The following is a 142,601-nucleotide window of genomic DNA, read 5'->3' as shown; positions in this document are numbered from 1 at the left end:
CACTTTCTGAATTTCGACTTGTACCAGAGCGTCTTTCTCAGCGCGTCGATGGCCACTTTGTCGCTTATCCCACTGACCCTTGACATTATCAGCTTGAACCGACTGATAAACTCGCGGAGGGGTTCGTCTTCCCTCTGGGAGAGACTCCAGAGGTCAACATCGGAAGTTTCTCTGTCTATGAATACAGAGTATTGCTTGAGAAATTCCGATGCGAGCTGTCGGAAACTCCCGATGGTGTTACGACGAAGGCGTGCGAACCATTCAAGTGCTGCTCCTTCCAGGTTTTCAACGAACAGGCGGCAGTAGCCGGCATCCTTTTCGCCGTCCTTCAGTCTAGCTCTTCCCATCGCGATGTGGAAAGCCTGAAGGTGCGCTTTTGGATCGGCCGTACCATCGTACTTCGGTATTTTTATTTTTCCCGGATCAGACACCCTCATGTCCGAAATGCGATTGGTAAAAGGGGTCTTCCGAGCTCCTTCCAACAGTCGATCGATTTCGGGGGCAGCACTAGTAGCATGATGGATTTGAGACTTTACGGCCCTCACTTCTGCCGCAGTCTTGGTGATGTAGTCGCGAAGATCGCGGATATCCGATGTCTCGTCAGTAGATTTCCGAGCCTGTCGGCGTTTACTGCGAGTGTGCTCGGTTTGTCTTTCAGCCAGCTCCTCCTGTTCGTTCCAGTAGGCGATTTCTTCCTCTTCCGTCATTGGTTTTTCGAACGGGGAGCCTCCCCCGAGCAGATCGGCCTCTGGTCCTTCTCGGGTGTCGTTGGAAACATCGCTAGGATCCAGGTCAATGTGTTCGGCTTCGTTATCCTCCGAGTCCTTTGCAGGGGGCGGAAGACTTTCAGGGTTCCCCTTTTCGATGAGAGATTTCTCGCTAGGGTTTTGACCGGAAGGTCGTTCCCGCGCGACTCCTAATCTGTCGAGTGGGGTAGCGAAGTCGAGCCTTTTCCCGCGGATTTTGGTGGTTCCGCGGGGGTGGATTGCTTGGGTCCTTGCCATTAAGGTTTCAACCTGTTGGGTCAAGGTATTCACGAGCTTATCCTGTTCTTCCGACCTTTTCTCGTAGGTGGCGAACATCTTTTTAAACTCCTCGAGCTTCGCGGCGTTGGCTTGTGCGTTGGCCGTGGATACGTCCGCTACTGGAGTGTGGAGATCGGTGCCGCTGCCTCCGTTAAGAGGAGTTTGCATGTTATCCGCGTCGTTAGTTGACATGTCTGATCGAGAGTGAGGTGGCTTTTGCGGGTTAGATTGATCCGTACCCCCCCCCCCTCCTTCTAGCGCCAAACTGTGGAAACCGAAATTCGCACTGTCGATTTCCGTTTAAATAAGGAAACTAGGAAAACCCTAATTTCCCAGAGGACCCAGATATCTGCTAATTACCACACGTCAAGCAATCAGAACACGAGAATAACAACGATAAGAATAAGAAATCGAAAAAGAGAGCAAAGTAGATCTTATTCCGAATCTGCGTATGAGCGTTTGAATAGCGGAAAACATGGACTGAGCTTGCTACGGTCTTCGGGAGATAGCATTCGAAGGTTTGACGAGAATGCATGGATTGATGTCGTATCGATGTTCGGAAGGGTTCAATCGCTACACAGCGACTGAACTTCGGCTCGAGCCCGGTTGCTACGTAGTGACCGAGCGGGAGGAACGCTCGGTCGCTACGTAGCGATCGAGCTTTGGCTTGAGCTCGGTCGCTACGTAGCGACCGAGCGGGACGAACGCTCGGTCGCTACGTGGCGACCGAGCGGGACGAGCGCTGGGTCGCTACGTAGCGACCGAACTTTGGCTCGAGCTCAGTCGCTACGTAGCGACCGAGCAGGACGATCGCTCGGTCGCTACGTAGCGACCGAGCGGGACGAGTGCTCGGTCGCTACGTAGCGACCGAGCTTTGGCTCGAGCTCAGTCGCTACGTAGCGACCGAGCGGGACGATCGCTCGGTCGCTACGTAGCGACCGAGCGTGACGAGTGCTCGGTCGCTACGTAGCGACCGAGCTTTGGCTCGAGCTCGGTCGCTACGTTGCGACCGAGCAGGACAATCGCTCGGTCGCAACGTAGCGACCGAGATTCAGCTCGAGCTCGGTTGCTACATAGCGACCGAGCGGAACGAGCCCTCGGTCGCTACGTAGCGACCGAGCTTTGGTTCGAGCTCGGTGGCTACGTAGCGACCGAGCGGGACGATCGCTCGGTCGCTACATTAGCAACCGAGCTTTGGCTCGAGCTCGGTCGCTACATTAGCAACCGAGCTTTGGGTCGAGCTCGGTCGCTACGTAACGACCGAGCGGGACGATCGCTCGGTCGCTACGTAGCGACCAAGCTTTGGCTCATAGCGACCGAGCGGGACGATCGCTCGGTTGCTACGTCGCGACCGAGCTTCGGCTCAAGCTCGGTCGCTACGTAACGACCAAGCGGGACGATCGCTCGGTCGCTACGTAGCGACCGAGCTTTGGCTTGAGCTCGGTCGCTACGTAGCGACCGAGCGGGACGATCGTTCGGTCGCTACGTAGCGACCGAGCTTTGGCTCGAGCTCGGTCGCTACGTAGCGACCGAGCTGGACGAGCACTCGGTCGCTACGTAGCGACCGAGCTTTGACTCGAGCTCGGTCGCTTCGTAGTGACCGAGCTTTGGCTCGGACTTGGTTGCTACGCAGCGACCGGACAGCGTGTATGCGTGGTAATTACGCAACGGTCGAGCTTGGTTAGTTTGGTTTGAATCTTCAAGGATACTTCTTCGTAAAAACTTCGTGTTTGGTTATATTTTACGAAAGTTACATCTTCCTTTTTACTATCTCTTTCGGAAATACGATCTCCGAGGATTTTCGGGTGGTAATTCCGTCGTAACCGTTTTTGACCCCAACATGCACTAGTGGCTTGTGGAGCGGCTGAGGTTGAGGCTGCGACTGGTGATATTGTGGTGGCATATAAATTTGTAATTGACCGTTGCTCGGGACAGCATTTGCTCTGGGTTGAACAACTGTGTAACCCGAGGTTCCTTGAATAGGATACATAATAAAACGGATGGGTAGCTTGCTCCGCAAGAAACCTTTATGCGAAGCTCAATGTTCCTTTTCTCCCTGAAGAAACTGTCACATCCCGGGTCATCAAACTCATACCGTGACCATCATCACCTTTAGATGGCAGAGGAGACGGTGGGTTTAATCCATAAAGCTCCTGAATCGTGACTACGACCTCACCAACTCCTTTATCCCCAAGTAACGCTCGCACGCCAATTATTTTCACAACGAGTGTCAAACGACCCTCTTGAACTAGCTTCTCGTCGAGACAAAACTCAACTTCGTGGTCCCATCTCGGGTTTCTATAGGTGCAATAGGTGATAGGGGTATTGACTGTATCTTTAGTTCTTGCTTTACCGCCACGGATCATAACCGAAGCGGACACGTTCATGTCGTTACCTATGCTGACACTTTTTATGTCTTTAGCGGATTTGATCACAAGCATAAGTTTAAGTTTCGGCATAGTGGTTTGAAATTGAGGGGAAAACATGACAGGCTGACCTAAACTGGCTGGATCCGGATTTAGGTAAACGGGCTGACCTGATCTTGCTGGATCCGTATTTAGGTAAACGGGCTGACCTAACCTCGCTGGATCTGTGTTTAGGTAAACATGATGACCTGAACTTGCTGGATCCGGAGTTGGGTGAACGGGTTGACCAAACCAAAGCGAGTAGTCCGGGGCCGATGGGGACATATCATCAAGTGGTGCTACCGGGTTAAACCGGTACGAGAAGCTTAACGTTCCTTTGGAACCATCCTTGACTTTTACAGGGTAAGTCACTAACTTGAGTTTTATCATTCTTACCGTTAGTTAACGGTTGAACCGGATTTGAGGCAAGAAGCTCCTGAACCGAGATAGTAACTTGTCCCAAATAATGGTCATTTTCATTTTCTAGCCAGTAGCTAAATAACTTGACCGTGAGGGTAAACTGAACTGCTTCCTCGTCGACGGAGAACTTGACGGTGTGGTTCCACGTCGGATTGGAACATCCGTAAAAGTCGACGGGTGTCTTGGCTGATTGTTTCCGTTGATTAGTGCCGCCGGTGATTGAAATGACGGCGTATACACGTCCATCTTGTATGTTGCATTGATATGGCTGACATCATCGGCTGATATGATTTTGAGCTCCAAGGTTGGATTATTGTCTCTGCCTCTTTGCAACTCCGGTGGAGACATTTTCGGGAAGAGAGTCGAGTCTTATCTTGGAAAACTTGGCAAATGTTGAATTCTGACAAAGATAATTACTTAGTAAAGTTTTGTACGTATATATATACACATACAGCCTTAACAACAAATAATGTTATTTGCATACATGATATTGATATCTTGCATATTTGCATTGTTTTAACCATCCATTTTGTACATATTGATCGTATAGATTAGGAATTAAGCATCTTTATGATCCATATTGCATTCATATGTTTTTATCAGGTATTGGAGTGTCCTATGGAGTGATTGGAGATGTTTAGAAGCATTGTGGTTCAAGAAGAGATGGAAAATGAAGACTGGTCGGGTTTTGGCGAATGCAACGTGGGTTAAACCACGCGGGTTCACTTACCCGCGTCGACTCATTGAGAAGAGGCAACGAAGGCCTCCGATGCGGCTTAGATCACGCGGGTTGGGCTCACCGCGCGCATGAAGATGGAGCTTCATCGACGGGGTCACGCGGGATGAGCGACGCGGGAAGCCGTACCCGCGCGCATGAAGATGGAGCTCAGCGCGACGACTCACGAAGGGTTGGACTCACGCGGGGAGTCGTTCCCGCGCGCATGATGAAGCTGCTCGACACTCCGACGCGGGGAGAAGGACTCGAGGTGATCTACCCGCGCGCATGAAGTGGAGCCGCTCGACGCTCCAACGCGGGTTAGGGTCGCGCGGGTTGTGGCCGATGACTTCTACCAGAGTCGAGACTTTTCCTTAGTAGATTTTAGACGTTTTTTAAAGGCTTTTTAGACTTTTTAATGGAAACCATTAGGTTTTCGAGGGCTTGTATAAATACTCTTGTTATCCTAAAGTTGAGACTTATCTTGTTTTCTATCTAATCAAAAAGTCACTTTTAGGTGAAAGATCTAATCTTGATCAATTTCTCTTGTGTTTACTTGATTGCTTTGATCATTAATAATGTTAAGACTTAGATCAACTAATGATTTAGTGTCTACCATGATAATGAGTGAGTAGTCATCTTTGGATTCATGGGCCAGGATGATTATGATGATTAAGTGATGATCTAGAATGTTTTAGAGTAGATTAATATGTTTCCTTGCTTGATTGAGTGATCTTAACGCTAATCTAGAGGTGGCCATTTTAGATTAGAACTCTAGACATTTCATTGCCCGGAAGGTGTTCGATGAAATGTCTAAGCCAACTCAACATGCTCTTAACTTACCCTACCAAAGGAATTTGATGTTAGGGGAGTTTAGAAAGTTGAATGATCTTTCTTAATGATTGCTTGATTGACACAAACCAAAGGAATTTGATGTTTGATCAATGAGAGTAAATGAGCTTTTGTCTTGGAAAAGAACTTGCTTAGAATTGCTATCTAGACTTAGGGGAATGTGTTGATTGAAACCTTGCCATTTTAGATTAAATCTTAGTCATCTGAAATCAAAATCATATGCCCATGATTCCTCTTTTATCCATTTGATTGAAAGTTGCTATTTAGGTGTGTCAGAATCTTGTTGGTTTAATCAAACCACTTCATTGAATTGAATGCACTTAGATTAAGTTTGAACTTGCATTCTCTTTGCATCAAAATACTTAGAAATGGATTGACATCTTAAATACTACATGATTTGAATTAGGACCCTTGAAAAGTCCATTTCAAATTTGGCGTCGTTGTCAATCCTAAGTTGATTTTGACATTGAGATTTGGTGTTTGCTTGAGACTAAGTCTTATTTTTCTCATATCTAGTTACTGATTCTCTTTACTAGTCTTTTGTATCTCAGGTGCATGAACTTGCGGAGCAGATGCCCAACAGACCTAGCTCCAAGAGTTGAAGACATTAAAGCACTTAAAAGGGAGATTGCAAGGAGGAGAAGAGAAGAAGAGCAACAGGCTCACTTAGACAGATTGGGGTTTGTGATGGATCAACATCAGAATCAACCTCAAGATGGAGAGGGTAATGGCCAAGGAGCTGACAACCTTAGACCACAACACCCACAGCGCCAAGCTAGAGATATTGGCACCCATGATGAGCCCAATATCCATGGGCATAGAGCTGGTATTAGAGCACCAGCTGTGGAAAACAATAACTTTGAGATCAAGTCAAGCTTGATAAACATGATCCAGAGCAACAAGTACCATGGTTTTGCCTTGGAAGATCCACTAGACCACTTGGATAACTTTGATAAGCTGTGTGGAACTACAAAGATCAATGGTGTCTCTGAAGATGCATTCAAGCTAAGGTTGTTTCCATTCTCTTTGGGGGACAAAGCTCACACATGGGAGAAGAGTCTTTTAAGAGATTCAATCACAACATGGGATGAATGCAAGAAAGCTTTCTTCACCAAGTTCTTCTCTACTTCAAGAACTGCTAAGCTAAGGAATGAAATCTCTGGATTTCATCAAAAGAATCTTGAAGGCTTTGGAGAAGCATGGGAAAGGTTCAACAGCTACATCTCTCAATGTCCTCATCATGGCTTCAATATGGAGAGTTTGCTTAGTACTTTTTACAAAGGTTCTTTGCCCAAGTTTAGAAGCCAGCTTGATACTGCTAGCAATGGTTTCTTCTTGGGGGAGAACTGAAGCAGATGCTTTGGAGCTTGTAGAGAATATGGCTAAGAGTGATTCAGTCTACAGTGATGGGCATGATAGAAGCAACAGAGGCAGTGGAGGTGATGATACAAACACCAAGAGAGAGTTAACAGCTCTACAAGAAAAGAGGGATATGCTTCTCTTGGATAGAGCTAAACAAGAGAATGTGAACTTTGTTGGTGAGCGGAAACAAGAAGGGATTGATGTGCTTAATGAAGTTGATGGTCTAGAAGGTCAAGAAGAGCTTTGTTTTGTGAATGCTAATGGGACATGGTACAAGAAGGAGCCTAACTTTCAGTACAACAACTACTAACAAAAGCCCTTCTACAACAACCAACAAGGTGGTTACCAAGCTAGACAAAACTACTCTCAAGGTTTTCCCTCCTAAGGAAATCAGTCTACACAAGGCCAAGCCGGATCTTCTACTTCTGCTCCACAAGAGAGTAACAGTGATGCAATGTTGAAACAGATCTTGGAGTCTCAAACTAGAAGTGAGAAGCACATTGGATATGAGCTGAAGAACCTTCACACCAAAGTTGATGAAAGCTACAATGATCTCAACAACAAGTTCTCAAACCTTGCTTCCAACTTCAAGGCTTTGGAGAACCAATTTGCCTCTATGAGTTGTAACTCCAAACGCCCTATGGGATCATTTCCCGGAACATCTGAGCAAAATCCAAAGGAGGCAATGAAATCCATCACCCTTAGGAGTGGTAAACAGCTGTCTCTTAGACCTCTCATTAGGGATAATGAGAAGTAAGATGGGGAGGTGATCATCAATGTGGATGATGATGTGGTTATTGTGGATGAGAAAACTAATGAAGAGAAGATAATTGAAGCTAAAGGGAAAGGAAATGTTGGAGAAGAGAAGAAGGTTGTGAACAAGAATGAAGCTGCTACTTCATCAAAAGGAGCTCCATTCATCCCTCCTCCTTATGAAGCAAAACTTCCCTTTCCTGGTAGATTCAAGAGACAGCTTTTGGAGCAATACAAGGCCTTGTTTGAGAAGCAAATGAGTGAAGTTCAGATTACTATGCCCATTATTGATGCCTTCATGCTAGTGCCTCAATACAGCAAGTTCCTAAAATATGATGTGACTAAGAAGAAGAAAGAGATGGAAGGGATGGTGATTCTCACCCATGAATGCAGTGCCATTATACAACGGTTAACCATCCCCAAGAAGCTTGAAGATCCAGGAAGCTTCACTCTACCTTGTGCCATTGGGCAATTGGCTTTTGAGAAATGTCTTTGTGATTTGGGAGCAAGTGTGAGCCTTATGCCTCTTTCCATTGCTAAAAGGCTTGGGTTTACACGATACAAGAAGTGTAGACTTTCTCTTGTGCTAGCTGATCGCTCAGTGAAGATTCCCATTGGTATCCTAGAAGATCTCCCTGTTATGGTTGGAAATTGTGAGATTCCTACAGATTTTGTGGTGTTGGAGATGGATGAAGAACCAACATACCCTTTGATATTAGGGAGACCTTTCTTGGCTACAGCAGGAGCTGTTGTGAATGTTAAGGAAGGGAAGATTGATCTTCATCTTGGCAAAGGGAACATCTTACATTTTGATATCAAGGAGGTGATGAAAAAATCAACTATCCAAAGCCAAGCATTCTACATTGAGGAGATGGAAGCTCTAGCTGAAGAGTATTTGGAGGAATTGGCTATTGAGAACTCTCTTCAACATACCCTAACAGTTGATAAAGAGGCTCAATTGATAGAAGACGAGGAGAATGCAAGGTATGTGAGGATGCTAGACTACCACAAGGAAAAAAGTGGAGAAGACAACTTCATAGAGCTTCCATAAGAAGTTCATCATGATGCCTCAGTTGATCAACAAGAGAACCTCCAAGAAGATGATTGGAGTGAACTCAAAGCACCAAAAGTGGAGCTTAAACCTCTTCCCCTTGGTGTAAAGTATGCCTTTCTTGGACCTAATGAGACATATTCTGTCATTGTGAGTAGTGAACTGAATGAAACTGAATTGTCTAAACTTTTGAATGAATAAATCTAGAGGATGAATCTATGACTTCTATAGAACATCAAAGAAGGTTGAACCCCAACTTGAAAGATGTTGTTAAGAAAGAGATTTTAAAACTCCTAGATGCAGGTGTAATCTACCCTATTTCAGATAGCAAATGGGTGTCTCCTATGCATGTTGTCCCAAAGAAGGGTGGAATAAATGTGGTTAGAAATGATAAGGATGAACTAATTCCAACAAGAACAATAACAGGACATAGGATGTGCATAGATTATAGAAAACTTAACTCAGCATCTAGAAATGATCATTTCCATTGCCATTCATTGATCAATGCTAGAGAGACTTGCAAATCATCCTTATTATTGTTTTCTTGATGGGTATTCAGGGTTCTTCCAAATCTCCATACATCCAAATGATCAAGAGAAAACAACATTCACATGCCCTTATGGTACCTTTGCTTATCGAAGGATGCCATTTGGGCTATGTAATGCTCCAGCCACTTTCCAAAGATGCATGATGTCTATTTTCTCTGATCTTATACAGGATGTTGTGGAGGTGTTCATGGATGACTTCTATGTCTAGGGATCTTCATTTTCTGCGTGTTTGTCCAATCTTTGCAGAGTCCTAAAGAGATGTGAAGACACCAACCTTGTGCTGAATTGGGAGAAGTGTCACTTCGTGGTTAAGGAAGGGATTATGCTTGGACACAAGATTTCAGAGAAGGGGATTAAGGTGGACAAGGCCAAGATTGATGTGATGGTTGGGTTAGCTCCGCCAAAGACAGTGAAAGACATTAGAAGTTTCCTTGGTAATGCCGGATTCTACAGAAGATTCATCAAAGACTTCTCCTTGGTAGCTAGACCACTGACTAAGCTTCTATGCAAGGAGGCTTCTTTCAACTTTGATGTGGAGTGTCTTGGAGCATTCAAGACATTGAAGGATAAGCTGGTTAGTGCCCCCATTGTGCAGCCACCAGATTGGGATCTGCCATTTGAGATCATGTGTGATGCTAGTGACTATACTGTGGGAGCTGTCCTTGGTCAGAAGAAAGACAAGAAGACTCATGTGATCTACTATGCAAGTAGAACTCTTGATGAAGCCCAAATAAAGTATGCTACAACTGAGAAGGAGCTGCTAGCCATTGTCTATGCCTTTGAGAAGTTCAGAAGCTATTTGGTTGGGTCAAAAGTCATAGTCTACACTAATCATGCTGCAATGAAACACCTTTTGGCCAAGAAGGATTCTAAGCCGAGACTGTTTAGGTGGATCCTGCTGCTACAAGAGTTTGACCTTGAGATCAAGGACAAGCCATGAGTTGAGAATGGTGTAGCTGATCACTTGTCTAGACTGAAGATTGAGTGTGAGATCCCCATTGATGAAGGACTTCCAGAAGAACAGATCATGGCTATTAGAGCAGTAGTAGCAGTTTGTGAAACTGGAAAGAAGCTTGAAGAGGTGAAGGCAACTGAAGAGAAAGGTCCTTGGTATGCTGATTTGGTAAACTATTTAGCTTGTGGAAGAGAGCCATTGGGTCTTGAGGGATATGCTAGGAAGAAGTTCTACAAAAATGTGAAGATATACTATTGGAGTGAGCCTTATCTCTACATACTTTGTAGAGGTCAACTCTATAGAAGAGTAGTAGCTAAAGAAGAAGATGATGAGATCCTTACATACTGTCATGGATCATCCTATGGAGGTCCTTTTGCTACTTTCAAGACTGTTTCAAAGGTGTTGCAAGCTGGGTTTTGGTGGCCTCATATGTTAAAGAACACTCAAGACTTTGTCTCTGAGTGTGATTCATGCCAAATGAGAGGGAACATCACCAAAAGGAATGAGATGCCTCAAAACCCAATTCTAGAAGTGGAGGTGTTTGATGTGTGGGGCATTGATTTCATGGGACCATTCCCATCATCTTTTGGCAACAAGTACATCCTTGTAGATGTTGACTATGTCTCCAAGTGGGTGGAAGCTGTAGCAAATCCCACCAATGATTCTAGAGTTGTGATCAAGATGTTCAAAAGCACCATCTTTCCAAGGTTTAGAGTCCCACAAATTGTGATCAGCGATGGAGGCTCTCCCTTCATCAACAAGCTGTTTGAAGGTCTTTTCAAGAAGAATGGTGTGAAGCATAAGGTGGCAACACCTTACCATCCTCAGACAAGTGGGCAAGTTGAAATCTCCAACAGGGAAATCAAATCTATCATAGAGAAGATTGTGGGGACTAAAAAGGAAAGATTGGTCTGGCAAGCTTGATGATGCGCTTTGGGCTTATAGGACGGCTTACAAAACTCCTTTGGGAACCACACCTTTCAACCTTGTGTATGGAAAAGCTTGTTATCTACCAGTTGAGCTTGAGTACAAGGCATTGTGGGCTGTTAAGTTGCTGAATTTTGACATCAAGAGTGCCAAGGAGAAGAGACTTCTCCAACTCAATGAGCTTGATGAGATTAGACTGGATGCTTTTGAGAACTCAATGATCTACAAGGAGAAAACCAAAGCTTTTCATGACAAGAAGATCTTTAAAAGAGAGTTTAGAGCTGGAGATCAAGTACTTCTCTACAACTCTAGATTGAAGTTGTTCCCCGGGAAGCTCAAGTCAAGATGGTCCGGTCCTTTCAAGATCAAGGAAGTTAGGCCATATGGCGCAATTGTGTTATGGAAAAAAGATGGTGGAGACTTTACAGTCAATGGACAGAGGGTTAAGCTCTACATGGGAACCACAACAGAGGAGGAAGGAATCTCAGTTCCACTCTCCGACTCCATTCCCGCCTAGCCAAAAAGAAAAGAAGTCAAGCTAGAGACTTAAAACAAGTTCACTTGGGAGGAAGTCCCATGTCTATCCCTGTACATACTTCACTAGGTGAAAAAAAAAAGAGTGATCGAGGTCCGACGCGGGTTTCTCCGACGCAGGATCGATTACCCGGGCAGACGTAGCTGGAGAGAGCGCGAGAACGGATGACGCGGGTTGAGTGACGCGGGGAGTAGTACCCGCGCGCACGGAGATGATCATTGACGACGAGTCCACACGAGGAAGACGACGCGGGTTCGCTCCGACTCCTCCTACTCGTGTTAACGGATCAAAACCCGCTCAGGTATGGTTTCTTACCAGAAACCCGACAACCCGACCCGGTTCGACCCTAAACCACCCTACCCGCGACTCTCTCTCTCTCTCATTTCCTCTCTCCCCCTTTTTCACAAACACCAAACTCTCTCAAACCTCCCACACGAAATCACTCCATATCTCACTCAATTCTCCACCAAATCACTCCATTCTTTTTCCTAAATCCAAGCTTTCGCCCCTGTAGTCTAGTTTCTTGATTCAACTCATCATTTCCATTCATCCGGAGTAAGGTATCGTATCACAAATATCAATTTCGTAGGCCTCATGAACCCTAGAAATTCGAACTTGAAATTTGATCCTTTTCTTGCTAGATTCTTGCGAAATAGACTAGGGAAAGCTTATATATCATGTTGGGTTGTTGATTCTATGGTGAACTTGAGTTGACTATAAACTTTGAAAATTAAGGTTCATGAGATGTGGGGATTTTTCAAAATTGCAATAATTGGGTATGATTTTGGTTTAGCTTGGTTAGTTAGGGTGTTTGAAAGCTTGATTAGAAAACTTTCTCATTGAAGAATTCATTTAGTGCTTAAATTTTTCTTAAGAGCTTTATTCTTTGCTTATATCTCTCTCTTGTAGCCTTGTATCAACAACTTGTGTGCATTGTGATAGTTTTTGCTTAAGCTAAATGATCATGAGTTGAATTCACATTTGCACTATCAAGTCTCTTTCCATGTGCTTATTCTTTTCCAAGGTTTGATATTCGCAGGTACCAATGGGGAGAAAAGATCAACACATGATGGAAACTGAGAAGAAAGAGGTTGCAAAGCAAGAGACTGCTAGAACTGGAAAGCCTTTAACCTCCACGACTGCAACAGGAGGGACTTCTAGGCAACAAGCCTTGGCAGCAAAGAAATCAAAAGCTTAAGAGAAGAGAGATGGAAAGCAAGTTGCCATTGTTGAGAGGGAGGTTGTTGGTAGTAGAAAGTCATCTCCTCCAAAGAGATCTAAGGAGCCAAAGGACAAGGGGATAGCTCTTCCTCAAGTGGAAGACAGTGAGGACATCACTAAAGAAGACCAAGCTCCCCTCAAGAAAGCCAAGATGTCAAAGGGAAAAGAGGTTGATGTCGAGAGGGATAGAACCAAGAAGCCAACATAATCTGAGCTGTTTGCACACTTGAAGAATGGTGTGTTGTGGCCTCCAACTAGATTTGCAGATATCAAGATTATGGCGGAGTTGGAGATAGATGAAGACATAAAATCAATGCTGGAGCACATGAGCATGCAAAGCTTCTTTTCCATGGCTCACCCTACGTATGAAGAGGTCTCATGTCAGTTCTTGGCATCATTGGAGGCCACCTTTCACACCTCTAAGCATGTGAGGCAAGGATGGGGGAAAGACAAGTTCAAGGTCCATGAGAAGGTTCACTGCATGACCTTCAAGGAGATTGGACAAGCACTTGGTCTTAAAGATTTGGAGGAATCATCCATCCCCATACTTAATGATGCCCCCAAGGAAGAGAGCATTGCTAGACTGGTTTGGAAGGTGTTGGCGGGCAAGGATCGCAAGCCCAGCCGTGACAAGAATGCCTCCATTCGCCATCCTTCAGTGCGCTATCTCCACCGGTTGATTGTCCACACCATCTTCCCAAGGAAAGAACCAGGAACTGTTAATGATGAGGAGCTACAACTTCTTCACCAAACCATCCAACATTATGCTCCACCCTCTCAGTTGTCTCTTGTCAGCACTGATTTCTACAAGAACTTTGGAATGGTGGGATTCTTTGTGAAGCGCCTCATCCACTACAAAGAGTAGGCTTGGACAACAAGTGACTCTGAACTTCAGATTGGAATTGGTGGCTTGATAACTCCATTGCTAGCGTACAAGGATATCCCCTTGGGAGATGATGCAACTAGTCCAACCTTCTTGGATGGAAGCTACTTGAAGAAAGCTCAGTACTTCAGTGGAAGGTTCGATGGAGTTTGTGTCTACTCTTACCTACAGTCTACAAAGGAGGTTTTAGTGCTTCTCCCAAATTGGAACCTAACAAGCTTGCACCAGCCAGGAACTATTAGCTTTGATATTGGAAAAGAACACTTCCTTGCACCCCATGGTCCTCTAGGCCCCATGAGCTCTCCGGAGAAGAAGAAGATTGCGGATAAATGTGGTATGTACCAGGAAGATACTTCTGGTTTAAACTCTGAGCTCCTCTATGGTCCTCCTCGTTACCGCTTTGAGCAGTGTCCTGGAGCTTTGGCTAGTGGTCTCCTTCGCCAAGCTCATGAGCATATTGGAAATCTCCAAAGCTAGAACAAAGCTCAGGACATAACTATCTTCAAGCTCAAGAACAAGTGCAAGGAGTTGAGTAAGACTGTAAAGAGGCAAGCTGAAGCTTCAGCTCAATTCATGAAGAAGGTGGCTGATATAATGACTAGAGGAGCGGTAGCAGGATGCTCAACATCATACTTTGACTTCCTTACCCCCCAGCCCCAGCCCTCAATTGGCCCTTTAGCACTCAGTTTTCATGCCATTAAGAAACAGCTGCTCCGCCGGAAGAGAAACCCACCAGCTCTACCCTCCGCTTCAGGAAACAAATCTCCATCCCTTGCCTCAACAGATGAGGAGGTTGACACCGAGGATGAGGCAACAGACTCTTCCCAAGCTCCATAGTGAGGTACTCCACCCCCTTTTCATTGTATATACAAGTTTTTCTTTGCATTTATGACTCTTTTTGGGTATTTCCTTCACCTTCCTAACACAGAGACTGTGTGAACTAGGTTTGCGGGAGGTACCAAGTATTTGATCATGTTTTCTTTGATGATTTGAGTCTCATGCATTGCATTGTACATACATATATGCATAGAAAAACCAAAAAAAAATTGAAAATTTTGAAAAACACAAAAAGAAGCATGTAGTTGCATTACTTGCACTTTCAGGATTGAGTCTAGAGCATATAGGTTGCATTCACTTGCATAGGGAGCAATGATTTAAAATGCCTTGTTAAGAACTCTTGTCTAGAACTCAAAGTGGCACCCTAGTTAAACATATCAAGTAGCTTAAACATCTCTTGAAAGTCTTGCATGCTTCGAGCCTTGAAAACTCTTCCTGAAACTTGTTTGCTTGCTTGATATTGGCATTGTTCTTAAAATCAGCTCCAAACTGAAATTGGCTTGAATGAACTTAATCTCTCTTGCATATGGACACTTGCATACTTGATCATGGATCTCATACACATTTGGGTTATCTTATTCCTTTATACCACTCTTTGTTAACCCAAATGGCACTCCATACCCTACAACCCTAGCCATTCTTTGAGACCAAACATTGATTTGCATGAGTGATGCCTCTTTTGATAGCTTGTCATGTGTAAAATCTTGAGAGTATTGGAGGCGACATAGATTTGTTCTCATCTCTTGCTAGTATAATGATCTAGCATTTGGGGATGGTGAGTGGGTTTGTGTGTTCTAAATGTTAATATCTTGGGTTTGAGGAGTGAGAAAGATGAGAAAGATGAACAAAAGAGTGTCATGAGAAAAGAAAAACTCTAGGAACAAAAGAAAAGTATGAAGCTCTAGATTGTGTACAAAAGGACCTTCCCCCTTATAAAATAAATAAAAAAAAAAAGAGAAAGAAAAGAAAAGAGGATCAAAGAGAAAGTGGGAAGGGAAATGAGAAAGAGTTAGAGCTAAGTGTTGTAAAAAGTGAATTAAAGTCCCTAATTGGTTGAATCAAAAGAAAAAGAGAGTTGTTCATTGAGTGAGTGATGTGAGTGGGTACTATTTTGGTCTTATGATGGGGATAAAAAGGGTAGAACTTGTAATCACTTGAAAAAGGGTAGAATGATGAGAATTGATCTATGTATGCATGAATTGCTTCTAGTGTTAGATAAATTTTGCATAATGATCAAGCTCCTTGTTTTTGAGTGATAACCACCTTGAAATGATGACATTTGAATCATTCTCTTCATTCATATTAGACCATTGCTTGCCTAGCCAAATGATTGAGATCATATGCCCATTTGTGAGAATTCACCTTGTGTGTGTGTGTGAATCAATGTGAGAGCTGGTTGAAGGAACTTGTTAGTTGATGAGTATTGCAACTTGTGTAGAGGCATAAGAGTATGGATAGGCCTAGAGAAGCTAGAGTATAATAAGAGAGTTGGTCATGCTATTTGCTATGTTTATTTAGGATGTTAAGTTGAGTGTTAGGAAGTGTTTCTTTTGGCTATGAGCCCCCACCTTCAAACCTCTCTCCCTTATGAGTTCTTGCAGGTTCACTTGAGGACAAGTAAAGAACAAGTTTGAGAGAATTGATATCTTGCATATTTGCATTGTTTTAATCATCTGTTTTGTACATATTGATCATATAGATTAGGAATTAAGCATCTTTAGGATCCATATTGCATTCATATGTCTTTATCAGGTATTGGAGTGTCCTATGGAGTGATTGGAGGTGTTTAGAAGCATTGTGGTTCAACAAGAGATGGAAAATGAAGATTGGTCGGGTTTTGGCGAATGCAACGCGGGTTAAACCACGTGGGTTCACTTACCCGCGTCGACTCATCGAGAAGAGGTAACGAAGGCCTCCAACACGGCTTGGATCACGCGGGTTGGGCTCACCGCGCGCATGAAGATGGAGCTTCGTCGACGGGGTCACGCGGGATGACCGACGCGGGAAGCCGTACCCGCGCGCATGAAGATAGAGCTCAGCGCGACGACTCACCCGGGTTGGGCTCACGCGGGGAGTCGTTCCCGCGCCCATAATGAAGCTGCTCGACACTCCGACACGGGAAGAAGGACTCGGGGTGATCTACCCGCGCGCATGAAGTGGAGCCGCTCGACGTTCCAACGCGAGTTAGGGTCGCACGGGTTGTGGCTGATGACTTCTACCCGAGTCGAGACTTTTCCTTAGTCGATTTTAGGCGTTTTTAAGGGCTTTTTAGAATTTTTAAGGAAACCATTAGGTTTTCTAGGGATTGTATAAATACCGTTGGGACTTATCTTGTTTTCTATCTAATCAAAAATCGACCTTTAGGTGAAAGATCTAATCTTGATCAATTTCTCTTGTGTTTACTTGATTGCTTTGATCATTAATCATGTTTAGACTTAGATCAACTAATGATTTCATGTCTACCATGATAATGAGTGAGTAGTCATCTTTGGATTCATGGGCCAGGATGATTAAGATGATTAAGTGATGATCTAGAATGTTTTAGATAGATTAATATGTTTCCTTGCTTGATTGAGTGATCTTAACGCTAATCTAGAGTTGGCCATTTTAGATTAGAACTCTAGACATTTCATTGCCCGAAAGGTGTTCGATGAAATGTCTGAGCCAACTCAACATGCTCTTAACTTACCCTACCAAAGAGATTTGATGTTAGGGGAGTTTAGAAAGTTGAATGATATGTTCTTAATGATTGTTTGATTGACACAAACCAAAGGAATTTGATGTTTGATCAATGAGAGTAAATGAGCTTTTGTCTTGAAAAAGAACTTGCGTAGAATTGTTATCTAGACTTAGGGGAATGTGTTGATTGAAACCTTGTCATTTTAGATTAAATCTTAGTCATCTGAAATCAAAATCCTATGCCCATGATTCCTCATTTATCCATTTGATTGAAAGTTGCTAGTTAGTTGTGTTAGAATCTTGTTAGTTTAATCAAACCACTTCATTGAACTGAATGCACTTAGATTAAGTTTGAACATGCATTCTCTTTGCATCAAAATACTTAGAAATGGATTGACTTCTTAAATTCTACATGATTTGAATTAGGACCCTTGAAAAGTCCATTTCAGATATGTCAACTATAAATTCTTATAAAATTAAAACCCCAGCTGGAAAGAAAGTGTACTTATATACTCGTTAGAGCATGTTTATTGCTAGCACCCTTAAGTGGTGCTTAGTGATTTTTTTAACTATTAAAATTAAGTTAATAAACTTTGTTAAGAAACACTTAATTATAGTGGTTTATTGGGAGTTGCTTAATTAAGGTTCTTAACAATAAAAAAATATTAAATTTATTTTTAAACATAAAATTTTTTAAAAAGATAAAATTTATTTATTACAAGCTCAGTTGTTGTCTTAATCACGTCCAAATTTACGCCATATATGTTCAACCAAATTACCTTTCAGTTGTTGATGCGCTTGTCTATCACGAATTCTTGTTCGAACACCCATCTGATTGGCGATATTTGTAGGGATATATGTAGAATAGGTGAGATCGACATGTGAACTTCCGCTTCCTTCGCCTTGTTGAAAATCTGAAACATCGTTGAGCAAATAAAACTGCTTTCAGCCCTTGTGGAATTGGAATAGATTGGATAAAAGTTGCCCATTTCGGATAAATACCATCCGTGAGATAGTAAGCCAAATGATACTCTCTTCCGTTGACCAAGAAATTCACTTGCGGAGCTTGACCATTTATTATGTCAACAAAAACAGGTGAGCAATCAAGAACATTGATATCATTTAAGGTACCTGGAGGTCCAAAAAACGCATGTCATATCCATAGATCATATGAAGCAACCGCCTCTAAAACGATTGTGGGTTTTCCAGAACCACGAGAATATTGTCATTTCCAAGCGGTGGGACAATTCTTCCACTCCCAATGCATACAATCGATGCTTCCTATCATCCCGGGAAATCCACGAAGCTCTCCAATATGAAGTAGACGTTGAAGATCATCTGGTGTTGGTCTTCTTAGGCACTGATCGCCGAACAAATCTATTATTGCTTCCACAAAAATTTTCACACAAAACCGAGTTGTGGTTGCACCGAGCCTGAGGTATTCGTCGACCGCATCAAGCGCATACCCATATGCCAACACACGAATAGCTGTTTTACAATTTTGAAGTGTAGAGAGACCAAGCCTTCCGAGACCGTCCTTCTTCTGACGAAAGAATTGAACTTCATTGGAGAGGCGATCAACAATATGCATGAACAATAACTTGTTCATTCTAAATTGTCGTTGGAATAGATTTTCAGGATACGTTGGAGCGTCACTGAAATAATCATTCCATAACCGGAGATGGCCTTCTTCACGGTTTCTTTCGATAAAAACTCATTTTTTCCTTGTCTTCCTTCCTTCTGTTTGATCACCAAAATTATTTCACAAATTCTCAAATGCTTGATTGAAATGATGATCAAAATATTGATCAAAAGTTTCATCCATTGACTCCTCGAAATTGTTATGAGAAGAAGATGCAATGAGATGAAATTTTTCAGATTTTTATAAGTGTGCTTGTGATGAGAATTGAGAGAATGGAGGGAATGGATTGTTATAAGTTTGGTTGTGATGAGAACTTAAAGAGAATTGAGAGAATGGAGGGAATGGATTTTATAAGTGTGGCTGTGATGAGAACTACACGTTTGTGATGAGTGTCTTTTGATGATAACTTGCAAGAATGGAGAGAATGAGAAAGTAAAAATACTACAAGTGTGGACAGATAGGACAACACAATTTATAAGTATGTTTGTGACATCTTGTGTCCGTGATGCAAGATAACAAGAGGCAAATAATACAAGTGACATCTTGTGTCCGTGATGCAAGATAACAAGAGGCAAATAATCACGTGACAATAAAATACAAGAGTACAAGACAATACAATGCTCTACTCTCTCGTGGTCTTGTCTGCCTCTCCACTCTCCTGTGGCCTTGTCTGCCTCTCCACTCCCCGTAATACAAGAGTACAAGTCAGCCATCACCTCAGCTGGTATCTACAAGAGTACAAAACACTAAAATCTGCGTTAACAAGTGACTATCAACATCATACAAAAACCATATGTTAAATACAACTAAGCAACAACAATATCTTCCATCCGCTTGATTAAACAGAACAAGAACATCAGTGGCATAGAACAAGAACAAGAACAGGACCAATTTAAACGAAACAAGAACATTTTAGCATTACAAGAACTAGATTAAACAGAACAAGAACAAGAACAAAAACAACTTTAAACGAAACAGAACAAGAAAGACAACAAGACAACAATAAACAGAACAAGAAACAACAAGACAACTAGAATCAGAACAAGTCATTGATTAGCTTTTTCTTAAGGGCTTCTTCATACTCAGCCAAAGGTTCTTTTTTCCAATAAGACTATCAAGCAGGCTCATCTTAGACAAGCGTTCTTTAGCTTCCAGATCCTTCTGCTTGATTGTCCAAACCTTCTCAAACTCATTCACAGTCTTCTCTTGATCAACCGTCTTCTTACCACTCGCCTTTGAGGCTTTAACACCCGGTGGACGCTTCTTAGAATCTGCTTGAGATGTTGAAGAATCTGCACCGTCCTCACACTTTCTTTTTTTTAGAGGTTCCTCTGTTCTTAGCAGATGAAAGCTCACACCACTTCTGGTCGTGCCTCAGCTCCTTCCAAGCATGTTCAAGGAGGAATTTCTTCTTATGGTTGTTGTAAAATATTTGATGAGCTAGTTTGAGCACATCGTTTTCGTTTTGACCAGAAGTTTTCTCTCTGCTTGCAGCTTCATAGGCGCCACACAACTTGCAAACGAGATCATTGATCATGTGCTAACGTTGCTTGCAATGAATAGCCTCTCTCTGTTCGCAGCCACCATCTTGACGACTTGCCGCAAAGTAAGCTGCTATTCTTGTCCAGAAAGCGCCTGACTTTTGCTCAGTGCTAACTACTGGATCTTTGCTCGTGTTTACCCACGAGCTGATCAGCACAACATCGTCCGCTGGTGTCCATTTTCTTCGTTCTCTAAGGCCAGCAGGAGTGTCTCCAACGAAGGCTGAATCAGCTGTACCTTGAGTGGCAAGAAAAGGAACTTGGGTTGAAGATAGCTCGACACTATGTTCATAGGATCCAAAGGTAATATCTTGTTGACTATTGAGTAAATCAACAAACTTTGGATTCTGCCTATATGGATAGGAATCTATATTCCAAGATGGCAAAGAAGAGATAAATTAAAGAAAAAAATGGGAGGAAGTGGGAAGAGAAGGACAACCCATGCTTGAGAGACTCAAGAAAGTGGACAAGGACAGAGTTTAAAAGCAGGAAGAGAAGCATTGATCACAACCCGTTCGAGAGGACATATATCTAACGCAATTATCACACAAGACCATCGATATGTGTCAAACCATAAGTACAATTTATTATCTTAACACAACCATAACCTTACGCATTCATCACACACGCATTTATTACGGTTATTACCTAACCTAACACTAACCATCAACATTTACATTTACACAACCGTACAATGATTTACCCAATTAACCAGAGCAAAGAGAGGGGTTTACCTGCATCAACAATCGTAGGCCTTTTGTCTCACGAACCTGGATCAAGCATCTTGATCAAACAACCTAAAGACAGAGAAGAAAGAAACAAATCACTTCCAAAACAAAGATTTATATATTAAGATATGAGCTCGACAGAGAATAAAAATCAACATCAACAAACCATAAACCACAAAATGTAATTAACAATGCTTCATCCAATTCACCAGACCAAATACAAAGGTTTTATCCAATTCAGCCGAGCAAAGACAAAGGTTTACCTTTATCATGTGGCCCTTGATCGTGTGGCTTTTGTTATGAATAATCGTCTGGCTTTTGTCTGAGAAACCTTGATCATGCCTCTTGATCATTCCATCTCACAACACAAAGACAAAAAAAAATCAAAACAATTTTTTTCATGTTCCTCATATTAATATTCTCGATCTGTTCGAGAAAACCAAAATCAAATACATGCATAATTGAAATATCCAAACAAATAATCATATTAACACATCTTTACCTTTCGATTTGCCTGAGAGAGAGAGAGAGCCGTTTTCCGCCGAGGAGAGGAAAGAAACACAGAGAGAGATCGCCGTTTCCCTTCCTCGACGACAGCCACCGACAGAGACGTGACCTTATCATCGAACAGAGCCACCGATCGAGAGAGATCTCGCCTTTCGCCGAGGAGAGGAAAGAAACAGGGAGAGATGTCGTCGTTTTCCTTGGTGGAGAAGAGAAACAGATAGAGAGGACGTCGTTGGCCATCGTCGACGCCAGCCACCCACAGAGACGCGGCCGTTTCGTCGAAAAGACCCACCGATCGCAAGAGATGTCGCCTTTCGCCACAGAGAGGAGAGAAAGAGAGAGAGAGAAAGAAAAGAAGAAATGCGACGGAAGCCAACGACACCTCTCCTCCAGCCATTTGCTTTGCGACACATGGCAAATAAGAAACGACGCTTCCCAAGCAACGCCTGTTATCTTTTTTTCTTTTTTTCTTTTGTTTTAATTGCTATTTTCCTTAAACACGTTACTTAAGCCACTGCATTAAACATGCTCTTGGAGCATATGTCCATTGATGAGTTTTGACCAAGTATCTCATTAATTAAAAAATAAAAGAAAAAATCAGAAAATTGGAGAAAGATGAAGAGAAAAGTACTCTGCAAGAACCTCTTGAGTTAATTAATAGGGCAAGTGTCATGTTTTTGTTGAGTTAAGTATTTGTAAGAAAATCAATTTTAATCAAAAACATAAATTGTATAATAATATTAATAATTATCTGGTAAGAACTTACTTTTAAGAAACTACCAAATAAGACCATGATTAACGCTGAAACTCAAATGGGTTTTTAAATTTTTTTTGTCTGAATAAAAAAAAACAATCAACCGCGGGCCGCTACGTGTCAGTGGGGCTCGCGAACAGTGCAAAAAACCAGCCAACAGCGATCTTTATTCTAGCTTTTCTGCAACCCGTTTTTTCCTTTTTGTGGATCCCCCTTAAAAACCCACTAAAACTCCTCCCCTTCCCCCGATATTCCTGCCCTAAGGGTGCTCTTAGATTATAACTTTAACTTGCTCTTAGATTATAACTTTAACTTATATAAAAACTTCTTAGATTAACTAGTGGTTTCGTGCGTTGGATTATGGTGGCTAAAGGAAAACATTTTGACAAAAGAAAAATATTAAGTACCCAATTAACAAGATGAATATTTAGTTGACCATTCGCTTAGAGTTATTGAAACTATTGTTCTAAATATACCACCCCACAATGTTTTTTTTTCTAAAAGTATCACCACTATTTATGTAGAATTGAGCATCTATTTGTATGATTTACTTAAGATACAGTCAAAACTCAATAAATTAATAACATTGGAATTTTTATGTTTTAATAATTTATATAGGAATAATTTACAAAAAAATTATAATTATATATTTTGAAGTATCTATTTATGTAAAAAGAAGAAAAATACTTGATTTGACGTTATATATATGTATGGTTTAAATTTTATCTATACAATTTTTTATTGTTTTATTTGATTATTTGGTGTGTAGAAAATATGTATTGTGAATGTAAATACATTTTAGCTGTAAATAACAAAATAACATCAACATTTTTCAATTAAATTTAAAAGAATTAAAGATAAACTTCAATGTGAACAAAACAAACTATATAATATATTGTTTATATTTAAAAAAAAAACTTTATGTATATTAATAATGTTTATATTGGAATCATATATTTACCTAAAAATTCAAAAGTTATTATCTTATCAAATTGTGTTATATTTTACATTCGGAACAGATGAAATGTATTAATTTATCTTGTTCATTAATCATCGAGTATATGATAAGCATTTAAGCATATGGTGATATGCCGCGCACGTAATAATATCTCTTTTAATTTTGCCATTAGGAAACTAACAGAATTTATTTTAAAAGGAACAAAAAAATACAGTATTTTGAACATTTCAAACTGATGAATAGCATACGGTAATAGACTCAACAAGGCGTGATATCAACTAGGCAACTATGGATTTATTTTTTTGACAAAGATTTGACTATTATGGATATTCCCTTTTTGTTCTCTGATCCTTTTTTCTTATCGCCCATACTTCCATTTTCTCCATCCCGAGACAAAACCCTTGCCCTACTTAAAAATATTCAATTAACACCCAAAAAACAAAAGTTGACTTAGTAAAATCATTAATAATACGAAAAGTGCTAAATTACATTAAGTTTTGAAGTCTTTGAATCCGTAACGAATGCCTCTACAATTGAAAGAACAAAGAAGCTTTTTCGGAAGAAATCAAATCAACAATTATAAAGAGGTCTATATACATAGAATAGCCATAAATTACATATAAAAAGGAAAAGAAAGCTCATTCAAGATAAGTCGTAAAACCCTAAAAGGAAATAGAAAATTTACATAAGCGTAAAAACGTTGCACAATTACGACAATTTTTTTTCTTTTCTAGCAATGGAAGCCTCTTGATGACGACTGTTCATGAGCATTTTATTCTTAAGTTTTATGAATTTTATGAAGTTATGACTTATGAGTCAAAAATGTAAATCGAACATATATACATGCCCTCACTAGTTTCATTTCAGGTATCATACTGGGCTTTGTTAATGTAACTAATGTTGAACACAAATGTAATGCTCTGTAAAAGCAAATTTCATTTTACAACTTTCCCATGTAGAACCATACAGGCAAGGCAAGTTGACTGCGAGCTTGTGGTCAAGTGGTAAGGAAAAGGGTTTGGGATGTCACCACATTTAAAGTTTGATCCACCTACCATGCGAAACTAAATCACATTTTCCTGGTCACCTTACACGGATATCGACTACTGCATTTCGGCCCATTTGAATACCCGAGAGATGGTCTATCCGTGGGCTGCACCTCCCACCTAGGGGTTAGGTCTGTGTATTTAATAGATCCAGATTTAATCCTTTTATTTAGCAAAAAAAAAAACCATACAAGCGAGGCAAGTTCAAAAAAACAAAAACCATACAAGCAAGGACACACAAAGATGAAAGAACCCACAAGACAAACCGAAAACAAACAAAAAACTAGCAGAATAGAAAGAACAAATAACCGAATTTCACTTCATATTAAGGATTCATCACATGCAGTAAATTAACCAACACCTTCAAGCCGCACCCTCGTATATGTTTGCTTCACCGGACATCATGTCACTTATTAAGGCTCCAGCTACTACTCGTCCCAAAACCGATGCCCCTAATCCTATCGCTGCCATGGTACCCCCTTGAGGCTTCACTTGTGGTCTCGCGCCTTCAGTTTGCGCCTGTGCTTCTGTCGGCTGTTGAGGTGGCATGTGGAGCTGATGTTGTGAATGTAGTTCTAGTGGTGAATATTGTTGGTTTCCATATGACTGATATGAATGTGATTGTGTATCATAGACTGGTCGACATTGCGACTTCTCTGGTGGTAGCTGGGATTGTTGTTGTTGATGTGTATGCGGTTGCGGCTGATGTGGTGAATAGTATCCATGTGGCTGATAAGGAGGTGCCATACAAATTGGTACTAAACCATTGCTTGACCCGTCATGGGCTCCTGGGTGAACAGTGACATAACCCGAGGCTCCTTGATGCGAGACCGGTAGATACATAATAAATGGTTGAGGGTTTGTGGATGGTGAAGGCTTGGGAACTGTAACTTGTTCCGTGATGAACCTATACGTGAAACTCAATGTCCCTTTTTTGCCAGAAGAAGTTGACAAATCCTCGGTCACCAACATCATGTCGCTACCAACGCCTTTTGTCAATGAAGGATTCAATCTCAAAAGATCCTGAATTGATACGTTGACTTCTCCAATATGCTTATCTCCTAAAATCGGTCGGTGGCTCATTAATTCAACGAATAGAAACAAACGGCCGTCTCGAGCTAATGCCTCGTCGAGTGAAAACTTGACGGCGTGATCCCACTTAGGGTTTTGATAGGCGGAGAAAGCTATAGGTGTATTGCTCCTATGCTTAATTGTTTTCTTGCCCTCGAGGATTGTAACCGAAGCGTATACATGCATTTCGTCGAAGACGTTGACTTTCTTTATGTCCTTGGCGCATTTGATCACGAGCTCTATGGCTAGTTTTGTCACCGTGGCGGTTTGTAACTGAGGGGAGTATATGACTGGCTGACATGATCCTGTTGGATTTGGGTTTGGGTATATAGGTTGGCTAAACGGTGATAAATAATCGGGTGTCGGAGGATAGAGATCATTAACCGGTTTAAACCGGTATGAGAGAGACAGCTTTGCATTAGGTTTTGTTTTTCCTATGAAACTGAGAGGGTAAGTTATCAACTTCATTTTATTGACGTTACCGTTAGCAAACGGCGGATGTGGATTTGAGGCAAGAAGCTCTTGAACAGAGACGTTGACTTCTCCCAAGTAAAGGTCGTTCTCTCCTTCGAGCCAATAGCTAAATAACTTGACGTAGATTGTTAATAGACCCTCACACGCTGCTTTCTCGTTGACGGAGAACTTAATAGTGTGATTCCACGTCGGGTTGGAACCACCATCGTAGTCAATAGGTGTTTTGGCTGCTTGTTTCGTTTGAGTATGGTCGCCTTTCATTGAAACGACAGCGTACACGTCCACCTTGTCCGTAGCATCGATATGGCTGACATCACTGGCTGATATGATTTTAAGCTCAAGAGTTGGGTTCTCCATCGTTGTTTGCAACCGTGGGGAAGACATTTTTGTGGAAAACTAGTCTCCTTCTGTTTTGTCTCGATAAGAGAATGGTATTTAAAACACACAACTGCGTGGACATTTTTCTGGTATTACCATATTATATGAAAGATAAGATAACTGTCATTTCTAGAGAACGTAGACTATATTAACAAAAAAACGTAGACTGATTAATATACATCATATTGGCCACCAATAGACAAGCAAACACCATGTTATAGAGGAGATATTTTATTTTAATAAGCTGAAAATTCTTCATTTGCTTATGTATTGCTTAGGTAACACAGGGCGGACTAATTCATGTATCATAAGAGCATCATTAACGGTAAAACCGTTTCTCCGGTTCTTAAAAAAAAAAAATTTTTGTCTAAAAAAGAAAAAATTAAAAAGTGAATCAATCGCAGGTTGCCAAGTGTCAGTGGGGCCCGCGAACAGTGTATCGGTCCTTATTTCATGACTTTTGGAACCAGTTTTTATGGTTTGGTGGGGTCCACGCATTGCTTTTTTGAAGAAATCCTCTTAAAATCCGTGCGATAATTGTGGCCTAAAACTATCAGAGTTTGTGAAATATTATTTTAAACATTTTCATGTCACGCACAGAGGCATAAATTGGGTCAAGTTGAAAACTAAAAGTGAATTTATACTATAATATATTCATTACAATTTAAAATTTATTTAAAATAAACTAAACGAGACAAACATTTGTCTTATCCCAAAAACTGAGCGGCCAAGAGATATGACTAATTTTCGGCCCATTAGCCTTTGTAATGTGTGCTACAAAATTATATCTAAAGTCTTATGCCAGAGACTGCGATGGTATTTACCAAAGATTGTCTCGGAAACCCAATCGGCCTTTGTGGCAGGACGCGTTATCACGGATAATATCCTCCTAGCACAAGAAGCCTTCCATGCTCTAAGAACCAATAATAAATGTAAGAATGAGTTCCTGGCAATTAAAACTGACATGAGCAAAAGCTTACGATAGAGTGGAATGGGATTTTTTAGAGGCTATGATGAGGAAAATGGGTTTCAGATAAAAGTGGATTCAATGGATCATGAGATGTGTACGGTCAGTGTCCTACAGTGTACTGATTAATGGAAATCCTACTGGCCATATAACTCCTTTTAGAGGGCTACGCCTGGGTGATCCTTTGTCACCATATCTATTTATCCTCTGCACAGATGTCCTTATTGCGAACATAAGGAAGGCTGAAAATTTAGGACAAATTACTGGCCTCAAAGTGGCACAGGCAAGTCCTCCGTTATCTCATCTTCTATTTGCAGATGACAGTCTTTTCTTCTGAAAAGCAGTTCCAGAGCAACGTACTAGCTTGCTCAACGTTCTAGACTCATATGGGAATGCCTCTGGACAAAGAATTAATTTCGATAAATCAACCATTACTTTCGGGAAAAAAGTGCCTCCAGAAAATATGGAAAACTTGAAGAACATATTAGGAATCACTACTGAAAGCGGCAATGGGATGTACTTAGGCATACCAGAACAACTCAAAGGCTCCAAAACTAAGGTTTTTGCTTATGTTCAAGACAGCCTCCATAAGAAGGTCAGCATTTGGAAAGCAAAATATCTCTCTAGAGCCGGGAAAGAAGTCATGATTAAATCTGTAGCATCAGCTGCTCCGACATTCCCAATGTCGTGTTACCTTCTCCCTAAGGGACTGTGTAAAAAAATATCTAGTGCAACGTCAAATTTTTGGTGGAGCTCTGGCTCTAACTCAAAAGGTATGCATTGGATAGCCTGGGATAAACTATGTCTCTCTAAGAAGGAAGGAGGGATTGGTTTCCAAGAGCTCGAAGAATTTAATCTAGCCTTATTGGCTAAACAACTTTGGCGATTGGAACAAAATCCAAACTCCTTACTTACAAGAGTTCTTAAAGGAAGATATTTCAGGAACTCCCACCCCTTCAAAGCACCAAAAGCCTCGAGACCATCCTATGGCTGGAGAAGTATTATGGCAGCAAAGGACCTAGTCAACCAAGGCATCAGACGCACAATTGGAACAGGGGAGCATACTCTTGTTTGGGAAGACCCGTGGTTACCAGACGAGACCGCTAGGCCTCCAATGATTGGCCACAATTCCAACCCAACCCTTAGAGTGTCTGACCTAATCGATCTTGTCAAAAAGGAATGGGATAGTAACAAACTCAGGAACCTGCTACATCCTAATGATATCCCATAGGTACGTAGTTTACATCTCAGCAGAAATCCCAAACCGGACGGATATTGCTGGAACGTATCTATATCTGGTAAATACTCGGTCAAATCAGGCTATATGCTTGCAAGATCTAAACCAGATAATAAGACGATATTTCGGAACCAGCTGCCTTCTCTTAACCCACTGAAGGAAAAAATTGGCAAATCAAAACTGGGAAAGAATTTAGCCATTTCCTATGGAAAACTAGGTGATTTTCCCGTGCTCATGCACAGATATAAATATTTATAAAGTAAATATATTATAATAATTGATTACTATTTATTTTTAATTTATTTTTAATTTATAATTTGTGTGCATAACTTATATTAATAATATTATATTACTTTAGTTAGACATATTATTTTAGATATGTTATATCTAGTCGGATTTTTTTTACAGTCGGTTTTTTTTTACAGTTGATTTAGTTATCATTTGGATATATTCGATTACATCAATTTTTCTGAATTCAACTATTAAATGTTTTATTCTAAATATATTAAAATTTTCATTAATTTTCTTATTTTCATTTAGGCTGGTTGTTATCTTAAATATGTAAATATATTTTACGAAAATTATGTATACCTTAAGATATATTGTGCTTAGAATAATAATAAAAAAAAACTAAAGTGTCTGATTCTAAATTACATAAATTAATATAACGAGAATACTCTAAAGTCTCATGCATATATATAAGTACATATATAAGTAACCCATACATTTTTGAAAGTTCAAGAACACATATTAATATTTACCATAATTAAAATATTTTATAAATTCTAAATAATTTTATGCCTTAGATGTATTGAATGGTAAATTGAAATTTATTTTAAATAATTTTAAAATGAGAATTCAAATTTGCTTTGGTATCTTGATTATATATTAAGGTAAATTATGTAAATATGTAAATATATTTTAGGAAAATTATGTATACCTTAAGATATATTGTGCTTAGAATAAAATAAAATAAAACTAAAGTGTCTGATTCAAAATTACATAAATTAATATAACGATAATACTCTAAAGTCTCATGCATATATATAAGTACATACATAAGTAACTCATACATTTTTGAAAGTTCAAGAACACATATTAATATTTACCATAATTAAAATATTTTATAAATTCTAAATAATTTTATGCCTTAGATTTTTTGAATGGTAAATTGAATTTTTTTTAAATAATATTAAAATGAGAATTCAGATTTTCTTTGGTACCTTGATTATATATTAAGTTCTACAAAGATAAAAATTTAAAAGCAAATTATATATTAAGAAAACATATAATTTTAATAATGATAAAATATATCTCCCTCATTAAAGTATATAGTGTTATGCTATTTTAAAATATTATGTAGTTACTTGATTTGCTTTGGTATTCACATTATATACAAATATATATTTTTAATATAAGAAAATATAGATATAAAGAAACTATTTTATTACTTCACATGTATATTTTATGTTATTTATAAATATTTTTTAAATAAAATATTACTATTTTATGAACCTTCTTTTTTAATGAAATCATATTATATATACATATACTTTCGTTTTTAAATTTTCTTTTTAAACTTTATAAATATTTCCTTTTTATTATATATATATTATTTGGAAAAAATTAAAAAGGAAACTAAATAAAAAATCAATAATAGTATTTAAATGTAATATTTTTAATTCATTAAGGGTATCAGTGTAATCAACCATCGTGAGAGTTAACGTGAATTCAACACATAGGAAACTGACTTCTCAAATAATATTATAGAGATTTTATTGGAGGCAGTAGCAGTAAACAAAAGACTTTTTAAGAGACATATTGGGAACTATCCTAGCTGCCCAAGATGTGGTCATACGGAGGAAAAAATTAATCATATGATTTTTACATGCCCTCCAGCTATGCAATGTTGGGCCCTGTCAACGGTTCCATCGGCACCAGAGGTATTTCCGTCATAGAATCTCTACACCAATATAAACTACCTGCTTGCAAGGACAATATCGGTGGAGATATGGAGGAATTAACCAGAGTCTTTCCTTAGCTTATCTGGTTATATGGAAATCACGAAATCAAAAAACTCTATAATGACGAGATTTCTCACCAGTGGATACAACAGATTTAGCATTAAAGGAGTGTAATGCATGGTTCATGGCCAATGAGGAAACCGAATCAGGCGACAATGCCACAGTACTCATACCAAAGAACCCCCCAGACCTACCTACATTTACTTGCCATGTAGATGGATCATGGAAGAATGATGGATTCACGAGTGGGGTAGGATGGATTTTACAACTTTAAGATGGAGTAATAGATCTCCTAGGCTTTCAAAGTTGCCATAAGCTAATTTCACCACTACATACCGAGTTAAATAGCTTAGTATGGGCATTGAAATGTTTATCTCGCCATCTGCGGTTCTGCGATTACTTTGTTACTGATTCCCAAGAATTAGTCAAAATGATCACAACACCAGAAGACTGGCCAGCTTTTGCAGCTGAACTTACCGAGTTTAAAGCTCTTTGGGCGTCCTATCAAGGCGGAAAAGTGGTTTATCAACCCAGATCCTGTAACACTCAAGCGGACTTCCTTGCAAGACACGCTCGAACAAGAAACCGTGTTTTCTCGTTTGTGAACACGTCGGTGCCTTATTGGCTAGACACTAAAAACTCATCCTTCGCGGATTCGTACTAAGATTTTCTTTGTACTCTTATTGTGATAAAAAAATAAAACTAAAATTATTATATCTTATTATCATTATCATTATTCCAATTTGGAATTTCTTTTTAAAGCTTAATGATCTTTTGTATCAAATTATATATATATATATATATATATAATACAAAATTATTTGAAGAGAAAAAATATTATTTGAACAGAAAAAAAATTATTTGAACAAGAAAAAAAAATTATTTGAACAGAATTATAAAATACTTTTATTGAATTTAAATTGTTGTCTAATTTTCATTTTTTCTTAATAGTCTTTTCAATTTATAATTAACAAAACAAAATTGTATAATACAAAAGTATATGTATTTAATTAGCCAAAATTATCCCACTTTTAATATATATATGTATATATTTGAGATTATATAAAATATTTCTGTATATATGCTTTTAACGTATTTTCAGGTAAATATATATATATATATATATATATATATATATATATATACATATATATATATATATACATATATATATATATATACATATATATCCACTAGAATTTTGAATATATATTTTTCAAAAATAAAATTGTAACTAGCTAATTTAAATCAATATATATTTTATAATTTATATTCTAAATTTTTTAATCCAATAATAATGTCTTACTCTATATACAAGCAGTTAGGTGTTGGAAATCATGTTTAGGTCTATTAATCAGTATAAAAAGAATAATAAGATTTATTGTCCAAATGGTTGAGTGTATTGGTGAATAATCGCCGGGTGTGGTGTTTAGATGATTTATTGATAAGGTACTTTAGAGTCCCCGACGGCTGAACCAGATGAAATTAAAATAGGCAAATCTGTCAAAGGGTTTTTTTTAAAAAAAATATTTGTCGCAAAAATAGTCTACAAGGAAAAAAATGACCAAAATAAGCATTTTTATTTTGAAAATTTTAATTTTAATTTTTAATTTTTAAAATTTGAAATCCAATCTTCAAAACTTCATCCCTTAACTCCAAACTCTAATTCTAAATTAGTTAACCCTAGGGTATAACTGTATTTTTACTTTAAAAAATTTGTGGTCATTTTCCTCTTTAAGAACTATTTTTTTGACAACTATTTTTGTGACAAAAACTTAAAAAGATTATTTCAGAGAATTTTTCAATTGAAAAGTTGTATAGTTTTGATATAAATACATATTTAGAATAAATTATAATCATAATGAAATTCTATAGTAAAACTTAAAATTCTAAAGGCATATTTCGTAATATACCACGTAAAATTAATGTTTGAAACAGTGGTTCTGTTTTAATAGAATAGTTTTTTTAATTAAAATTTTTATATAGAATTTGGAAATTCATAATAGCTGGATCAAATTTGTGTACATTAATTAGACTATTTCCAAAAGTGATAAGATGCTGGTTTTCGACTATTTCTCATAAGACCAGTTCCATTTCCACAAACAAAAAGACAGAGAATAAGAAAGTGACTAGTAACATGAATAAGAAACGAAAGTGGAAATGGAAAAATGAAACAGGGAGTGTTATATATATGTAAAAGTGTGATTTAAACTTTTTTGGGGAAAATGGAGTTATGGAAGAACTGTATTTTATTGAACTTCAAGCTAATGAAATGAGGAACACCACAAATGAACTGAAAATATAAGGAGACTATTTCTTACAAATTCAGAAGGAAAAAAGTAGTCCAATGCAGTTAAAAATAAATATCAAGTTGAGAACATTTTATTCCATACGTTAATGTAGCACGAATGCTACAAATCTATGCTTCTTGTGTATCCGGTAGTGACTGAGAGAACTGCTGCTGAGGCTGTGGTTTAAGCTGCGAACGTTGTGGTGGTGGCTGCGGTTGCGCTTGAGGCCGCTGCTTCCGTGGTGAATATTGTTGATATTCATGTGATGGATATTGAGGCGGCATATATATTGGTACTAGACCGTTGCTTGGCCCACTATTTACACCTTGTTGAACAGCCACATAACTGGTGGTCACCTGAACCGGATCCGAGGACGAAAGTGAATGAGGCTTGGCCGCTAGATACATAATATATGGTTGGGATGTTGTAGATGGTGTTGGAACCGTTGCAACTCTAATTTGTTCTGCAAAAAACCTATACGTGAAGCTCACGACACCTTTCTTCCCGTAAGGACCGGTCAAAGCGTGCGTCTCCAACTTCATACCGTTAGCATCACCACTGGCTGATGATGAAGACGGATTTGAGCTTAATAGTTGTTGAATCGGAAGCCTGACAGATCCGATTTCCTTATCACCAAGTAAAGGCCTGTGGCTCATCAACTCAACGAGGAGCATCAAACGCCCTTCTTGACCTAATTTTTCATCGATTAAAAACTTAATCTTCTGGTTCCACTTAGGGTTTGTATTGGCGGAGAAAGCTACAGGTGTATTGATCCTATCCTTAACTTTCCTATCCTTACAGATTGCAACCGAAGCATATACATCCATGGCCAAGAAGGCGTTGACATCTTCGATGTTTTTGGCTAATTTGATCACAATCTCTAGGATCAGTTTAGTCGTGGTGGTTTGATCCGAGTGTGGATAAACGGGTTGACCAATCGATGGAGAATGATCCTGAGGCGCCAGAGGATACGAATCCTTAATCGGTACTGGTTTAAACCGGTACAAGAGGCTTAACTTTGCGTTGGTACCTCCTCCTTCTGTGACTTTGATAGGGAAAGTCAACGACTTCATTTTGTTGACGTTACCGTTTGCAAACGGTGGAAGCGGGGTTGAGTCGAAAAGCTCATGAACCGAGATGTCGACGTCTCCTAAATAAAGGTCATCCTTCCCTTTGAGCCAATAACTAAACAACTCGACCTTGAGAGTTAAAAGGCCTTCACGGGCTGCTTCTTCGTTGACGGTTAACTTAATGGTGTGGTTCCACGTCGGATTTGGACCACCATCATAGTCGATGGGTGTTTTGGCCGCTTGTTTCTTGTCGTCGTTAATTGAAACGACGGCGTATACGTCCATCTCGTCTGTGGCATCAACATGGCTGAGGCCACTGGCTGATACAACTTTGAGCTCAAGAGTTGGGTTCTCTATGGCTCTTTGCAAATGTGAGGAAGCCATTTTTTTAGAAAGTCTCGTATTGTACTATTGTAGCAAACGTAAAGTAAGACAAAGATATACACAAGTTTGCGTGTGGACAACTTCTAATGTTACAAAATTATAGAAATATAACGCACCTTGTCCATGTTGTAGGGTTCATACGTATAATCACGCTGAAAGGTTTTCTTAATCACGAACTTACAACGTTTATATTGTGTATTTTTTTAAAACAAGAAGATTTTATGACCTCCTGAAATATGAATTCAAAATAAAATAATTATCGATCAACATAAGAAAATTTATGTTATAATCATATCTGTTATGAAATAACTTATAATTTATAGTATCGGGAAATTTAAATAAGAGTAGAATTCAATACCCGTAGGAAGCAAATAACACTTAATATGAGAGAAAGAGTTTATTATAAGGAAGAAGAAGAAGATGTAATTGTGTACAAAAGAGTGAGATGAGTGATGGTATTTATAGTGAGCAACAATACATAAAATATCAAAGATGGTGCTTGATTTGGTAAATGAGTGGGTGATCATAGTGCTTGATGAGTAGATGATCATAGTGCTTGATGAGTAGATGATTATAGTGCTTGAGTTGGTAAAGGAGTGGAGGATCATTTCAAAGTTTATCTTATAACACTCCCCCTTGATCATCCATCTTGTATTAAGTTTCGTAACACTCTCCTTGGGGACCGGTGTCACTCTCCGCTCTCGCTTAACGTCTTTGTTGCCTCGTTAAAAACCTTTCTAGGAAAACCCAATGGGAAAAACCATAGTTAGGTAAAAAGAGTACAACTACGTAAGCTCCCCCTCGATTGAGCAGTCATAGATCCTTCTGATGACGCATTCCAATGTTATGGACATGTTTTCTGAATACCGAAGTAGGGAGTGATTTTGTGAAGAGGTCGGCTGCATTGTCGCATGATCGGACATATCTTACTTCAATCTCTTTCTTCTTCTCGAGCTCTTGAGTGTATGAGAAGAACTTTGGATGTATATGTTTTGTTCTATCACTTTTGATATATCCTTCCTTCGTTTGAGCAACACATGCTGCATTGTCTTCATATAGAATAGTTGGCCCCGTACTTTTGTCAATCCCACTACTTGAACAAATGTGTTGGCTTATTGATCTTAGCCATACACATTCTTTACTTGCTTCATGGAGTGCGATGATCTCAGCATGATTTGAAGAGGTAGCCACAAGCGTTTGTTTCTGAGAACGCCAAGATATAGCAGTGCCTCCGATCGTAAAAACATATCCTGTTTGCGATCGGGCTTTGTGTGGATCTGAAAGATATCCTGCATCTGCAAAACCAACCATTTGACCATTTGAATCTTTAGGGTAAAATAAGCCTAAATCAATAGTCCCTTGTAGGTAACGAAAGACATGTTTAATTCCATTCCAATGTCTTCGTGTTGGAGATGAGCTAAATCTTGCTAGAAGATTAACAGTGAATGATATATCAGGCCGTGTACAATTTGCAAGGTACATCAACGCTCCAATTGCACTTAGATATGGTACTTCCGGACCAAGTATCTCTTCTTTTTCCTCAGGTGGTCGAAATGGATCACTTTCAATGTTAAGTGATCTAACGACCATTGGGGTGCTAAGAGGAGTTGATTTATCCATGTTAAATCGTTTCAACACTCTTTTAGTGTATGTGGATTGATGCACAAATATACCATTTTGTGAATGTTCTATTTGTAGGCCAAGACAATACTGTGTCTGTCCAAGATCTTTCATCTCAAATTCTCCTTTGAGATAGTCTGATGCCTTTTGTATTTCTTTTTGAGTTCCAATAATATTTAGATCATCAACATATACCGCGATTATCACAAATCCGGATGTTGTTTTCTTGATGAAAACACATGGGCATATAGGATCATTCACATATCCTTCTTTTGTTAAATGTTCACTGAGACGATTGTACCACATACGTCCAGATTGTTTTAACCCATATAATGATCTTTGCAATTTTATTGCACATAACTCTTTAGGTTTGGAACTTAATGCTTCTGGCATTTTAAATCCATCAGGGATTTTCATGTAGATATCAGTATCTAATGATCCGTATAGATAAGCTGTAACAACATCCATGAGACGCATCTCAAGATTTTTATCAGCGGCTAGACTCATCAGGAATCTAAATGTGATCGCATCCATTACAGGAGAATATGTTTCCTCATAATCAATACCAGGTCTTTGAGAAAATCCTTGGGCTACAAGGCGAGCTTTATACCTTGTAATCTCATTTTTCTCATTTCGTTTTCGAACGAAAATCCATCTGTACCCAACTGGTCTCACATCTTCAGGTGTGAGTACAATAGATCCAAACACTTTTCGTTTGTTAAGCGAATCAAGTTCGATTTGTATTGCTTCTTTCCATTTATTCCAATCATGTCTCTTTTGACATTCATATATGGATTTCGGTTCTGGATCATCGGTATCTTCATTTACCTCACTTGACACGATATATGAGAAAGCATCATCAAGGTCATTTTGTTCATTTCTATTCCATATCCTTTTATTATGGATGTAATTAATAGAAATCTCATGATTATCTTTCGATTCATGATGCTCTGATTCATCAGAGTCCTTATCATTTATTTCTTCCAAAATATTTTCTGCTATTTTGGGTGCATCATATATTTCAGCTTTCTTCTGTTTCCTAGGATTCTTATCCTTAGAACCAGCAGGTCTACCACGCTTCAGGCGTGTTTTTGGCTCTCGTGTGTCATCCTCCTTTTCTTGTTCATTTGGCATTTTGATACGAGCAGGAGCATTTGCAGCTGGTATATGAGATTTAGTTACCGTCTTGGTATCTGCAAATGCATCAGGTAGCTGGTTAGCTATACTCTGTAAATGCATAATTCGTCGAACTTCTAGTTCTGACTCTTTAGAAGGAGGATCAAGATATAACAATGATGGTACACTCCATTTTATATCACTTCCAACATTTTTGTTTTCTCCCCCTAGAACTGGGAATACATTTTCGTCAAAATGACAATCAGCAAAACGTGCTGTAAAGACGTCACCAGTCTGTGGTTCTAGGTATCTTATAATTGATGGAGAATCACAACCAACATATATTCCCAACCTTCTTTGTGGTCCCATCTTTGTTCGTTGTGGTGGTGCTACAGGCACATATACCGCACAACCAAAGATTCTAAAGTGGGAAATGTTTGGTTCTCGACCAAACGCTAACTGTAGTGGGGAATACTTATGGTATGCACTCGGTCTGATCCGAATGAGTGCTTCTGCATGCAAAATGGCATGTCCCCATACAGAGGTTGGAAGTTTTGATCTCATGATCAATGGTCTTGCAATCAATTGCAGACGCTTAATTAAAGATTCAGCCAAACCATTTTGCGTATGAACATGAGCAACCGAATGTTCAACTTCAATTCCCATTACCATACAATAGTCATTGAATGCTTGGGATGTGAATTCACCAGCGTTGTCTAGTCTAACTCTTTTAATAGTATAATCAGGAAACTGTGCTCGCAGTTTGATTATCTGAGTTAGAAATCTCGCAAATGCCACATTTCGAGATGATAATAGACAAACGTGTGACCATCTACTGGATGCGTCAATTAATACCATAAAATAGTGGAATGGTCCACATGGTGGATGTATCGGTCCACATATATCACCTTGAATTCTTTCAAGGAACTTTGGTGATTCTTTATCGATTTTGGTTGGCGATGGCCTTACGATCAATTTTCCTAGAGAACATGCAACACATGTCATTTTATTCCCTTGAGAAATCTCCTGGATTTTCAATGGATGACCATGTGAACTTTCTATGATTTTACGCATCATTGTAGTGCCTGGGTGGCCAAGGCGATCATGCCATAACGTGAACTCTTCTGGGTTCCGTTTTACTACAAGATTTGATTCGATCTCATCGTTATAAGTATGATGTAATCCCGAAGGAAGTTCTGGAAACTTTTCCAATATGTGTTTTCTGCCACATTTTTCAGAAATTACATACATGTATTTCTTTCCATCCTCAGTTGCAGACTGAGTATCATATCCGTGAAGATTATGTCTTTAAAACTCAACAAATTCCTTTTAGAACTCGGAGAGTATAAAGCATTATTTATGGAAAATTTTGTTCCATTCGGCAAAGTAAAGTTTGCTTTACCAGTTCCTTCAATCACGTCTGCAGGACCTGATATTGTATTGACGACAATTCTTGTCGGTTTTATATCAGAGAAATATCTCTTTTGTCTCAGAATAGTGTGCGTTGTTCCACTATCTGGTATGCATATTTCACGAATCCGTTTCTTGGATTTTGCTCCATTAGTATTTTGATCCATTTCTGAAATTATCATAAACATTAAATAAAAGTGAAACGTGAAATTTATTCATTGATTATATAAAGAAAACACACAATAATTATACATATATTGTTGTTAAAACAACATTATTCTTTGAAAACATAATTATTATACATTACAAATGAGGACTATTCAGCAGTCTTATTAGAAACATTTCCGTACTCTTCAAGAGTATTCTAGTCCAGCTCATTTGCGAAATCAGAGGATTCAAGGTATGAGGTCCCTTCAACGTTTTCCGTGAGGTTCACCTCTTTAGCCTTTCCTTTTATGGATTCTTGATATAACTTGCACAAATGTGGGGGAGTACGACAGGTACGGGACCAATGTCCTTTACATCCACATCTGTAACATACAGTCTCACTTTTCTTTGTGGTATCCTCTTCGGTTTCTTTGCCTTTATGAGGTTGTTCAGATCTAACCCATTTGTTAGATCTAATACTTTTAGGATAGTAAGGCTTTCCACGTTTGTTGTTGAAACGCCGACCACGACCTCGATTGGTATGGTTTCTCCTTCCCGAATATTCTACCGCCGTAGCATTCACTTCGGGAAATGCCTTGGCTCCCGTGGGTCGGGAATTATGGTTTTTGATTAGTAACTCATCGTTCTTTTCAGCCAACATGAGTGTTACCATCAATTCAGAAAATTTGGTGTACCCACATTTTCTGTAAATTCGGGATAAGACGTTGTGTTCTTTGTGGAAGGTATTGTATGTCTTGTCAAGCATTTCTGCTTCGGTGACAGGGTTACCACAATATTTTAATTGTGCAACTATCCTCAAGATAGTGGAATTGTAATCTCTAACCCTTTGGAAATCCTGAAACCTCAGGGTTTTCCACTCTTCAAGAGCGTGAGGGAGATTGATTTCCTTTTGATTATCGAATCTGTCTTTCAAGGCTTGCCATAGTACAGTTGGGTCCTCAACGTCTCCATAGTCGTGAGTTAGATTCTCATCTAAGTGCGTCTTCAGGAAGATTATCGCCTCAGCTATATGCTCGGGTGGCGATTTGTTACCGACTTTTATAGCTTCAGATATCTTTTTTATTACAAGATAAGGTTTCACATTTGTGACCCATCTGACATAGTTTTCGCCGGTTACTTTTAGAGCCGGGAACTGGAGTTTCTCGATGTTTGCCATTTGTATTTCTAAAACACAAAATAGTAATTTTATTAGAACTTCATAATTTAAAAACCGTTTACATTAATCATACAAGCAATTACAAGGAGAAGCGATGTAAATAAAATTAAACCGATATTCATCTTAAATTCACTCGGAGTAAATTCTCCAACGAATAAACCATAAATAGAAACACAAATAAAAATGGCACATAAAAACAAAAGTGCGCGAATCATCTTTCTTGAAATGAAAAATCGGAGGAGAGCGATTTGAAATTTTTGAGAGAAGATGAAATGTTTTGGATGATGAAATGGAGTGAAAATGAGTTGTATTTATAGATGAAAATTACTGTTCATGACCGTTGGAGAAAGGGGAAATTTTTGAAAAAATTTCTTTGTGACCGTTGGGGTTAAATCGAGTGCACCAAAAATTAGTCTGAAAATATCGTATTAAACGGTCAATCAAATCTATAAAATTTCATAAAAGTGAAAAATTATGACAATGAAATATTTATGTTATATGACAACAAATCATGCGACGGCTCAGCCGATCAATGCAGAATAATAAATAAATTATACGGCGGCTCGGCCGACCAATTAATAATAAACAGAATATAAGGCGGCTCAGCCGACCAATAAATAATAAACAGGATATAAGGCGGCTCGGCCGACCAATAAATAATAAACAGGATATAAGGCGGCTCGGCCGACCAATAAATAAATTAAATTACTAGTAAATAATATAGGCGGTATTCCGGCCATTATAACATGATATAAATAATAGTAGAGGCGGTATACCGACCATTATAACAGGGTATAAATGATACAAATAAATTTTACCGAATCGCAGAGTGATCGTGCTGATAACGTGTTATGAAATAACTTATAATTTATAGTATCGGGAAATTTAAATAAGAGTAGAATTCAATACCCGTAGGAAGCAAATAACACTTAATATGAGAGAAAGAGTTTATTATAAGGAAGAAGAAGAAGATGTAATTGTGTACAAAAGAGTGAGATGAGTGACGGTATTTATAGTAAGCAACAATACATAAAATATCAAAGATGTTGCTTGATTTGGTAAATGAGTGGGTGATCATAGTGGTTGATGAGTAGATGATCATAGTGCTTGATGAATAGATGATTATAGTGCTTGAGTTGGTAAAGGAGTGGAGGATCATTTCAAAGTTTATCTTATAACAATATCTATATATTCACCTAACATCTTTACGAGTATTGAAATAGTTTCTATATCGGTTTTTACTTTATAGATAGACGATGAATTAAATTATTATGCGTATCTAAACTATCTTCCCAGAGAAATATGTCTACCTCGAGTGGTGTCCCACTAGCACAATTCAACGAGGCCATACATCACTAAGACAAGTTCCACTCAATAAAAGAGGAGACGAGACGTATTCAAAATATCATTCACATAGTTCGGATCAACAATGTACAAAACTTTGTATTAATGATTCTATACTGAAAGAAGGAGAATTTCAACGATACTAATTTACAATTCCATTTTAGAGAAGTGTTATTTCTTAAAAAAGATTCAAAACGAAAAACGACAATTAAAATTAACAAACAACCCTTTCTTTATTTTTATACTAGGGAATGTCGCGTTTCGCGCGGAATATTGTTTTATTATTGATAAGAGCATGATTTTTTGGATAATGTAATTATGTTGTCGTTATTATTTGTTAAGAGCATTATTTGGTATTTTTAGTATGTTATGTAGTAGTAGGTGATAGGTTAATATACTTTGTGTTTGTTTTTTTGAATAATGTGTTGTAGTGTGTATAGTACTTGTTAGTAGTGAAGTGAGCCTCTAACGTAAAAGAATATTGAATTTCAATAATTTTGCATCTACGCATTTGTTGATTTTAAGATTAACGGTTTCAGCGTCAAAATGGTATTATATTTTTTTCATATTTTTGAAAATTATAACTTTTAAGATGTTTTTTGCCCTCTCTCCATATTTTGACCATGAGCCGTTACCGTCTATGTATTTCGTTACCTTTCTGGTGTGCAGTGCTTCTCACCATCACCGGAAAAAGACTCACCTCTTTCTTTTGTTCTTCCTTGTCTTATCCACCCTTGAGATTATATGGTATTTGTTGTAGATCGAGTTTATGAGTTTTCAGTTGTTCGGTTGATTCTCACGGCATTGTAGACTGTTCCCGTCAATATTGACTGCTTCTCTTCTTCCTTAGATTTCAGCTGATGTTAGGAACTGCATCTCCTTGGTTGGGTCAAAGTTTAGTCGTCTTTGATGTTGTATTCCTCGTCTTTGGCTTACCGTCAATAGTCTCTGCTCGTCATAGTTTTTAAGATCTAGTTTTTGGTGTTTTGACGTCTATGTTCTCTTTCATAGCTCGAGAACGGCTCCATAGTTTGTTGGTTTCGTTTTGTTTCCCTTTCCCTTTCTATTCTCGCATCTCTTTGTAGCTTTCATCGCATCTCTGGTGGCTCTCCCTTTCACCATGTTTCCCACTCAAGGTTTGGAAAATGTTTTCATTCGTGTATGCTATGTGGGCTTGGAATGTTATTATGGTTTCAAGTTTAGTCTCTGATTTCTCGGTGGTTATCTTCCATTCTCCCTCCCTCACGTTGTTTCTTTTCTTTCCGTGTTTCCCTTGGTATAAGTGTGCGGAGTTAGTCTCTTGGAGCTTTAGTCCCTTCTATCCAGAGATTTGTGGTTTTTCACTTGCATGGCCGTCTTGTATGTTCTTGTTTAGTTTGTGAGGTGTTTCTTACCTTTTAGTTACTGGTTGTGATTTCGGTGTTTTAGACATATATCTTCATGCTTCTTGGTAGCTTTGGCCTTTCGATTATTATTCTCCCTCTGGCCCGCTTTCTTGGTTATTTGCGTTGGTGCTCTAGTTTCTTATTCTTAGTTTGATTATCTTATAATATTAATAGTGAAATAAATATATAATTTGTAAATGAAATAATAAAAATTAGTAAAAATAATACAATAGTTGTGAATAAATTAAATATTTAAAATATATTTTATTTATTTCTTGATTTTTAGGGACCAATAATTGTGAGAAGGATTACACACAATTAGAATTTGATGGAGCAAATTGCAATAATCTAAAAGAAAAAAGATTTGAAATACAAAAAAAAAAATGAAAACACTTGTCAACAAACCCCCATTCCACATGTCATAAGAAGGGAAAAAAACCAACTTTATATATATAATATATATATATAGATTTTTAAGATACTATTATTGGATGATACAAAAGAAAACAAAGTTCGTTACAAAGAAACTTTCAAATTAGAGGAAACCACTATAATTGAAATTCAAGGTGAAACAAGTGAGGTCAACCCGTTATTTTGATGGTTTGTTGTTGCGAGACTTTTTGAATGGAGGGTATGGTCTACGAAACCACAGTTTGAAGAGGCTGCTTGCGAGTTGCAGGATCGGCTTCATAAAAGAAAAACTTTTACTGGGGGTATACGAACATCTATCTCATATATAGCATTTGTGTTTGTTCTTTTGAACGTATTAAATGTCGTGTTTATAACATGATATCTATTTGAAGTGTTATGTCCGAGTTTATAGATTTAAAGTCTAACTAGATCTCGCGGATGTTTATCTTCATTTATTTTTATATAAACATTTTGTTTTCAATTCTACATTGGTATATATTGCTCCATCCGTTTCTAAAAAATCTATGTTTTAGAATTTTCACACTTTTTAATAACACATATTAAAACTTAGCTATAAATGCATAGTTTTTGTAATTTTATATTTTCTATATTTTAAACCAATAAGATTTTAAGAAATGCAATTAATATTCTTGAACTTCACAATTTCTCATTATTAATTGACAAAAATTACATTGGAAATATAAAATATGTATCTTTTTGAAACAAATTTTTTCTCTAGAATATAGATCTTTTAGAAACAAATGGAGTATAATATATATGAGGTGTGTCTGTCACTTTTTAAAACATAATAATTTTTTGCTTGGAAAAAATTGATATTTATATAGTTCCTATAATGTAGTAGACATATTATTTAGTTCCTATAATCTAGAAAATGAGTTATTTAGATCTATAATAATGATATGATTAAAGATTAAATGTAACATGATTTTCTAGTAATAGATTCATTAGATCCATTTTAAAAAAAAATCACATATAAATCAAAGTTGTGAATTATCTTTTAATATATAAGATGTCTGATACTCCACCAAATGCGCTCCAATATTACTCAATTTTTTTCTGGATGAAGTTGGCGAGTATATAAATATTTAAATGTATTTGATGATATTAATTTTCTGTTTTTGTTTGAAATTTGGATGTTTTAGAACTGTGTGAGATAAATATTAGTGTAGCTGAAGCACTGTTTTCAAGAAAGGATAGGTCAAGTGTTACAGTCGGACTGAAAGTATATGACATTGCCGCTGGCAAAAAAAAAATAAACTTTCTCTCTCGACCCAAAGAAGAAAACCCTAATTTAGTGCGGCGGCTCCCGACGGCCGGAGCCATTTCCCGGTGTCGGAGGTACTTTCTCTCTTTCCCTTTCCTCGTTTTTTCTTTGCTCTCATTTTCTCTGTTACCCTATGGTCAAGATACTCGTCGTTCTGTGCTGTCATGGTCACTCCTGGAGTCGGTTTTGGGCTTCTTATGGAGGGACAGTGAGACCTAGGGTGACACGGCGGAGGCGAGAGTCGGCGTTTAGGGTTCCAGCTTTCGCCAGATCCCGGCGAAAGTTTCTTCACGTCAGCGCGTGACTCGACATGACAGGTCCTTCACCATGGATCTGCCTGTTCCCGGCGGCGGTGTATCCATAGGAGGAAGAATGCGACTGGTACTGATCTTGACGACGGAGATACCTCCGGTTAAGAGATCCTTGCCGGAGATGTGCGGCAGAGAAGTGCTTCCCGGTGCCGGAGTCAGCCTGTGGTTGATCCAATATTTTGATCTCTGCTCTCTTTGAAACTGCGATTTGGAGTCCTCGTTCCGTTAGCCGATGTCAAGGCCCGACTTTCATTTCGGACAGTCTCGTTCGGCTCTTGGCTCAGGGTCGGGATGGAGTTTAGGTTGGAATGCGCCTTTGGCGAGGTTCTGTTAGTCCAAGAGCTGAAGTCACACCCTACGGAGTCTAAGGGTGATGTATTCAACTGAGAGTCTCAGCTGATTTGTATTAAAATGACAAATCCACTGTTATTGAAACATGAATTTTAAATACTCATTTAAAATCCACTGTTATTGAATTTGACATTTCTTAAAGTAATCTGAAATCCACTGTTATTGAAAATATTTTAAGTTGTGGAGTTTTAAAGTTTTCAGGTGATTTTAGGGTGTTTGGGTAGGATTTCTTAGTTAAAAAAATTAAAACTCAAATCTCATAGTTTTAGGTGATATTCTAGAGTAGTTTAACAAAAATCACTTAAATCTCTGCAACTTATTGAAATCATCTAAAACCCCATTAAAAATCAAATCACATCAAATGTTAAATTGAATACATCCCCCTAATAGATTTGAAGTACTATTGGAACCGACTGAGATTCATATCCCGACAGTTTCAACACCATCCTCGCACTTCAAGATAATATTGCTATGACCCGCCTTTCAGTACGGAGCTGTTCCGTTTATTGGCTTAGGAACGGAGCGTTTCAAACCGGCAGTGAGGCATCTAGTCAAGAAACGCACCGTAAGGTGAGATGTGTTGGTCCCGTGTTCCAATCTTATCATAAAGAGACCAATTCAAAGATCAAATTAGCATCTTGGATAGTGTTTGTCACCTATGGTTTAAAATGCTCTGGTCTCATGGGGTCCAATTAGTAGGTCTAAGAACACGCTCTCTGTGAGTCTTAAAAGGTGTTTGTGTTCATTGGGATGAAATTACAACAAAGACATGGATTGGGTAGTGTATGGTCCAAGCAGTGAACTTAGATGTTACTAAATCTCTTTGTTTGTAAGTGAGGTTGAAACTCTTGTGTGGTGTAAAATCTTGTAAACCCTTCTTGGTGAATATAAAGTTGATGTTAGAGTTAAAAAAAAAAAGACATTGCCGCTGGCACACTAGTAACGTCTAAACGACTTTGGTAACATCTAAACGACTAAACAAAGCGATCATTTTTTTTTGGTCAAAGCGATCATTTTCTATAGATTTGCTATAAAGGATAGAACCACATCGTGGTGGTCTAGTGGTTTTATTAGAGGAGATATTGCCATGTTGCTCTAAGCCGGGATCGATTTTCCTCTAGTAAAAAAATATTAGCTTCACATGTTTCTCAGCAACAGAAATCGCTTGGTCCGGATGCTTCTCTCTTTTTCTTAATAGTGATGAGGTCGCGTTTCTTAGACCTAGTCTTTCTTGGTGGTGATGAGGTCGCGTTTCGTGGTCTAGTTGACCGGTTTGATGAATATACACAGTGTATTGGTCCATGAAATTTTGTTTTCCCGGACGTTCTCCACAGTTCCAATGATATTCACAGAAGGCTTTTAGAGATTGCCCGCCACAGTGACTGGCGCCAGAGTGATTATTACTGTCCACCAGAAAAAAAAAAATTGAGATTCTCACTATGAAATGCGGTGAGCAGAGCTCTGGTGAGCTCGGCAGCAGACATTTCGGAGACAACGAAAACCATGGTTTACTAAGGGGGTGTTATTGTTTTATGTATTTTAATTCATTTGAAAATCTAAACCAAATCGAGTATTATTGGTTATATCATTTTAAAATCCAATTTTAAATCTGTTGTTATTGAATAACACATTTAAAAATAGATTTTAAAATCATGTGTTATTCAATATTAAAGATTCCTTTGAGGATTTGATCTTAATTTAGATTTGAGTGGATTTATATTTAATTTTAAGAGTAAAACACAAACAACTAAATATTGAGTTAAGCCTTGTTATTTTGACTGGATTTGCACTATTGAGTTTTTTCAGTTCCTTCTATTTTTGTTTATCCTAATAGACGTCGTTGATAAAAACCTTACTATTATGTCTTTTGTTCATTTTCAAAACATACATTAGGCACATGTCTTGCATACAAACATATTGTAAAATACATGTGAAAACTAAATTGGTGTTATTACTTATCATATTAAAATGATACTTTTAATGCTATCTTTTTTTTTTCAAAAGTGTGTCGCCGCATCTTCGTGCCTCAAATGCTTTCGTAACTGTCGTATGTGACGACAGAGCTAGAGCCGTTGTCGACGAAAAGGATCTAATTTTCTGAGGTGTTTCCTCACTATTTTAATACATGCTGGAATGTTGATGCTTAAGTTTCCTGTTTTATGAACCTTCCTCACCAAAGACTCAGGTTTGTTGCCAGATGTTTCATTGGTGGGGAAGAGGAGTCTAAGCTTAGTTGGCCGGAGTGCTTTAACTTCTCGTTATATCAACACGAGAATCAGTTGCAAAGAGGCTTTACTTTTAAATACCTTTGAATCATCACGAAATTTTATTCTTCCGAAACGATGGACTCGTTGCCAATTTGCTTCTTTGTGGTGCAGTGGTGGAGGTAGACGAAGAAGAAAAAGAACATGACCATGAATTGTTTCTTGAGTTGTTTTCTCTTGTGAGGAGAGAAATTATTGGCACTTCTTCTACTTTCAAATTAATAGTAACCGTACAAAAAAAACATGTCTCGCATATATACGAACATACTGAATTTTTTTTTTTTGGATGAAATGTGAAATTTATTGATCATGTAGAAAGAATATGAATTTACAAATGCTATGGATACCTAAGAACATTTACAAGGCTGTATAATGAATGAACTCATGATTTAAAGTGTAACTTCGAACCAACGTCTTCTCAAACCCTCCAACTTGTGACCCACCTTGTAATGGAGAGAGGTGATTCTGTTCCTTATCCCCTTATCAATGATTCTCACTACTTGTTCTGCTGTTCGAAAGCCAGTATTGTGTCTGCGAGTATTCCTCTCCTTCCATACATTGTAGACACACGCTTGGAACAACATTTTAATCAGGATCGTATCCATGCTTTGCAAATTGTTTATGCAGACAAAATGCAGCGTTGCCGACCAGTCAGGATCAGTCCTATTCCCAGTCAGTCGGTTCGCTAATGTATCCCAAACCGTGAAGGAGAAATGACAAGCGAAGAACAGATGATCTCTCGTCTCATCTCTTTCTCCACATAGAGGACAGCCTTGTTGTATTCCCCAAGTTCTCATTCTGTCTCCCGTTGATAGTCTATTGCGCACTGCCAGCCAGACAATAAAGGAGAACCGCGGCACTCCTTGACTAAACCAAACTCCTTTACTCCAAAACACAACATTCTTCTTCTCTCTGATTTGATTCCAAGTTCGGGCAGTAGAGAAACTGGGTTTGTAAACATCATCTGAATGTTTCCAGAGCACCACATCACTACCCTTTGAGCCGTGAGGGACCGGAGTATTTTGGATGCGATCATAGACGGCATGAAAAAAATGACTTCTATGCCCCCTAATGTTCCAGCCAGCTTGTGTAACAGCATCACAGACCCGAGCCTTACGAGCAACGCCAAGATGGCATATACCGACTTCCCCGGTGACTTCTATAACCTTGTCTTGCTTCAACCAATCATCAAACCAGAAAAAGCAGTCTTGCCATCATGTATCTCATACCTGAGGAATTGGTAAGCCACTGAACGAAGCTTCAATAGCTTTCTCCACATCCATGATCCTTTCTCATTCCCCTTTATATCCCAAAAAGAGTTTTGGCGCAGCAGATAATGCTGTATCCAAGACACCCAGAGAGAATCCCCGTTTGAAAATATCCTCCAAATGAGACCCAAAGCAAACACTCGAGATGAATCATGTAGCTTCCGTAACCCCAGTCCTCCTTTGGCTATAGGACAACATAGGTCATCCCATGCCACCTTAGCTTTGTGAGTCAGATTTGGAGAGCCAGACCACAAGAATGCACTACACATACTCTCTATCTCATTCAAACACGCCTTGGGAAGGATAAATGCTTGACTCCAAAAGTTTACGATGCTCGAGGTGATGGATTTAATCAATTGCAGACGCCCAGCATACGACAGACATTTGTTGCTCCAAGAAAGCATTCTTCCCCGCACCTTATCAAGCAACAGCTCATAGTCCTGTCGTGTCAGAGCCTTTGTAGTTAAGGGCATACCTAAGTAACGCACTGGTAGAGTCCCAACCTTGATCCCAATGTCCGCAGCTTCAGTGAGCAGAGGGGTAACATCTTGTCCGGACGCAAATATAGATGACTTAGAAGCGTTAATGTAGAGTCCCGAAACACTCGCAAACTGTTCCATAACCTCCAAAACGCCTTGAAGGGAGTCTGTTGATCCATCAGTGAATACTAAGATATCATCCGCGAAGCTAAGATGCGTGAGCTTTACTTCTCGACATTGCGGATGATACTCGAACTTCTGTGCTTCAGCAGCCTTGTTTAACATCTTAGATAAAACGTTGTTCAATATAACGTACAAGTAGGGCGAGAGGGAACAGCCCTGGCGAATCCCTCTAGCACTTGTGAAAAAACCCTCTAGACTCCCATTGACATTCACCGAGAACGCAGCCGTAGAGATGCAGACCCTAATCAATAGAATAAACTGAGAGCTTGGTCAGAGTCTCTCCCGCCTCATTACAAGCCGCTTAATAGTATTACGAGACGTTCTTGTCTGCACAGCTCTATGGAAGACAACTGTGTTCTGATCACCTGCACCCAACCATCTGATACAAGACTTCTGTCGAAAGAACTTCTCCTCTATACGAGCAAGTTTGTTCCATCTATCAGAAGCTACAGCTGCTGCTACAAAGGTTGTAGGATTCGGGTCAAGCAGCACCTGATTTTGGCAACAGCACATCTCGTCGAAAGCTTGCTTTGTTCGGCCTGGTAAGTCCCCGTAGTGTGTTTTGTTTATCATTCTCATATCATATTTAAGCAGCTTCAATTTCGCATGGAATCTAGACAGAGCTAGGCGCGAATGGAAAATGGGCTGAGAGGATTCCCAGACTCTTTTAACTGCCGGTAAGAACTCACTATGCTCAGTGAGATAGTTAAAGAACCGGAATGGCTTCCGCGTCTCATTCTCTGCTCCCACTAAAGTAACCACACACCGAGCGTGATCTGAGATCCCTCCAGCTTCAAATCTCGCCGTGGATTGCGGAAATTGTCTATACCAAGCTGCATTGATCAATGCACGATCTAGCTTCTTCCCAATAGGATCCTCATCGCGTTTGTTCCACCAAGTAAAAATTTCTCCCGTATATGCCATATCAGTCAAGTTGCAATCACCAACAAGATCTTGAAAGTTCTGCATACCTAACTGCATAGATCTAGTGACACCTAGCGAGTGTTCTGAAGAGGACAAGGCTACGTTAAAATCACCAATCACTATCCATGGCAGGTCAAGATGATCATAAGCTGCCTTAGTACCCCTCAGTTCCTCCCATAACCTTCTTCTCTCCATCTCACAGTTGGACGCATAAACTGCTGAGCATACAAACTGCTCCCCCGTCTCTAACACTTGAACTGCACACGTAATGACTTGATCACTCATATGTTGTTTAGTGACTGTTACCTTTTCTGACCAACAAAACCAGATTCTCCCCAGAGCATGATACTCATAGTTTACAATGGAAGCCCAACTTGGTAACGCTGCTGACACGCAAACTCCATACTTGTCCTCCTGAACCCGTGTCTCCAAAAGACAACCAAAATAGTATTTCTCCTCTTGAACCCATCTTTTAACCTCTCTATGTTTGCGGGCCATGTTGAAGCCTCACATGTTCCAAACAAAAAATGACGTCATAACTTCCTACTGGAAGCTTTTTTGGAGGTGGGGACAGTTCTTGACGCTTTAGAATCTTTAGGTCTAGCAGCAGCTTGCTTACTCAACTTAAGACTAGCGCCATTGCGTAATCTTACTGTCTTTGCTGTTTCCTTTTTCGCCACCCGTTCCTGAGTTTCTGCAATCACTTCACCCTCCTCAATGTCATCCTCCACAGTATTATCATCTTCCTATGCGCCCTCAATCTCCAATACACTAAACCGCGATGGGGAGATTTCCACCCCATTTTCTTCCTGATGCTCGACCTTTTCATCAACATTACTCTCCCTTATTGGCGAAAGTGAGAGAGTTAGACCTCCATCAACCAGAGCCCAATCTTGGCTCTGAGCTTCCGTGTTAGAAGGACCCCCAGTTACAGTGACCACTCGAGTTTTATTCCCAACTTCACCACTTCCCAAAACAGGAGGTATGCCCTCCAGTTCTAGAAGCAAGTCGTTTACTACATTGCGCGCATTGTTTAGCTCGTACCTCACTTGACCATCCCATTTATCACTTCCTCTATATTCTCCACTTCAACTGCTACCTCCTTATCCTTCCTAAGCACTTGAATTGCCTTAAATGTGCAATTTGTCCCCTTATGACCCCAAGCATTGCAGACACTACACTTTGGGGGCAATCAGGGGTAGCTTACGTCAATCATCACCGTCACTCCTTCCTTATCCAGGAAACTTATCTTCTCCAATAGTGGCTTGTGCAAGTTGACCTCCACCAGCGTCCGCGCCACATCCAACCTCGTACATTTCTCAGTGCTCGGGTGAAGCTTGACGAAATTACCTACAGCCCGACTCATACACTTCAAAGCCTTGTGGGAGAACATCAAACTCGGTACCCCTTTGAGATCAACCCACATAGGCATGGCAGATAGGTCCGGAGGATCGAGAGCCGTCTCTGGAGACCACTCATTCACCACCAAAGGGATATCCGCTATATGCCAGTATCGACGCTGAATCACACGGGCTCTCATCTGAGGATTTTCAATCCTGAATAGAACAATATTCTTCTCGAGAAACTGGACATCAATTTTGCTGCCCATCTTCGGAGAGGACCAGATACGATTCACCGTTGCATGGATAGATCCAACATGAGGAGCGTCTCCAATGAAGTAACCCACAACATAGCAGCGCCAGAGTGGGTTTGGGTCTGCCAAAATCTCATCAGGAATCGAGATGGAGACAATACCGTCAACTGCTTTGGGAGCTGGTTCTGGCTCTGCAACAGGGGGCTTTATCCAGGGAGATCGGTCTTTCCAAAAGTCACCGCCTTTTGACTTGCCCTCTGAAAGGGGTTGAGAGTCGCCGTCTTCGTCGCCTAGGCTAACCATCGCCGCTTTCTGAATTACTTAACATTATTGTGATTCAAATAACATAAGCAATGTGTGCGTGCTTTTTTTGATAGGTTCTTAAGCTTTTTAATCAAATGTAGACATTATCAAACATGAATACATAATTTTTTAGACATTAAGAAACTTCAGAAGAAGAAAATATATATTTCGCATGAAAATGATCAACTACATAATTAGGCAGTGAGAACTTCACTTGCAAATTCATTTCATTGATTTATAATAATCCACTTATTTTGATTTTGGAAATATATATAGTTATAAAGCTTTTCTGAAAACAAGTTTATTCTAATTTTTATTTATTAATTCTTTTTAGTAATCATTAAGGTTTAGGTTGATTAATAAATTGTTTATATTTAAAAATTAAAAAATTAAAAAGAAAGAAAAGGGAAGAATTTAAAAAACCATGTGTCTTCTTGTGAAATTCTTTATATTTAATATTAATTATATAATTAAATTATGTTAGTATTATATAATTAAATTATGGTGTATATTGTCTTTGATACCCCTTATCAACAATGCTAGCCTTGCTAATAAACTATAATAACAATTAGGGGAAATTCTCCATATAAGTTGCTATATGAGAGTTAGGCTAATGAGAGTATTTGATTCTGACAGCAAGAAATGGAAATGATATCAATCTCTCTATGCTTCGCAACTATCTTAGCATTTCTCTTCCTAAACCAAATTCTCAAACGAGGTGCCACCTCTAACCGTAACCGACCACCGTCTCCGCGGCGACTCCCCCTGATCGGAAACCTCCACCAGCTCAGCCTCCATCCTCACCGTTCACTCAGTAACCTCAGCCTCCGTTATGGACCGCTCATGCTACTTCACTTCGGTCGCGTCCCTATCATTGTAGTTTCGTCAGCTGACATAGCTCACGACGTCATGAAAACACACGATCTAAAGTTTGCAAACCGCCCGAAAACAAAAGCAGTCGATATAATTATGAACGGAGGGCGTGATGTGGCTTTTTCCTCCTACGGCAAATACTGGAGACAGATGAAGGTATGATCATTGTATATACTCCCTCGGTTCCTTAATAATAGACTTTCTAGAAAAAACGTTTGTTTCAGAAAGATTTATTTTTTGTGTTTTCTATGAAAAATTGTAAACTTCAAGAAAATTAATTGTCTTTATTGAATTACTATTGGTTAAAAGTTATTGAAAATTGAAAATTACAGAAAACGATACATTTATTATGTTAGTTTAATGTGTTTTCTTAATATGTGTGAAAATACTAAAAAGTCTATCTTTTAGGAACGGAGGGAGTATTAATTTATTGTGTTTTATGATAATTTTGAACCTAACCTCACCTAATCTAACGAACCAGATACTTTCTGCCAGCTAATATTTGAATCTTGCTTGATTTTGTATATATGATTATAACAATGTTGTTATCGAGATCTACGGACATAAATATAATATTCAACAACGAGTTAAGAGTTATAATTGATTATTTATTATATGTTGTCAACTTTTTCCCTTTCTGTTTTAGCCAAGACCACTAGATTTTAATCTGCGCTTAAAAGCATGAACTATTTTCCAGTTGATAAAAATATATGATATAAATTAGTATTTTAGTCTTGTTATACATTATTATGTTACAAAATTGTATTATATCAAAAAATAAAATTATAATTTTTATTTAGTTAGTTAATGTAATTATATTTTTAATCGTTTGATTATTTTTTTTAAAATATTATATGGATTGATTAGACTCAGCGCGTCTATTATTTTAAAATAAATTATTTTAAATTACATGAAAACAATACTTTTATATCAAGTTTGGACATGTGGTTGAACCAGTAAACACGATGACTTGTACATAAGCTGGTTTAGATTTAATGAAAACTCGTTAATTTAAAGCATGCAAACTTCGAAAAAAACCCGCAATCAAGTGTGATCCAACATTTGGTTGACCTGGTAGAAAAAAATAAATAATCTTCAATATATTTTAAGAGATGAATGAAACTTCTAATATATTTTTAAATTTATGATTTTTTATTTACTTAAGTGTTTAAAAATTTATATTTAATTAGTTGTTTTATATGAAATATTTGGTTTGGTATAAATATAGGATATTTGCAATTCTAGTAAGATTATATATAAATTGTATAAAAGTCACTTAATATTATATATACATTGTTTATACATTATTTAAATTTCATCATCAATTTTCATTAATAATAATTGAGTTTACATGATATGAGCTTGTAGCTGGTAAAATAGGTTAACTCTTAATCAATAATGCATTCTTTTAGAATATTACTGAATCTATATGTAAAAAAGAATGACTATATATTGATGTTAGTTTGTATAAAAAGAATATTTCAGATGTTATAAATCGTGCTGAAACACTTGTCTACAAACTTATATAAATATATATGTTATGATAAAGGTTGTCTTAGAAACCTATATTTTATACAACACCATAGAATTCAATAATGACATGTCTATTATTATGTAATACTATATTAGAATGCAATATTGGTTTGTGAAATTTTCATATTCAAAGAGTACAATAAAAAAATTCTACGAAAAGTTAATTTGATAAAATAAAAAAGATCCATTACCGAATTCATAGACTCTATTTTTATATTCATAAATACCATTTTATATTCATTTTCCTAAACAATGAGAAGTAGTAAATGATTTCATTAAAAATATTGTATAGTTAGAGAAAAATAAGGGTATGACCAAAAATAATAAATAGATAATGAATAGGTGAAACAATTTTGTTTAAATAGATTTTTTTCAGAATAGTTCTCTTTTAATAGTATAGATATTTGCAGGTTTTCTAATAGTTTTTAAAATTATTTTGAATAACAATTTTTATTATAGATATTTTTTATGAAAATTAATTTAACGTAAATATATATCATTTTGTTTTAACAAATGATTTGCTAAAGTGTTTTTTATCAAATTTGATTTTGTAAATATTTAGAATTATATAATGCTAGATGACATGGTATTATATGTTGGATGATATATGCTTTCATTTTAATAATTGATATCTAAATATTATATATCCATCTTTGAGCATAATATATGATGTATATAACGTTATTGAATAACAACAATAACATTGGATGATAAGAAGAAAAATAACTAGAGAAGTGCATCAGACAAAATGAGAAATAATAATAGGATTTGTGTAAAACATTTAAACTATTTATAGTTATTGCAGTTAATGGTAGGATAAAAAAAATAAAGAGTTTATATAGATGCAACAACTTTTTTTATAATATATTTTTAAAAAGGTTTTCTTTTATAATATAAATTTTCAAAATCGCATCTATAATATATTCTTATCAAAAATATCCTAACAATATATTTAGAATCCCCTATATATTAATTTTGAACAATTACAACATGTTTTCGTAGCCACGTGTCATCACGAAAATAATTCTTAGAATTGTTAGAAAAATAAGTTGGTCCATATAAACATATACTATACTTTTTATTAAACTAACTATCAAATTAATTAATAGTGTACAAAAGAATATTTTTTCTTTCCTTAAATAAAAGCTACGGAATTACATAATATGGTTAACATATATATGACAGTTAATGATTATGAATAATACATATTTGATAAAAAAAAAATTCAACCTCTCTCTTTTTTGTTTAATTTTATACTATTAAAAGAAAGTAAACAATCACATTAAGCATATAATAAAAAATAGATTTTTTCTTATATGTTATATTTTGAATTTTTAAAAACGACTATAAATTATTAAAAATGGTAAAAGTCTCACATTAAATATTTTGTGATCAATGGTTTAACTTTTTTTTTTGTTCAAACAAGATACAAATGATCATATATCATAGGGGTGGGCGTTCGGATACACGTTCGGGTTTGTATCGAATATTTCAGAATAATGATATAGAACCCGTTCGGGTATTTCAGTATAATGGTATAGAACCCGTTCGGATTCTACACTTCGAGTCGGGTTCGGGTTTTTTATGTTCAGGTTCAGATATTTTGGGTCGGGTTTGGATATTTAAATTTTGAAGAAAAAATAAATAAATTATTCATTGTTTAAGTTTTTTGTATTTAAAATATATTTTAACTTAACTGTTTTTTAAAATTTTTAAAAGATTAAGCTATCAATAGGTTTGGAGATAAACCTTTAAAAACAGAAAGACACTAATTTAGTTGTTGTTTTGAAATTTTAGATGCAACTTTTGTTAATGCAAAAAACAAGAACTTGATATGTATGTTAAATGAGTAGCATATGATTTTGTCCATAATTATATGTATATTATCTAATTTGAGCAGTAAGAATCATTAATATAAATATTTTGAATAAATGAGAGAAATAAACTAGAAATATAGAGTTAAGTATACTTATGTTTGGTTATCTTCGGATATCCATTCGGGTTGAGATATTATCCGTTCAGATTCAGATATTACCCGAACTGGTGAAATTATTAATTTGTTTTCTTGTTCTAATTAGGTGATTTTTAGACCTAGCTGGTAAATATATACTAGACAAACATTTATATTTCGAGTCTGCACTTATATTCTATAACAGCTTGATATATTAGATTTGAACACTAACATATTAATATAGTTTGCCGGTAATTTGTTTTTCAAAATTTTGATTTTTAGATATGTATATGGAGTGAAACTAATTTTTACAGATGTCCATTTTTTTAATTGACGCTTATGTAATTCGCTGAATTCAAAAAAGAAGTTAAAAAAAAAACTTCACTCATATCAATGAAACAAAGACGGAACGAAAGCACAATGTAGAAAATGAAATCACTTATGGAGAGTCAATATTAAACAAATCGAGAGCAGAAAACCTAATCCTCTTTCGTCATTATACAATCGATGTTGCATATTTGGTTTTAGTGATTTGTGTCAGCCGCAAAACTTAATTTCCTTAGTCTTAAAAATAATTAAAATGAGATGTAATACGTTAATTCTTCAAGAATCATGTTATATTATAGAGACCAACATTTGTATTCATCATTTTAGAATCGATAAAGATTGATGTGTTGCAAAATGTTAAAATTATTTCATAAACAAACATCATTATAAGAACTCACCCCGCGCATGCGCGCGGGTTGTCATCTAGTATATTGTTAAACTGTACGCAAAATAACTTCCTTTAAAATCTAGTAAAATTATTAGAAGTGTTACTCAAAGAGCAGCTATGATGTATAAGCTTTGTTGATAAATATTTCAGAAAGGTCAACATATTCATTTGAAAAAACACATTTTGATCAACGAAAAAATGATAGAGTGAAGCCTTTGGTCTAAAAATAAATGATAGTGTGAAAGTTGGTGGCACCAAAGAACAATATAGTTTTGGTATTTAAATTTATCAGTCACGTTTTAGTTATGGATTCATGAGACACGTTTTGGTATGATGATATTTTAGTATAATGGAGTTATGTATAAATTTTTGGTGTATCATAGTAAGTTGAGTAATAAATAAGAGCATTGAATATTTTATAGTTAATTTTATAGTTAGAGAAATATAAGGTAACTAGATTAAGATCCGCGCCTTACGCGTGAACATGTATATATATATTATTTTACGTATAGTATGTTCTTTTATATATTTTAAAAATATTGGATAATGAAAAAGTCAATAACTATTACATATATAATTAAATTGGTGTAAATACGTAAATAAATTTTATTAATCGAAACAATCAGTTTTTCTATTTTATATAATTAAATTTACCTAATTTATACATAGATAAAGATTATATTTTTAATATTGATATATTGTTAAATGATGTGTTCTACTTATTTGTATCTTTTATAACAAAAATTTAAATCGCTAATAACAAATTTTCATTATGCAATGTTTTTGAAAGTCTTAGTAATTTATAATTTTTATAAACATTCAATGCAAATTTTAAAATTTAAATATTAAGTTGTTAATATTTGTTCAGAGATTTTATCAAAAAAAAAATTGTTCAAAGCAAATTTCAAAATTAAAATATTTATGTATTTTCTATGGTATATAATTTAATTAAAATATATTATTATATGATGTTATAAAAAAGATATTATTATAGATGGGACTTTCTACTTACATGATTTTGTGATAATTTGTATCTTGTCATAAAAAAATTAAATCATGGATCATAAAAATTTTAAAGTGAGATTTTTAAAAAGTTCAAAATATAACATATACAGAAAAATCTAAAATTTTATTATATGGTTAATGTGATTTTTTAATTTATTTTAGTAACTTAAAGTTAAAAAAAAATAATAGAGAATACACTGATTTATATCAAATCTTTATTATTCAAAATCATTAATTGTCATATATACTTTAGTCACATTAGGTAATTCCGTAATTTTTATTTAAGGAAAGAATTGAGAACATTAATAATTAATTTATGGTTAATTTAATAAAAAGTTTATTATATATTTAGATTGACCAACCTATTTTTCTAAGGATTCTAAGAATCATTGTGGTGATGACACATGGCTACCTCAAATGTTGTAATGTTTCTCTTTTAATATAAAAGGAATTGATTATTGTATAGTTAGAGAACTATAAGGCAAGACTAAAAAAATAGTTAAGTCTAATGAAAGGGTGCAACAACTTTTCGTAGGTAAATTTTTTAAAATTCTTTTTCTTTTAATAGTATAGATTATTATATAAATAACGAAATTTCTTTTTGGAAAAAAAAATTGCATTTGGGTGAAGAGCGTATGCAGTATTCATCTCCTCAGCAAGAAATTGGTTAGGTCCTTTGAGAATATAAGAGAAGCAGAGATAGTCGCAATGATGGAGAAGCTTGAGAAAGCTAGCTCTTCTTCTTTGCCGGTAAATCTGAGTGAATCTCTCCTCAGTTTGACAAACAATGTGATATGTAGAATTGCCATGGGAAGAAAATATAGCCTAGAGGAAAACCCTATGGATTTTGGGAATTTATTGAGAACATTGATGGAGCTTCCAGTTGGGGATTACATCAGGGGTTTGGCCTGGATAGATAAAATCCGCGGTTTGGATCGTAAAATGGAAGAAGTATGCAGAACGTTTATGGAGTTTCTAGAAGGAGTATTGCAAGAACATGTAGATGAAGGTGAGAAGAAAGAGACATTTGATTTTGTTGATATGCTGTTACGAATTCAAAGAGACAAGACAAATGGATTCGAGCTCGATAGAAGCGACATCAGACTCATCATGCTGGTAACTAAGATAAACCATCCTTTGCTTTAAGGTTTAAAACAATGTCTTTCCTAAAATAGAAATATCTAAGTAAAGAAAGCTATAACAAGGCATAATGTTTATTTGAATTACGATACTAAACATGTTTCTTTATAGGATATTTTTTTAGGAGGAATGACAACAACTTACACCACTCTCGATTGGGCAATGATGCGTCTTATAGACACCCAGAGTGTATGAAAAAACTCCAAGACGAGATCCACACATATTCGAGACATAAGTTCTATGTATCGGAAGAACAAGTGGAGAGTATGAAATACCTAAAGGCTGTGATTAAAGAAGTTCTTCGACTACATCCTCCTGGCCCTGTTAGTTCCTAGACAACTTAGTGAAGATGTGAAACTGAAAGGATATGACATTGCCGCTGGCACACAGGTAAACATCTAAACGACGAAACAAAGCAACCATCCGTTAATTATTACGAATATTATATCTATATTTACATAGCATACGTACGTGGTTGAGTAGGTACTCATTAATGCATGGGCGATCCATCGAGACACCACAACATGGGGACCAGATGCAGAAGAGTTTAAGCCAGATAGACATTTGGATCAACCTTTGGATTTTTCAGGACAAGATTTCAAGTTCATTCCATTTGGATCGGGAAGAAGGCTATGCCCTGGAATAGGATTTGCTATGGCTTTAATAGAGGTGACATTGGCCAACCTTGTGAACAGGTTCAACTGGAAAGTGGAGATTAGACCCCTTGGAGATGATGATCAATACTATCTAGCTGAAGCGACCGGTATCGAAGTTTGCCGCAAGTTCCCGTTATTTGTCTTCCCATCTTTGGCTTCATCTACTCTTTAGGGTGCAATGAGAATCAATGTCTCGGCTAAAAGTAGCCACTTGGCTGACTTTTTCCCTATCAAATAAAAACTGTATTTTCCACTAAGGTGGATATTAGTTTTTCTCTTGGTTCACTTGGTAATGGTGTGCTCTTGTTAATCTGGTCAGTGTCTGATATCCCAGATTTTTTTTTCTTCTTTTTATAAATTTATCTTTGAATTTTCATTTTGATTGGTCGCACATTTTTGGTTAATTAGGAGATTCTAGATCAAATAATAATGGAAAATTATTACCAAAAATTAAAATAATACTAATATATCACTAACTATATGGTCAATATGAAAATGTATTAACATGTGTTATATAGTTAACACCACAAATACAATCATACTTTTTGTTGCTGAAACAGTAGATTGGACATTAAATCCGACAGTATAGTATTCAAAAACTAATCCTTTCAAATAAAATATAGACCTAGACCAATTGAATTGATCCATATCAATTGAAATATGGACTAGATTTGATCAGATTAGTTAAATTGGAATGGGTTGGTCTCCTATTTGTAACAGCTTGGTTTTCTATTTATAACAGGTCGGTTTTTGGAACTAGGTTACCCAATTCTGACGTCTGATTCTCTATTTTGACAATAACAATTTGAGTATAATGTTAACTGCATACACATGTTAAGTGATATATATCGTTATGTTAACAGTATAATTCGTTTAGTTAAAATTACATTAGGATTATATTAATATTCTTTATGTATGTGATTACGTAATGATTGATAATTGATATAGGTGAAATTTTTTTTTTGGGTTAAATTATTCTCATTCACATGATTTTTTCTTTTTGTCAAATTGTTATTTCATTAAAAACCCATTAGGCTAACAAGATTACAAGTACGTTCATAAAGCACAATCTCCATCAAAACTACAAGCCAGACAAAAAAAGAAATCTAAAGACCAAGATCCAATTTACTAATCTGAAACCGCCTAACCGCCTTCAAGCTATCACTACAAGAAAACACAAGCTTAACGACGAAAATTAACGAGGAAATCCTCGTAAAATTACGTCGAGTTTAAGAAGAAATTACGTGGAAAAATAAAATCAGCGAACGACGAAACCGTTTCGTCGTAAACGGTGTAAAGTGACGTGAATTTTACGAGGAAATACGCTTTCCTCGTAAATTTGACGAAAAATTAGGGTGTTCTTTACGAGGAAATAATTTACGTGTACTTAGCGAGGAAATTTTGAATCCACCAACTTTGTAGTTGTAACACGTTTTTTTCGGCCACCTAACTAATTTTCTTTGTAAATTCCTAGAAAAATTACAACTACCAGATTCGAAAGTTTCCTATAAATATGGACGTTTGAACATCATTTTAAACACACCAAAAAACAAAAACGTGAAAAAAAAAAAAATGGCGGGCTCTGGGAATATTTTCGAGTTGCAGAAGTGGATGTATATGCATAGAGATGCTAACGGGAGAGTGACGAAAGAATACCTTGCGGGGCTGGAGACATTTATGCATCAAGCAGATTCGACACCGCTCGCCCAAGAAAGTGGTAAGATGTATGTTCTGTCCTTGTCGGAAATGCAACAATTCGAAATTGGCAAATCGTGAAAATATTTGGAAGCATTTAATAAATAGATGTTTCACGCCAAATTACTATATCTGGTTTCAACATGGGGAAGGTTATAATTATGATCAGAATGAAGCTAGTAGTAGTAATAGCAATTTCCAGGAAGAACCGGTTGATCATCATTTGCATAATGAACATAGTTACCATCAGGAGGAGATGGTAGATTATGAAAGGGTTCATGATATGGTAGATGATGCATTCGTAGCTCATGATGAAGATGAAGAACCTAATATAGATGCAAAAAAATTTTATGAAATGTTAAACGCGGCAAATCAGCCACTTTACAGTGGTTATAGAGAAGGTCTCTCTAAATTGTCATTGGCTGCTAGAATGATGAATATTAAAACTGATCACAATCTACCTGAAATTTGCATGAATGAATGGGCAGACTTGTTTAAAGAGTATTTGCCGGAAGACAATGTGTCGGCTAATTCTTATTATGAGATTCAGAAACTGGTTTATAGTCTTGGGTTACCTTCGGAGATGATAGATGTTTGCATCGACAACTGCATGATCTACTGGGGAGATGATGAGAAGTTAGAAGAATGTCGATTCTGCAAGAAGCCATGATTCAAGCCGCAAGGACGGATACGTAATAGGATACCATACCAAAGGATGTGGTACCTACCAATTACAGACAGATTGAAAAGATTACTGGAAAGAAGAGATGACATGCCTAGCATACTCAGACGGATGGTGAGATGACTCCTCCATCAGATGCAAGAGCCTAGAAACATTTTAACAAAGTACATCCAGATTTCGCTAGCAATAGCCGGAATGTGTATCGCGGATTATGCACAGATGGATTTAGTCCATTCGGAATGTCAGGGAGACAATATTCATTGTGGCCAGTCTTTCTTACGCCATACAACCTGCCACCGGAGATGTGCATGCAACGGAAGTTGCTACTCTTGACCATATTAATACCTGGTCCGAACCATCCAAAAAGGTCTCTGGATGTTTTCCTACAACCACTGATAAAATAGTTGAAGGATTTGTGGTCAACAGGGGTGAGGACGTATGATTGCTCAACGAAGACGAATTTTACGATGCGAGCGATGCTTTTGTGGACCATAAGTGACTTTCATGCCTATGGGATGTTGTCTGGATGGACTACACATGGGAGATTAGCTTGTCCATATTGTAATGGAACAACAGATGCATTTCAACTGAAGAATGGTAGGAAGACAAAGTTGGTTCGATTGTCACCGTCGATTTCTTCCCATTGGCCATTCGTACCGAAGAAACAAGAATTTTTTTAGGCACAAAAGGGTTGTGAGAGACACTCCTCCTCCATATCTAACTGGAGTACAAATTGAAGCGCAAATCGACTACTACGAAGCTAAATAAACAGTTCGTTGTGGTGGTAATTGGCATGTCCCTCGTAATATGCATGATTCTTACGGTGTTCATCACAACTGGCACAAGAAGAATATATTTTGGGAGTTGCCATATTGGAAGGATCTTCTTCTGCGCCACAACCTCGATGTGATGCATATAGAGAAGAATTTCTTTGAGAACATCATGAAGAAATTCTGTAAAATAAAAAACGAAGTAAATTCGTAGCTAATTTACGACCTATTTACGTGGAAACTTTACGAGGAAATGACGAGAAAAAATAAACGAGTATTTTACGAGAAAATACTTTCGTGGTAGTTACGTGTACTTTACGAGGAAACACTTTCGAGGTATTTACATGTAGTTTAAGAGGAACACGTTTCGAGGTATTTACGAGGAAATATAGCGACCTCCTTATGTGGAATGTTTACGTGGTCTTTACGATGAAATGATGTACTTCGTCTTTACGACGAAATATTTTCCTCGCTAAGTTACGACGAATTGGCGAGGAAATATGTGTTACGACGAACGAGTAACGACAAAACGTGTTTCCTCGCTAATTCCTCGTAAAGCCTCTGTTACGAGGAACTCACGAGGAAAACCGCCCTCGTTAAACTTATGTTTTCTTGTAGTGTATGTGTTTGAAGTCACACATCAAGACATCTGAAGCTCTTTTCCACACTTCATCCTATGCTTTTTGCATGGATCTGCAAGTTTGCATTGTCCAACACGCCGACACGCGCCTCCATGTGTGATGGAGATCCAGTATTGCAACATCGCCGGTAAATCCATTACTTACATGCCCGACTTTGATGAACAAACTTCTAATCTCTGATACCTCTCCCCTTTGTCGTAGCTACTTGTGCAGAGAGGTCTTGATACAACGGATTGAAGTGCACAGTAAGTATAAGTCGAGTTGAAGAAGGATCCTTCGTCGGACCGCTGCAATAGTGCCAATTCTTCTGAATCCACTCTCGGCTGACTTAGAACAACATTCAAACTCAATCTTCCTCCGACAAAGATGCTCTACAATGGCTAAGTTATGAAGTAGAGACTGATTCTCTTGAGAAGAAGATTAAGTGACAGTGAAAAAGACAGCTGAACAATAGCCTATGAGTACTGAAATTAGAACAGAGTGATAGGCTGATGACTGACTTAAAATCCGATCAAATTGAAGACAAGATCGAATATTTATTTATATCAACACCAATCGAAGAATAGATGAAACACATAAATAACAACTTCAGTTTGGGATTGACAACAATACAAAATCTACTAAGGAATCAACTTATTCGCAACAAATACTTATTTCGATCTAAATGATCGATGATATGATACAACAAACCAAAAACCAAAAGGAGGGGCGACTGGTGGGGAGATGCTCATCGGCCACCAGAACCGGTTTCAACTTTTAAGGAAACTAGAGAGAAGTTTGAGCGTTGAGAGAGAAAAACTCTTCTCATTTACATAGTTGATCATTAGGTTTTAAAAATCATCAATTTTAATAATTTTATGTTTCTTATTTAGAGGTTAGATAACGTATGTAAGTGGAAGCTCACTTGGCCCAGTGATTTGACTAAAATTCATTAATATTTTCTACACTAGGAGGTCTAAAGTTCAAATCCTAGAAAATGCAAATTATGCAGATTATGGAGAAAAAAATTACGAGAGATCTTCAGCATGGTGCAAGACATTCACATAACATCGAACAGTGGTAGAATTATCGGTTAAAAAAAATAACCTATGTATAATTGGTTCCTGTCTTGGTTTTAAAAAAAACTATGTATAATAATTTAGAGAGTGTTACATAAAAAGACACATTTTGTCTTGTCTTTACGCATATAGACACTTTTTGATTTTGGAGCACTTTCGTTGTACGAATGCGCATGTTTGAGACGAAATTGTCCTTGGTTGGCAGCAAAGAGAATGTGTTTTGGTTTTAATAAATCAACCAAATGTAACTAAAATGAACAGTTTTTTAAGTTATTTTATTATTTCAGACTTTATTGTTAGCCGTAAGGTGTCTCTTATAGATCTGATCTAAGGGTGGTTGTTAACTTTTAATTTTTCTTTGACCAAGTTAGTTTGTACTAATTTCACCATTCTGTGTATTCTGTTAATTTTTCATTTTTAGGATACATATAGTAAATTTGATTGATACAATAAATTATATTTTTTTATTTTTTTATATTTTAACATCCATTTTGATATATATTTTTATATTTTAACAATGATACAAAAAAATGTATGGACATGATAAGCGTGGATGATCTAGTAGTGGATAAGAAAATTGTGGACAAGAAATGCATGGAAGGAAATGTGATAAAATAGTTGTGGACATGGACATAAAATCTGTAGACACTATGCATGGATGTAAAATTATGGACAAATTTTTTTATATTTAGACTATGGAAGACACGTAAGTTTGATTTGTGATTTGCATATATCTTTTTGGTAGACATAATCTCATGGACAAGTTCTTATGGTCAATTTCTTGTGGACATATTCTCATGGATGGATTCTGGTGGATAAGTTCTATGATGGACATCAAGGTTTTGGACAGAGAGTTATGGACAAAAGAACTATGATGGACATCAAAGTTTTGGACAGAGAGTTTGTGGACATATTAATTGTATATACATAATCTCTCACACACATTTAGTCGAACATTTTTATGTGTTTTTATTTTTCCATATTCTTGCAGGAAACGATTGAACGGAGCTATGGCTGTGAGGAAGCGAGTACGGTTGAGCAGGTTGAAAACGACGACATCAAGATTGCAGGCCATGGGCGCGATGGTGAACGGAGGTCGTGGACTGAAACCAAAAGAAGGCCAATGGAAGAACTTCGTCGTGGCTGAGGATTTGCGGTGGAAAGCTGTCAATGACTTGACGGAGACGATGGCTTGAAGTCGTGATGGATTAGCTCGAAGAGATGATTGGTTCGAAGCTTCTCAACAGTTGCTCTGCCGGTGTTTGTGTTGCAGAGGAGTACACCCGCCGCGAGGAGATCATGGAGTGATGTTGACGACTTCCGCAATTTGAGGACAAATAGGTGATGAAGGAACTCGGCCGGTGACGATGGAGTTTTATATCCGGGAAGAAGATAGTTTTGGGTTTTAGCTTCCCGACCTATTGCTCCGACTTCTCAAGAGCTCATGGACAAGTTCGTATATCAAAGACAGATTCTCGTTAAACAGATTAGGGACCAATTTCTAGATTGAGAAGATGTGGAATGGGGAAAAAGGGTTAGAATTTCGTTTGAGAGACTTATCTGGATTTAGGGATTTGGTTTAAAAATGAAGAGATAAATCACAATTATTTATTTTTTAAAAAGAAAGATATTTTCTCATCTTTTATTTGTTTTAAAAAAAGAAATTCGTTTTGTCTAGTTAGAAAGCTAAGGAAAGAGAGAGACTCATTAGTTAGAAGTTAGGTTGATAAATTTGCTAAAAGAAAGTATTGCGTAGGTTCAATGTGTCTTTTAGAGTAATTAACGACTTAGAAAGTGTCTTATAGAGTAAATTTTCCAATTTAAAACAATTTAAGAGTTATGATAAATATATTTCATCGTTTTGGCGATATTGCCAACTCGATCCGGTAACCTCTCTTGAATTATTGTGTTTCAGCCTTTCAGGTGAAGCTAGTAAAAGGCAAGACAAAACATGGTACAAAAGTGGTAATAATGTTAACAATAGTTCAGGGGTTGGGATGACAAATATCTATTTTTATAAGACCAAATTGAAAGTTAGAGAAACTTGTCGGCCACATTATGTTTGGTACTAAATTCCTCTAAAACCCTAAAAACAGAGAGCATCCGTCTTCCCAAAAAAAAAGATGCGGCCGTTAGACGAGAACGAGACGACAGTGGTCTTCGAGAAGATCTTCAAATTCGTCGGAAACAACCTCAAGAACATCGTCGAGAACCCATCCCACGAAGGACCCGGACCCAAACCCGAAGCCGGGCGCTACTGCTTCCGCCTCCAGAAGAGCAGAGTCTACTACGTAAGCGAGTCTCTCGTGAAGCGAGCCACCAACATCTCCCGCAAAAACCTAGTCTCCCTCGGAACCTGCATCGGGAAGTACACCCACGCGGGGAGCTTCCACCTTACGATCATGTCGCTCAACCTCTTGGCCGCGAACGCGAAGCACAAGGTTTGGCTTAAACCCACTTCGGAGATGTCGTTTCTTTACGGGAACCATGTCTTGAAAGGAGGGCTAGGGAGGATTACCGATAGTATTGTGCCTGGAGATGGGGTTGTCGTGTTCTCCATGTCTGATGTTCCGTTGGGGTTTGGGATTGCGGCCAAGAGTACGCAGGATTGTCGGAAGTTGGATCCGAATGGGATCGTTGTGCTTCATCAGGCTGATATTGGTGAGTATCTGAGGGATGAAGATGAGCTTTGAATTGGTTGAAAGGTTTTGTTTAGCTTTCGTTGTGTTTCTTGTTTTATGTTTTTTTGAGGTTTAAGATATTATCTACTTGTGGCTACGAATTGTGCTGTTGGATCTATGAAAGTCTTGATTTTTCTGAATCTGTGTTGTGCCTGAAGTGTCTTGAGAGAGTATGTTAAAGCTTAAAATTTACATACTATTTAAGCTCATGACTAGGATTTGTTTGGAAAACCAGCTCTACTTTTGTTGATACTTTGTTCAAAAAAATCAAATTGTTCACATGTCGGGAATTAGCACTTGGCTAGGCACATAGAAAGCTTATATGTTAGGTTGTAATACTTCCCAGTAATGTGGTACACAGATCGTTTTACTTTGTATACCATTTTCGAATCATATACTGAAATTTTTTGAGACAAATTGCTCAACTTCCAAAATAATTTGGGGTATTCTTGTGAAAAATATATTGTGCTCATTGGATAACCTCAGTTTACGTTAAACTCAATTCAGCCCAAAGAAACGTCTTGGTTTTGTTCAAACCAGAAGGTTGCTTTCGGAAGATATTCTAAAAAAATTTCTTCAAAAAAAAAAAGATATTCTAAAAGTGGGGTTGAGATTCATTGTCGTCTGTAGACTTAATACAGGTGTAAAATGTAGTCGAAACCAGTGTCTTGATCTTTGTTTCTGCAAAGTGTAAAGTCACGCGTCGTTCAGGGTGCAACATTGGTTTGGGTCAAGAGGAACTATATATATGACTATTGGGTCTAACAAGTCAACAAGCCCGTCTAGCTCAGTTGGTAGAGCGCAAGGCTCTTAACCTTGTGGTCGTGGGTTCGAGCCCCACGGTGGGCGTTTGTCAATTTTTTTCTCCTTTCAAATTTTAAAAGTTTAACGTAGCATTGTTTGGGCAGAAAGAAAGTAAAGCAAAATTTTCATTGCAACTGAATTGCTACGCAACATAAAGATGCAAATGGTCCTTTAAATTGTTTGGGAAGGATGGAAGTAAAGAATACATTTCATTGCTACGCAACATGTAAGATGGAAATGGTCCTTGGCAAAAAAAAATTAATCATACAACATCCAAAGTAAAAAACCTTACAACATAATTACCATTTTGTCACTCTCCCTCAGACTCCCTACCCCTCTACCGGAGACTTCTGTCTCAGACACACCATTCCTCACCAGAGGCTCTAACATCACATTCTGAAGATGTCTTCAATCTGTGCAATTAAACCCGTGACAAACCGAAAGCCAGATAATGAGAACAAGTAGTAGCAAGATCCCGAGAACCACAAGTTTTATCTTCATGTTCTGGTACCACAGTTTCCTCCTCACTTGTGTCCCTTGTTTCTTGTACTCTTGCGCCTAAAATACATGTTAAAAATAAACATTAGATTAAAGTGGCTGATAGTTTCAGAGAAACTTAACTATAAAAGGTCAAGTTTGCCTATTACCTGAGAGCGTAGATTCTCGGTCTTGTCAGTAAGAACCGTCAGATTTTCTCCTCTGTCGATTGCCTGAGAACAGACCAAGTATAAATGTTTTTTGTGCATAATGATTTGTCTTTGTTTTAAGGGACATCATGCTATTTATAGTAGGCCCATCATTTTAAAAGGTAAAACAAAGAAGAATGATTGGTTGTCTAAAGTATGCGGAAAGACATAAGAGTGAATGCAACAGCGCCAATTATCATGAGCCTCTTTACCTTGTCAATATTCTCCAACATTATACTTTTGACTTCTGAAACTTGAGCCTTGACTTTAATTAGCTTTTCAATCTCCTCTGCATGGTCAACAATATACTTCATGTGTTCTTTCATCACCGGCCTGCAATTGTGAGTGGTTAAGATCGAAATCTCTCACATCTATTCATTACAGTCCCCAAGAAGTCTAAAGGTTGTGTGGTAAGTACCCGAACTCCTTGTTGAGACTTTTGGGGATAGCTGTACTTGCTTTTCCGCCCCCATACCTTTTCTTGAAATCAGCTTTCACCCGCTCCAGAAATGCAATCGAGATTTGCTTGCTAAGAGCATCTTTCGCCACAACACAATATGCTGAAAACGTAAAACAATGAAATATATATATGATTTTCTAGGAGGGATGTATAAATAAAATGACCACAGTCAAGAATATTCAGAAGGACGCATCATATCGGACGAACTATGCCTCCTCATAAAATGAAAATGAAGAAGCACTAATCAGTTTCAATGTCCTGTAAAGACGACAGGACAACATAAAAGCAAATGATCTACCACTGTTTAAATGGATCCAAGTAACCAAGTACACGCTACACTGAATAACAATGCTATATAACCAATGTGTAAGAACTTTTAAATTAGTATATTATTGCGCCTAATAGGTAGACTACGGAACCACTAGTCATTCAAAATCCTGCCTCGAGCATGCTAAAAATGGAGTAGAGTGGAGCTTAAATAAACATCAGATTATAATTGATCTAACTAGTTCATATAACAAAAAGAGTAGCAGCATAAACATCTCTACTCGGAGTTAATTGTAAAACCGTATGAGTAGCTTCCTGTTGAGACTCTCATTAACTAGTTTCTAATAAAAAGACTAGCACAAACAAACATCTTCAATGATCTTCCGCTGAGTCAAATCCTACCACTCATGCATGCTAAAGATGGAAACTTTATAAAACAGTGAACTAAAACACCATTAATCTAAAGTTAGTTTCAAAACACATGTTCATCTCCAAAACCATAACTGTTTCTTACAGGAACAAACAAGTGGAGAAACTGAAGTTGTTCTGTTATCAATTTAATCTTCAAAGACAAAACAAAGAGGCGAGATTCAGATGATGCAAAATGATTTTGAGCTAATCCTGAGCTAGATTAGATCCATCAAAAGCTAAAGAGAGAGAGAAGGAATGGAACCGAAGCCGTCTTCGACGAGGAAGTTGAAGGTGTGGTGATCGCAGTTGTAAGTGAACTTGCTGTTGCTGGAGGAAGGAAGCTTCTGCAGACACTGAGCTGCTATCGACGGGAAGTTGCCCGTGAACTCGGTGTACTCGGCCAGGACCATAGTGCCTCTCGCGACGAAGCTGTAGATGAACGATCCCTGACCCATTGAGTCGCCCACCGAGTCGGCTCAGAGAGAAGAGAGAGAGTTTTGGGATCTTTATTTTTTAACCTTTGCTGCAAAGGAACATGTATGTATTTTCCCGTGTCCTCCACAAACTACTTTACTCCATTTCTCTAGTTCGCTTTTTGCTTTACTACCTTCGTGTCATTAAACATGTCAAAACGTCTAGAGTTCGAATCTCCCTCACCCCATCTCTACATGTATTTTATAATTTGTCAATTTGAAGAAAAATGTCAAAAATCCCACAAAAATCAATGTTTTTGTTAGGAAAGTCAAAAAAAGTAGTAGCCGTAACGTTTGAAAATATAAAAGATGTGGGGTCCGCTGCACTATTTGCACAGTGAATTTCTTCTCTATATAAATGATCGTTTAGAAGAACATACCTCAACCTTCTATTCTCTCTCTAATAAACTCTATCAGTGTTAAAATATTCTATGGATATAAAATTTTGCCCTTATTTAAATTCCTGCGATACAATAAAATACCAGTTCTTTTTATAACACGTTATCAGCACGATCACTCTGCGATTCGGTAAAATTTATTTGTATCATTTATACTCTGTTATAATGGTCGGTATACCGCCTATACTATTATTTATATCATGTTATAATGGCCGGAATACCGCCTATATTATTTACTAGTAATTTAATTTATTTATTGGTCGGCCGAGCCGCCTTATATTCTGTTTATTATTTATTGGTCGGCCGAGCCGCCTTATATCCTGTTTATTATTTATTGGTCGGCCGAGCCGCCTTATATTCTGTTTATTATTAATTGGTCGGCCGAGCCGCCGTATAATTTATTTATTACTCTGCATTGATCGGCTGAGCCGTCGCATGATTTGTTGTCATAACATAAATATTTCATTGTCATAATTTTTAACTTTTATGAAATTTTATAGATTTGATTGACCGTTTAATACGATATTTTCAGACTGATTTTTGGTGCACTCGATTTAACACCAACGGCCACAAAGAAAATTTTTCAAAAATTTTTCCTTTCTCCAACGGTCATGAACAGTAATTTTCATCTATAAATACAACTCATTTTCACTCCATTTCATCATCCAAAACATTTCATCTTCTCTCAAAAATTTCAAATCGCTCTCCTCCGATTTTTCATTTCAAGAAAGATGATTCGCGCACTTTTGTTTTTATGTGCCATTTTTATTTGTGTTTCTATTTATGGTTTATTCGTTGGAGAATTTACTCCGAGTGAATTTAAGATGAATATCGATTTAATTTTCTTTACATCGCTCCTCCTTGTAATTGCTTGCATGATTAATGTAAACAGTTCCTTTTAATATGAATAATATTCTAATAATTTTTATTTATGTGCTTTAGAAATACAAATGGCAAAAATCGAGAAATTTCAGTTTCCGGCATTGGAAGTAACTGGGACAAACTACACGGCATGGGTTACAAACATGGAGCTTCATCTAGATTCTGAGGAAGTACTAAAAACAATAAAAAACGGCAATATATCAACCTCTCATGAAAAGGCTAAGGCCGTGATATTTCTGAGAAGACATCTAGATGAAAATCTTACGCATGATTATGCGAGAACCAAAGATCCCTTAGATCTTTGGAAAGCTCTAAAGGAGAGGTTTGATAACCAAAGAAAAATTACTCTCCCCCATGCACTTGATGAGTGGAAAAATCTACGATTTCAAGATTTTGAAAAAGTGGAAACGTACAATTCCGCTATATTGAGAATAGCGGCGCAATTAGATTATTGCGGTAAGCCTGTCTCGGAAGCAGAAATGCTCGAGAAAACTTACCAAACGTTCCACAAAAATCATTATGTTCTACAAGAACAATATAGAAATTGTGGGTATACGAGGTTCTCTGAACTCGTTGTGGCGCTTATGATAGCGGAGAGAAATAGTGAACTCCTCATTAAAAACCACAATGCCCGACCCACGGGAACCAAAGCATTTCCTGAGGTAAATGCAACGGATATAAAAAATCCGGAAAAAGGAAATTATTCCTATCGTGGGCGTGGTCGTGGCCGTGGTCACAATCGTGGTTTTGGTCGTGGTCGTGGTTATCGATTTAACCGCAACCATGAAAGGAGTAACAACCCAAGAGGAAGGGGATCCAACACATGGAATCGATCTGATCGGGTAAAAGGAAAGAAACCCAAGAAAACCCTACTCATAAAAATGAGAACGTCTGTTACAGATGTGGATCGAAGGGACACTGGTCTCAAGTATGTCGAACTCCTCGGCATCTATGCCAATTGTACCAAGAATCTATTAAAGGCAAGGCAAAAGAAGTAAATCTCAATGAACACCTTGTGGGTACAACATCGACATACCTCGAATCCTCTGACTTTATGGGAGATTTCGACGAGGCCACTCATCAAAAATAATTGAAGTGCTTGTACTGATCAAGCTTAATAATGCCTAGTGATGCCATAAAATATTATGTATTTCACTTTCAAAATAATGTTGTATTTCAAAATATTTAATGTATAATTATTGTGTACTTGTTATTGATGCATAATATTTTTACTTATGAAAGTTTATTTTCTTTATTAATATTAACTGTGTGTTACAGAAATGGATAAGAAAGCAAATGGAACAACAACTAAACAAATTGGTAGAGAAGTTTGCATACCAGATAGTGGCACAACGCACACTATACTGAAGGATAAGAGATATTTCTCTACTTTAAAGTCAGTAAAAATGACTGTAAACACAATATCAGGTCCTACAGACCTGATCGAAGGAATTGGCAAGGCAAACTTTATGTTGCCTAATGGAACAAAGTTTTCCATAGATAATGCCTTATATTCTCCAAATTCTAAGAGAAATTTGTTGAGTTTCAAAGATATATACCGTCAAGGGTATAACACTCAGTCTGCAACTGAGAATGGAAAGAAGTATTTGTATATAACTTCTGAAAAATCAGGCAAAGGCCTTGTACTGGAAAAATTTCCAGAACTTCCTTCTGGATTGCATCACACTTATATTGATGCTATAGAATCACATCTTGTGATCAAAAGAAATCCAGAAGATGTTACATTATGGCATGATCGTCTTGGTCACCCAGGCACTACAATGATGCGAAAAATCATTGAAAGCTCACATGGTCATTCAATAAAAACCCAAGATATATACCAAAGTAATAAAATGACATGTGATGCGTGTGCTCTTGGGAAATTAATCATAAGACCATCACCAACCAAAATTGACAAAGAATCACCAAAGTTTTTGGAAAGAATCCAAGGTGATATTTGTGGACCAATACATCCACCGTGTGGACCATTCTACTACTTTATGGTATTAATCGATGCATCGAGTAGATGGTCACATGTTTGTTTGTTATCATCTCGAAATATGGCATTTGCGAGATTTCTAACTCAGATAATCAAATTAAGAGCACAGTTCTCAGATTATCCAATTAAAAGAGTTAGATTAGATAACGCTGGTGAATTCACATCCCAAGCTTTTAATGATTATTGTATGGTATCAGGGATTGAAGTAGAGCATTCTGTTGCTCATGTTCATACACAAAATGGTTTGGCAGAATCATTAATTAAACGGCTGCAACTAATTGCAAGGCCATTGATCATGAGATCAAAACTCCCAACATCTGTATGGGGACATGCTATTTTGCATGCAGAAGCACTAATTCGGATAAGACCAAGTGCATACCATAGATATTCCCCATTACAGTTAGCATTTGGAAAAGAACCAAATATCTCTCATCTAAAAATCTTTGGTTGTGCGGTTTATATTCCAATAGCACCACCGCAACGTACAAAGATGGGACCGCAAAGACGGTTGGGAATATATATTGGCTATGATTCTCCATCAATAATAAGATACCTAGAACCACAAACTGGTGATGTGTTTACGGCACGATTTGCCGATTGTCATTTCAATGAGAAAGAATTTCCAACTCTAGGGGGAGACAATAAACAAGTAGGAAAAGAGATCAAATGGAGTGTACCATCGTTATTACACCTTGATCCTCCTACGAAACAGTCAGAACTAGAAGTTCGACGTATCATGCATTTACAAAATATAGCAAATCAGCTACCTGATGCATTTGCTGATACCAAAATGGTAACTAAATCACATATACCCGCTGCAAATACTCCTGCTCGTATTGAAATACCACAAAATGGTGGAACGGCAGTTGATACACGTGAATCAGGAACACGTTTAAAGCGCGGTAGACCTATTGGTTCAAAGGATAAACTTCCTAGAAAACGTAAGGAATGTGAAAAGCATGATACTCCCAAAATAACAGAAAATATTTTGGACGAAGAAAATTGTGAATCTAACGACAATATAAAGCATCTTGAATCTGAAGGAAATCATGAGATTTCTATCAATTACATCCATAATGGAAAGATATGGAAACGAAATGAGATGGATGATATTGATGACGTTTTCTCATACCTTTTAGCAAAGGAAATAAATGAAGAAAACGAAGATCCAGAACCAAAGTCTGTATATGAATGTCAAAAGAGACATGACTGGATAAAATGGAAAGATGCAATTCAAGTCGAACTAGATTCGCTTAACAAACGAAATGTATTCGGACCTATTGTGCTCACACCCAAAGATATAAAACCTGTTGGGTACAAATGGGTGTTTGTCCGAAAAAGAAATGAGAAAAACGAGATTACAAGATACAAAGCTCGTCTCGTAGCCCAAGGTTTCTCTCAAAGGCCAGGAATTGATTATGAGGAAACTTATTCTCCTGTCATGGACGCAATCACATTTAGATTCCTGATGAGCCTAGCGGCCAATGAAAATTTAGAAATGCGTCTCATGGATGTCGTTACGGCATATTTATATGGATCATTAGATACTGATATCTATATGAGAATCCCAGATGGATTTAAAATGCCAGAAACGTTAAGTTCCAAACCTAAAGAGTTATGTGCAATAAAATTGCAAAGATCATTATATGGGTTAAAACAATCTGGACGAATGTGGTATAATCGTCTCAGCGAACACTTAACAAAAGAAGGATACACGAATGATCCTATATGCCCTTGTGTTTTCATAAAGAAAACAACATCCGGATTTGTGATAATCGCGGTGTACGTTGATGATCTTAATATTATTGGAACTCAAAACGAAATCCAAAAGGAATCAAACTATCAGAAAGGAGAATTTGAGATGAAAGATCTCGGCAGACAAAATATTGTCTAGGATTACAAATTGAGCATTCTCGAAAGGGTATATTTGTACACCAGTCTACATATACCAAACGAGTATTGAAACGCTTTAACATGGATAAAGCAACTCCTCTTAGCACCCCGATGGTCGTTAGATCACTTAATGTTGAAAATGATCCGTTTCGACCATCTGAGGAAAATGAAGAAATACTTGGTCCTGAAACTCCATACTTAAGTGCAATTGGAGCTCTTATGTATCTTGCAAATTGTACTCGACCTGACATATCTTTTGCCGTTAATCTTTTAGCGAGATTCAGTTCGTCTCCTACGCGAAGACATTGGAATGGAATTAAACATGTCTTTCGTTACCTTCAAGGAACAACTGATTTAGGCTTGTTTTATCCTAAAAGTTCAAAAGGTCAAATGATTGGTTTTGCAGATGCAGGTTATTTGTCAGATCCACACAAAGCTCGATCCCAGACAGGATATGTTTTTACAATTGGAGGCACCGCCATATCTTGGCGTTCTCAGAAGCAGACACTTGTTGCTACTTCTTCAAATCACGCTGAGATCATTGCACTCCATGAAGCAAGTAGAGAATGTGTATGGCTAAGATCAATAAGCCGACACATCTGTTCAAGCAGTGGGATTGACGAAAATACGGAGCCAACTATTCTATATGAAGATAACGCGGCATGTGTTGCTCAAACGAAGGAGAGATATATCAAAAGCGATAGAACCAAACATATACCTCCGAAGTTCTTCTCATACACTCAAGAGCTCGAGAAGAATAAAGAGATTGAAGTAAGATATGTTCGATCATGCGACAGTGCAGCCGACCTCTTCACAAAATCACTCCCTACCTCGGTATTCAGAAAACACATCCATAACATTGGGATGCGCCATCTGAAGGATCTATGACTGTTCATTCGAGGGGGAGCTTACGTAGTTGTACTCTTTTTACCTTACTATGGTTTTTCCCATTGGGTTTTCCTGGAAAGGTTTTTAACGAGGCAACAAAGACGTTAAGCGAGAGCGGATAGTGACACCGGTCCCCAAGGGAGAGTGTTACGAAAGTCAAAAAAGGAGGAGCCGTAATGTTTGAAAATATAAAAGATGTGGGGCCGCTGCACTATTTGTACAGTGAATTTCTTCTCTATATAAACGATCGATTTCGATCGTTTAGAAGAACATACCTCAACCTTCTCTTCTCTCTCTAATAAACTCTTTCTATCAGTGTTAAAATATTCTACGGGTATAAAATTTTGCCATTATTTAAATTCCTGCGATACAATAAAATACCAGTTCTTTTTATAACAGTTTTCATATAAAAGTACACATTCTCTTTAGCTAAATCTTTTATATTTATTTAGAACTATTTTTAAAATAAAGATTTTAGAATAATTATTTAAGTCTGAATCAGATACAAATTACCACACAGCATAGTTTGTTTAGCTGTTCCTTTTTTCTCTCTCTTCTTAAAAATCAAATAAAATTTGATCAACTTTTTTTATAAGGAATTCTCTTTGTGTTTCATGTTTAAATATAAACGCTTGCATTATAAGGATTAGAACGCTAAGGGCGTATTTGATTATTAGTATATAAAGGTGAAACTTGAGCCTCGCATATCATGCAACAACGGTTCCATACCCTTATGCCAAATTTGCAAATTTTATAGAATAAATAATGAATACTAATGTTTGATTGATTAAGAATACAATTTTACATCTAATTTTTTTAAAAAATATTATAGGTCAACCCTTATACAGAGTCTTTATCTAAAATCACATCGTCTCTCTTGCTTTTCCCGAGTCGAGCACATTTTGTGAACAATCAACAAAAAAATTTAAGTCTGATGGAAGAAGAAGAAGGTCCTTTGGTAGATTCTTTTTGGTTATTTTGTTAATAATATATTTGATTTTCTCATATATGAAAATACAAAGATTTACAAATATTTTCATAACTGCACTTTTTCTGTACAAATGAAACATTACATGAAACATTATTTGATTTGATTTGAAATGAAACATTACATGAAGAAAACAGAAACAGAAGAAAAAAAAAAAGACAAAGCAGAAGATACAAGAGTAGTCTATAAAAGGGGAACGCTACAACGGTACGAAATGAATGTCAAAGGCATAGTCGTTCGACAATATCAACCTCTGTATACCAGAATCTAGAGAATCTTGTAGAAGCCGGATAACCAGATTGAATAAATGAAATAATAAAAGCGATATGTTAAGGAAATAAACGATCGTAAAGAGCGAATACAAGAACGATAAGAAATCGTATTTGCAAATGAACATGTACTCGAAATATAATTTATTTCTTTAACTCTAAATATTCGTTCCGTTAGTGAGACGGTACTGTACGAATATCGAGTCCCAGGATACAATCATGGCAGACGATCACGCTTCACCCGTGAATCGCCCTATCGAACTATAAATCTACGAAACACTCTCGAACTATAGACTTACGCTAAGGGATTTTCGCTGCTGGTTTTGATACGGAAAAGTTTAGAAACGAAGGAAGAGGAGAGACTATATTTAAAGAGACGAACGAGAGCCACTTCCTGCAACAGTTGTTGCACGTGTGCGGAGATCTCGCGGAGATCACGGGAAGTTAAGTTTCGAAAACTTATTCCCCAAGACTCTTATCTCGTTTAAAATTCAAGAGGATAAAATGCATGACGTTTTTATTTTTTCAACAAACTACTTGTCGTTTTAAATAAAAATGCATGTCGTTTTTCCCCGAATTAAATGGCAAAAAGTTGAGCGTAACTTGGTCCAAAAAGAATATTCTTATCGGGCCAGAGGCCCGACACCCCAGCCCAAGCCCAAGCCCACGCCGAGCCGAGCCGGCCGGACGGCAGCGGCGGCGCGCGCGTGGGGAGCCATCCTCTCTCCTTGAGTCGTTTACACCCTTGTGCCATGGGGACATATATAAACATCTCAACTCTTCTCTTCCTCCCCGATGTGGGACTTTCCACATGTATTTGACTTGTGTTTTGTGGGCTTTTAATGTTTTTAGCCCAATCATTATTCATTCACATTTCCATTAGAGCCATTTGGTTTTAATTGATCCAACAATCCCCCACATGAATAGAAATGATTATTCTAAACATATGCAGACTAAATGCAGACTCGATAGACTCTAAAAACTATACTTATTCTAATCCTGACTAGACTAGACAGATTTATCGAGAGTGTTTGCGAAAACTCCACTGTGTTTGAGTTGGTGGCATTTTTAAGCCTTGAACCACTCATAATTAATCTCTGTTGGGTTTACTTTACCAGAAGGTGAACATGATGTCTTGAACCAACCGGTGTTTTATGTATACCGGGACAACATGCATAACGCAACTTCATTTTCTCGTAGAACTTAGTTCTCTATTGTGTTCATTGTGGCCCTGAACTATTCCTGGTTTTCATGAGTGAACTTAGAGAATATAGCCTTGCATTCATTCTCCTAGAAACGGCCCCATTTCACACTCATTAGGTGATTGACCATGAAAAGTATTGAGTAATACTCTGATTAGAAGCTATGAAATCATTAAAAGCTTATGCTTATCCTTCTCACATTTGTTAGCACTTTTATCATCGTAGGAGCTGGGAAGAGACTACTTTGTCTCAAGTGCTTTGGTTAGATTCTGTTTGATTTTGTTTTCCCTTTGAACCTACGCCTTGGGATCTCCAGTCATGATAGGTAGGGTTGCAATCAAGCATCCTCATTCGTTATAGGCTTTAAACCCATTCCTTTTGATGATTTAGCAACAACATCTCGTGACAAACCTTTAGTAAATGGATCCGCTAGGTTGTCAGCCGATTTGATGTAGTCTATTGTGATTACACCATTTGAGATAGGTTGTCTAATGGTTTTATGTCGTCTTCTGATGTGACGAGATTTACCATTGTAGAGATTATTCTGAGCCCGAGCTATAGCTGATTGACTATCACAATGTATGTGTATAGCTGGCACTCGTTTCTCCCACATAGGAATATCTTCCAAAAAATTTCAAAGCCATTCAGCTTCTTCTACTGCTTTGTCTAAGGCTATGTACTCAGATTTCATGGTTGATCTGGCTAACATTGTTTGTTTGGTAGATTTCCATGATATTGCTGCTCCTCCTAGTGTAAAGACATATCCACTCGTGGATTTTGAGTTTTTAGAATCTGATATCCAGTTAGCATCACTGTATCCTTCTAAAACTGTTGGTTATTTACCATAGTGAAGCCCAAAATCTTTGGTGTAGCGCAGGTAATTGAGTACCCTCGTTATAGCTTTCCAGTGTGTATGACCTGGATTACTTGTATATCGACTAAGTATGTTTACTGCATAAGCTAGATCTGGTCTAGTTGGTCAAGTACATGAGACTTCCGATCACACTTGCATACTCGTTTTGTGAAACCGCTTCACCTAAATTCTTTGTCAAGTGCATTTGGGGATCTAACGGAGTTTTTGCCGTACTATTAGAATAATTTTTAAACCTCTCTAATATTGTTTGAGCATAATGAGATTGTGTTAAGATAATTCCGTTTGAATTTCTTGTGACTTTAACCCCGAGAATTACATCTGCTAATCTCAAGTCTTTCATCTCAAATGTCCCTTTGAGCATGTTTTTTGTTTGATTGATAATGTCTTTATTGCTTCCAATAATAAGCATATCATCTACATATAGACATAGCAAAACATACGCATTTTTGGTTGTTTTGTAGTATATGCATTTTTCACATTCATTTATTTTGAAACCATTTGACATCATTGTATTGTCAATTTTTTCGTGCCATTGTTTAAGAGCTTGTTTAAGCCCATAAAGTGAGTTTACAAGTCGACATACTTTGTCTTCCTGTCCGGGAATGACAAAACCTTCAGGTTGTTTCATGTAAATTTTCTCTTCTAAATCACCATTTAGAAAAGCAGTTTTTACATCCATTTGATGGATTTCTAAGTCTCTTAAGGCTGCGATTGCTATCATCAGTCTTATTGATGTTATTCTCATCACTAGAGAATATGTATCAAAATAGTCAAGGCCTTCCTTTTGTCGGAATCCTTGAACTACAAGCCTAGACTTGTATTTTCCACCAGGTTTTCGTGCCATTATCCATTTATTCCCTAATGCTTTGCAACCAGGTGGTAAATCTGTTATGTAATTTTTATAATTTTGCATGATCGAATCAAATTCACTCCTGACAGCTTCGTTCCAAAATAGAGCTTCTGGTGAAGCCATGGCTTCTGCCAAAGTTTTTGGAACATTTTATACTAAAAAAACCATTAGGAAATCTTCTCCAAAAGATTTTTCCTTTCGAGCTCTTTTGCTCCTTCGAGGTTCATTTTTTTCTTCATTTTTTGAAATATCATTTATAGAAATCTCGACGTTTGTCTAAGTTTCTGAGTTTTTGTCATTGTCTCTTTCTTCTCGAGTTCGTTTTGAACCTTGTTTTTCCTTATATGGAAAAATATTTTCGAAGAAAGATGCATTTCTTGATTCCATGACTGTATCTTCATGAATGTATGATATTTCAGATTTATGTACCAGAAATCGATAAGCATTACTGTTATGTGCATATCCGATGAAGATGCAATCCACTGTTTTAGGTCCAATAGTGACCTTTTTTTGTGGTGGTACCGCAACTTTTGCCAAGCACCCCCACACTTTGAGGTATTTATACGATTTTCCATAATTCATATGGAGTTTTTCCAGTTACTTTGTGTGAAATTTTGTTGAGGATATAATTAGTGGTAAGAAACGCTTCCCCCCACATGGTCTGGGGTAACCCAGATTCCTGCAACATTGCATTCATCATCTCTTTTAGAGTTTGATTTTTGCGTTCAGCAACTCCATTAGATTATGGTGCGTAAGGAGCTGTAGTTTGATGGATTATTCCATGTTCTTTACAGAATGCATTGAATGGACCATCATACTCGCCTCCTCTGTCGCTTCCAACTACTTTAATAATTTTTTTAATCTGATTTTCGACCTCGAGTTTAAATTCTTTAAATTTTTCTAAGGTTTCGTCTTTGTTATGTAATAAAAATACATAGCAATATTTTGTGCAGTCATCTATGAAGGTCACAAAGTAATTTTTCCCACCTCTAGTTTGTATGTATTTTAAATCACATAAATTGGTGTGAATTAAATCTAGAGGTTTATTAGTTCTTTCAACACGAGGCGATGACGTTTTTGTGAGCTTAGCCTGTACGCATACTTCACATTTTTGTTTACTTGTTTTGCATTTAGGAATTAGATTTAAATTCATTAATCTTTGTATAGATTTGTAGTTTACATGGCCTAATCTTTCATGCCATATATTAAAAGACTCAACTAAATAAGTAATTGGCTATTTCTTATTCATTGAAACTTTTGGAGCTACAACTTCGGAGGGACTGACATTACATTCAACTTGACAAGTCCACCCTTAACATACCCTCTTCCCAAATACATCTCATTCTTCCTAATCACGAGCTTGTCCGCCTCAAAACTTGTGGCGAATCCATTCTTGCTGAGCAAGGTTCCTGAGACCAGGTTCTTTCTCATGTCAGGCACATGCTTAACATTCGTCAGAGTGACCTTACGTCCAGATGTCATCTTCAAAATCACATTGCCGCGTCCTTCAATCTTGGAGACTGCAGTGTTTCTCATCATGAGCTTCTCCTGAGTCTCGCTTTTCTGATAGGTGCTGAAGATCGCCTTATCGGTGCAAATGTGGGTGGTTGCACCAGTGTCATACCACCATTCCTTGGGGTTGTTGCTTTCAACCATGTTGGCTTCAGTCACCACAGCAACGAGATCCTCCTCAATGAGATTTGCCTGAGCCTTCTCATCATTGATCTTTTTGCGACACTCAACAGTCTTGTGCCCCACTTTGTGGCATTAGTGACATTTCCCCTTGAACTTGTCCACATTCGCATTGATCTCAATACCTTTGTTCTTGAAGTTTTTTCCAGAAGCCTTCAATGCTGCTGCAGTTTTGGAAGGCTTGTCAGGAGAATTAGCATGTGCCTTTCCTTTGCCTTTGTGCTCAGCCATGTTGACATTGTGCTCCTTAGCAGTGACCTTGTCAGCAGTTCGGTTTCTGTATTCCATCTGAAGCTTCATGATGAGCTCCTCGAGCCCCATCTTCTTCTTCTTGTGCTTCAAGTAGTTCTTGAAACCCGCATAGCTTGGAGGAAGCTTTTCAATGAAGCTGAGAGTTGTGAATGTCTCGCAGATGGACATTCCTTCAGCAGCGATTTCATGGCAAATGAGCTGAAGCGCTTCCACCTGATCCATGATGGGTTTTGAATCCACCATTTTGAAGTCGTGGAATTTTGAGACCACATACTTCTGGCTGCCAGCGTCCTCACCTCTGTACTTCTTGTCCAGTGATCTCCATAGCTCTTTCGCCGTGGGGATCTCACAGTAGACCCGGTACAATGGGTCAATGAGACGACCCAAAATGTAACCTTTGCAGATGAAGTCGGAATGCACCCATATGTCAACAGTTGCGAGACTGTGAACATCATCAATCCCGTAAGCCATATGAGGCTTGTCCTCCTGGATGAACTTGTCCAGCTTCATCGTTGTCAGGAAGAACATCATCTTCTTCTGCCACGTTTTGAAGCCTTTGCCATCAAACTTGTCTGGCATCAGTCCTTGAGTGAACACACTAGGGACAGCCGGAGGAGTTTGAACTGCCACCGGACCACTTGCAGTTGCTGAAACTGAATCCGTCTGATAAAGACCAGCACCGAATAGGCTACGGCGAGTGGTTTAATCAGTAGCATTTCCCGCAGGGAGGATAGTGCTTGTTGTTGCTGCAGCGGTTGACGCTGTGATGTTTCCAACGTTTGTCATGGTTACATCAGTTGCTGCAACGTTGAGTGGAGTGTGACTGACATTTGTGGTGTCAATGGGGGTGTTGTTATCGTTCATCATTGTTTTTCCTGTAGAGAAAACCATGAAGGCGAATCAGTACTCCCTTCAACAAATAACATATTATTTTAAAGAAAAATAATAGTTTAAAATCGATGGTCATTTTTGATGTTTGAACCAAATCATATCGATATTAGTCTGGAAAAACCGTTTCGCAAACTCGCTTAGAGAAGCGTTTGCAGAAACCGGTTTGTATAGACTTAGAATGTTTCATAATCTCGCTTAAGGAAGCGGTTATGGAAACGATTCATATACTTTGTTTTAAGAATTGTATAACAAAAAACTTTTCGCGATAATGCTAGAAAGCAATCCGTAAATCGTTATGAAATACATAGGAAATGTTTCGCGGAAGAGCTATAAAGCAATTCGCAAACACGTTTACAAAAGAACAAAGAAACGTTTTGCGGATAAGCAAAGAGCAAATCGCAAACATCGTTTTGAACGAAACCAGAAAAGGTTTATATGAATCGTATATCAATAAACGGAACGTTTCGCAGAAATGCTACAGAGCAAATCGCAAACAGCGTTCTAAAAACTGTTAACAAATCTTTGTTGAACCGTTTTTCAATCCGATTAAACGCTTTAAATAGAAAGCAAAATTAGAGTTAAGATTGTAGAAGCCGGATAACCAGACTGAATAAACGAAATAATAAAAGCGATATGTTAAGGAAATAAACGATCGTAAAGAGCGAATACAAGAACGATAAGAAATCGTATTCGCAAATGAACATGGAGTCGAGATATAATCTCTTTCCTTAACTTTAAATATTCGCTCTGTTAGTGAGACGGTACTGTACGAATATCGAGTCCCAGGATACAACCATGGCAGACGATCACGCTTCACCTGTGAATCGCCCTATCGAACTATAAATCTACGAAACACTCTCGAACTATAGACTTACGCTAAGGGATTTTCGCTGCTGGTTTTGATACGGAAAAGTTCAGAAATGATGGAAGAGGAGAGACTATATTTAAAGAGACGAACGAGAGCCACTTCCCGCAACAGTTGCTGCACGTGTGCGGAGATCTCGCGGAGATCACGGGAAGTTAAGTTTCGAAAACTTATTCCCCAAGACTCTTATCTCGTTTAAAATTCAAGAGGATAAAATGCATGACGTTTTTATTTTTTCAACAAACTACTTGTCGTTTTAAATAAAAATGCATGTCGTTTTTCCTTGAATTAAATGGCAAAACGTTGAGCTTAACTTGGTCCAAAAAGAATATTCTTATTGGCCCGACACCCAAGCCCAAGCCCAAGCCCACGCCGGGCCGAGCCAGCCGGACGGCGGCGGCGCGCGCGTGGGGAGCCATCCTCTCTCCTTGAGTCGTTTACACCCTTGTGTCATGGGGACATATATAAACATCTCAACTCTTCTCTTCCTCCCCGATGTGGGACTTTCCAAATGTATTTGACTTTTGTTTTGTGGGCTTTTAATGTTTTTAGCCCAGTCATCATTCATTCACATTTCCATTAAAGCTGATCCAACAAATCTAAACCGATATCAGTTGGTTTGTCAGCACTTCCGAAAGCAAACTGGTATGATACGTCAGACTTTTTTATGGTGAAGGTGGTGTCATTGCTTGACTTGGATCCCGTCAATACTATTTCTCTGATTGGCAATGAGCTGTCTGCAACTCTCCAATACCCCGACTCCTCGCAGTGATTGGGAAATTGGAAATGGATTTTAAGCTTTGTTGATACACGTACCACATCTGAATCTGATGACGTTGGTATAAATGTAACTTATGAATTTATCATTCGTAGTTCCCTTCCATAAGAGAGCAATACCACTCTTTGCGGGCATGAAAAGCCAGAAGTTTCGATGCTCCCGTAACGACAAATCAGGGCATTTGCTCCCGGTCGTTCGAAGTAGGCGTGATACGGAGCATAGAACTCGACTGGCCTCCCGATAGTATCAAGCACTATTTCCTTCTCACCAGAAACAAAACCAGATGCTGTTATTGCACAGAGAAAGAAAGATATCATCAAACCGAATATTGTAATTGCGCCACCAGCTGTTTTCATCATCATCTGGTTTCTTGCTTTGTAATATTTTGTTGGACAAATCTCCAAAATAGCATCTTTCTAAGTTTATACCACAAAAATAGCACTCAACAACTAAAATGACCAAAATAGCACCTTTTTAAGTTTATCCTTTGAAAATATTAATTTTTTTATTTTTCAAAATTTGAAATCTTATCCCCAAAACCTCATTTCTCAACTATAAACCCTAAACCCTAAACTCTAAATCCTAAACCCTAAACTCTAAACCCTAAACCCTAAACCATAAACCCTAAACCCTAAACTCTAAACCCTAAACCCTAAACTCTAAACCCTAAACCCTAAACCCTAAAATTTAAACCCTAAACCCTAAACTCTAGACCCTAAACCCTAAACCCTAAATCTTAAACCCCACCCTTTAACTCTAAACCCTAAGTTTGTGACTTTTGATAAAACATTAAGTGTTATTTTTGTGACTTTTGACCTTAAGTGCTAGTTTGGGAACATAAACTTGATTTAGTGCTATTTTTGTTTTTTTCTCTATTTTGTTTGGTTCATTTGATGATATTAATGCTTGCTATAGTGTATTTATAGAGGTTAGCTAGCTAGGGATATAATTTAGTGGGATTCAGTGCTCATCTTCTTTTGTTTTCTACTCGTCATGCTGAACGTGCTTCCGTTTATTTTTTTCCTTACGACCCGGCAGCAAATAAAGAATTGATCTCCGTCAATGCTGCTTATAATGGCTTTTTTGTTTTTCTCTCAACTTGAAAATGTGGAACGTGCTTTGAAGTTTATAATAATTCTTTATCCCCTTACAACCTGGAGATTTCGACGGCATCTTAGTCAACGCCATTGATAGGCAGATGTGGAGGTTGATATTTCTAAAAGGTAGGCTTAGTCCTGTGCGTTTTTACCCTAAACCGAAGTCCCTACTTTAACTCGTGGAAAGGTACCCGGTAATGACTGGGGAAAAACAAAAAAATCAAAATCCGATCTGAACCATTATACAAAAATATTCCAAACAGGGCTTAAGATTTTGATAATTTTGAGTTCGGGTACAATACGAATTGAACAAAACTCCATAAACACTACAAGAAAACATAATCTTAACGAGGGCAGTTTTCCTCGCTAATTCGTCGTAAAAAAGGCTTTACGACGAATTAGCGAGGAAACGCGTTTGCTCGTTACACGTCTGTCGTAACACATATTTCCTCGCTAATTCGTCGTAACTTAGCGAGGAATATATTTCGTCGTAAAGACAAAGTAGGACGATTCGTCGTAAAGACCACGTCAATATTCCACGTAAGGACGTCGCTATAATACCTCGTAAATACCTCGAAAATAGTTCCTCGTAACCTACACGTAAATACCTTGAAAGAGTTTCCTCGCAAAATACACGTAACAACCACGAAATGATTTCCTCGTAAAATGGTCATAAACTTTTCCTCGTTATTTCCTCGTAAATGATTCCTCGTAAACTACTCGTTAAATGTTTCTCGTCATTTCCTCGTAAGGTTTCCACGTAAAGAGGTCGTACATTGGCTACGAATTTACTTCGTTTTTATTATTTTACAGAATTTAAAAATATAATTAAAAAATAATTAAAATTATTTAATTTAATAATAAATTAAAATTCAAAATAAAAATAAATCAATATGAAAATATTTTATATATAAATAAGTTTTGAATTTATATAATACAACAACCAAAAAAAAAACTAAGGGTCGTTCATCGCCCGGTAGAATTCATCACTCCTTCTCGTAACATCCGCCTCGTTATGTACGTCGGATGACTCGCCTTGAATGGGATGTTGTTGTCGCATGTTCCTCAACATGGACTCCCATTCCGGATTTGTGGGCGCAATAACGTCCAAGAAGCCCTCGACTCCACCCATACGAGATTTTGTCGCGGTCAACTCGTTACGCAGCTGAGCGGACTCTCTACGCAGCTCCGTGACTTCATCATCCCGTCGCTGACCATAAGACGATGTCGCTCTCGGAACATCGTTGACGGAACCAATACCCAACGTCCGTCCCTTTTTTTAGGGACAACCTTAAAAACAAAAAATAAATATTGTAAGTAAAAATTTAAAGTTAAATTAAATGAATAATTAAAAATTAATTTTTTTGAAAATTTACCTCCTCGTAAATCTTATCCACTTCAAGTGTGGATAAGGTGACGGGTAATCCGTCGGTAGACTGCTGGGTCAGCTGAGTCTGGCGGTCTTCAACCCGAGCAACTACGTCGTTGTAGATTTGCTCGGACTTGCCATCTACAAATACGCCCGCCTTGTTCTTGTGATGTCCCGTCTCTTTGGCCTAAAAACAGTTAAGAAAGTTATAATAAATTAATATATGTATTAAAAAAATTATTTAATAAAATATTTAATTACCATTTCCAAATGGACACCGGCGTGGGGTTTTTGGCCCGTAGTATGAAGCATCGGCCCGTTCCCGTGCTCATCGACCGTGTTACGGGAGTTAGAGCAAGCCTTGGCGATTCTAATGGAATCAGGAAGGCGCCAATAACGGATGAGGCCATCCCACACATCCGTGGTGAGCTCAGCGGGTTTGCCACGCTCATACCCCTTCACGATCCAGTCACCCTTCCAGTTGGAGACCGTGTCCAACAAGCGAACTTTCGCTTTCGCGTTAAACTTCTTCCTCACCCTCTCAGTGATCCCCAAGGCCCAATTATATTTTTGCTGTTGGATAAAATAAATTAACAATTAGTTTTTTAGAAAGTATATATATAAATCATGAAAAAATTAAAATATATATAATTAATTAATAGAAACTTACAGCGTAAATTTTGAACCACGTCTTTCTGACGTAGTGAGGCGTCTTACTCCAGTTTGGATGTGCCATGGAGAAGTAACCCTTGATCGTGTCGGTTACGTCCGATGCAAGACAACCGTCAACCCCCCACTTGGAAAATACAAATTTAAAATATAAATTATTTTTAATGTTATAAAAGAAATTTAAACGAATTAAAAAAAAATTAATGCAACATACCACAACGTTCCGTCCGGTCGGTCTGGGTCGATGACTGGTAAACCTTCTCTGCCTGGCAGACTGAGAATGTCCTCTACAGTGTACTCCGAGTAAGGAGCACTCGGAGGCACCATCAGATCAGGATGAATATCGGCGACCATCGGAGGTGCCATCAGAGGAGGCACATGAGGAGGCATCGGAGGAGGCAAATGAGGAGCCGATGGTGCACTAGAAGAAGTAGACCCAGAGACTCTCTGAGTGTACTGAGTCTCGGGGACAGTCTCCTGGCCAGAAGAACTGGGAGCGGAAGAAGAGGCCGGGTCTAAACGACTACCCGACTCACCGAAGATCTCTCTGTAATGGGCAGTAAGTCTTCCTTTTCGAACCTGGGAAAAAATGAAATTTTTAAAATTAACATCAACAATATATTTCCCAACATTATCCACCTAATCAACACTAAATAACATAAAATCCGCAAACCTATCTAAATTCCCTATATAAACCACCTAATCTATCATAAACTAACCAAATTAGAGAGGAATCAGAGAGGCTTACCATTGCTACGAAATGGAGAGGAAGTAGAGAGGAAGTAGAGAGGAAAGAAAGAGTGAGCGCTCGGGTGTATATATAAGATTACATATCGTCGCAAATTCGTCGTAAGTTTACGACGAAATAGCGAGCAGTTACAAATGCCCGTGTTTTTTTTACGAGGAAATTGCGAGGAATCACAAAGGCACGTGTTTTTGTTTACGAGGTATTAACGACGATTTTGCCTACGTGGAATTAACGAGGCTTGCTTTCCTATAAATATACCCACAACTCTCATTCTCAAACCACACATAAACTCCCAAATCACACACCTATCTGAAATCACATTCCTCAGCAAAATCATATTCAAATTATAAATATTTGAAAAAAATAGGAAAATGATAAGATATTAGAATTCATGTGGGCGAGACTTACGTATTATAATTGCTGGGAGTCTTGCCACATGTTATTCTGGTATTTTGATCCTTTTCCCTTTTTTCTAGTTTTTACACTACGAGGTATTTACGACGATTTATGCTTACGTGGAATTAACGTGTTTTATGTTTAAATCTTTTTACGTGGTCTTTACGACGATTTCTGGTTACGTGGTCTTTACGACGATTTATGCTTACGTGGTATTTACGACGATTTCATCATACGTGGAATTAACGAGTGTTATGTTTAAATCCCTAGAATCCAAAACCCGAAACCCCATACCCGAAACCCCATACCCGAAACCCGAAACCCCAATCCCGAAACCCGAAACCCGAAAGCCCAAACCCGAAACCCGAAACCCAAACCCCCATCTTTAATTTTCTACTTCATATATTCCAAACCCCATATTTAATTTTAAGTTTCGTCGTTATTCCTAAACCCCAACCCCCAAACCCAAAACCCGAAACCCGAAAGCCCAAACCCGAAACCCGAAACCCGAAACCCCAACCCCGAAACCCGAATTACGAAACCCGAAACCTCATACCCGAAACCCAAAACCCCAACCCCCAAACCCGAAACCCGAAAGCCCAAACCCGAAACCCAAAACCCAAACCCCCATCTTTAATTTTCTACTTCATATATTCTAAACCCCATATTTAATTTTAAGTTTCGTCGTTATTTTTAACGAGTGTTATGGTTAAATCCCTAGAACCCCAAACCCGAAACACGAAACCCGAAACCCGAAATCCAAAACCCGAAACCCGAAACCCCGAACCCCTAAACCCGAAACCCCAAACTCGAAACCCCAATCCCGAAACCCGAAACCCGAAATCCAAAACCCGAAACCCGGAACCCTGAACCCCTAAACCCGAAACCCCAAACTCTGAACCCCTAAACCCCGAACCCCAAACCCCAAACCCCGAACCCCTAAACCCGAAACCCGAAACCAAAAACCTGAAACCTGAAACCCCAAACCCCAAACCCGAAACCCGAAATCCGAAACCCCAAATCCCATATTCCTTATTTTCTACTTCATATATTCCAAACCCCATCTTTATTTTTAGTTTTCGTCGTTATTTCCTCGTTGTCTTACGTTGTATTTACGACGATTTCATCCTACGTGGTTTTTACGACGAATTCATCGTACGTGGTATTTACGACGATTTTGTCCTACGTGGAATTAACGAGTCCCACGTTCTGTATTTTTATATTTCCTCGTTATTTCCTCGTTGACCTACGAGTCCTTTACGACGATTTTTTGTTACGTGGAATTAACGAGTGTTATGTTTAAATCCCTTGAATCCGAAACCCCAAACCCCATATTCCTTATTTTCTACTTCATATACTCCAAACCCCATCTTTATTTCCATTCCAAACCACAATTCCCACATTTGCTTATTCATAAAACAAACTCTCGGCATTACCTTATTCATAAAACATACCCCACATTATCTTATTCATAAAACAAACTCCCTCATCTTATTCATAAAACAAATACATCAATCGGATACATCGACATTCTCGTCATCACTAGAAACATCATCATTTTCATTAAACTCGTCTTCAACAGCTTCGTCTATGGCATCATCGGTAAGATCTTCGTACTCGTGATTATGCGGATCAATGAGAAGGATGTCATCAATTTCTTGTTCAGGTTCCTCAACTTCATTTATCTGTTCTTCTTGCAATGGTGGTTCTTCTCCACTGATGATTCGTCCTCGAGGTGTAACTTTGATCACTGCTAACCAATTTATACCTGAATCTCTCATCCGAGGGTATGGAAGGAAGCTAACTTGGTCTGCTTGTGAAGCTAAGATGAAAGGCTCGAATTTGTTGTACCTTCGTCCACCGTTGACATCAACTACACCGAATTTGTTAGACCGAACACCTCTGTTGACGACGGGGTCGAACCATTCACATTTGAAGAGGACGCATTTCAGCTTCAGTATCCCTGGAAATTCGACTTCAATAATCTCCGTCAAGATCCCGTAGAAATCTGTTTCCCCTTTCACACATATTCCATAGTTACTGGTCGCCCGCTGTCTACCATAGTCATATGTATGAAAAGTATAGCCTCGTGTGAAATACATCTGTGATGTGGTGACCTTTACAAGTGGAGATTGAATTACTTCGTGTAACCACTTAGGATAATCTGCATCGTCGTCGTCATAATCAACCTGCAAAAATAAAGAGAATGTTAATGAAATACAGATAATGTATGAAAAAAACGTTTTAGTTAATACCTGATTCCGCAACCACTTAATGAAGTGTTGATCTTTCCTTTTGTCTACGTCACTTGTGGATATACCAGGAAATGTTTCTTCGACTTGAGAAACAAATAGGCTGTAAAATCACATTTTATAGGAATGAATCTCTCGCAATTATACAATTAATTATACTTATATGTGTTTCGAAGTGTCAATATATGTTACCTTTCAAAATAACGCATCAATGGATCTTCGCAATTGAGTAGAATATAGGTGTGTGCACTATGAGCGTCTTCTTCACTCGACCACCAAACCTCTTTAGACTTCCCACCGAGTCGCCCAATCTGGCTAAAGATGTCTGGAACACCAGCAACTGCATATGTTGGCGCAACACCACCATCATCATATCTTCTTGGAGCTCTTCTCCGTGTACGTACTTTTGACGCAAAGTAGTACGATGTGAAGTGAGAAACTTCTTCCGTCAAACTTCCAGCAATTATAGAACCTTCAACTTTGGCGAGGTTCTTTGCTTTTCCCTTCAAATATTTCATGGCTCGCTCATACTGATACATCCATCCGTAATGTACAGGTCCACGAAGCAATGCCTCATATGGGAGGTGGACAGCTAGATGCTCCATGACGTCAAAAAATCCGGGAGGAAATATCTTCTCCAAGTTGCACAATAAGATGGGAATGTTCTCCTGAAGCTGTTCCACAACTTCTTCTTTAAGAGTGCGTGTGCTCAGATCCCTGAAAAATGCTCCAATGCCTTTTATATTCAAAAAAAAATTAAACACATTGTTAGTCATATATTATTTTGTAAATTATTGTGATATAATACACTACGTACCTGCAAGTGCTTCATGTACGTTTGTTGGAAGTAGCTCCGCAAATGCAAAGGGCAGTAGTCGTTGCATAAATACATGACAATCATGACTCTTCATCCCGGAGAACTTTTGACCCTTTTCAACACATCTAGAGAGATTCGAAACATACCCATCGGGGAACTTCACTTCTGATGCCACCCAGTTGAACAACACCGACTTTTTTTCTGAAGATAATCTGAATATCGGAACGGGAACTTGTCCATTGCTTTTAATATGTAACTCGCTTCTTGAGCAAATATCCGGCAAGTCCAACCTCGATTTTATGTTGTCTTTTGTCTTCCCTGGGACATTCAATATTGTATTCATGATGTTCTCAAAGAAATTCTTCTCTATATGCATCACATCGAGGTTGTGGCGCAGAAGAAGATCCTTCCAATATGGCAACTCCCAAAATATACTCTTCTTGTGCCAGTTGTGATGAACACCGTAAGAATCTGGCATATTACGAGGGACATGCCAATTACCACCCCAACGAACTGTTTCGTTAGCTCCGTAGTAGTCGATTTGCGCTTCAATTTGTTCTCCAGTTAGATATGGAGGAGGAGTGTCTCTCACAACCCTTTTGTGCCTAAACAAATTCTTGTTTCTTCGGTAAGGATGGCCAATGGGAAGAAATCGACGGTGACAATCAAACCAACTTGTCTTCCTACCATTCTTCAGTTGAAACGCATCTGTCGTTCCATTACAATATGGACAAGCTAATCTCCCATGTGTAGTCCATCCAGACAACATCCCATAGGCAGGGAAATCACTTATGGTCCACAAAAGCATCGCTCGCATCGTAAAATTCGTCTTCGTTGAACAGTCATACGTCCTCACCCCTGTTGACCACAAATCCTTCAACTCTTTTATCAGTGGTTGTAGGAAAACATCCAGGGACCTTTTTGGATGGTTCGGACCAGGTATTAATATGGTCAAGAATAGTAACTCCCGTTGCATGCACATCTCCGGTGGCAGGTTGTATGGGGTAAGAAAGACTGGCCACAATGAATATTGTCTCCCTGACATTCCGAACGGACAAAATCCATCTGTGCATAATCCGAGATACACATTCCGGATATTGCTAGCGAAATCTGGATGTACTTTGTTGAAATGTTTCCAGGCTCTTGCATCTGATGGATGAGTCATCTCACCATCCGTCTGAGTATGCTCGGCATGCCATCTCATCTTTCCAGCAGTCTGCTCTGATTGATACAATCTTTTCAATCTGTCTGTAATTGGTAGGTACCACATCCTTTGGTACGGTACCTTATTACGTCCCCGTCCTTGCGGCTTGAATCGTGGCTTCTTGCAGAATCGACATTCTTCTAGCTTCTCATCATCTCCCCAATAGATCATGCAGTTGTCGATGCAAACATCTATCATCTCCGAAGGCAACCCAAGACTATAAACCAGTTTCTGAATCTCATAATAAGAATCAGCAGACACATTGTCTTCCGGCAAATACTCTTTAAACAAGTCCGCCCATTCGTTCATGCAACTTTCAGGTAGATTGTGATCAGTTTTAATATTCATCATTCTAGCAGCTAACGACAATTTAGAGAGACCTTCTCTACAACCACTGTAAAGTGGTTGATTCGCCGCGTTTAACATTTCGTAAAACTTTTTTGCATCTATATTAGGTTCTTCATCTTCATCATGAGCTACGAATGCATCAGCTACCATATCATGAACCCTATCATAATCTACCATCTCCTCCTGATGGTAACTATGTTCATTATGCAAATGATGATCAACCGGTTCTTTTTCCTGAAAATTGCTATTACTACTACTAGCTTCATTCTGATCATAATTAAAACCTTCTCCATGTTGAAACCAGATATAGTAATTTGCCGTGAAACCTCTATTTATTAAATGCTTCCAAACATTTTCACGGTTTGCCAGTTTCGAATTGTTGCATTTCCGACAAGGACAGAACATCTTACCACTTTCTTGGGCGAGCGGTGTTGAATCTGCTTGATGCATAAATGTCTCCAGACCCGCAAGGTATTCTTTCGACACTCTCCCGTTAGCATCTCTATGCATATACATCCACTTCCGCAACTCGTAAATAGTCCCGGAGCCAGCCATTTTTTTTCTTTCACGTTTTTTGTTGTTGGTGTGTTTAAAATGATGTTCAAACATCCATATTTATAGGAAAATTTGAATCTGGTAGTTGTAATTTTGCTATGAATTTTCGACGAAAATTAATTAGGTGGGCAAAAAAAACGTGTAACACCTATGAAGTTGGTGGATTCAAAAATTTCCTCGCTAAATATACGTAAACTATTCCCTCGTAAATACCACGCAAAGTTTACGTCGTATTTACGAGGAAATAGATTTTCCTCGTAAAATACTCGTAAAATTACATCCACTTTACGACGAAACAGTTTTGTCGTTACGTTACGAGGAAATAACGATGACTTTAGTTTTTCACGTAAATTCGTCGTAAACTCGACGCAAATTTACGAGGATTGTTTTTCCTCGTTAATTTTCGTCGTTAAGCATTTGTTTTCTTGTAGTGAAATATTCGAAATTAATAAAATATATTATATTTTATATATGTTAAGGTAATTTAGATATTGTAGAGTATTTTATATATTTTGTAGTTTTCTTTATTTGTTATTTTTAATAATTTTAGTTGGTTTAGACAATTGAATTAGTTTTCAGTTAGATTTTAAATAATTTATATATTTTTAGAATTTTTTTTGTCAATTTTTTAGTTTAAAAGATATTCATGGGTAATTCTAGACATTAATTATAATATGATTCGAACTGAACCCAGAAAAAATTGAATCGAACCTGATCTAATAATTAGTAAAACCCGAATAAAAGTTATAAGCACAATACAAATAAAATCCAAAAATTCGAATCAATCAATCCGAATTCGATGGGTTCCGAACGCTAACGCCTAGCTAGGCTTATGTGAGATTTATTCAAATAAACTTTCTTAATTATTTGCTTGTACGAATTAACATAAGTTTTATATATGATGATTCTTTCATACCTCACTTTGACAACAACTTTCTTTTTTCTTTTATAATTTTTTATTAACATGCAAAATATCTCGGATCTATGTAATGGTTTAGACTAATTTTCAAGAGAAATTACAGAGAATACATGGATATAATTTATCTCTTTGTCAGTATTCAAGTGGACTAAAAGCAAGGGCTTATATCCATGTAGGTGTCTAGGAACAATATAATTTAATTCCACCTAATATGTAGATCGATCCTGAAACGTGTTGTCGTCCTAAAATCTTATCTTTTGTAGTTGAAATATAGTTTTTTGGGTGAAAGTGAACAAAACTTTGGACTAGTCCGATCAAAATGATATGAATTTTTTATAAAGTATTGAATATATTGGCAAAAAGAATGTTGAATTTAATCTATCTATCTATATTATTATTTGCAAATTGATTTTGTTTATTTGTCATATTATTACTTTATTTATTTGTTATGTTCTTATAATTTTTGTTAGTTGGTTATTCTGCTTATTGTCATATTTTAATAATTTTAGCCAAATCATTAGTTTAAATAATCTATATTATTATTTAAAACTTATTAAATAAATAAGAGTAATGGTTAGCATATAATTCTAAATATTATACTTGAACTAAAAATCAAGTTTGTTTACAAAGAGTTCTAGTATTTGTTTTAAGTTTCAGATATAAATGTATAGTGAAAATTCGATAAATTAATAAACGTGACAAATTAAAAAAAATTTAACGGTTATAAATTTAGTTGGTTCAATATAAAACATAATTAAGAAATATAATGAGATAATATTTTTGAAAAATCCTAATTTAATATGTATAATCCTATTAAAATTATAAGTTAATAATGTTTATACATGCAATTTATGTAAGTACAAATAAAATATTATATTATTTACCTTATACTTTCAACATTTTTTCTTAACATTTCAAAATATTTTGGTAATATTTAGTATCTAAAACCTATCTCTTATGATATATACCCTAAATAATATAATATAATGAATTTATTTAAGATGTGAAATTAACTTCTTCATTTTTTACTTCACAGAAAGTATATTCTAAAATACAGATATCTAAAAAATAATTTTTTTTTTTTTGTAAATTAATAGCTTTATAAATTATAAAATACCATAGTCTTAGCATTTTTAATTTACTGTATCTTGTTACAGTGGAGCAAATATTTGATTGGTCAAAAATATAATTATCATTTATTTGATTGAAACTTATTATAGGTGGTCAACCTTATAATCTTCATTAATTGAGATTTTTTTTGTTGTTGTTGTTGTTGCTGTTTTCGGAAAAAAATCACATCGTCTCGTGCTTCTCCCGAGTCTAATTCCGTCGGGGAAGGAAGACAACAAGACACAACAGCTCGCGAGGAACCAACTCACTCAGGTACTAAATTGTTCTGTTCTATGATTCATCTATCACGATTTGGTTTTAATTCCTCATCAAACCCCTCTGTTTTCACTAGAGCACGATGAGGAAGCGTCATCCCAAGGCGGTTTCAGATTCGGCGTCAGAGCCATCATCTTCCAGTCAACAAACCGATAACAACAACGATGTCCTTGATAAGAAGGTGGTTGATGTTAGAAGGTCGGGGAAAACATGGTTCTCAGTGTTGATTCTCATCATATACTCGTCCTGGGCTGTTTACAACCACCAGCACGGGAACCTACCTCGTCCCTTAACCGCTAAACAAGCTGGCAAAAGGGGTTTCTCCGAGATTCAGGCTATGAAACACGTCACGGCTTTGACTCAGTTTGGTCCCCATCCTGTTTCTTCTGATGCTCTTCTCCACGCCCTTGAGGTTGTTAGGTTTGTCTTTGTTGCCATTTTTGTTTCGTAATTTGTGTATTTTAAAAGTCTTTTTTATCTTTTGCAGTATGTGCTGGCGGAAGTTGAGCAAGTTAAAGAGACTGCTCACTTTGATGTTGATGTGAATGTTGACTTCTTCGAGTCTAAATCCGGTGTGAACCGGCTTGTGGGTGGTCTTTTTAAAGGGAAGTCGCTTGTGTATTCAGATATAAGTCACATTGTAGTGAGAATCATGCCCAAGTATGAATCAGAAGCAGGAGAGAATGCTATCCTTGTCTCCTCTCACATTGATACTGTCTTCTCAACGTATGTATTGTGTCGCTTCATCTCCTATCAATTGACTTTTAGAATTATGTGTGTTGTTTACTTGGTTTGTTAAATGTATGAAGAGGTGGGGCTGGAGATTGTAGTTCGTGTGTAGCTGTAATGCTGGAGCTAGCTCGGTCTGTTTCACAGTCTGCTCATGGATTTAAGAACTCTGTTATCTTCTTGTTCAATACTGGAGAGGAAGAAGGTCTTAATGGCGCTCATAGCTTCATTACTCAGGTAAGTATGATCACTCACTGACCTGGTTCTTTTGACTTGGTGGAGTTGATGTGATTAGATCTCTTAATTCCTGAAACTGTAAATGACTGATGCAGCATCCATGGAGTTCCACAGTACGTTTAGCTGTTGATTTAGAGGCCATGGGTGCGGGTGGGAAGTCCGCTATTTTTCAGGTATTATCTACTCTCATTCCCAACCATTGTTTGTGCCTTAATCTTATGATGAGTCTCCATGGAGTGCCCCTTATATTCAATTCAAGTGGGAGTTTCGACCTTTCTGGGTGTAGGCTGGTCCGAGTCCATGGGCTATTGAAAACTTTGCCATGGCCGCAAAATATCCATCTGGTCAGATCATGGGACAGGTATGTACTTTTCAACTGTTACTCCTTGCCCCCTTCATTGTTATATGTATGCATCTATATGTCTTTGCTTTACTGTGACAGGATCTGTTCACTTCCGGAGTCATAAAGTCTGCGACTGATTTTCAAGTATACAAGGAGGTTGCTGGTCTCTCAGGATTGGACTTTGCTTTTGCAGATAACACTGCTGTCTATCACACTAAGGTAATTTATCTTCTTCTTTGTTTTGATCCTGTTTTTAGATGTGTAATATTTTATTTGCTTGCGTGGCAGAATGATAAGATAGAGCTGATAAAACCAGGATCTCTCCAGCATCTTGGTGAAAACATGCTTGCTTTCCTCCTCCGTGTTGGTTCATCTTCTGATCTCCCAAAGGATAAAACACTCGAGACATCGAGCTCGGACGCAGCTATCTATTTTGACATTCTGGTGATTTCACAACTAACTATTCTGTTTTTAATTCTCATTATACCATGTACTAACGTCTTTCCTTATTGTCAATTCTCAGGGGAAGTATATGGTTGTATACAGGCAAAACTTTGCGACAATGATGTATGTTTCAGTGATCATGCAATCGATGCTTATATGGGTTATGTCTTGCCTCATGGGTGGTTATCCGGCTCTTGTGTCGGTGATTCTGTCCTGTTTGAGTTTCATCCTCGCATGGATATTCTCAGTAGCTTTCTCGGTAGCTGTTGCCTTCATACTGCCCTGGATCTCTTCATCACCTGTGCCTTATGCTTCGTACCCATTGATGACGATTGGATTGTTTGTATCGCCTGCGGTTTTGGGGTCAATAAGTGGTCAGCACCTGGCCTTTAGTTTCCTTCGGAAGAAACCATCAAACCGAAACTCGAACAATATGGAACTCTCACCAACATTACGGGATAATTTGGCTAAGCTTGAGGCTGAGAGATGGCTGTTTAAAGCTGGTTTTATTCAGTGGTTTGTTCTTCTGGTCTTTGGAACCTATTATAAACTTGGATCAACTTACCTCGCTCTGGTTTGGCTCGTTCCTCCTGCATTTGCATGTAAGCCTAATGGTGTTTCCCTTAAAAAAGGTGTTTCCCTTTGGATTATCTTAAGCTTAACTTGCTCAAACGTAATGGTTGGGCAGATGGATTGCTTGAGGCGACTTTAACTCCAATCAGATTCCCAAAGCCCCTCAAACTTGCAACTCTCGTTATCAGCTTGGCTGTACCACTTTTGGTTTCAGCTGGCGGTTTTATCCGGTTAGCTGGCACATTGATCGGCATGCTCATTCGATTTGACAGGTAAAAACTGTTAGCCACTATCCTGTTAGATGCTTGATCAGAGGGCTGATAGATTAAGAGTCTTTTTGATCATTGTGTGCTTGAGAGATATTAGGGAAAGACATACCTTAACTGCTTTTGATTTCCTTTGGTTATCGATTCACCTAAATTGATTCTTCATGTTCTTCCTTCCTTTGAGGAATGAAGAGAGATCCACTTTATGTTAGTATCATAAACTGGCTAAGATTCTCTTGCCTAAACCTAGAGAAAGAAAGAAAATGTTCCCAATATGAATCCATGTAAAGGTAATTAGTTTATAGTCAATCTTAGTAAATAAGGTCGACTAATGAAAGAAGTAATGATAAATATTGGTTCTGTGAGTCTGTTTCTTCTTAGCTTCAACAAACCTTATAATGTAGCTGTTGTTTTTGGGTGTGTAGGAACCCAGGTGGAACTCCAGAATGGCTAGGCAATGTTGTGGTTGCTGTTGTTATTGCTACTTTCGTAAGTCTGACTATGGTATACCTCCTGGCTTATATTCATCTCTCCGGTAATCCTCCATCTCCAAACTTTGTTTTAGACACTTATAATTAACAAACTCTTACTTGATTAAGCATTAACGACAAACTTGTGATCTCCAGGTTCAAAAAGGTCGATTGTCACTGCACTATGCATCATCACTGCCCTCTCTCTTGCTCTTGTAGCTTCTGGTTTTCTTCCTGCATTCACTGAGGACACCGTGAGAGCCGTAAATGTAAGTAGTCCTATTGATTCTCTCGTTTCAGTGGAAGTTGTTTAATTCTTTTAATGTGGTTGTAAACATGTATAGGTAGTACATGTTGTGGATGCAAGCGGGGAAGAACAAGCGTCGTTCATTTCTCTATCCTCAAACACTCCTGGAAACCTGAACGTGGAAGCAGAGCAGATCAAGGAAGGGTTCAGCTGTGGGAGAGAGAACAAGGTAGATTTCGTCAGTTTTGAAGCTAAGTACAGTTGTGTGAGCAAGAAGGACGCCGAGGTTGGATGGGACAAGAGCGATGTACCAGTTCTGCGTGTGGTAAACGACGAGAAAGGGAGAGGAGACGACGAGAGAAGAATCATGGCGGTTTCGATGGAGACAGGAGGGTCGTCGCGGTGGATTCTTGGGATTGATATGGAGGTAGTAGAAGACTTTACACTGCAAGTAGGCGAGGAGGAGGAGGATGAAGAGTTGATGATAGGACGTGGGGAGAAGAGCAGCGGCGAAGACGGATGGCATCAGATTCAGTTCTCTGGTGGGAAGAAGGCGCCTACAAAGTTTGTTCTCAAGCTTTACCAGAAGAAGGGTGTTGAGAAGAAGAAGATGCAGAGACCTGTGTTGAAACTGAGAACTGACTTTGATCGTATCACTCCACAAGTGCAAAGGGTTCTCGAAAGACTTCCAACATATTGCTCACAGTTTGGAAAATCCACGTCTCCTTTTACTCTCGCTTTTCTTGCTTCTCTTCCTTACACTAAATAAGACACACTCTTCATCACTTGCCGGTTTCTGCTTGGTTCCTTATACAATACATTGTTTTCTTCTTGTTGGTGACATCAAAAAGCACGAGTTTTGAGTTCTTGAGAATAAAGTTGAAAGGGTAGAAAGAAGAGAGTACGCATGTAAACAACCAAATTTACTCAGCTAATTTCATTAATCTTTGATAATGTGTAAAAAGATGACCTAAGATTTTATATAAAAACTAAAATGGTTACAAAAATGAGAGCAGCGGATATGATATGGAGTAAAAGTCAAACATTTTACTGGATTCCACAGCGTTTCAGTTTCGACTGAACTGACATTGTGGCCAACCAAAACGAACGAATATTTAGACCATCATTATCGGTGAAATGGGTTTCTAATTTCTTTTTTCCTTTTTTATTTTCGCTGATTTAAAAAAAAAAAAAATTAAAAAAATGAACTAATCGCGGATCGGCACATGTCGGTGGAACCCGTGAACAGTGCAAAAAACCCACCACAGTCGTTTCTTCATTCACGACTTTTGGAACCGACCATTTTTGTGGGATCCACGCTATTAGAGACTCCCTTATAACCGGTGGTGTTCTTATTTTCTATATTTGAAAATAAAAAATATTCTAAAATGAGAGTAAAGTTCGAGACGTATTGGGAAAAAGAATCACATAGATATAAAATAGTCTTTTTTTGAAAAATGTTGATGCTATTACTTACGGGAGTATTATTAATTTTTTTTATTAATTTTGTTTTTTTTTTAATATTTGAAAATTGAGACTCCGCTCCCAACAGACATCACTAAATAGTCTCGAGTTGTTTGCTTCTCAATTTACCAATCTCTCTCTTATAGTTTAACAATACATCTTCTTCTTTCTTCTTCCTCGTCAACCGATTTGATTTCTTCAATCAATCCCAACCAGAGAAATTTGGCGTAGAGATAACATTTGTGATGGCGGACCAAACAACCGATTCAACATCTCCTTCGGCTCTTGTCTCCGCATCGTCTCCGGTAATATCTCTCTCTCATTTGCTCTCTAATCGCTTTAATTTTGTCGATTCAAGGGACGCATGGTGGTCTGAGATTGAGAGTTTGTCGGATTTGGTGGTTGATAAATAATTATTAGTTAAATAATTAAGTTATTGAGGGTTTGGGATTAACTGTGAGACATTTCGGAACTAGATGATCCGTGTGTTTTGTCTGAAACTCCCTAGATCTCCAATTTTTAATTCTCGAGTCAAGTTCGTTTCTGCTCTTTTCGATTTTTTCAATTCTTTATTGTTGTTACTGAGGATTTCAACAGTAGATTTAATGTAAAACTAGGTGTTTTCCTAAGGAATTTTTTAAATCTAACTTATATTTAAAAGTAAAATTTATTAAATATTATAGATTTTACTATTTTCTTACTAATATTTAATATATATTTGATATATATTAAATCAATTTGTATAAAACTAATAAAAATGATATAAAATTGTGTAATTATCAAAAATTTACCCTAAACAATGTTTATAAAATTTGTAGATATATAAGAACCTAATGATCTTACGATTAGATATTTGTTTTTTTTTTTTAATTGTAGAAATTTTTGAAAGCTTTGGTAATACAAATTGTATAATTATACAAAAGTAATAATATTTCAAAATTTGAAATGTTAAATATGAATATATTTATTTTATAGATAATGTATGAGCTATTACCATATTTAAAAAAAAATTACCAAAAAGAAATATCAATATTAAATGTAATATATGAATTATTACCATATTCTAATAAGTTTGCCAAAAATATAAATCAACATTAAATAAAATTATCCATGTCATATTTGTTTTCTGAAATTGATTGTAGACATGACATGTGGCAAAATCACTTCGCAAATATAGTCCAGGGGATTCTATTTACAAATGAGAGTTACAATCTCAGATTCTGCTTCAATTCACTTGCAAAAGCAATTTTTTTAATTTGGTGCTTCTTGTCTAATCCTTGTGTATCTCTTCAGATTTTTTTTATGTTTTTTTTTTTTGCATAATTATTCTAAATTAGAGAATTTTTCTTGGTAGTTTTGATGGATTTGTGGTTATGTTCTTTGCAATTGTGTCTTTGAGTTATCAACAACCTCAATTATACATACCAGGCGTGTTGAGTGTTGAATGTTTAAGTGAAATGTGATGTTGATCTTTTTGATTGTTTCTTATTCTGCTGCAGAAGAAAGAAAACACCAATCCTGTTGATTCCAAGCTCACTGTACGTACCTGTGTTTGCTTCCATCTTCTCCTTTTAGTCATGCCAAGCTCTTTCCCCATGTTTGAGTTTTTTTTATTCTTCTGTAGGAACTAAGCGAATCAAGGGCCGAGTTGCTTAACAGGATCCAAAATCTCAAGCAGGTTTTTTTTTTTTTTTTAGCACCATCTTCTCTCTCTCTCTCATCTTCTTCAGACATCTCTTGTCTTCTTTCTAAACCAAGACAACCGTACATCTCTCACAGGACTTGCAAAGTTGGAGAGGTAAGCTTGACACCCAAGTTCAAGTCTACCGTGAGGTCTGTACTTCCTCTTCTCTATACATTTTAATGTTTCTGCTCGGAAAATATATATATATATAAACTCTTATTTACTCGCTGCTGTAAATGTAATAGGAGCTCTCTGGGCTGAAGAAGACTCTTAATCTTGAAGTTGAGCAGCTCCGTGAGGTATGTATTTATAGTTAGTCCCAGGCACATACATATCTTACCTACCGGTTGGTTTCTGTTTCATGATGCATGTTTTATGCGTTTGTTTCAGGAATTCAAAGATCTTAAAACCACCTTGAATCAGCAGCAAGACGATGTCTCTGCTAGCCTCAAAAGCTTAGGCGTGAGTACTCTAAATTCTTTTTTCTTACGCTATCTTTTGTAGATAAAATGGTATATAACACAGCACAGAAACCAGCCTTTTTAATATCCTCCTCCATGATTCTCACCATTTTTGTTTCTCCTTGCAGCTGCAAGAGAACTCTAAAGATTCTGAAGGGCAAATGGATAAGAAAAGCGAGGCGAAAGAAGAGAAAGTGGAACCTCTGTTGATTGATGAGAATGCTAAAGAAGCAGAGCATCATTAGACCATGAAAATGTTTCTTCTTTTGGCTGGCTACTACTACCTTGAGATTGTACCGTTACTCTTTTAAATATGCTAGTACTGCGGTTTTAGTTACAATGCCCAAACCCAACCAACTTTAGTAATGATCTCAAAACCAAACGTCTCCTTTTGTCTTTGACATTCGCGAGAGTTATAATTAGTCTCTCAGACAACAGATATTCTTCAACAATTCCGTTAACCAATGAAGCAAGCGGTTTGGTCTAGGGTGTAGACCGGGTATTTGAAGCCTAGATAATATTTTTAAGAAAATGAGAAACTATCTACAAGTGTAGTAGGCTCGATCACACTTGAGTCTACAAATAGTCTCGTGAAATCCTTCTTTTGATTCATTTCAAGTACTTCAACTAATCGTTTGTTTTTCAATTGATTACATTAAAATCATTTGTGGTGAAGCATTTAACAATGATCAAAGCTAACCATATATGCCTAACTTAATACGCAAACTACAATTATTAGAATTGTCCATAGTTGCATATAAACCAACTACTTCATTTATTACGCGTTTTTGTTTGGTGTATTCTTTCATTTGTTATACGAGTTCGTCATAATTTGGAGCAAACATAAATTAGAGTTAGTTTTATGTAGAAACTAGTGGTTTGGAGTTTTGTGACCAAATTCTCGAGAAATAGGTTTAGAGTTTGGAACGCAAGACAAGCATAAAACAACTCATCACAGATTGCTACTGATAAAAATCGATAATGATAGATTGTTAGGGTATACACAAGTTGTAATTGCTGTACATTCGGACTATAGAAATATAAATCTATAACCAAGCGGAGTATAGATCCATCAAAACCAACATGGAAAGCAAGTCAACATAAGTGCATAATAATGTAATGTACCCACATCCTCCATCAATCAATCTGATGAACTCAACAACATGTTCATGCCTTTTGAAACTGAAATCTAAAAGTAATAATACTGCTCCTGAACAAACTTGACAATGTTTCTGCAGATGCATACATAAGCAGGAAGATCATGTGACACTTAGTGTTCAAGTGGAACTAGGGGGTGTTTTGGGTTCATCGCCTGATTTGGAGGCAGCAGGAGGAGTGCCTTCAACTCCCATCTCGGCTCTTAGATCATTGATGCTTTGCTCCAGCTCATTGATTCTGCCTCCCATGTCATCGAGTGAGCTAACCAATCAAAGTCAAGGAGATCACGTATTTTATGTAAAAGAGACAGATCACAGACACACAACTTGATGACAGTGATTTGAGTTCCCACAGATTCCAAACTTAAATCAATTCACGGATATATATAGCGCATGGAGAACAATAAGTAATGTGTATATAAGAGCAGCTTAACATGATACCCTACCATAAAAACATGTGGTGCTATCTATAGAATATAGACATTTAGAATCTCAAGATATACTTTAATCAGAGAAAAAAGACGGACAACTATTTTGGCATTAAGATAATTGTTAGTTCCCTTATATTAAAGAATCATCATTCCTGCTCTAAAAGGGAAACATTTTCAAATATGTTTTTAATCCAAGCAAAACTATATAGAGTTGATGATGAAAAAAGGATATTCTTTGTGATGATGGAGTCGGACATTGTCTGGAACCTGGATTGCTGAAACACACAAAAAAAATACCAAAATTCTAATCAGAATCAACTTATCAAAGCTGTAATTTCCAGTCTTAAACCCACCATCTGCTGCAGAAGATTTTGGACCTGCGTATAAGAAAAGAAAGATTCAGACAGTGACAAAACGAAAGTGAAATTGTCTAAAAAATTAAGAATAATAAATAATAAAAGTATAGAGAAGGATATATGGGAAACTTACAAAAGCAGTCATATCAGCAGTGCTCTGCTTAGTATCCTCAGAATCATGCCCATCCTAGAGAGAGAAAAGGCTCTCTTAAGAATATAATCAATCTATTACATGCAAAGGAGGATCATGAAGCTTTATGAACATGGAGAAACTGATGAAGGATGAGCATGAGCTACTATGCGTATCTTGCAGGCAACAAGAAACTCAATGCATAAAACATTCCTACTCAACTTATGATGGATCATCTCATCAGATCTTGTATTTTCATGTTACGTTTAATCCAGAACAAACAGTTTCTAAACTCGATGATCAATCCACCCAATCGAAAATATTGATAGTTAATCCCGAAATTCAATCGACAGATCTAAAGAACAAGGGCCTAATTTTCGTGATAGGAAACATGAATTCGATCAAAATCAAGCAACGCGCATCGTACGTACCATTTTAAGGGTTTTTCTGTCTGGTCGGACGACGGAGGACTATGGAGAAGGGAAGCGATGAGACGACGGTGATGAGCGATGTGTATTACTGTTAGGGATGTTAACTCCCCAACCCTCTACTGTTTATATTATAAACCCAGCACAATTTTAACCCAAACCTATTTTAACCCTATTATAATCAATAGTTAGAGCTGGTACCAGGTTAGCTCATTTAATTGAAAAAAATATTTCTTTTATTTTTGTTTTTAAATTTTAAAGATAAAACTAGAAAAATTAAGATATGATATGATTTTTTTCTCCAATTTGTTGAGCATCAAAATCAAAAGTTTTCCTCCCAAAATCACAAAATCGAGTTTTTGCTCCACAACTAAGAATAAAGATTTTCCGTCAAAAAACAAAAATTGTGTGTTTTTCCGTCAAAACCTAATTTGAGTTTTTTCACCAAAACCACAAAATCAAGTTTTCTCGCCAAAACCGCAAAATCGAGTTTTCCCGCAAAAACCGCAAAATCGAGTTTTCCTGTCAAAACCGGCAAATCGAGTTTTCCCGCCAAAACTGTAAAATCGCGTTGTCCCACCGAAACAGCAAAATCAAGTTTTCCGCCGAAACCGGCAAATCGGGTTTTCCCGCCGAAACCGCAAAATCTAGTTTTTCCCCTCAAAACCGCAAAATTGAGTTTTCCCGCCAAAACCGCAAAATCGAGTTTTCCCGCCAAAATCGCAAAAACGAGTTTTCCCGCCGAAACTACTAAATCGCGTTTTCCTGCCGAAACCGGCAAATCGGGTTTTCCCGCCGAAACCGCAAAATCTAGTTTTCCCCTCAAAACCGCAAAATTGAGTTTTCCCGTCAAAACCGCAAAATCGAGTTTTCCCGCCAAAATCGCAAAAACAAGTTTTCCCGCCGAAACTACTAAATCGCGTTTTCCTGCCGAAACCGGCAAATCGGGTTTTCCCGCCGAAACCGGCAAATCGGGTTTTCCCGCCGAAACTGAAAAATCGCGTTTTCCCGCCAAAACCGCAAAATCGAATTTTTCCGCCAAAACCGCCAAAAAAAAGGCTCGTCAGTTATTGTTGCACAGTAAACAGACGAGCCTTTTTTTTTTTTATTAACCTGCGATATGTAAATGTCCAGAATACCCTTTTGCTTTAGCAGTATCGTTATGTCAATTGTGTCATTCAAATTTCAAATCTTTTTCTTTTCAAATTTCAAATCGATCGAAAATTTTGCCTATTTGGTTTAGTTCAAACCGAGTCAAACCAAATCTGTACCAAACATTCATTTTATATATCCAACAGAAAGGGTCTTGTATGGTCGGGCCATCAAATAGTATAAACAGAAAGCTCATATTAGATACGTATGTTGCTGTTACAAATTCTACTACAACTTGAGAGCAATCTAAATATCTTTCCGACCGTAGACACAAGTTATTACAGACATCACCACATGAACCAATCCTAAAACAGACAACGAGCCTCTCATCCTCACCAACACCTTCCCTTCCTCTTGTTCCACCTTTCCACTGCCATGGTAACGGTTTCCCATTGAAAACCCTGTGTGCAAATCACATGTATCGAGATAGATACCCAACCTTTTCGTAGCTTGGAATCCAAGCCTTCCTCTTCTTCTTCTTCTCACACTTTCTTTTTCATGTCTTCTCCCCTCGTCTTCTTGCTCCAGACTTTCCTGACTCTGTTCGTCCCAGAGGATCTCAGGGTACGATTCCAGCAAACGCCTTTTCTTCTCCTCCAAATCAGCAAGTGACTGCGAAGCATGTCCTTGGTCAGAACCAAGAAGCAACACATTCCACAAGGAACAGAATATAGTGAAAGAGCGAAGCTGCGAGGAGTCAAAAGCATCCGGCTTTTCTACAAGGGTTTTCTGCTTTGACAATGAACCGGAGTTGCACCTGATTTTAATAGAGCAACACAGGACCAGTAGGTTCAATCTCCAATCCGGACAAGTAGACTCGTTCATGTTGTTCTCTGCCAAGACAATTCCAGGCATCTTTCTCCGGTCAACACAGCTTAACTCTGGAACCGCTTGTCTGATTGACTGATGCATAAGAGAAGATCTTTGAGCAGTGTAGCTTGAAGAATCTGGAACATCAGAAGCTGCATGAGTTAGAACCACGATAGCGTTTCTCCATATGGATGAGCCTAAAGAACTGGTGATGGTTCTAAGTAAGCGGACGTCTGGATTCTCGTCTAGACGGTCAATGTAGAGGACGACATCAACTGGGAACCTTCTCATGCTCTTCTTTATCGACACGAGGACATCCTGATTATACCATTCCTCGGTTGCAGAGGACATGAGACCTGGCGTGTCAAGTATTGTTATCAGGATCCCTCCAACGTTCCCAACTACGTAGTTTGCAGACTTTGTGGTAACTCTAAATGCGCCAACAGCAGATTTAGTCTCCCCAAAGATAGAATTAATCGTTGCGCTTTTTCCCACACCGGTTTTCCCGATGACAAGAACGTTAATAGAGAAGCTTAGACCGAGTGGAAACTCTTGTTCAGGCAGCTTTGTCTTTGTTCCGTCATACACGTGATCATCATCAAGCTCTGAGGATGTGTGATGGTCTTCACCTACTAGGCTCTGCTGAGACTCAACTTCAGTAACAGCTGAATCTTCATTGCAAAGATCAATTCCTTTTATAATCTTCTGGATTTTTTCTTTCAAGAGCTTCGTCTTCTCAATTCTTTCCTTCACTCTCCCACTTATCAGCTGTACAGAATTATCGGAGGATAACTCTTCAGGACGATTCTGAAAAGTGGATTCAGAGAGTTTCTCCTTTGTATCGCCTGTTCCTTCGTACTTGCCAAGCTCCAGACAAGTGTGATTGTGATTATGAATTAGCCCTGCCATCTGCTTCTCATTTTCCATCACAACATTAGCAGTTACATAAGATTTTTCAGGCATGCTTCTCTCAACATCCTTAACCGAAAGCAAGCTGGTTTCTTCTCTGCCCGCCGGTTCACTATCAGACTGAAAAGTGACTTGCTTGCTAACCTGTTCTGAAATCTTCTCCCCACTTTCCACACTCTCATTAGCCATTTCAAAGGAACTACTTGATGTTGATGCTCTATCTTCATCAGGAAGTGATAGCTTCCTATCAATATCCTCTGATTCTTGTGTTCCTTCATTCTCAGCCTCTTGGTCAGCTTTTTGGATAAAAGAATCGCACCCACTTACATCAACATCTATCACTCGAGCGACCTCAATGTTTCTCGTCGTTGCAGAATCCAGAGTTGGAGTCATTTGAGAACATTCAGAACTCCTACCAATTTCAAGTTCGTCCTCACATTCTGGGTTTTCTAATTTTCCAAGAGCACCGCAAGCATTTTCAGTTACTTCTTTTGCCTCGCCTACCATGAATCCAGTGTCTTCATCCCCTGGTTCTCCACTTCCTAATCCAATAGAGCCTTCACCATGAACCATCGATTCATCTGCTTCACAAGCACTACCATCGTCAATTTTGTTATCGCTCTCCTTGCTGACACTTTCTTGACCTACCCCTTGTTCAACAAGCTTGCTGAAAGTTTCATCTAACCCTTTGTCCACATCTACAGCGTTTCCTTCACTTTCCACCACTAACGCACTGCAATCTCCTGGCGCAGCACCTAGACCAGTCTCAAAGGACACCGAAGCATCATCATAAAGATTAACTTGCACCATCTCTTCCTCAGTGGAAACAAGTTCGCCTGTTACAGAGCCTGAGCAATCTGATAGTTGAACTGCACTATCTTCTACTCCTTGTACATCACCTGGCTTCATCAAAGCGTCAGATTCTTGAATGCTACCACCACCATCCTCCTCGATGAGTTGCCTGGAACTTCCATCCAAGCCTATACTCCCCTCATTTTGCACCATAACATCATCAGAACCTCCTGATGGAACACCGAGACTCAAATCTTCAATATCCCCAAAGGATATCAAACCATCTTCTAACCGATCTGTTGTTACCTTCATCTCAACCGCTGTGGAAACGACATCAGTTAAAACAGAAGCTGAGCACTCAGGTTCATCAACCATTCCCAAATCTCCAGACTGCAATACCCTATCTTGAACTTCAGTTTCTTCATCGCCACTGCTACCCAAAACTTCATCATCATTCAAAGACAAGCTGGCCCGGGGAATGACTACTTTAGCTTCACTAACTTCACTCTCACTTTCCTCACTCTCTTCCTCCAAAGGAGAGTAATTAACAGAAGCTTCCTCTTCAACATCACCTCCAAGTGGCCTAAACACAACACTCCCGTCTCCATTTTCACCAACTGATTCTTCCCCTAGAACCCCAATCACATCCTCTAGCTCAGCCTCATCGTCTGCATCCCCAGAGACAGACTCAAAGCCATCGTCTTCATCAGTCCCGGAATCTGAGTTACCTTCGTCCGTAACAGAACCATCATCATCATCCTCGTCGTCAGTCGTGATTGGTGCACGGATTGGAACCGAGCCTGCAGATGAAAACGTGCCGGAGAGGCTGCGCGTGAGAAGCAACGCGTCGGCCACAACCGCTCTCACCGCAGGAATCGCGATTCCTCGAGACTTCTCCGGGTTAACCGCTTCTGCCGCGATAATCGATATACCTCGAAGCTGCTTCTCCCGCTCCATATTTAGCATCTTTTTTTTTATAGTTTTGGTATTACCAAAAGCATGTAATGAGAGAGAGAAGGAAACAAACGGTAATGGACAAAAGGAAGAACAAATTAAAAGAGGCTTTTTGTGTGTTTTCTGTTTGTTTGATAAGATTTGTAGGGTTTTGTATGGGTTTTTCTGAAGCTTGTGGTGGCTATGTGGAAGAGGAGAGGTCCACATAGAGTTGTGTCTCTCTCCACACAACACAACGAGCGGCTCGAGACTAAACTAAGCTTTTTGTGGCCAATTAGAGTATTTCAAATTTGAAAAGGGAATATACGGAATATTCTGAAAGTTTTGGGGTTTATTTGTTATTTTATTCTTTCTGTTTCAAATATAGCTGAATGTTTTGGCCTGGAAGAATCTCTGGCTAACCATCTCCACCGCAACCATGACGGCTTCCCGATGCAACTCCATAGACTATACTTCCGCCATACTCCACCGGAAAGAGAGCCTCCTTAAAAGTTATCCGGTGAAGAGAAAAAAAGAGTGGTAGTAAAGAATGAGGATGCAACACATTGAATCCTGGTGGAGGGATAGAGATTGACAAAGGTAGATAGAAGCAATATTGTCTAACATGGATATATTTTTGAATTCATAGAGGAACAAGTAGACACGTTTGATACTTTGATGAATCTAGAAATGATGACAAGAGTTTGATGTTTGAGAAGAAGTACAGGTTTAAAGCCAATACATGAAAGGTTTTGGTGGAAGTAATGAACAAAATGGCAATGCTACTGAACCAAGAGATGATGTGAAGGATACTACTAAAGAAGAGCGAAAAGAGGCAGAGCCTTCTGACTCAAAGATAATTTGTGGTAGGTTTTAGAATCTTTTAAGTACATAACATTTGATGATTTGTGTTTGTTTGCACTTTGCATGGAAAATAAAACAAATGGGGCTGTTATGAGATATGTTAACCATACGGGAATATTAAAATTAGTCATGAAGAAGAAGTATCTTGCAATCCAATCCTTAGCTTATCTCACTATTTGACTTGCTACTCAGGAAACGAAGTTATCGACTCAAGAAAAGCTGGTTCTGGATTTGGTAGGACTTCGCCCTCAGGCCAATATAGAAAAGTCGGGAAAAAAATAAACCGATGATAAGAATCAAGGAGAGACAATCTGAGAAACAGAGTGGAATGTGGTGGCTGAAGCTTCTCCATGTGCTGCTATGCTGTATAATAACGTTGCATTTTTCTTGCCGGTTTGTACGAATGCTGATGTGGTTTTTTTGTTTGTTTGGTTTTAAGATGCCTGATTTGCCAGATTCAAGAAAAACCAAACCAAGGTCCACGTTTCAAACATGATTGCATTTGAGATCAAAGTGATGCTATCTGCTCGAAACAGTTTTTGTTTTATTTTCTCTTCATAACGAAGCGAGTTCTGGTGGTAAGAATGTGGTTGCTGAAGAAGAGGCAGCTAACATTGTATGCTGGACAACCATTTGAAGCTGTTAAAAGAACCATCCATACTCTATCCAAAAACAATGATAGAAAGAGTAACCAAATTGCTTCATAATGTGGAAATCTTTTGATAAACACATAAGAAATTAATCCTGAAAATTTGCAAACTGTTAACACGAAACAATCCGACCATTTTGATTCGGTTGTTTCGCGACAAAACGGTAAACCAACACGCCGCTTCTTGCACCATTTCGAGGCTCATCAGAGTGTATAACGTCAACATCAAAGACCTTTCTAGCTTTCTTGAAGAAGACAGACTCTTTCTTCCACCTCCTTAGATGAGCCATCAGAAATATCAGCCTCTTCCCCTCTGACCCCTTCGCCGCCACCATTAAACGCAGCGTTTTCAGTAGAGGCTCGTACAGATGGTCGTGGTACACCACGTCAGACGCTACAACCAAGTCAACGTTCGGCCCCAGAAGCTCCACGTCATCAGCCTCTCCCCAACGAAGCGGTGCCGCGTGGACTTGACCTTCGAATCTCGCCACAGTCTGAGCGTTCGCCTCTGCGTTGAAGCTGAGGTTGTCGAGGACGTGCGGGAGATCCGTCACCGTGACGGAAGCGGAAAGAGTGATCGCCGCGGCGATTCCGACGACGCCGGTTCCGGATCCGAGCTCGAGAATGTTCATCGGTGTAGTAGTAGAGCCGGCGGGTTTCAGCGAGGAGAGTGTTGCGGCGAGGGGGCTGTTGGCAGGGTCGAGGCGGTAGTTATCGAGAAGCGCGACGAAAGTAGAAGCGGCTGGCCAGAGCTGGAAGGAGAGACCCTGTGACGTCAGTTGACGAATCACGACCGTTGACTTGATGGAGCGGATAGTGTAATGCTGGAGCTCCGGTGCACCGTCGGACCGAGGAGAGAAGCTATCACCGTTGGTTCCGTTCTCACCGATGAGGAGCATTTTGGCTTCGTCTACTTCGTTTTCCTCATCGTCGTCTCGTAGAGGAGAAAGATTTTCCATCGAAGATTTCCTTCGTATTTTGCGGCGCCAATGTGCTTTTTATCACTTCTCATAATTGTTCCTTTAGCCACTTAGGTCTTTTTTAGGTAAACATACACGTGGAGGCTTCTTATTGGATAGTAACACATCTGTCCTTACCAAGAGAGACAGCGAAGTACAAAGCAACAGAAGTTTTTAAGTTGAAGTCAAAGAGTCCTCCTAAACAGATACAGTTAACATTGACGTCTCTAGATTTATTTCAAGTCTTGAAGAACAACAAGAGCTGCGTTTCTTCCCGGTGCGCCCATAACTCCACCTCCGGGGTGAGCTCCACTTCCGCACAAGTAGAGTCCTTTCAAAGGACTTTTGTAGTTCGACCTGTGTCACATTTTCCCACCTTTTTTAAATCATGAATCGTATGGACTGTTTCTGAATTGTGAGAAGGGTGTGCATAAGATTTACCATCCTTTCACCGGCCGCATCAAGAAGAGAGACTCTAATCCCATGGCACCGTGAAAGATGTTTCCTCCTACGGAACACATGGTGGGGATGTCAATATGGTTTGGATCATTTCATATCCCTTTTAATAGGAAGCTTTTACTGCATAATCTACCTGTTAGACCAATTTCCCTTTCGAGATCGGGAGGAGTCAGCATATCGTAGCTAATGACGGATGAGCTAAACCCAGGTGCATATTCATCAATCAATTTGAAACATCTTTGTGCAAATGCTTCCTGATTTCACACAATCAAGCTGGTAAACATCCCATACGGAATGTACAATTTGAGGAGTGATAAAAATGACGTTAGATAAGAGTGTATAAACTTAACTCACTCGATACACAGGATCTTCCCAGGTTCCATCTGATGGCTTGTAAGGAGTGTATTGGATGAACAAGTTGATTACATGTTTCCCTATAACACAAAACCACATTCAGAGCTAAAATGCATTCTTATTACTAGACACACAAGAAAAAGGAGAATAAGCGTGCCTGGAGGAGATATGGTATTGTCTAGTGTGGATGGAATAGTCATTTCGATCACTGGTCTTCTTGATGGTAAGCCGTTTTCAGCATCATGACATGCTGTGTGAACCTCGTCCATGCTGACAAAGCCAGAGATAAAACAGAGACGTTGATGTTTTCATTTGTTCTTAGAGATACAAAAGTCAAAGATAAAATTAGCACGAGGCATACGTCTCTGCACCAATGTGTATAGTGCCGAAATGCTCTGGTCCTGGTCCCGAATGATTAGTGTTGTTACAGCATTGGAACTGCGGTAACTTGTCAACAGCCATGTTTATTTTGGTAGTTGCCTGTTCACAGCAAACAAATCAATCAATCACCAAAACAATTAGCTAGATGGAGCAATAATTAAACTATTTGGCTTAAGGAACTTAAATAAAATAAATAAAAAATGCTTACTGAGCTGTAATCTGAGTTCTTTATAGCACTGACGAACTTTTCAGGAAGAACATTGGACGGAACCAGCTCCTGTTATCCGAAACAGACGACCTCAATGTAAACTTGCATAAACTGGAGTTTTTCAAGTAGACATGATATGACACAAAAAGATTTACCACAAAAGTTCTGTAAGGGGTTGCATTGGACAATATAACCGATGATTCCACCCGTGTACCATCAGCAAGCAAAACCTTATACCAGATAATGTCAGATGTATTTGATTCAAGCTTTCACTTTATCCGGGAATCATTGAAAGACAAACTAACCCCTTTCACGCTGCTAGAATCCTCAGTCAACACTTCAGAAACCTGCAGAGTAAAATTGAGAGTGTACTAAGCGGTTCTGCTTTATGATAGGAGAGACGTTAGGAACAAGAGATGTTTTTTTTTTGGAAACTAGGAACAAGAGATGTTAGGAACAAGATAGTCCTCAAAATGATCCCGAAAACAAATACCTCTGCGTTTGTGAAAATTTGAGCGCCAGCTTCCTTTGCAGCATTGGCTATAGCCATGGAGACAGAGCCCATCCCACCTTCGACGTAACTACAAAATATTTCTTATCAGCTACTACGCAGAGTCAGGCCTTACTTTAAAAGACCATCTTGTGCCCTTCATTCACCCCTCGCGAGAATGCATGTTTTATTATTATCAAGTAAAAAAGAGTTCTTCTATTGCTTACGCATTCAGACCTTTGTAAAACATACACCACTATTTCTACATTGCCAAATTCATTTAGAAGAAAATACAATTTGATATTTCGAATACTTACGACCAAATGCCATGCTCTCCATCTGATTCTCCCATCACATGATGTAGCAAGACATATCCACTTCCAGGAGTATGGACACTGGCCTGTCAAAAAATGTTCAGAGAACTACATTAACTCCCCAATTTACTATTGAGCAGCTTCCTGAACATAAAGAAGCATCTCTCACCTTTCCCCTTCCTTAGATTAATAATAATAAATATATCAAGAAAATTTGAAACCTCAAAGCTCAAGATCTAAATAAGAAATTCAATTACCGTAGATCCAATCACAGCATCTGTTGCAAGAGTCGCCTTCAGGACATCAGACTGAAAGTATAAGGCCAACCAGAAACCGTATAACATCAGATATAGCTACCAGTTGTTAATTAATAGAACCAAGACGTGGTAAGGTCAGAAAACAACCTCAAACCAGTTGTTCAAAACTTTTGAAGCTGGGGCCAATAGAAGATCCATGAAGTCCCTTCACAAAACAAAACAACACAAGTGCATCAAAGAGCAGGCATTCAGATCAACAATGGAGGCTCTCAAAGCGTAACGATTCAGTAAAGATATAGACCAACAAGAAACAACATTTATATTACTGATTTATAGAACTGTGTTACAAGCTTTGAGAGATGTTAATGGAGTCTCTCTCCTCCCCCTGAGTGACCACTCTCTTGCGTTGCGTGATGCCTTTCCCTAATCTCACACCCTTGTTGTATACTACCTATTGCTCATATAACTATCACGTGCCAATCCACGTGTGAGATAGACACTCACATAACACTAAACGACTCTCTCTGCATTACTTCTTATTAGCTTGACACTTCTAATTATTCCATACTAACCATAGAGAGATAGAGAGCACGTGTATCACACACACATTAAGAGATAAGAAACCATACACCATATCCTTTTGCCCCAAAGAAGCTGCTTGGCGGAGACACCGAGCCCAGAAAGCAGATTTGTGCAACTTATTGCTCAGCTTGTCATTAAAAGAAGAGTCACCTTGCAGAGACTCTGGAGGAGCTGCATCCAAGAGAGTATCCATGAATCTACCAAACCTCTCTAGCTGCTTCTCGTATCTGCAAATCCAAAAAAAAAAAAAAAAAAGTTCTAGTGAAATCAAATTATCCTATTTACGCCCAAAAACAAGATCACCTTGGGTAAGCTTCAGCATCACTTCTCGAGAACTTGGAAATCTCAGAGTGGTTAAGCGCCTGATCTGGGCCTAGAAGAAGATAACGCCCATCCAAACAAGGCGTAAACGACGCAGGACTCCTCTTCAGAAGCTTAAGCCCGTGTCTGCCTAACTCCAAATCACTGAATCGATCACAATCCATGATCAGAGAACGCACCAACTTATCTAGAAATCGAAACAAGTTTTTCACCTAATGATGCATGGACGAATTAGTCCCTGGACGTAACTGCAGCGTGAGAATTTGAAGCCCGGAACGATCTCCTCCGTCACTGCCGCCCCGCCGATGACGTGGCGTCGCTCGAGAACTGCCACGGAGAGACCGCCGCGCGCTAGGTAAGCTGCAGCTACCAAACCGTTGTGGCCGCCGCCGATCACCAACGCGTCCCATTTCTTCTTAGTCAATTGACCAGGCGTCGCGCTAAAGCTCCGGCGCCACATTTTCTCTTCTTCAGTCCACGTTTCTCTACTCAAAAGTCTGTCACTCCACTCCAAGTTGGTGATTTACTTTCGTCCCCAATAGTTTTGACAATTTACAGTAAGGTTCAATTAGTTGTACGACTTCAAAATAGCCACATGTATGTTTTGTAAATTCACATAACAGTCCCAATTGTTAGCACGTATTTGTTTTAACCCCAAATAGTTTTCGTAAATTGTAATTATAGTCCTCATATTTTGGATGACTTTACAAAATAGCTTAGGAAAATTGGGTTGTTTGACATGGAAAAAAACCTAATTTACTAACTAACCAATTTCTCTAATATTCATATACGCGCTGTTACATTTACATAATAATATTGTATTAGCCCTCTTTTTCACCGCCGCAACCTGCAAAAAAACAAAAATTTAATTAATAATTATTGATTGTAAAACATAAAACGTGGCTCTTTGTTGCTCACACACGCTCACAAAACAAGTTTTTTATTTCTAATATTTTGAAAAGTGAATAGACTCCTCCGACACAGATTTGAGCGACGAAGACAATATGAACTTACGTTCTCGGAAAGTTTTGTGGAGGAGGAGACCGGTTTAGGAGGCTTTGTCGGTGGCGGAAATGAGAGGCTTCTCATATTCCAAAAGCGACAGTAACGAAGACAACAGAACATATATGTATCTGAATTTACAGGAAATCTCTGTTGTTTGTGGGAGAAGATGAACACTTTTTGTTATTGTATTATATATATAGATATGCATATAGAATAGAAATGTAAACGATGTATATTTTCATATTTTATTATGCGTTCTATTATGTTACTATATTATTTTATCATGTTTCATTCTCTTAGACGGTTAACAAAAATGTCATATTTTGTTTAGAAAAATAGTTTGTAATTTTCTTAAATTCTAACTATCTTTACATGTTTTTTTGAAACCATGGATCATAGTCTCCATTAATCATAGGAATTGAGATGGCAAATATATTAATAGAGAAATAGTTTAAAAGTTATAACACGTAGTTTGTACTAATTAAAAAAAAAATCATGATTAGTTGTCACGTAATTGGAATGCTAATTTTGCTAACGTGTCGGCTTGAGAATCAATTGAGAATATTATTAGTCCAAAATTAAATTAGTAGAAAATGTTATATTATATAGTATGTCCATTATGGATCATTCATTTATCAAATTGAAATTATTATATATTATTTCCTTAAATAAAACCTATGAAATTACCTAATGTGATTAATATATATATGGAAATTATTATATATTCTTTCAAAACGAGTATAAATTAATAAAATCGTTAAAAGTCTCACATAAACTTTTGTAATCAAGGTTTAAATTTTTTTCTATAATAAGATACAATGATTATAAAATCATATGAATAAATAATTTTTTTTAACAGGTGTTTAAGTTAATATATATATATATATTTCATATCGTTTAAATTAAACTATACATCATATGAAAATACATACTTATATTTTGATATCTGCGTTGAACATATATTGAAAAATTAATATTTTAAATTTTGAAATCTTCATTATTTTTTTAAATAATTATAATTTATTGAAACCACTAAACATTTCACATTAAAAAAAATCGTTGGTGTAAAATTGTGTTATACAAATATGCAAATAATCATAAAATAATATGAGTAGAAACCTAATGTAATAAATATCCATATTAAAAGCATACTATATATCTATGTTAATATCATTTAAATTTAATTATATATCATATACGATAGATAAAATTGATTGTTTTGATTTATGAGGGAATTTCATGTTTACCACTTTCATGGTACCACTTTTCATCTTTACCTCCACTAAATAGACATTTTCAAAAATACTTTCTTCATTAAGTGGCAAAAGACTCTTATACACTTGTTCTCTATATATATAATAAATAATTATTTGAATAAATAAAAAATAAAAAATAAGAAAAATAATTTTCTTTTTATGTTTTCGAATTATACTTTTTCAAATCTGAATTTTTTTATAAATTTTTTCGTTTGAATTTTTTTCGATTTTTTTTTCAAAATTTCTTTTTCAAAATCAAAAATTATGTTTGAAACTATTGTTTTTTTTAAAAAAATTATATTTTTTAAAGTATTTATTTACATATTTATTTGAATCCTAAATTTCACATTCCAAAAATCCTACTCCACCCCTCAACTCTAAACCCTAAGTTTAGATTAGTTAACCATAGGAGTATAAATGTCATTTACCCTTCATTAAAAATGAAGATAAAAGTGGTTAGTGTAAACATGAAAATTGGTACTATGAATGCGATATTTGTGAGAATTTCTCATAAAAGTTTAACATATATTAATAATTTTAGTTTTTGTATAAAATATTACATAGTTTACGAATTTGAACCTGTTTTTGATAATGAATGATAATTTATTTAAATGAAACTGTTTTTTTAAACTGTTAATCTACCAATGTATAATTTATTTTAAAACTGTTAATATAACATAGACTAAAATTATAAATTTTATACAATATCATTGAATATTATTTCCTTTTATACAAAAATTATTTTTTATTAATTTATAATAAGATTACATTACCAATTACAAAATTATAATGCATCAATTTATAAAAATATATTAAAAATTTTGGTAAGATTTTGTTAAATTGTTTTTCAACAGATTTTATTATAATTAAAAATAAAATTCTAGTTTCTAATTGAAATTTATTTATTATTATTATCTTTATTGATTATTAAGATTTAATGTAAATAATCAAATATGTCACGTTAAATAGTTGATTAATACTATGCATTGTCAACAGTAGATAAAATATATGACTCTAAATTAATAGATTAGATATCAGAAAATAATTAAAATTAAATATTTTAAAAATATTAAATTTAGTCAAAATTTCATGCTACTTGAATATATCACGAAATGATAAAGTTTAAAAATATAAGTTCGCTATGATTAAGCTATTGATAAAAATGTATAAAAGATAACATATTAAATCTTAGTTTTGGACTTAAGTATTTTCATATCGGGTTCTATCTGATCGTAACAGAGTTTATTAAAGTTAATTTTTATTGGATACAAATTTTTGGAACTTTTTTACATATATATATATATATATATATATATATATATATATATATAAATCCATAAATTTTTGAATCGGTTTCGGTTCAGTTTTTTGTACGTTCCAATTTAGATTTTTGAATCTCGATAAAATGCTCAAACCTACTTATATATATTAGCATTAAATTTTATGGGTTAATCTCAAAATTCAATTGGGATCACCCGCCCCGCAGTGATCCGTGGTGCTCAACACCCCAAACCCGCCCCGCATGCGGGTCGGCCCACGGGTTGTGAACAAGCTAACCAAGCAACATAAATACCACAATTGTAAACGAAATATATGAGATAAAGCCTAGAGTTCATGAGAAGAAGAAATTATATACCTTTTGGTTGGTACGAGGAAAAGAAGACGAAGGTGATGGCTCTATGAACAAGAGAAGATACAGTCTACGGTGGTAGATCGAGGAAGAAGAGAAGCTACGGCCGATGATGGTAGATCGAGGAAGAAGAGAAGCAACTGTGGAAGATCTATGAAGAAGAAAAGCTTTGGTGGTGGCTCGAAAAAAATGAGAAGCTCCGGTGGTGGAAGAAAGACAAAAGAGGGACTATGGTGGTGGAGCGAAGACGAAGAGAATCTCCGGTGGTGGCTTGAGCAAGAAGAGAAGCAATAGTGGAAAATCTATGAAGAAGAGAAGTTTCGGTGGTGGCTCGAGGGAAATGAGAAGCTCAGGTGATGGAAGGAAGACAAAAGAGGGACTATGGTGGTGGAGCGAAGACGAAGAGAAGCTCATGTGGTGGCTTGTATCTCCAGAATCATCGTCTCCAAAGTCGCCATTGTTTCACCATTTCGTCGGTGAGTTTTCCAAAGGTCAAAGGTGACGAAGCAACGCGGGTTTACGCGTGACCCGCAGGCCTAGGCCATTCCCGCAAGTCACAATTCCGCAAGATCTGCAATTTTTCGGACCTGTGATATATAAGCTCAAACCCGCACTGCAGTGGGTCTTTACGGGCTAGGCCTGCGGGTGGAGGACCCAATTGCCATCCTTATGTGCAATACCAAGTTTAAATATAAGTAGGTTCGAAATCGTGGTAGGGTAACAGGTGCGGCTGGATAGGGCCTAGCACCTAATTGAATAAGCGGGGATTATTTGGGGGAGTAGTTACGGACTTTTTTGTTACTTTTCATGATGATCAAAGGAATTGTGTTGGCGTAGTGGTTATGGTTCTTTTGAGTTATTGCATGTAAGAGCATGCGCAACGGTGAGACTCATTGGAGTCTTTAGCGACAAGGACATTTCAGATTAATCCTGGATATTTTGGATTCACGGGCCGCCACGTAGTCGTGGGAACCCGCAAATAGTGCAAGGATTCACTAAGAAAGAGTCCTTATTTAAGAATTTTAAGGATTGAATCCTTATCTTTTGGTGGGATCCACTGATTATTTAATAATTTTTTCTCTAAGGACTCCCACTTAAGGATTCCCGTTGCGCATGCTCTAATAGGTTCGAATCTTAAGATGGCAATTTAATAATTTCTTCATTGTTTTAAATAATGCAGGGTAAAAAAGTTTTGAGTTAACTAGCCGCGTTTTCGAACAGGCAATATAGATATTCATTAAAAAAAGAATATTTATTTTCGAAAATAGATCCCAAATGAATCTAGTATATATATTAAAAATTGTTTTTCCTAGGGTTTACGATATATTTGAACGACATCGTTTATATCGTCTGGGGTTTTTGATTAAAATTCTTGGTCGTTCATTGTCTCCCTCTCATAAAGCTTTTGTGCCTGACCTTGACAGAGAGGCATAGTGACAAATTTATAGTGTGTCCAAGGCAAAGAGCCATTGATATTCTCCTATCGAGCTTAAGCGAGTATGGTTGTGGAAGAGAAAGATGGTCAGGCTCAGGCCCAAGAAGAGACCACCAATTTGGTTGTTCCATGGATGAGAGCTCCCGTCGATGTCAGCCATGTCGATAGCTGCTCACTCGAAACCCTCCCTTCCCTTCATCCCAGGTGACATTTCAATTCCTTTTGGGCAGAAAACTTTCTTCGTAATGTGCTTTAAGCTGCAAGTAAAGTTCAAAACTTTCTTACCATGTCTAAGCATAAACACAAACACTTTGTATTAGAGAAAGGGTTTAAATTGAGCATAACCCACCAATCTGTTATGTGTTCCTCATATTGTTCTGTCTCTTGTGGCTCTACTTCTTACATCAAGTCTCATATACAATATTCAGATGAAAAAGAACAGTTTTACCATCATTTTGTTTGTTTTAAATCTTGTGTTGCTGATAGGTTGAAGGAGGCGTTGGAGAAGATGGGTATATCTTCACTCTTTCCAGTGCAGGTTGCAGTTTGGCATGAGACAATAGGGCCTGGCGGTTTCGAAAGAGACGTCTGTGTTAACTCTCCTACAGGAAGTGGAAAGACTCTCTCTTACGCTTTACCAATTGTTCAGACTCTTTCGTCTCGTGCTGTTAGATGCCTCCGTGCTTTAGTTGTCTTGCCCACTCGTGATTTGGCCTTGCAGGTAGGTTACAGTTCAGTCATAACCAGAGTCTAGTATGGTGTGTACTGAGATGTCGTTCTTTTTGGCATTAGGTTAAGGGAGTTTTTGATGCCATAGCACCATCTGTGGGGTTATCCGTTGGTTCAGCTGTTGGTCAATCTTCGATAGCTGGTGACATAGCACAGCTCATCAAAACACCTAAACTTGATGCAGGGATATGCTATGATCCTGAGGATATATCACAGAACCTTGAAAGTAGTGCTGTGGACATATTAGTAGCTACACCAGGAAGGTTGATGGACCATATCAACAACACAAAGGGCTTTACTCTTGAGCATTTGCGTTACCTTGTAAGTAAAGAACATCTTGGAACTTCCCTTCTTTAGTTTCCAACTTCTTTTTTTTTTTGATGAAGCTATTTTGTTTTCAGGTTGTTGATGAAACCGATAGATTGCTTAGAGAGTCATATCAAGAGTGGCTCCCAACTGTTCTGAAACTGACTCAGGCATCTGACGATGGCCCGTTTCCTTCATCATCACCTTTTGTTCCTTCCTCTTTTGGTTCTCTGCTGACTATCCGTAGACAGTAAGTTCCATCTCTCTAGCATATGCATATAATAACTGAACCATGATTGAAAGTGAGTATTATTGATGCCTACTTGAAATTCTCAGAAGTGTGGAGAGAGGTTTCAAGGGAAAACCATACCCAAGGCTAGCAAAGTTGGCGTTGTCAGCTACATTGACACAGGACCCAAGCAAGCTTATTCAGCTTGACCTGCATCACCCTTTATTCATGACAACCGGGGCCACCCGTTACAGACTACCCGAGAAGTTGGAATGTCTTAGACTGGTATGTTTAATTGTCTACTTTCTCTTCAAGTTTGTGCCTTTAACATAAGCCAGATTTTGCTTTGCCATGTCTTTTTTTTTCAACAGATTTGTGAAACCGGGGTGAAGCCTGTATACTTAGTTGGTCTCTTGAAATCACTGGAAGGTGAAAAGTGTATCGTTTTCACATCTTCTGTTGAGACAACTCGTCGTCTATGCAAGCTACTCAACTTTTTCGGTGATTCAATGATAAAAGCAAAAGAGTATTCAGGTGGTCTTAACCAAGCAGTTCGGAGGTAATATTTTTGAAATCATACATTTACTAGTAGAACACCATGTATAGTCTCTTTGGAAACCCATAACAGTTTCAACTGTTCTCTTTTTTTTTCTTTTTTTTTTGGATGCAGCAAAGAATTAAAGGCTTTTAGAAAAGGAGATATTCAAGTTCTTATTTCATCTGATGCTTTGGCTCGTGGTATGGATGTTGAATTGGTAACAAATGTCATTAATTATGACATGCCTCAATATCCAAAGACCTTCATCCATCGTGCTGGACGGACAGCTAGAGCAGGTCGTGCCGGGCGGTGCTTCACATTGCTAGGTGATCATGAGGTAAGCTGAAACAAAAGCATTCTTTTCTCTATATTGCTTTGTCTAAACACAAGCTAGAGGTACCTCATTGAACCTTAGTCTCGTAGGATAATTGCTCTGTCATCTGATTATCATGCTCTATTTTGTTTATTTTGGTATACTATGAAATTTCAGGTGAGACGATTTTCAAATCTCTTGAAGAAAGTTGGGAATGCTTCATGCCCAATCTATCCAATCCCACCCGATTTGTTTGGTCCTGTCCGTGCCATTTACGAACCTGGTAAACTTCCTAGCCTTGTGCTATTAGCTCTAGGAAACATCAACAACAAATATACATGAAAAATAAGTGTGTTATATGGAATTAAATTGAGATTCTAAACCTTTTTATAAGACCATTGTTTTGTTACAAGCGAGTTTTAGTGACAGGATAGTAGGATACTGTTGATCTAGATTTTTGAGTTTTTAGTCTATAAATAAATGCTGCACTATACGAAGCTGTTGTAAAAGCAAAAAACATTTGAAATGCCATTGATAACCTGAATTGGATACTGGGTTTTTGATGAAATAAACCATTTTCTCATTTTCAGCTCTGGCGAAGCTGAAGGAGTCGGTTGAACCAATAGCACCGAAAAGAGGAAGACAAGTAGGTTTTAAGCACAATTCAAAAACCACAAACTCCCAAACAAAACGCAACAAAGCGACATCGGGACAAGCATAGTTTGGTCTTGGTGTAGCGGACGGGTCAAATACACCTCAATTCTTCATAAATTTAAGAATGATTGATGCTTTCGTCCAATTTTGGTGGCTTTTTTCAACTGCGCTTCGTATATTTTTCAATACTCGAGAGGATATGTTGCTCAGTTTATTTTTTCCAGTCAACGAAAATCACTATTAACAGATTCTGACAAGGGAAATTTGGTTTAATATCAATTTATTATCAAAAAAAAAAAAAAAAACTATCAAATACTTTGTAGTTCATAAACTAATTAAAAAGGTAAAGACAACAATTTTTGCATAATCTATATATTAAAATATATTTCATCCTTTCTTTTTCAATCTAACTTTTTCACTTCGTCACAAAGTTACCATCATTGGAAACAAATCCTCTGATCTCCAATCAATCTTTCAACCGTCTCGTTATATTTTTACCGCAGAAGTCGATCATCACTTTTGTCGTACATATCGCTTCAAATCTCGTTGATAGATGATGATATAGCTTTTCAACCCCCTTAGAATTTCATTTACATGTAATGGTACAATGCATATTTAATGGAATGGACCATATAGGTGAAATGTAACATGCTTTTATTTGCAGTGGTTATACTAATTAAACCTGCAAAATTGCATTGCATTGCATTTATAAAACCAAATGTTCATCCCAAAGAGAAAAAGACAACTAAAACATGGCATATACGTAATACGTAGACAGAGCCTTAAAAACTCATTTACGTCAAAATATGAAAACACCAAAAACAGAATGATGTCTTTGGATAGGTGCAGTGCCGTGCTTACATGAGAAAATAAGAAGCATTGGCCTAGGGCATCTTTTAAAAATATATAAGACACTAAAGGCATTCCTTATAATTTGTTTCATGTAATGAAATTCTATATAAACATGTAGCTTTGTTAATAGCTTCACGAGTTAAACAAAAGATGAGACTACAACAAAAACATAGATTTAAAAAAAACTAAATAAAATATGAAAACGCTTGTTAATTATTTAAAAGTTGTATAAATAAAAAAAATTTTTGCACACTAAACTACAATAGTTTTCATATTATTATAGATATTTTTCATTTGATTTTGTTTTTCGCTTGGGGCAGCTGTTAACGTTGGCACGGCTTTGGATAGGTGTAAATGTCTTGGATCAGTTAAAGGTAGGCGATTGAACTCCGAGTAGTATACTCGTGGGTGAATGATTAGTCGATGATTTGTGTTGTACGTGCAGAGCCGGACCTGAGTTTTTCGGGGCCCTATTCAAAATATAGATGAACTTATCGTAGTTTTGATAATAAAAAACAGCATCGAAAAAATTATAGAACAAGAAGAAAAAAAGAACAGTCTAAACATAATTAATCTTCAAAATACAGTACAATAGTTCTAAAAACACACAACAACAGTTCTACCGATTTTGAAAAATAACTCTTCTTGCAGTTTTTTCAGCAAAATCATTCATCAAACTTTCATAATTGAGATTTTGAATTAAAGCTTTCTCAATCGATAACATAGCCAATCCGTTTAACCTTTCCTGTGACATAGTAGATCGTAGATAAGACTTTATCAACTTCAACTTAGAAAAACTTCTTTCAGCTGAAGCAACTGAAACAGGAATGGTGAGCATTATCCTGTAAGCAATCCATATACTCGGATAGCTATCCTTCATTCTCTTCAAATAATCCAGCACTTCTACATTCTTCTTGAAAGTCTTTGGCAAAACTTCTCTGAAAATTTTGATTTCCATGAACAAATCATTCCCATCAATATCAGAATCTGCTCCATGCTTAAGAAAAGCTTCAAGGTTAGAACATTTACTCTTTAAAATATCATCGCTTGTTGAGTTGAGCTTTCGTAGACTGAACAAAAACCCAAAAATATTTTCATACTCTTTAAATTGTTCTAACCTTGTTTGGAAAGAAACAATAGCTTGGTCCATCATTTTGAAAAAATAATTGATTCTGAAATCATCCTCCACACTTAGAACCTGACAAACATCATCACCTTTGTCTCGCTCTTCATCAAAATGAGTTTTCCTTTTAATAAGGCGCTTGTTCCTCTTGTTAAACATGGGTTCAATATCCATAGCAATGGCAATTTTTGAAGCTTCAGCTTTTGCTTCTTGAAATCCCATTTCTCTATACTTTTGGAAAAAAGAAACTAACCCCTTTAGCTGAGCAATGGCATCATCGATATCAATATCTTCAGACTGTAGCGTCTTGCTCACAGTATTAACAGCAAACAGAACATCATACCATATAACCAGACCAAACAAGAACTCAAACCCTCCAATTCCATGTGTTTCACTTATCGCAAGACATTCAGCATCACTCCGTGCTCCTAGATCCTCACTGTTTTCTGCAAAGTAAAGTAAGACATCTCTGATTTCTGGAGCTTTAAAACGTATAGCCTTAACGCTTTCGAGGTGACTTTCCCATCGCCTATCTGATAGCGGTTTAAGCGTGAAACCTCCCACCATTTTTCTGTACATCTCCCACCTAGTCGTAGAAGGGTGGAAAAAATTATATAAACGCTGGATAATCCCAAAGAAAGACATCGCTTTATCAGAAGATTTAGCAATATCACAAATAGCCAAGTTCAGATTATGACAACCATATGGTGTATAAAATGCCCTCGGATTGATATCCAACAATCTCTTCTGCACTCCTTTGTTTTTTCCTTTCATGTTGGATCCATTGTCATAACCTTGTCCCCTGACATCATTAATATCCAGCTTCAAACCAACCAGTGTATCACATAATAGCTCAAAAAGCCCTTTTCCTGATTTATCTTCAACTTCGAGAAAGGTAAGAAAAAATTCTTCAATCTGAACTGGACTCACTGATATATCCACACATCGAATAATGAGAGACATTTGTTCTTTGTGGCTGATATCTGGAGTACAATCAAGAATAACCGAGAAGAATTTTGCCTCTTTAATCTTCTTAATGATTATTAACTTGATTTCAGAACTCAACATTCCAATCAACTCATTCTGAATTTTGTAGCTGAGATAATGGTATCGGGTTTCTCCTTTGGTGATTCGCCTGATGTGCTCCCTCATTACAGGATCAAATTTACCAATCATCTCAATATTCCCCAGAAAATTTTCATTGTTCTCTTGGCCAATTTTGTCATTAGATCCCCGAAATGCTATATTACTCTTAGCCAAATACTCCACCACTGAAAATAATCTCAGTAAAAGCTCCCTCCAATGATTCTTCTCTTTTTCGATTTCCTCTTGGACACACTTATCAATTGTCTGATTCTTTTGCAGCCTCATCTCTAGTTCCATCCACTGGCTCATACACATAATGTGATCATGACTGGTTTCATGTTGGCTCAGCCTTATTCCAGTATTATTCCAATCCAGAAATCCAATGCCTGCTAGTTGAGTAGTTTCCTTGTAACGGGTGAACAACTTGCAACAAAAACAATAGATCTTGTCGAATGTTGTTGAATAAACTAACCAACGCCGGTGCTGCATATCTCCATTCTTCATGATCCTTTTGTAATTTCTATGTGAAAAGTGTCTACCACTTTCATTTTTGGGGAAAATATAATCTTCAGATGGTGGTGGGAGAGGACCTTTCTCAACCAAATAATCTCTTAACTTCTGGTCAATTTTTCTCCAATTTCCAGGATCCATAAGATCAAAGGCTGAATCATCTTCTTTAAAATGCTCGTCCGCTGCATTTGAGTTGACATCTTCATCATCTATCTCAGCTCTATCCCTATTCTCTTCTTGATCATGGTTTCCATATCCAGTTCTAACCCCATCAACCTCATCATCTGGTTCAGATCCATCAACCTCACCAGTTTCACTACTATCCTCACTAGTTCCATCAACCTCATGGTCCTCATCAGTTCCAAGCAATGCTGGTTTCTTAAAATACTTTAACAGAGAACCTGACTGAGACTTCACTAGTTCTTCTACTCTTCTTTTCTTTGCTCTTTTTTTAGCTCCAGAAAGGTATATTCTTGATGCACTCATTTTTTTCTGCAGGATGAAGATAGAAAATTTAAAGATTGTAATTCAGTTTTGACATTATAAAAAATTGACTATTAAAAACCTTCAAACCAAAACGAGTAAATCAATTGAATTAGAGATGAATAAACAATATAAGATTTGTTAAACGAAAATAAAATTTGATTTTACCTAAGAATCAAAAGACAAAATCTTTGGTTTTCTTACAGAGAAGGGAAGAAGCTGAAAAGACTGTCTAGTAGCTCGTAAGTTTCCTTTGCTGAGTTAAAATATGATGCTTTTTACTTATTTAAATTTATTATAATATTTACAATTCTTTAAATAAAAAAAATAGAGATATCTTCAGACTTACGTGCTAATAATGTTCGTGACATGTATTTTATTCTGTCACTAGAAACCAAAATTTTACTTTTTAATTTGACTTTGCACCTAAGATTCATATATTAACATTACATACAAAGGAAAAAATTGGAAGTGGGGGCCCCATGAGGTGGGGGCCCCATACGGATGTTTCGCGAGATTGCGTACAAGCCCGGCCCTGTGTACGTGTGTAACCTTGTTTGATGATGTTGAATGGATTCACATGATGGGAAGAGTAATCTTCGGCTTCTCAAAAATGAACAAAAGAGATAGATGTTCAATGAGACTTGTTTTGCAAAAGTTAATTTAGTAGTACTTTGCAACAGGATTACGCCATAAGTATATAAAGAAAAATAAATGATTTAGTTTAAGACCCTAAACTTGGTTAAACCTAGAGAATAAACCAAGTGATCGGTCCTTATCTTTCCCATGGGTCAGATCATCTTCCTCTTAGAAGAAAATGATTAAAAGTCTAATGGTTAGGATTTGCTCTTTGATCTTGTCATCGGTCCAATGGAATAGACAAGTACTGGAGCACAAAAACGAAGATATCTCAAACCTCACGAACTTTGTACCCTCCCCTTGAAGATACATACATAAATCAACTTGTGATCGTCACAAGATCCTGACCCGTTCCGATCCTTTTACCCTATTGGATCTTGTTGTGAAGGACCCGCGGGTCTTGGACCCGATCCGAACCCGAGACCCAAGTGGGGTACCCGAAAACTTGAAACTTCTACTATATATTATTATTAGGTATACTAGTTCCGTGTCCGCGCTACGCGCGGATAATGCGGTTATACAATTTCCCTTTAAGTTTATATAAATATATGATATTCCCTCCGTTTTTTAATATAAGTCGTTTTAAAATTGTGCACATAGATTAAGAAATCATTAATCTTTTTATATTTTCTAAACAAAAACATCATTAATTATTTACCTAACCACAAATCAACAAATAATAAAATAGAAGGTATATTATCATTGGTCATATAACATTAAGTGTTAATAAATTTTACATAGAAAATTGAAAACGTCATATAATTTGAAACATAAAAATTTCTCTAAAACGACTTATATAAAAAAACGGAGGGAGTATCATTTAATAAATTTGTGCTAAAGAACCTACAAAATTTGAGGTTGGAAAGTAAGCAGAGATCATGTTGTCCCTTTATTATTGTTTTGTTGATGATCTCTTTCGACCCAAAGCTATATTTACAACACATCTTTTATGTAAGTCAAATATCTGCACAAAATTTTGGAGGCAAAGATTTTTGAATATGGAAAATAAATCATACATATTGATCTGAAGGTTTTGTGATTTTATTTAGAGAAACAAAAAAGTCATAAGAAAGTCTGCCAGCATTGTAACTTTTAAAATATCATTTAGTATGAAAGTAACATGAAGAAATCTAAAAAGCCTTCAGCTTAATACTAAACCAACGATCAAGCTTTTTGTTATTTTATTTTTTAAAGTTAAAAATAGTACACTTGAAGGTATGTCCTCTTGTCGAGTGTAGAAGATCGTACCTTGGAATACCTTGTAGACATAAATGGAAAATTGTGAGATGATGGTTCGAGTTAGGCCTGAGATGCCATCTTCTCGTTGGTTGATTTCACCACTGATGTGATGCGTTGGACATGCCCCTGATCTGTTAACAAAGATGAAGGGTTACCTAAATTTGCAACAGAGTGGCTGTATACTGGTTTGTGATGTTCAATGTTATTTTTATTAGTGAATAAGCGATTGCCTGTTTTATAGATGCATGATAACCTTATTTACTTTGTTTTGTTTATGGGACTATATAGCTGTAATTTACCTTGTTTGTGGAACCACTGCTTGTACGATTTAGTGCATGCGGAGGTGATGTTTGGCTTGCCATACTCATGATGGATCTCCAATGCATTCTCCATTCGTGGCTTGTTTGTCCAAAAAGATGCTTCAGTAGTTGCAGGGTAGATGGTGGAGCTGTTGTAGAATTTCTCTGGCCCTGGCCCTCCATATTTTATGGTTATTTTATAGGTTTATGTCTTGTCTTTTGGAGGGATATGACAGAGAAATGTGTTTTGCATATTTTTTTAAGGGATATGACCGGGAGCTTGATGTACTATTTCATGTTTTGCATATTTTTTTATTGTTTTTTAGTTCATAGTAATGTATGATGTGAGTATGATGTGTATATTTGGTGAGTGTATGTATATCTGTTGGATTGTTCTAATATTTGAGTTTTCATGTTAAAAACAGTATATTTTCATATGACTTTTTCAGTAATTGTTTTAATTTACATATGTGTAATGTATGTTTTGTTTATTTTTTTGTATGTGTGCAATTTTTTTGCTGTTTACTTTTCCGGAGAGATTTATTTTTGGATACTGATTTTTTATTCATTGGATTTCTTAACTGCATTTGTTTTGGTAATCTAGCTTCTTTTTTCCATAGACCTTTTTGTAAATTATATAAATAATAGGTATGTATATATTTTTTCCTTTCAAAAGTCGTTTCGATCCCTAGGAGCCAAAGTCCTCATACATGGTTTCCTGTATAACCTTAGTTTCATTAGATTTACTGATTACGTGCATCATTAGAAACCAAAGCTTATCCACAGACAGCTTTGCCTATTGATTATATAAAGGAGATTACATTGAACCTAAAATAATGACTGAAAACCACATAACATTTGCACCCAAAAAACACATAACATATTTGTTTATTTGTGTGCGTGGAAGTATTTTATAAAAAAGCAACATGCAATTGTTCTCATTCTCCTTTTTGATTGTTTTTTTTTCTAAAACATGGATTGATTGTAACTCATGTTCATAAACTGGCCGTGTTCAAAACTCGGGTGAGTAGCCGTTTTTACGGGGAAATTTTTGTGTGAGGATGGATTTTAAAACTCATGTCTTGTTCATTTGTCTATTCATCTAAAATTTCAATATAATATAATAAAGTGAAGTCTGGAGAGCCTATCCTCATATGCTTGTGTGTTTGCATTGTATGATAACAAAATTCGATTTTCTCTCATTATAGTATTGATGACTGATGTTGCTTAATCATAGCTATGCATCTAACACAGTCGGTGGCTTTCTATGTGAATTCAGTATCGCTTGCATTTGAAAAAAAAAATAGAATTATTGTTATATGATGTTATCGGCCTAAAGTCAATGTGTAAGAACATATACTCTGCTTCTGAAGTTCTGGATATAAGGAGATTGGATACTCTAAAACAATTAGTATATAGCACACGGGATAATTCTGAGATGAAAATCAGAAAGTAAGCTTTTGCTTGAAATCACTTTGTTTAAGAAATCTGATCCTAAAATCTGAAATGCTTAGTATATCAAACGATATCTCTGAATGTTTTTTTTTATCTCCAGGAATCACAACCCCTCCAGGCACGACAAATAATTCAGGAAGTGAAAATAATTTTATAGTTCCTTCCCTTATGAGACTTCAATTGTCCAATCAAAACCTTCTTAAACTTTTACGCTCTCCTCCCTTACGCAACCATCCGCTTTTCATTGATTTTCATCTTCTCCCTTAGTCTTCTAGCTTTATTTTACTTCTTACCATCACTCTTGTCATTGACATGCCACAACCACAACTGACTCCGCTGCAACAGATGAAATTAAATATATAATAACAATCACTCTACAAAGATGAATCTGATACAAACAGATGTTTGTGAAAATCAAACCTACATTGCATTTCAAAAATCGATCTTTGAAGATTATTTACAGGAATAATGCTTAATGAGAATACCAAAGAGATAACCACATAATCAAAGTAGTAAAATTTCCACAAATAAACGATCGAGAAGATAGAAATAAAATCTCAACTCACGAGCAAAGAAGATGCATTCTTTACCTTAAAAAGAATTCCTAAGGAGCATTAGTTTAGATGACACTTGAGTTCAAGCTCTTGGTTCCCTCAGCTGTGGCCAATGCTCCAGCTTCCTCGCTAATAACATCCAATATTTCTTCCCGCTTCTCTTCTACATCCAAAAGCTCCAAATCAAGTTTATAACAATCAGTTTGAAGAAACCATGCATTACAAAATAGGGGATGTCTTGTAAACTTACCTTCTCCCATCGTCCATGAAAAGAGGAGACTCACTGAGACAAAGGAATAGCTGCTTATTGGAAAACCTTGTCTATCTCTCTCTGCAGGACCATAAAGTTCACAAAACACAGCTTTCTAATAAATCAATCACAAGTTCTTACTTTAATGTTTCATGTTATAAAAGAAACAAAATTCTCAGTGGGTTTGAATAAAAGAGTTATAAACGAAACAAAGACGTAGTGGGCGTATCAAACATTTGTAAGAAATACAAAAAGCTTTTATTGCTTACAACTATATTTGGTTGAGAGTGATTCTTGAGAAGCTTAAGTTCCTCCTCCAGCTCCTGAATATGAGTTGCAATAAGCCAAAGTAGGAAAGTCATGAAGCAATCAGCTGATTGTAGAGAAAGAACCAACTAAGATCATGTGATGAAAGAGATGGCGTGGCACAGTATTAACAAAGAAACTAACCGGTATGGGAAGAATCAACAACAACATTCATTAGAGTGAACACCAAAACAAAAGTCGACAAATTAAGATGATATGTTTACTACATATTTAGAATGATTCAGCTTGGGAAAAAAAATTGATTACCAAAAAATCATAAGAGGAATCAAACATAACGAAAGGAAAAATAAAAATCCAATAGCGGAGAATGATATCATTTTTTAAAATCCAAAAGGGAGTTAACTAATTAACATGTTTATCCGCGAGAAGTTGTATCGAGATTAATAGCGACTGAACAGGCAAGAGGGATTAAAAACCTAATAATCCCAGTGAATGATGAGTCGCCGGACAACCTCTTGAGATAACGACAAAGGTGCATCGCCGGACAACCGCTTGAGATAACAGCAAAGGTGCAGACTGTCGAATGTCAAGTAGGATGACAAACTCGAGGTTAGCCATGACGGAAGAGGGGAGTAGAAAAGTACGAACTGCAGAGTACTTGGATTGGGTAGTGAGGGTTCGTGTGTATGGTCCTAAATTTATAGCAAGTGGTTGATAGACTCATGAAACGTCAGGATTTGGAGGATGAATAATCATCGGGAGGTCGAACGAAAAAATAAAGGAGTGAGTAAAGAACATCATCGATTGTTCAAGTAAGGGTAGAGGTAACGGTGATTACAGAGGAAAAGATCGGCGGAGAGGAAGTGGAAGAGACTGAGTTCGACGACGCTCCCGACTCTACAGAGGTTTACGCGTATTATGTTTAAACTGGGCCATAGAAAATTTTTAAAACCTACACGAAAGGCCCAGTTTCACTCTTTAAGTTAGAAGCGATGGTGACATGTCGAAAGAGAACCTCCTCGTTGGCTGATTTTTAAAGACGACGTGGACACGCCAAAAGGGTTTGATATCCTGCTTTTAGTATTGTTAGACATGGATGTTTCAGTTTATTTTTGGTATTATGGATATTTTTTAAGTTTCAAATTTTAGTTTTTGGATATAGTTTTGGGATTTGGATAAAAATTTAGATTTTCAAAAATATAATTGGGATAATCAGATAAAATTTTGGATATTTTTTTTTGTCTTTGAATCAGATTTTATATAAAATTTCTCATATTTTTTGAGTATTTAAATATTTTCAGATATATTCTGTGTGTTTTAGGTATTTTTATGGGTTGGACCCGACATGACCCGAACCAAACCTGATCCGTAACCCAACCGAATATGAATCAACAAACCCTAATTATCCTATTGGGTCTTACTATCTAAGGCCCAACCCGACCCGGACCCAGATCCGAAGAGACCCGAACCGACCTCAAACCGACAATTTTAAATTAACCTATCGGGTCCTAAACTCTTAGACCCAAAGGATCCGGACCCACAAGGAGGATCCTAATGCCAAGGCCTACTTGGAAGGAGTTAACCAACTATTTTCAAACCAACTTCCTCGAAACAACATCATGATCACTAATGAAAATTCTCATCTGAAAGCGTTATCCAAAATTTATATCAAAATAACATAATAAAAAATATGCAATTATTAGTCTTACTGAAAATATAGAAGATTGGACTTTCACAACAAAGATTTACGTAGGCAAATGCAGAGAAAACAAGATAGGAGGGGGTCATCAGATAGGAGCGAAAGACTATGCTACAAAATGTAATCATGGAGATTATTTTCATCTGAACTATGCATTATTATTCATCACCTGACCCCCTTCCTCCTACTAAATCAAACAACAAAAGAACTAATAAATCGGCCTCATCGAGAAGATTAGGCTTATCAACAGGGATTAATTCAGACATATATATGCTTGTCTTAATTGATTTAATCATCGGCCAATTAAAAGAAAATGATGAGAATGATAAAAAACATACAAAAAGGACTCAGAATATGGGTGGTGATATAACAGAATGGTCGGCAAATCGGCTTTTTTAAGGCCGATATTACGACGAACGAGACCTAATATCAATCGTCACTGTCCCAACAAAAAGAAAAACAACAATCTTTTTTAAATAAGGGAAATAAATCTCAGTAAGCCAGCGTTTTTCACATCAAAGTAATTAAACTCAGACGGTAATTCCATATTTTAGCAATGATCATCAACAATTTACTTCCCACGAATAATTATAACTAATTTAAAGAATGTAATCGCCGAAATGGCTCCGTAGACCAAAAGAATCAAGATCTACAGGTTCCTATCAGAAAAGCGAAACACGTACATCTGTTTTTGTCCAATGTAGCATCAACGATCATAGCCCATAAGCTATCGTCGACGTGGCATCGAACAGTTAGTATTAAATTTTTTTTTTTTTAAAAAAACCCTCAGAAACCCGTTTAAAATCAAACACACAGAAGCGAACACAGAAACGGTGGGAAGTACGGTCAAGATAACCAAACCCGGTCCGGTCAGCTTCGAACACGATTCGTAAACGGACCCGGGTTAGGATCTGCGTACGGTCATGGGGTGAAGACTAAACGGGGGATTGAGAAATCGAAAACCGGATGCAATCCTCGATTCAGTTCGCCTGCTGCGTTTAAAGTGTCATACGGCACTTCCTATCTTTTGGGAATTCTTCTTCATCGGGCGATCTCATCAAACAAAGAAAACTATAAACACAAAATCGATTAAGTAAAAAAAAAATCAAAAGGAAACAGAGAATCAAAAGAAGACTATGAAGAAGGTAATGGAGAGAGGGAAGAGAATGCCCAATTTATATAGAGGGTGGCGTAGCTCAAAACCCTAATATACCTATAAGTTTTTTTTTCTTTACCAAAATTGAAAATTCGTTAACCGGAAATAATAGAGTTTCTGGTTTACAAACGTATTTAATTTTCTTTATATTATAGTTTTCGGCGCAATAAATCGTGAGAAGTGTGGAAAATAAAAGAGCTCTCAACATTATTTTAAAGAAAACCATTATCTTTTGAACCAAAAAAAACCATATCATTGGTGGAAAAAAGGAAAACCAACTTCAGTCTTTTGGAACCCATTAAAATCACAGTCTATTTAAATTTTGGAACCTTCGATATGGTAAATCTTATCATTCTAACCATCGTCTGGACTATAAATCCATTTTGTTTTAGATATATGTGCTTATTAGATGATCACTTGCTGCAAACATATGATTTGGTCTGAAATGTCGGATTATTATATACAGGAAAAACGATGGCGACTCTTAACGCACCATAAGAAATCTGTGCGAACAATGGCCCTTCATCCTAAAGAGTATGTATATAGTTTTGCAGTGCTTCCAGTTTTATCTTTCGAACACCAGGTTCATCAAGACTACGATCCATTTGAACACTAGCTTCTAATAATATCTCTTTTTGTTTTTCGTTTTTAGAAATGCCTTTGCTTCTGCATCAGCTGACAACACCAATAAATTTGGCCTTCCAAAGGGAGAATTTTGCCACAACATGCTGTAAGATATAACCCATTATCTTGCATCTCTAGTGCTTTTGAAGCTCGAGTTTCATTTGAAATTAAGGCAGTTTTTTTTTGTATTATGATATACGGTGTCTTTCTCCGTGGAACAGTTCGCAGCAGATGACTATAATTAACGTAGTGGCTGGTGTAATGGTGACTGGAGGTAACAAATTTATCTGAATCCCTTTTCTGTGATTGTATAACTACCTCGCCTTCACTTAACTAAAATTGTTTCTATGTATGTATGTATGAATAAAGGTGATAATGGAAGTATATGGTTCTGGGACTGAAACTTTTGTACAGCCTGGTACGTATATTCATAGCTCGTTTCATGTTCATTTGCTCTTGATCTCCTTGTAAGGTGAAGATTTATAGAAGTCTCAGTATGATATAATTAGGCCTCGGAAGCAATAATAATGGGTCTTGGCAGGGTCACTGGAGGGTGAAGCGGGTATATATGCAGCGTGTTATGATCAGACAGGTTCGAGATTGGTAACATGTGAAGCTGATAAGACGATAAAGATGTCGAAAGAAGATGAGAATGCAACTCCAGAAACTCACCCTGTCAATTTCAAACCACCCAAAGACATTAGGCGCTTCTACTAATTAAGCTGTTTGTATCTCAGAGCTCCTCCTGTTTGGAAATCTCTTTGTGATTCTGTTTTCTTCTGGAAGATTATAAGAATGTATTGTTTTCTGAGATGAGAAAGAGGGTGGGCATTTACTTTAAATGCGTTTGTAATTTATTCTGTTTAGTGTTAACGAGCATAGTTCCTCGACTTTTATGGTGAAGAATACATATTTGTTTTTCTCTTCGTCTCTTATTTTATTCTTCTTTTAGCAAAAGAAAAACTATTCAGATTAAAGCTTGCAGTCAATTTTGTATGTAAAAGAACCTGCAATTTTGGCATCAAAAACAAATTACAGTAATAATAATTTTAATAAATAATTTGATTGCTAATAATAAGAAATGTAAACCAAAAAATTGACGTTTGAAATTTTGAAACATAAGAACTGAAAACATGTATATTGAACACAAATGATATAACATGACTGCTTTCAATTCAGTTTTTTTAAAAAAAAAAAAAAAACCCAAAAGCAGTCATCCCTTCATTTGATCAATCAGATTTTGACATTTGAAAAATCAGAAAACAATTAATTCAAGAACAAAAGATATTTCGATCCCAAATTTTCAGCAATTTTTTACGTCCACGTTCCTGATCACGATCTCTAACTGTTTGTTTTCTTATATGATTTTTTATCTACAAATTTATGCTCTGTTTTTTCTTTGGTTTTTATCTATCTTCTCCATTATCAAGGAAGCAAAACAAAAGATCTTTCCATCTCTCCTAAATTTCAATTTTGATCTCAATTCCTTCATATCTACCTATTTTTTCTGCGCCAATTTGAAATTTTTTATTATTCATAGCCAGGATTAATACTTAAACACTACAAGAAAACAGCAAGGATTCTGAGAGAAAAAATCGTCGGAATATCGTTGTTCCGACGACATACCGACGAAACAAGTCGTCGGAAATAATTCCTCGGAATTTTTTCTTTCCTCGGAAATCCCTCGGAATTTTCCGACGGAATTCCGAGGAAACAAACTTTCGAGGATCACTAGTTTGTCGGAAATGTCCTCGGAATATACCGAGGGAGAACTTCGTCGGGATATTTCCTCGGACGTTCATCGATCGATGCGTTTTTGGACATATATACATCGATCGATAGGAATATACCGACAGACATATTCCTTAGAATATTCCGAGGAACAGGTCCCTCGGTATATTCCGAACGTTTTTTTGTAAACAGATCGATCGATGGATTTATGTCCAAAAACGCATCGATCGATCGAGTAAAAAATATAATTAATTTCCTCGGAATGTAAAAAATATTAATGTTTTTAAAAAAATAAAATTTCTGAAATTTAAATTCGAAAATATGAAATTAAAATTAAAATTGAAATCATATTAATTAATATTCAAAGTTTCACAAATAAAAATAAAACATTCCGAGTTTTTGGAAAAAAAAAAACTACGGGTCTGGCACGTCCGGGAACACCTCGTTCGGGTACATCCTCTGCATCATCTCCATCATTTGCTGGTTCAGCCTCCTCTGTGCCTCATAGCCCGCCTGTTGAGCCACCATCTGGGTCTCCAACAAAGATATACGATCATCTTTGTCCTTCAACTGAGCCGTAAGTACTTCTGGATCAACAAAGGGCGGTGGTGCAGAAGAAGGAGGAACCGACCGGGTGCGACGACCCAAACCGACCAAACGTCTCTTCTTCTTTGGAACCGACTGAATAGAAAATAGCCAAATTTACAAATATAAACCAAGAAATAAATGAATTGAACTTTTAAAAAAAAAGAACTTACGGATTCAACGATTTCGTTGATTCGAAACCGGGACAAGTTGGTCGAAGCCGTCGAAGCGTCATCCTCGGTTTGAAGCTGAGACACTTCGTCTACCACCTGAGTTTGGACCAGGTCGACCACGTCCCTCACAAGACCGTCATCAATCTGGCCGGTCTTCTTGTTGGTATACGCCCTCCTCATTAGGGCGAGATCATCAACCGGCTCGCCATTATTTTCTTCCGCCTTGAAAAAAAACATAAATTAAAGAAACATTAGAAATTAGAAGAAATGCACAATAAATTAAAATTCTGAAACTCAAATAATTGAAGAAAAAGCGGTTGAACTTACCATGCGATCTCCCAGAGTGACAATAGATTGAGCACCCAAGTTATGCTTGTAGATGCCCTTCCTTTTACGGTCGCTCCTGCGGTTGGTGGAGTTGGTGGAAGAAGTTTCTTTCGTCTCTTCCTTATCCCAATGCGCACACAACTCCTTCCAGACCGTGTCGTTCATCGACTTTGGGACCTTTTAATAAAAAAAAAAGAAAATAGTTTTTAATAAATTAAAAAATAGTTTAATAAATTAAAAAATTGTTTAATAAATTAAATCGAACCTTATTGATTTCCCACTTCTTCTTCCACTTGTGGATCTGCTTCCCATAGTTGTCCATAACTTTATGGACGAAGTGGTGATAGATAAAGAGCGTCTTATCGGAATTCCAGTTGAACTCTTGCTGAAAAAAAAACACAATTAGTAGAAAATTTATATTAAAGATTAAAAATATAAGTAAAAAATTAGAATACTTACCGCAAACTGACGAAACCACAGAACCTGCTTGTCGGTAGGGAAGTGAGTGAAAGTCGGATGTCCACTGTCGAGGGCCGAGTACATCATACGGTTGATCTATGCGCTAATCCCGTTCCCGGATCGGTTGAACCTAATAAAAAGAATAAACGGTTAATAATGAATCCAAATTTAAAGAAAAAAAATGTTTAATTACCATGTTTGACCCCGTCCATGTGGATACGGAGTGAGATACGGAAGATGGTCACGACCGGGCTGTTGAACCAACTCCGCAATACGCATCACTCCCGGAGGACCCGGAGGAACATGAGCGGATGCAGCAGCGGGAGCGAGAGGAGCAGAAGGGGGTGCAGCAGAGGGAAATGTATGGTTGGAGCTGTAGGGCGAAGGGGAATCCTGAAAATGGCTGGAATCCCGAAACTGGCTCCCCGTACCACCACCACCACGACGCTGTCGAGGCCGGGTCTGATCATCATGAGACCTGTAAATTAAAAAAATATATTTAATAAATAGAGAAATATATAAATTAATTTTTTTTTAAAAAAAAATCCCAAATAATTTAATCACAAAAAAAGATTTATATATATTAAAAATATTTAATAAATATATAAAAATAGTTCTAATAAACAAAAAATAGTTTTAATAAATAAAAATAGTTTAATAATTACAAAAAAATAGTTTTATTAATATATATATATATATTAAAAATATTTTTAAATCCCAAATAGTAGTTTTTAATCACAAAAAAAGTTTTATAGATATTTAAAATGTTTTGTAAAATCCAAAAAATCAAATTTATATACAAAACATTTTTTGTAAAATCCAAAAAATCGAATTTATATAGAAAAATCGATTTGTAAAATACAAAATCGATTTTATATACAAAAATCGATTTTATAAATACAAAAAAAATAAAAAAATTATAAAAAAATTATAAAAAAATTATAAAAAAATTATAAAAAAATTATAAATCAATTCAACAAAACAAATTATTCAACCAAATCATAATTCTAAACCTATTATACAACCAAATCACAATTCTAACCAATCACCCTAACAAAAATCTATCAAAACTACACAAAAACCTAACAAATAGAACCTAAGAGAGTGGGATAGAGTCCTTACATGATTTGTGTAAGAGAAGGGGGAGATCGCCGGAGATATCGTCGGATTTCAGGGGGAAATCGCCGGAGAGAAGAGAGGAGTCGCGCAGAGGAAGAAGAGAGAAATGGGGAAGAAGAAGGGGCTCGTGGTTATAAAACCTAGGGTCCGACGGACATTATCCGTCGGAATTCCGTCGGAATTTTAATTTCAATTTTCGCAAAATATTTACCCGGTAAAATGAAAATATTCCGAGAAAATACCGAGGAACTAGTGTTTGGGGTTTCAAAACATCAATTTTTTTTGCCGTATTTCATTTCTTATACAATTGTAATGCATACCATTGAGGATTCTTTGTATAGATGAGCATAAACCATGAAATAACAAATTTCAAAACTAATTGAAAATATTCTCTTTACCGTTCATTAAAAGGTACAAGTGTTTCTCTTATGTTGTGGGATTTCGTTCATACAATCGGAAAAGTGTTAATTATACGGTAAGGAACAAATATTTGACTTCATAATGAACGTAAGACACTTAATAAGGGTTATATACGTGTTATTCAAACCGTAAAACGTTGTTTTCGGTTTAAAAACCCAATTTCCTCGGAATTTCCTCGGATTATTCCGAGGGAACTCCGAGGAAACCCTCTTCTTCCTCAGAATTTCCTCGGAATATTCCGAGGAAATTCCGAGGAACTAGTGTTTGGGGTTTCAATACGTTAATTTTTTTTTTTATAAACGGATCGATCGATGTATATATATCCAAAAACGCATCGATCGATCACTAAGATGGACCGGACCGTAAGAATGTGATCGATCGATGAGATTATCCCATCGATCGATCGAGAATTTCAAATATTCCTCGGAATTTGCTCGGAAAATCTTGTAAGTTTTTTAATAAAGGGATCGATCGATGGATATATGTCCAAAAACGCATCGATCGATCACTAAGATGGACCGGACCGTAAGAATGTGATCGATCGATGAGATTATCCCATCGATCGATCGAGAATCTCAAATGTTCCTCGGAAAGTCCTCTGAAAATCTTGTAAGTTTTTTTATAAACGGATCGATCGATGGATATATGTCCAAAAACGGATCCATCCAGCTCTGGTTCGGGTTCGAGTGGTACACACAGGGTAAGAAAGAGGTCCAAGAGACCCAACGATGCAGGAACATCTGGAGCGGGAGACGAGGAGTAGGAGCTATCACCGGCCAGTATTGCCATTTGATTTCCGACAGCGCTA

At 37.4% G+C, this 142,601-nt stretch overlaps 13 protein-coding genes, 2 long non-coding RNA genes, 7 other non-coding genes and 1 pseudogene across 27 annotated transcripts; 6 read left to right on the top strand and 17 right to left on the bottom strand.

Annotated features, from left to right (window-relative positions):
* Positions 1-3,052: 3,052 nt before the first annotated feature.
* On the bottom strand, positions 3,053-3,820 carry BNAC01G41880D. The gene has a single exon (XM_013833907.1). The coding sequence runs from the start codon at positions 3,818-3,820 to the stop codon at positions 3,053-3,055; it is 768 nt and encodes a 255-aa protein (XP_013689361.1).
* Positions 3,821-6,557: 2,737 nt separating this feature from the next.
* LOC125580988 lies at positions 6,558-6,664 on the bottom strand. The gene has a single exon (XR_007318700.1). It is a non-coding gene; the product is annotated as a small nucleolar RNA R71 (small nucleolar RNA).
* Positions 6,665-16,173: 9,509 nt separating this feature from the next.
* Positions 16,174-21,970, bottom strand: LOC111201918. The gene is made up of 4 exons (XR_002654851.2): positions 21,582-21,970; positions 21,343-21,437; positions 21,086-21,148; positions 16,174-19,538 (listed from the first exon to the last, which is right to left on the bottom strand). It is a non-coding gene; the product is annotated as an uncharacterized LOC111201918 (long non-coding RNA).
* Positions 21,971-23,109: 1,139 nt separating this feature from the next.
* On the bottom strand, positions 23,110-27,533 carry BNAC01G41900D (protein SRC2). The gene has a single exon (XM_013833905.3). The coding sequence runs from the start codon at positions 26,271-26,273 to the stop codon at positions 24,708-24,710; it is 1,566 nt and encodes a 521-aa protein (XP_013689359.1). The 5' UTR covers positions 26,274-27,533; the 3' UTR covers positions 23,110-24,707.
* Positions 27,534-32,795: 5,262 nt separating this feature from the next.
* On the bottom strand, positions 32,796-34,463 carry LOC106393173 (protein SRC2 homolog). The gene has a single exon (XM_013833903.3). The coding sequence runs from the start codon at positions 34,238-34,240 to the stop codon at positions 32,915-32,917; it is 1,326 nt and encodes a 441-aa protein (XP_013689357.1). The 5' UTR covers positions 34,241-34,463; the 3' UTR covers positions 32,796-32,914.
* A 9,486-nt stretch (positions 34,464-43,949) lies between these two features.
* Positions 43,950-60,033, top strand: LOC106360951 (annotated as a pseudogene).
* Positions 60,034-65,177: 5,144 nt separating this feature from the next.
* LOC106396619 (60S ribosome subunit biogenesis protein NIP7 homolog) lies at positions 65,178-67,352 on the top strand. 4 transcript variants are annotated; one of them, XM_048746174.1, is made up of 3 exons: positions 65,205-65,237; positions 65,352-65,450; positions 65,523-67,352. In XM_048746174.1, the coding sequence occupies exon 3, from the start codon at positions 66,655-66,657 to the stop codon at positions 67,222-67,224; it is 570 nt and encodes a 189-aa protein (XP_048602131.1). In that variant the 5' UTR covers positions 65,205-65,237; positions 65,352-65,450; positions 65,523-66,654; the 3' UTR covers positions 67,225-67,352. The 4 variants fall into 4 exon arrangements, with proteins under 4 accessions (XP_048602130.1, XP_048602131.1, XP_048602132.1 ...); XM_048746175.1 differs by having other exon boundaries at positions 65,206-65,450; positions 65,523-66,496; positions 66,628-67,352; XM_048746173.1 differs by having other exon boundaries at positions 65,178-65,237; positions 65,352-67,352.
* Positions 67,353-67,988: 636 nt separating this feature from the next.
* TRNAK-CUU lies at positions 67,989-68,061 on the top strand. The gene has a single exon. It is a non-coding gene; the product is annotated as a tRNA-Lys (tRNA).
* A 111-nt stretch (positions 68,062-68,172) lies between these two features.
* On the bottom strand, positions 68,173-70,399 carry LOC106390657 (vesicle-associated membrane protein 724). The gene is made up of 5 exons (XM_013831163.3): positions 70,103-70,399; positions 69,121-69,262; positions 68,915-69,035; positions 68,664-68,726; positions 68,173-68,574 (listed from the first exon to the last, which is right to left on the bottom strand). Exons 1-5 carry the CDS (start codon positions 70,293-70,295, stop codon positions 68,425-68,427), a joined length of 669 nt encoding a protein of 222 aa, XP_013686617.1. The 5' UTR covers positions 70,296-70,399; the 3' UTR covers positions 68,173-68,424.
* Positions 70,400-96,633: 26,234 nt separating this feature from the next.
* On the top strand, positions 96,634-100,969 carry LOC106396617 (endoplasmic reticulum metallopeptidase 1). Its single transcript, XM_013837057.3, has 13 exons — positions 96,634-96,791; positions 96,871-97,206; positions 97,282-97,520; positions 97,604-97,760; positions 97,856-97,933; positions 98,047-98,121; positions 98,203-98,322; positions 98,392-98,547; positions 98,627-99,149; positions 99,236-99,392; positions 99,812-99,921; positions 100,013-100,125; positions 100,201-100,969. The coding sequence occupies exons 2-13, from the start codon at positions 96,877-96,879 to the stop codon at positions 100,870-100,872; spliced, it is 2,730 nt and encodes a 909-aa protein (XP_013692511.1). The 5' UTR covers positions 96,634-96,791; positions 96,871-96,876; the 3' UTR covers positions 100,873-100,969.
* A 222-nt stretch (positions 100,970-101,191) lies between these two features.
* Positions 101,192-104,052, top strand: LOC106394593 (uveal autoantigen with coiled-coil domains and ankyrin repeats). The gene is made up of 7 exons (XM_013835157.3): positions 101,192-101,872; positions 103,067-103,105; positions 103,192-103,245; positions 103,347-103,400; positions 103,497-103,550; positions 103,642-103,713; positions 103,841-104,052. The coding sequence occupies exons 1-7, from the start codon at positions 101,813-101,815 to the stop codon at positions 103,955-103,957; spliced, it is 450 nt and encodes a 149-aa protein (XP_013690611.1). The 5' UTR covers positions 101,192-101,812; the 3' UTR covers positions 103,958-104,052.
* Positions 104,053-104,743: 691 nt separating this feature from the next.
* LOC106390780 (heat shock factor-binding protein-like) lies at positions 104,744-106,396 on the bottom strand. The gene is made up of 5 exons (XM_013831314.3): positions 106,218-106,396; positions 105,790-105,843; positions 105,654-105,677; positions 105,533-105,575; positions 104,744-105,126 (listed from the first exon to the last, which is right to left on the bottom strand). Exons 1-5 carry the CDS (start codon positions 106,218-106,220, stop codon positions 104,990-104,992), a joined length of 261 nt encoding a protein of 86 aa, XP_013686768.1. The 5' UTR covers positions 106,221-106,396; the 3' UTR covers positions 104,744-104,989.
* Positions 106,397-107,541: 1,145 nt separating this feature from the next.
* LOC106396910 (translocase of chloroplast 159, chloroplastic) lies at positions 107,542-111,133 on the bottom strand. Its single transcript, XM_013837419.3, has one exon. It carries the CDS (start codon positions 111,036-111,038, stop codon positions 107,613-107,615), a length of 3,426 nt encoding a protein of 1,141 aa, XP_013692873.2. The 5' UTR covers positions 111,039-111,133; the 3' UTR covers positions 107,542-107,612.
* A 1,220-nt stretch (positions 111,134-112,353) lies between these two features.
* On the bottom strand, positions 112,354-113,282 carry LOC106393171 (protein N-lysine methyltransferase METTL21A-like). The gene has a single exon (XM_013833901.2). The coding sequence runs from the start codon at positions 113,280-113,282 to the stop codon at positions 112,437-112,439; it is 846 nt and encodes a 281-aa protein (XP_013689355.2). The 3' UTR covers positions 112,354-112,436.
* LOC106396616 (pyridine nucleotide-disulfide oxidoreductase domain-containing protein 2-like) lies at positions 112,354-117,196 on the bottom strand. Its single transcript, XM_013837056.3, has 16 exons — positions 116,861-117,196; positions 116,631-116,792; positions 116,375-116,554; positions 115,893-115,950; positions 115,746-115,796; positions 115,492-115,574; positions 115,178-115,265; positions 114,990-115,031; positions 114,840-114,914; positions 114,685-114,753; positions 114,457-114,575; positions 114,253-114,365; positions 114,096-114,175; positions 113,875-113,995; positions 113,724-113,790; positions 112,354-113,639 (listed from the first exon to the last, which is right to left on the bottom strand). The coding sequence occupies exons 1-16, from the start codon at positions 117,106-117,108 to the stop codon at positions 113,516-113,518; spliced, it is 1,680 nt and encodes a 559-aa protein (XP_013692510.1). The 5' UTR covers positions 117,109-117,196; the 3' UTR covers positions 112,354-113,515.
* A 4,666-nt stretch (positions 117,197-121,862) lies between these two features.
* LOC106391113 (DEAD-box ATP-dependent RNA helicase 1-like) lies at positions 121,863-125,022 on the top strand. 2 transcript variants are annotated; one of them, XM_048746171.1, is made up of 9 exons: positions 121,863-122,178; positions 122,461-122,695; positions 122,767-123,024; positions 123,105-123,259; positions 123,346-123,523; positions 123,610-123,797; positions 123,909-124,113; positions 124,267-124,372; positions 124,680-125,022. In XM_048746171.1, the coding sequence occupies exons 1-9, from the start codon at positions 122,039-122,041 to the stop codon at positions 124,808-124,810; spliced, it is 1,596 nt and encodes a 531-aa protein (XP_048602128.1). In that variant the 5' UTR covers positions 121,863-122,038; the 3' UTR covers positions 124,811-125,022. The 2 variants fall into 2 exon arrangements, with proteins under 2 accessions (XP_048602128.1, XP_048602129.1); XM_048746172.1 differs by having other exon boundaries at positions 121,889-122,178; positions 123,349-123,523.
* Positions 124,955-129,723, bottom strand: LOC106393170 (zinc finger MYM-type protein 1-like). Its single transcript, XM_048746170.1, has one exon. The coding sequence runs from the start codon at positions 128,798-128,800 to the stop codon at positions 126,215-126,217; it is 2,586 nt and encodes an 861-aa protein (XP_048602127.1). The 5' UTR covers positions 128,801-129,723; the 3' UTR covers positions 124,955-126,214.
* Positions 129,724-130,666: 943 nt separating this feature from the next.
* On the bottom strand, positions 130,667-137,760 carry LOC106395650. 2 transcript variants are annotated; one of them, XR_001279320.3, is made up of 4 exons: positions 133,503-137,755; positions 133,234-133,314; positions 133,020-133,146; positions 130,667-132,765 (listed from the first exon to the last, which is right to left on the bottom strand). It is a non-coding gene; the product is annotated as an uncharacterized LOC106395650 (long non-coding RNA). The 2 variants fall into 2 exon arrangements; XR_002655198.2 differs by having other exon boundaries at positions 133,234-137,760.
* On the bottom strand, positions 135,280-135,377 carry LOC125581173. Its single transcript, XR_007318881.1, has one exon. It is a non-coding gene; the product is annotated as a small nucleolar RNA snR60/Z15/Z230/Z193/J17 (small nucleolar RNA).
* LOC125581174 lies at positions 135,543-135,644 on the bottom strand. The gene has a single exon (XR_007318882.1). It is a non-coding gene; the product is annotated as a small nucleolar RNA Z43 (small nucleolar RNA).
* On the bottom strand, positions 135,690-135,769 carry LOC125581168. The gene has a single exon (XR_007318878.1). It is a non-coding gene; the product is annotated as a small nucleolar RNA snoZ7/snoR77 (small nucleolar RNA).
* On the bottom strand, positions 135,804-135,950 carry LOC125581200. Its single transcript, XR_007318907.1, has one exon. It is a non-coding gene; the product is annotated as a small nucleolar RNA snoR2/U65 (small nucleolar RNA).
* LOC125581201 lies at positions 136,185-136,249 on the bottom strand. Its single transcript, XR_007318908.1, has one exon. It is a non-coding gene; the product is annotated as a small nucleolar RNA U49 (small nucleolar RNA).
* Positions 137,761-142,601: the final 4,841 nt, after the last annotated feature.

Source organism: Brassica napus, chromosome C1 (assembly GCF_020379485.1).
Source record: "Brassica napus cultivar Da-Ae chromosome C1, Da-Ae, whole genome shotgun sequence".
NCBI lineage: Eukaryota > Viridiplantae > Streptophyta > Magnoliopsida > Brassicales > Brassicaceae > Brassica > Brassica napus.
Note: the sequence above shows the minus strand (reverse complement) of the source record. Positions and strands in the feature narration are given on the sequence as shown.

Bases quoted from the DNA above. Each gene is read 5' to 3' on its own strand.
- BNAC01G41880D (XM_013833907.1), bottom strand. From the start codon at position 3,820: ATGATAAAACTCAAGTTAGTGACTTACCCTGTAAAAGTCAAGGATGGT.
- BNAC01G41900D (XM_013833905.3), bottom strand. From the start codon at position 26,273: ATGTCTTCCCCACGGTTGCAAACAACGATGGAGAACCCAACTCTTGAG.
- LOC106393173 (XM_013833903.3), bottom strand. From the start codon at position 34,240: ATGGCTTCCTCACATTTGCAAAGAGCCATAGAGAACCCAACTCTTGAG.
- LOC106396619 (XM_048746173.1), top strand. From the start codon at position 66,655: ATGCGGCCGTTAGACGAGAACGAGACGACAGTGGTCTTCGAGAAGATC.
- LOC106390657 (XM_013831163.3), bottom strand. From the start codon at position 70,295: ATGGGTCAGGGATCGTTCATCTACAGCTTCGTCGCGAGAGGCACTATG. The intron at 69,263-70,102 runs GTTCCATTCCTT...TTACGTTTTCAG, and splicing joins CCTCGTCGAAGACGGCTTCG to CATATTGTGTTGTGGCGAAA. The intron at 69,036-69,120 runs GTACTTACCACA...TCACAATTGCAG, and splicing joins AGTCTCAACAAGGAGTTCGG to GCCGGTGATGAAAGAACACA.
- LOC106396617 (XM_013837057.3), top strand. From the start codon at position 96,877: ATGAGGAAGCGTCATCCCAAGGCGGTTTCAGATTCGGCGTCAGAGCCA. The intron at 97,521-97,603 runs GTATGTATTGTG...AAATGTATGAAG, and splicing joins ATTGATACTGTCTTCTCAAC to AGGTGGGGCTGGAGATTGTA. The intron at 99,393-99,811 runs GTAAAAACTGTT...TTGGGTGTGTAG, and splicing joins ATGCTCATTCGATTTGACAG to GAACCCAGGTGGAACTCCAG.
- LOC106394593 (XM_013835157.3), top strand. From the start codon at position 101,813: ATGGCGGACCAAACAACCGATTCAACATCTCCTTCGGCTCTTGTCTCC. The intron at 103,106-103,191 runs GTACGTACCTGT...ATTCTTCTGTAG, and splicing joins CTGTTGATTCCAAGCTCACT to GAACTAAGCGAATCAAGGGC. The intron at 103,551-103,641 runs GTATGTATTTAT...CGTTTGTTTCAG, and splicing joins AAGTTGAGCAGCTCCGTGAG to GAATTCAAAGATCTTAAAAC.
- LOC106390780 (XM_013831314.3), bottom strand. The intron at 105,678-105,789 runs GTAAGTTTCCCA...TCTTATACGCAG, and splicing joins CTGCTGATATGACTGCTTTT to GTCCAAAATCTTCTGCAGCA. The intron at 105,127-105,532 runs ATATCCTTTTTT...TGGTTAGCTCAC, and splicing joins CGACTCCATCATCACAAAGA to TCGATGACATGGGAGGCAGA.
- LOC106396910 (XM_013837419.3), bottom strand. From the start codon at position 111,038: ATGTGGACCTCTCCTCTTCCACATAGCCACCACAAGCTTCAGAAAAAC.
- LOC106393171 (XM_013833901.2), bottom strand. From the start codon at position 113,282: ATGGAAAATCTTTCTCCTCTACGAGACGACGATGAGGAAAACGAAGTA.
- LOC106396616 (XM_013837056.3), bottom strand. From the start codon at position 117,108: ATGTGGCGCCGGAGCTTTAGCGCGACGCCTGGTCAATTGACTAAGAAG. The intron at 114,176-114,252 runs GCACGCTTATTC...TTTGTGTTATAG, and splicing joins CAATACCATATCTCCTCCAG to GGAAACATGTAATCAACTTG. The intron at 113,640-113,723 runs GTAAATCTTATG...AATGTGACACAG, and splicing joins ATGCGGCCGGTGAAAGGATG to GTCGAACTACAAAAGTCCTT.
- LOC106391113 (XM_048746171.1), top strand. From the start codon at position 122,039: ATGGTTGTGGAAGAGAAAGATGGTCAGGCTCAGGCCCAAGAAGAGACC. The intron at 123,025-123,104 runs GTAAGTAAAGAA...TTTTGTTTTCAG, and splicing joins TTGAGCATTTGCGTTACCTT to GTTGTTGATGAAACCGATAG. The intron at 124,114-124,266 runs GTAAGCTGAAAC...ATGAAATTTCAG, and splicing joins CATTGCTAGGTGATCATGAG to GTGAGACGATTTTCAAATCT.
- LOC106393170 (XM_048746170.1), bottom strand. From the start codon at position 128,800: ATGAGTGCATCAAGAATATACCTTTCTGGAGCTAAAAAAAGAGCAAAG.